The 115,000-nt window shown below is 46.6% G+C and overlaps 2 protein-coding genes across 4 annotated transcripts; both read right to left on the bottom strand.

Moving 5' to 3' along the window:
• Positions 1–1,248: 1,248 nt before the first annotated feature.
• Positions 1,249–13,008, bottom strand: LOC118288755 (forkhead box protein K2). 2 transcript variants are annotated; one of them, XM_035615222.2, is made up of 9 exons: positions 12,507–13,008; positions 7,685–7,879; positions 6,144–6,297; positions 5,527–5,673; positions 5,237–5,430; positions 4,953–5,158; positions 3,645–3,950; positions 3,341–3,541; positions 1,249–2,871 (listed from the first exon to the last, which is right to left on the bottom strand). In XM_035615222.2, exons 1-9 carry the CDS (start codon positions 12,788–12,790, stop codon positions 2,669–2,671), a joined length of 1,890 nt encoding a protein of 629 aa, XP_035471115.1. In that variant the 5' UTR covers positions 12,791–13,008; the 3' UTR covers positions 1,249–2,668. The 2 variants fall into 2 exon arrangements, with proteins under 2 accessions (XP_035471115.1, XP_035471116.1); XM_035615223.2 differs by having other exon boundaries at positions 3,645–3,890; positions 12,507–13,006.
• A 25,163-nt stretch (positions 13,009–38,171) lies between these two features.
• LOC118289118 (protein shisa-6-like) lies at positions 38,172–88,013 on the bottom strand. Of its 2 annotated transcripts, none has more exons than XM_035615842.2 (9): positions 87,832–88,013; positions 86,372–87,349; positions 81,738–81,895; positions 76,757–76,852; positions 76,106–76,174; positions 49,289–49,351; positions 48,415–48,435; positions 47,199–47,327; positions 38,172–42,058 (listed from the first exon to the last, which is right to left on the bottom strand). In XM_035615842.2, exons 2-9 carry the CDS (start codon positions 86,947–86,949, stop codon positions 41,382–41,384), a joined length of 1,791 nt encoding a protein of 596 aa, XP_035471735.2. In that variant the 5' UTR covers positions 86,950–87,349; positions 87,832–88,013; the 3' UTR covers positions 38,172–41,381. The 2 variants fall into 2 exon arrangements, with proteins under 2 accessions (XP_035471735.2, XP_047184206.1); XM_047328250.1 differs by having other exon boundaries at positions 47,169–47,327.
• Between the last annotated feature and the right edge of the window lie 26,987 nt (positions 88,014–115,000).

The following is a 115,000-nucleotide window of genomic DNA, read 5'->3' on the forward strand; positions in this document are numbered from 1 at the left end:
GTGTCTGAAAATAGCCGCACCACAAGAGGAAAAGCCCACGTGGAGACGCTGGATTATACACGGCCGCTGATCTGTGCTTTCTTACGAAATGTCTTTGGAAATAACAAACGCACCCACGTCCACGTCACCCAGCGCATTGCCCACGATGTGACGCTTCCCTGTGGAGCAGGATATTCCGAGAGGATTAAAGAGTCCTGGAATAGTTTGTTTCCGTCTGGGAACACAAGCTGATCATGACCTCGTGACCTGAGACACAAGCTAATTAAAGTTGCCGGGCCTCAGTTTCAGATCTCTGTTTTCTCTCGAACAACTTCAACTATTTTTTTCTCTGGGCCTTCCAGAGTCTCAACTCTCAGCACAGTTCTGTGGCAGCGAGCTCCTGGTTTCTATGGAGAGAGTCCACCTACACAACCGAGCAGCAGCGGAGGCGACGACACACACACGTGTTCGTGACGCTCTCCGTCTCCTTCCTCTGGAGTCTGCCAGCAGGTGTGTGTGTGTGTGTGTGTGGGGTCTGGAGCGAGAAGACGGAGACTCGACATCAACCCACCGAACTCGTCCGTCGCAGCGTCTTGACATCTTGTGAGAATATCACCAGCGCCATATGGTGGAGGAGAAACATTCTTCTCCTTCTTTGAAATAAATAAATAAATAATTTCACGCAAAAAAACAGAAGCAAAACAGGCGAGTTGCCGACGGAAAATTTAAGGAGACAAAAAATTTTGCTTTGGAAGTTTCCTAAATCTTGAAGTGACCCCGGAAGTATTCAATGCTTCATTTTTATATGTATATATATATATATATATATATATATATATATATGTATATAAACTCTTGGTTTTTGCAAACGTCTCTGAAGATTTAATGAACATGTTCTTTCAAATACTCCCGTGCATTGTTGAATGGTTTAATTATATTAGATGAGAGTAAAAAGCTTAAATTAAAAAAAAGGTGCATTGTTTTCTCCAGACACAAAAGTAAAAAAATTACAGAATAAAAGACGACATTTGTATGAAAATGGATTAAAGTTGAATTAATGTGTTACAGCGTTGTTGTGTTGTTAAAGAGCAGCCATCTTGTGTTAAAGGACAAAGTTAATCTGCTACTTTTATTAACCAGCTGACAGCAGAACATCGGCCCTCTACTGCCCCTCAGAGGAGAACAAGTGGAACTGCAGCCGGCGTCAATAGTTCAATTAAAAAAAAATAATAATAATAAAAAACACGACTGAAGCACAAGACGCAGAAATGGGCTTTAAATTAATTTATTTAAAAAAAAATTCTCCACTGAAGCAGAACAAACATAATTTTTTTTCTTTTGACTAATGTTTGAAACGTGTACAATCAGAAGAACCGACTCGCCAGGTCGCCGGAGCAGAGTGAAGTAATCAAGCAAAAGAAAACGAGGGGTTGGTGGGCGGATGGATTGATGGAGAGGAAGAGGAGGAGGAGGAAGAGGAGGAAAACAAAACAAAGAGAATTAGAAAAACACAAACAGTTCATCAAGTGCAGGTTTGGTTTGGTTTTTTTTTTCTCTTTTCTTTTTCCTCTGTTCAACTTTAACAGTTTCACAGCTTCTCTGTCGGACACATACAAAGGTTCGACATCTGGAACGACACATGGAGATTTCATATGTTCATATGCTTATATCGGTTACCTGTGCAAGTATTAAAAAATATGTAGGTACACGGATACGGATATGTCAGAACGGAGGAGGAGGAGGGAGAAATATTTACGAAAACAATAACAACCGTTTCACTGAACGGAAAAAAAAACAAGGGGGAGGACAAGTCCACGTAAAAATAATAATAATAATAATAATAAAAAAAACAACAACAGAAGAAGAAGAAGAAGAAGTGAGATTCTAACTTAGTTTACGGAAATGTCCCCAACCTCGAAGTCTCGTACTCTTCCTTTTTTTTAATTAAATTATTACTTATATCTAGGCAGGTGAAAATACATTTAAAAAAAATTCCTATATGCTCCACTGTTTTTTTTCTTCTTCTTTTTTTCCCCGGAAACAACTGAATACTGCATCGTCTACGTCCAGCTGCGACAGAGGAGGTCAGTATTGTGTAAGCGGCTTTAGCTGCCAAGAGTTCTCAGGAAAAACATTGGCTCCGAGTTTGATCCCTTTCTGAACGACCGTTAGTTTCATCTGTTAATAATCGTTAAACCGTAAAAAGCTTGTGGCTCGCTCGGTCGGTCGGACCGGAGGGGAGGGGGAGGGTGTGTCTCGTCTGCTGGCTGCCGGAGGCTCCGATCTGCTCCGAGGTAGATGATGCGACAGAAAGATGGCGTCCGGCCCCGACGCTCGGTTGTTGTTAAGGCTTCCTGTGGTCTCGGGTGTTTCAGTCACTCATCTGTTTCGGCGGCGGTGGATCACCTTGGAGTTCATCTTCGTCCCGTTTCTTTTTTATTATTTTGTTCTCAACCCACGTGCCTATGTTCCTCGAGGGTGGACTTAGATTTTTTGTGTGTTTTTCTTTTCGATGCTCCAGAACATAACTGAAAAATTAAAAAAGAAAAATCCTCTCCGTCTTTGTTTGGCACCTCTGGAGTCAGCGGTCGAAGAGGGAGGAACAAAACCAACGACGGGGGACGAGAGAGGAAGGGGGAGGAGACAGTGGCGGTGGAGGAGGGGGGTGGGGTCGTGTGGTTGCCGCAGACTAGTTGAGGTGGCCGCTGTGGTCGTTAGCTGCCGACGGCAACGAGTCGGAGTCCGCCACGACGGCCTCGCCCTCCGATCTGACGCGTTTGGCGTCCGGCTGCTCGCCGGCCAGCTGGTCCCCGTTCTGACGCTTGGTGGGGAGGGAGGCGGAGGCGGAGGCGTGGTCCGCCAGCAGGTGGAGGGGGCTCGCCACGGCGGGAGCTGAACGGGGAGGAAGACGAAACAGGAAATGGTTTGGTTAACCAACACGTGTGGTTCAGGATCATGAAGACAGTTTTTTTTTCCTCTGGAGGCAGAAGAACATAAATCGAAGAAATACAAATACAAAATAACTAACTGTCACCAGGATTATTTGAATAACGTTTGATAGGAACTACTTTATCTTTCCGCCGGTCAGTCACATGTGAACTGCGTCTCTGTAAATACAATTGTGACAGGTACAGAGTGTGTTGCCATGGCGACAATTATCACTGACTGTTGGAAAATGTTTCACTAAGAGTGATTGAGACGGATCGTTTATTATTCTAAAATCTTTGGATTTACTTCTTTCTTATTTCCAGACTTATCTAGACCTGGAAATGACTAAAACCAAATTCCATACTCTTCCAGACTGCGTAGGAACAAGCCTTGTATAATGTTGTCAAGACATGTTTCTACATAAGTGTCTCACCTGCGCTGGCCGGGCCCTGCAGGGCCGTGGTGAAGCTGTGGGTGCCGTTCTGTGTGATGGCCTTGACGGGCAGCTGGTGCTGACCAATGGGCGCCTGCGTCACTATAGTGACCGTCTGCAGAGGCGTGGCCGACTGCGTGCTCTGGATGATGCGACCGGAGCCGCCTATAGAGGCGATGGTGGGAACCGACTCCACTTTGACTGAGGAGGAAGAGAAGAAGGACGGAAAATCAGCGCCGGGCAGATAAAACTAATACAACCAAATATAGAGCGCTTACGAAAAAGACATGCCATTATAACTCACCTTTGACCCCCGCGTGGTCTCCGTTCTCCTTCGGCTCGCTCTTGATGATGGCGGCGGGCTGGGCGATGACGGAGGCGCTCAGGTGGTGGCCGGCGGGAATCTGCTGCAGGACGTGGACCGTCTGGATGGCGGGCTGGGAGGAGCTGGTGCTCACCGGCGAGGCCATGGTGTAGGTCACAGGCTTCATGGTCTGAGGTAACTGGCGCTGGACCGCGATGAGGACCGGCTGGTTGCTGACAGGCGTGCCTGCAACGGGACGGTTCAGTGTGAGACTTGGTCGGGACATCGGCAGCGATAAATAAAAGTCTTAAACATAGAAATAAAAATATAGAGAGAGAGAGGAATCGTTTCAGAAGGTTTTCAAAAGCTTTGTGTAACACAGTTTTGACAGGAGCTTCGTTTCCATTAACCTTCTTTTCATTTGCATTTTGAAACATGGCGTTCGAAAAAGTAGATTTGGTCAAACTTCCTCTAATTCTTAAAAAAAAAAGCGTGATGTGTAAAATGCGATGAATACAAATTCGGACGTAGTTGATCGTTCATGACGGCCATGTTGGACTATGACAAATAAGTTGCTCAGTTGAAAGCAACTCCTGCAAACATCTCTCTCCAAGTTGCGGAGCAGACAGCATGTCGTCGTGTGGGCGACTGTTTTTTTGTTCACAGTTTGCACCCTTTTTTTTTTTTTTACTTATTACAGCCGAGTTACGGTCGGGGCCTCCACAGCCTATAGCGCCACCTTCTGACCAAACTGCTCGAGTTGATGAATTTTCTTTTTTGCGAACTTTAAAATTACCTCAACAGTTAGATGGAAACATAGTTATTAATAAAGCAGTTCAACAGGTCACGTGATGGAGGGAACAACACACGAAATCTTGTTTGTTTCGGGACAGTTAATTTTTTATATATATTTAAAAAAAAATCTGTCAATGATTCCTAAGATGTCATTATTAAACCCCAAAGACAAAGAAATGTATTGATATTTTATTTATTTGTCATTTAAAAAAATGACAAATTCAACCAAATAAATAGAAGTTGAATTAACAAAAATAAACATTTATTTTACCTAAAATGTAAAAACGTATATGCACATTTAAAGGCTCATATCTGTTTGCCGATAATATCGTCTGGGCTCTAAACATAACAGCCGATAACGATATGTCGTTTAATGGAAACCGCGGTCAAACATTTTCTCCTCTGAGCGAGTCAACACAGACGACAACATAGGACATAAGAAACGGGACGTACACCGGAGTCAAACATTCACAGAAAACAAACAATCAGACGTCCATGTTAAAACTCATCTACCTGGTGTGTTTTGTGCAAAGCGTGCTTCCTGGATGACGGCCAGTTTGGGCTGGATTGTGGCAGAGGGCAGCGGGGCGGGCGCCGGGGTGGCCTGTTCCAGCTCCAGGGGAACCGGGGAGCCCTCTCGTGATAGGCTGTCGGGGGTCTGGACGCCGCTGGAGTGAGCGGAGAGCACCCCCGAATGATTGGGAGACACCGGTGCACTCCTGAGGGACAAAAGGATGTTTAAAATTAAATCTAGCTTTGACGGCTGACGTATCAGTAGTTGGAGGATGGAGCCCCACCTGGAGGAGAGGGGTCCGTGTGGGGTCCTGAAGCAGGGGACGCCCCGGGGCCTTCGTTTCCTGAAGGCCTGCTCGATGAGCTTGCCCTCCGAGGACGGGTCTATCCTCCAGAACGAGCCTTTGCCCGGTTCCTCCTGCGACCGCGCCACTTTGATGAAGTAGCGGTTCAGGGACAGATTGTGACGGATTGAGTTCTGCAAACGAGAGAATAAGGGAGAAAAAACGGTGAGGCGATCTGTGAATGTTGATTTTTGAGTTTGCTGGGGGGGGGGGGGGGGGGGTGAACTCACCTGCCAGCCCTTGTCTGCGGTCCTGTAGTACGGGTAGTTCTTGGTGATGTGATTGTAGATTCCGTTGAGGGTGAGCTGCTTGTCCTGCGCCAGTGTGATGGCCTGGACGATCAGCTGTGCATAGGAGTACGGAGGTTTGGAGTCGTCCTGCGGGAGCAGAGGCAGAAATTGCACATTTCAAAAAAAGTCATCTAATACAAATTAAATGTGTTTTTTTATTCCTTTAATCAAACATAATTCAAGATTTCCAGGATTTCTTTTCAGCCTCTATTTTTAAAAGTTTATAAGCAGCGTTACTGCCACCTGCTGGACGGGAGTGGGACCGCTTGTTGTATCAAATCCTCCCGTGTGAAACGCAGCTGAACAAGTCTGAAGGAACATTTAAGTTCCTTTTCAAGGAACTGATGAGTGTGATCAAACCTCAGACTGAGCTACTGTGTCTGTAATATTGTTATAATCTATGAACTACAATCTTCAGAGACATAGTGAAGAGCAGCGACGACGGGGGAGCTCAACTGACATCAGGCTCTACGGTGAAATAAGCGATGACGTGTTAAGCGCAACCGGGGGGAAGCTGTCGTGGGATTCTCTGGGACTTCTGGGGGATTTAATCTCACCTTGGGACTGTCCCCTCCAGAGGCGTCTTTGTCGTTCTCGGGCTGCGAGTTGTCGTTCATGAGCTGCAGCTCTGCGGAGCTGACCATGCGACCGCCCATCCTGTAGCCGGAGGAGCCGGCGCCCCGCGGGCTGGAGGGGCAGGAGTTAGCAGCGCTGCGGGGAAACAACAAGAACATCGACGCCAACGACTGTAAATATCATTCATACTGAATAAAAGACCATCAATGAGCCTGGAAGATCCTACAAAGGAGCAGGGTCACTGTCTGTGCTGCTGCAGATAATCTAAACTTATAGTTTATTAGCCACATTCCCAGATTTAAAATATCAGTTTGGGTTCTGAGGAGACTTGTTGTCAAAACAAACAAAAAAAACGGAGAGAGAGGAAGCAGCTCGGGATTCTTATGAGGTGCGACACCTGCCGCCCCCTCTTTATCCCCTCCCACTGTTTGTTTGTATACAGGACGAGACATTCGATCATTTCACATTACAGAAGTGGAGACTCGTGTGAAAGAGGAGACCTGGTTGGTTTGTAGCCATCTGGTCGAGAGGGTCTTAAGAGCCTGGGGATGGCGGCGGTGGCAGCGGCGCCTCCCCTCTCTTGAGCCCTGCAGTCAGTGACCTAAGCCTAAGCTGATCAGCGTACAGGGGGCCAGGACAAGGTCATCAGCTGACTTAAGGTCACCTCGAAGAGAACTGGAGAACTCTGGGCTTATGGCAGCAACAGACGGACAAGCTGAATTCAGACTCTGAACTGAAAGAGCCATTCGGGGGGCAAGTCTTAGGTTTTCCAGATTTTGACATTTTAGTTTATTGACAACTACGATAGAGTGAAGCCTACGTCCAACCTGATCAAACACAGCTTGATTCTTCATAAATTCATGGGAAAGTGTAATAATTATTTGCTGTAGTTGATCATAGATGGTATATAAAGATGGAAGACACGTCTCTACTTCCTCCCAGTGTTAAAAAATGAAGCGAAAAATATTTCGGTTACGGGCGCCGCCGCCATCATCTGGAGCGAGAGTCTGCGCAGCGGTGATCGTGATCTGGGGGGGAATTTGGGGGTCGTTTGTTTGTGTCCCATTCGATAAAAAAACAGGAGGCGGGGTTTATGACCTACACTGCCGCCAGCCACCAGGGGGCGAATCAAGTGATGGGTAGCTGTCATGTCGTCCATCTTTATTAACGCTCTATGTGAGATAAGAATGAGGTCATCACGTCTCCCCTGGAATTCTGAAGATGGTGGACACAGCAACGACGTAACGTCTCAAGAATCTTTTTGATTTTACACTTCTAAAGCGTTTAAAATGCTGTGTTTATGTTCAATCCCATTAGGGGTTTGTTGTCGTTGCAGGCTAAAGTGACGACCAAACTTATTTATATGAACTCTGCCGCATAAGGTGCCAATAATGCAAAATATTACTAGAGCGTGACCACGACCCATCTAGGTGGCTCACGTCCAGACACGATGTAGGTGAAATGATCGCAGTGGCGGTTGAATATTGTGCTGCGGGGTCAGTGAATGCATCGTGTCCGGTACCTGATGGTGCCGGTGGGCGACGGCAGCGGGCTCATCAGGTGAGCGATGTTATCTGGAATGTTGATAGTCAGCGGGGAGATGTGCGGCTGCGCCGGCTTCACCGGGGACTCGGGGGCCTCGCGCTTCACCTTCTTCCCGCTGGACAGGGCAGTGAACGTGATCTTGATGTTTGTGCTGGGGAACCTGAACGTGCACCTGCAGAAAACAGAGAAGACAAGACACAAAATCAGAAAAAAGAACCCTCCGTGACCTGCAGCTCGCAGAGCTCATCTCCAGGAGCGGCATTTTAAAAAAGGGGAAAATTTAAGTCTGTGTATACTTGAAAGCTCTGCTGGGGTAGAACAACAGTCTGATTCTCTGCCCGTGACAATGTGTGAGTTCATTGAAGTTATACATCGATGTGACGACTTGATGAAGCATTTAAACACAGCAGAGAACTGGAATATGTGCCTGTTGTTTTTACAAAGGGACCGGTTGCCTCAGAGGAGGACAGGCCCTAAATTAAGACCGTTAAATATAAGAGGCGTTGTTAATAAAATCTCTACCTCTGTCGTTATTATTAAGTGTAGGTTGCCCACATTCCGGTGCCTAGGCGGCCTAGAACCTACCCGAACCAGATCACAACACTCCCGGGCAGTTTATCGGAATAGTTGCGCTGCTTAACAGGCAACGTAAACACCAGCGCACGTGGTGGCAACTCTCTCTCTACAGTGAAATTGGCCGGCTTTGGCTCAGGAAGTCTGCCGCGATCCCAGCTTCCCAACCGACACTGCACGCCGTTGTGTGCTTGGGCAAGACATGACGACATATGTGATAAGTTATATTACTAAGTGACTGCACTGATATTTACAACGCAGGAACAATTGTTTCAATGTTGTAGATGCAAAAAATTGCTCCGATAAAGTTGCGGTGACGACGTCAGTTGGCCGACTTCACTCACTGTCTTGAACCAACAGGAAAATCTGTTCAATTTGATGCAACAGGTATAAATAAGTAAGTGCAAATAATATTTTCCCTGACGTTTGTAAGACAGCTGGAGAAATGTCTCCTTTCACTTTGGGATCCAGAGGAATTTTAAAAAGAGTACAACCGACTCTTAAAATGGACTCAGGAATGTGAGAACGTTGCCAAAAGAAACTGAGCAGGGTGGATCTCTTGCAATAAGAACAAGATACTTCGCATTAGGAGGGATGAAGAGGAAACTGCTTAAATCTTTATATCCGATACCGGTGAACAGAAGGAAGTCGTTAGGAATCTGACTGTGGGGCTCACATTGTTTTTTCATTTCCCCACAGAGTGGCCAGGCTCTGCAGATTCCTCTGCCAGCCTCTCACAGCTCCTGGCACCTGCTGAGAGAACTGTAGACCCCCGAACGCTTAACATCTCAAATTATCTCTCATGAGGAGACTGTGAAACGGGGTTGATCGGGAGACGCGTTCATTATGCATGTGCCCTGCGCGCAGCCTTTCACGAAGGATAGAGGGATCATCAGAGGGATCCTTTAAAGTTCTATACACACACGAGCCTTAAATAACAACAGAGACCGCGTGTGACTGACAGAGTGGGGACGGTGATGTCTAAATATACCCATGAATTATAAAAATATCAAAAACAACACTGCTCCTTTTGAGTTTCTTCGCTGCGTTTCAGAAACTCTGACAGACGGCCTGTTAAACGCTTTCGGAAAACTTTGGGGGAATATCAAGCTTCAGAAATTAGAGCTGCAACAGCAAATCGATTAGTAATCGACTACTAACTAAATACAACTACTTTGTTCTTTCCACTGTTTCTACTTAGTTTTTATCAAAAACTAATTGGGAAAAAGTCAAAATTCTCTGGTTTCTTTGCTCCTCTGTGACAGTAAACTGAATATCTTTGATGTTTGGACAAAACAAAATGTCATATTTAAATTTTGGGAAACACGATCGACATTTCTCATCATCTAGGAACCAAACAACGGATCTGATTAATCGAGAAAATAATCGTCAAGTTAATCGATAATGAAAATGATCGAAGTTGCAGCCTTAACTGAATGGTTGTACTTGTCTGCCTGAGACTCAGTGCTTTAGAAAGGTGTGTTGATAATGGCCGACACCCCCCTCCCCTCCCCCTCCCTCATAGAAACCCCTTCATTAACCCAATTTTCTCTGTTGTACAAATAACGAGGCCGCTGAACGCCACAACACAAAAACACGCTGTTGCTAAGCTGTGAGCGCGAGTGGCAACAAACCGGTCCTGTCCCAACTGAAAACTTTCACCCCATCCTCTCACCCGCCCCCGCTGCAAAAACAACAAAAAGGAATGTATACAAAAGAAGAAGGGAAGAGCAGCAGGTTTGGAGAGAATTTATGGGTGTGGGAGACGACGAGGGGAAAAGGGGAGGGAGAGATGTTGCTCCGTCTGTTTACATCAGCGCAGAGGAATCCCTGGAATATAACCGATCTGTCCCCCGAGCCGCGGCCCTGCGAGTTCTCTCATGCCGTCAAGGACGCACACACACAGGCACACGTCTTTATTTCGACACTGAAGGTCTTTGAAGTGTACAACAGTACAGATGTGAGTGCTCATGCTCATAGGTTGCAGCACGTTAAATAAAAAAAGACGGCCGCGGATTAAAAAAGGCTCTTTATTGACCTGATCGATAACATAGAACCTGAAACTACTCTGCCGCTCGCTGCCCTACATAAGGAAATGCATTTGGTAGTTACACTACCGCATGTTTACGACGTGGCTGGGAATTTGATTTTTAACCATCCGGGTAAAAACAACGTGGAGCTGCAGAATTCTTTTATTTTGGTGCACGAAAAAGTGAAGAAATTGCATCAAGTCAAAACAAGCCCTTGTTGTTGCGCAGCACCAAAAGAAAAAGTGGTTTCACATGTAAAGATTGCACAATAGTTGAGAGTGCAAGGCTGGAAGTTCGTCCACGTTACAAAAGCCACTTCAGTGAATAAATCGGGAAAACACTTCTTTTTGTGCCAAAATCCCAAATAAACGAAAACAAGCTGGTTTGGCTTCTTTTTTCGACAGGGTTCGAAATCAAACCTCCAATTTTTTTGTAGGTTTAACTCAAGGTTCGTTCTTTACTGTCGTAGTTTAAATCACACGTCCACATATTATATTTGTTATTTTAGTTTTTGTTCTTTACGAAACTTCATCTACAGAATTGCCAACCGATACTAGTTTCCATTCTGGTCTCTGGTGAACAAATGAAACCAAAAGTATTTTTTCCATTGTTGATAATGATGACTCAGATGCAGAAGCAATAACTCATTTAGTTTATATGACGTCAGAAACCCATGATGTGATGCCTTCAAATAGCTTTTTAAATTATTGTTAAAATAAAAAAGTTGTTGTTATTTATAGAAATACATAAATTCAGGAAGAGCATCAAAACCTTGCATTTCACAAGCTGGGGTGGGGCTGGATACATTTTATTTCAATAACTTTATTTTGACGATTGCTTTAATTGTTTGATCTGTAAAATGCCCACAGTGGAATAAAAAATATCTTAGGTGTTTCTCGTTATTCCGAGAAGGTTCCATGTAATAACGTGATCTCACTCAAACGTAATAATTTTCTCGTTCAAACGAGACCTGTAACGCGTTGTTTACGTCTCATCTGGGAGAATTGGAGGCTGAGGACGGAGAGACACGTGGAGCGATGGTGCACGTTCTTAAGAAGACGAAATCTACCTAAAACGTACCTTTAACGAGAAGGTTATCGCGTTTTTAACGAGAACAATGTCCCTGTTTTAATGCGAAACTTTCTAGTTATAACTAGAAAAAATATGTTGTAATAACGAGAAACACCTGAGATATTTTTAAATTCCACTGTGGCAGTTGAGCGCTTCCGTAGAAAACAGCAACGACAGAAGTCCGTCCTTGTCTCGTGTTGATGACATCACCATTCCACTAATACTAGAAGAACCCAACCTATTATCACTTAATCATGTATTTGTTTTCATATATAAAACATGACCCTTACATCCATATCCCAGCAGCACATACTGACTGTACAACAGTACTTTACAAATCCCCCCCACACATTACACTGTAGTACAGTAAAGTACAGTGCAGTTTAATATAATATCTCTGTAACCCATTGTAAACAACCCTCCAAGTTGAAACAGTGGCTTGCTGCAGCAAACCCCAGACTCCCTCACAAAAACGCAGAATTTGACTTCGGCTGAAGTTTGTCTGCTTGTTGTTGTTGGTCAAAGGTCCCGCAGGCTGTGTTGTTGTTGTGAGCCGGCGGGGCGGGCGGGGACAGGGCCAGGGTTTGTTTACGTTCAGTGGTCGAGCGAGAGGAGCGCTCCATTCACAAACTACACAGACAATGCTACGAGGCTAACCGCTAGCTTAGCTCTCGTGTTTACACATGCCTGGGGGGGGGGGTGTTTACATTAACGTGACACGGGGACATTTTCTGACTCCAGAGTTCCATATGATTCAATTGAAAAAAATGATAAAACACATAGCATCCCCCTCGTAAGTTGTAGGAGCTAGCTTAGTTGTTTATGCTAACTAGCCCCCAAAACACAGACACTGTGGAATGTGGCTAATGCTAAGTTCTAGCCACAGGAGGAGGAGGATGAGGAGGGGGGGTGAAGGCAGGCGGCTAATTAACACTGTTGCTAACAGGAATGTCAACAAAGAAAATGGCTTTGCGAACAGGATGCGGGTTTTTTTTTGTGTGTGGCTAACATGCTAAAACACGTGGTCCCCTCGACCCCGTTAGCCGAGCGCCACAAACTAACCCGGTGTTGTTAACTTTAGCTGCTAGCGTCGCATCCACATGTGGTGGTGGTGGTGGGACTTACATTCGCGGTAGCTGCAGAGGAGGGGCGCCCCGCCGGAGGAACACTCCGTCCACGAACACCCCGTTTTTGCCGAGACACCTCAGGTAGAAGTCGCCGCCGTCGTCGCCGGCGGTGAACACCTCCAGGTGCCGGCGCGAGATGAAGCTCGAGTGGCCCATGCTCACGTCCACGGAGCCCTGCGACGAGTTGCGGCCGACGGTCACCGAGCGCTTCTTCATCATGTATTCGAATTCACGGCCCTCGAGCCGGGCGACCGGCCCAGACGATGCGCTCACCACGGCCATGTTCGGGGCTCTCAACGCTGGAATTGCGGGACGGGGGGTGGGGGTAAATGAGACACCGACTAGCGGCCCTTTAGAGGTGTGTGGCTGGGAGAGAATCTACAAGAGAGGCATCGAATTCAAAACAGGATTTTTTTTTTTAGAGGGGGGGAACATGCGAGGCAGGCGACAGCGGCTCCGACCCACCGCCGAGAGAAAGGGCAGCAGGGCGAGCCAACCGAACGGAGCTGGGGGGGGGCGGGTGGACGCGTATGTACCAGCGCTCCTCCGCCAATCAGGGCAGAGGAAGCGGACGCCGCGACCAATCACACGTCGGAATGCAGTCGAGGACACGTTTCAAGGTTGGTTGGTGTGTAGCGATACTCGCATATGCCGCCCGGCGACGCGGAAGAAGCGGTGAGGAGCGCGGAGCGGATCGAGGAAGGACGCTCGTGCGCACACGTGCGAAATAGGTCCCAATAATCACTTCTGTCTCACAGCCGAAGATCAGCGATAATCTGCCGCTAATCGTGACTTTGAATTTTTTTATAAAGATCTAATGCGTGTGTTGAAGCAGCTCGCGGGGGGATGTGTAGCCCGCGCCGCGTCCGCGCAGATCACCACCGGGACCGGGGCACGTTGCTCCTCCGCTCCACTACACGATCCATGTCCGGTTTTACACGTCGCTCCACCGTTTTGCAGCATCTTGTTGGGTTTATAATGTTTGAGATTATTATCATCGTCACTGAGCTTGAACCGACACACACACACACACACACACACCCGTGTTTACGCGGGGGAGTCGCGCTGAGCCGTGCGTGACCCCGCCATCTGCAGGACACTTGTTTGTAAACACCACTGCCTGCTGGGAAGTCGGCGCGCGTGCGCGACCAAAATATTATTATTATTTTCATCATTTTCTTAATTTAAAACTATCATCAAACAATGACTGAGGCGAATATATGAAATCCCATTCATTCATAAGGCTCCGCGAGAAGTAATCATCAAAATACGCCTACCAATAATAAATAACATATAGAAATTAAAAGAGATAATTTATCGTTATTGACAAAGGACGAACGTAGTGGAGACGTAAAATATAATCTAAAAGAGAAAAGTTGTGTTTCTGTGTCTGTTCCTCTTTTTGGAAACAACGATAATAATAAAATTATACAGGGGAAAAAATAATATTTATCAAGAAGACATGTCTTTGGTGCCTATGCACATGTGAGGGTTTGCTGCTGTTCCCTAAATAACAATAATCAATATTAATTGATTGTTGTTTTATTGGGTATACCATAGGTTACTATGATCGTGGATTTAGAATATAAAACATTAAAAAAACGTAAAAGATTTCTTGCAGGATTAAAGATGCCCGCTCCTTTTTTTAGGGAAACAACAACAACAATAATATTTGAAAAAATTATATAAAGATATATATTTTTTATATTTTAAATGTTCAAATGTAAACATACTAATTTAATGTTTCCTCAATGGGTATTTCCATGCTCAATCAAATAAATGAAATTGATGGAATCTGGTATATACATATAAGATACATATTAAATATGAAAATCATATAAAGAGATAAAAAGATCAGATTTAGTTAAAATAATACAATATTAAAATACTAAATATTGTTCACTTTTTTTACTGGATAATCTATGTGTATAATCTTCAAAAATGTCATTGTAGCATCATGGCACTCGTAACTAAAACGCATTAGAAATGTAGTCAAATTCAAGTGATGGCTTTTTAAACTAAGATAGATGATGGATGTATTTCCACCGAATAGACAAGAATATGAATTTTAACAAAGGTGCATTGAGGCCACGGAGACAAAAGGAGAAATATGATACGCTGCATGAAACAGGATGTTATGTTTATTTTTTCCCCTCTTCCTGTTGAAGTAAAGAGATTAAACTCCACTCAACTTCATCGACCACTGGAGGGAGACACGCTCCGTAACAACCCTCCCAAGATGACATCATGAACTCGCCGCCGGCCATTTTTTAAGCTTTTTAGGCCGAACACGTGTTCACCAGCGGGCGGCAGCATCACCACTTCATAGCCTGCCACAACACAAGACTCTTATTCCCACGGCAGCATTTATACACTTCTTCATAACATGGGCCCAATCGTTTATCTGATAAAACATTTAAACACATTACATTGTGTTCATGTGACAAATCTCAGCTGATTGAATAAACCCTGATTTGAAACATCAAAAGCCTTTGAAATGAAGATATGTTAAAAAGATTAATTTATCCATCTGTGTGTCTCATCGTTCTCTCTCTGTGTGTGTTCCACTTTGTTTTTCGTGCTGCTGGTGACAGTCCGGTCCATTACGTCTCCAGGAAGTGCGGCGGCCGCCTGTGGCACAGTTGATGGGAAACAGCTCTTAGTCAGAGCTCTTCCAAACCACAACACGACTGGGATTTACAACCACAATATCTGCACAGCATTACCCACATGAGTGTAAGTGTGTGTGTGTGTGTGTGTGCGCTTCACAGTGCTGCATCACTCTGTTGGAGAAAGTCAGGACGGAGCGACCCTTTGAGCCTCATGTTGTCAAAGTACAACTTCTCATAATCTGCATCTCACGCTGCAAAAAAAAAAAATTTCTAGGAAATTTGTCTTATTTTTCGTAGAATAAAAAAGTGAATGTTGTGCTTTAGCCAAGTAATCGCACAAAAACTTTTCAGCGGGAAAATGTTCCTACCGTTTTTCTTCCGCAAAGTATTCCGGAGCGTTTAGTTCAACAACCGTATTCAACACGACGTAGGAACATGGAGACTCACACGGAGGTCGGGTCCACCTCATGGAACTATATTTAACTCATTATACATATATGAACACATAGTTATGGACAATATATTACACTACTGTGAAAAGGTTCTTCTTAATATTACACCCTGTATCTTTAAAGACTATTAGTATTTGTTACAGGGGTACTTCTGTGCAGCGCTCGCAGGAGGGACTCTGTGATTAACATCATAATGACATTTACCATCAAGTCAACTGGGGGATTTGAGTGTTACAGCGAGGGCGGTGTCTCGTGTGAGGCTCTGAGCAGCAGGGTTTCCTTCTCTTCTCCGGGAGTAAGAGAGAGACCCATTACACCTCTCCTCCATTTCCTCCCTCTCCTCTCCTCTGGGGCAGGAACCGAATGGACACATTAATAACACTCCCCGCGTCTGAGTGCCGATTACGGGCTGGGAGGAGTCGGGGCGAGTATTGGTTTCACCCTCTTCGCTGGTGAAATCCGTGAAGTGTGCGTGAGGTTGTTTTTTAAAAAAAAAAAAGAAAGAAAGAAAGAAAAGGAAAAACTGCTTATTGGCCCGAACCCCTTCGGAGGATCCACTGTCCCGTGAAGGAAGCATGTTCCCTTGTCTCTGCTCTCTGCGGGGCTCTGCCGTGCCTTTTGTCCCGGCGGTGACTCCTGTTGTCGAGCTCCGTCGCTCTGGGTGGAGCAGGATCTCACTGAATTAACCCTCGGAGCAGAAAACCTCACGCTGCCTGTTTGGCTGCTTTTCCCAAAGCCAACAAAGGACACGGCGACGGCAACTGGTTTTTCAAAAGCGTAGTTGTAGTTGCTCATTTCACAATCGCATCTGTCCTACATGAACACGCAGACACACGTTGACACCTCGATATGTACACAGGTGATAACAAGGACACAAATAAGGCCGATGGTGACGTCGTGGTGCAGGTAGTTTCCTGTCTTAGTTCCCTCGTCCGGGCCGAAAGTGCCGAGACGCGCATGCTCCACTCCAACGGTGCTGTTCATACACCAGCGTGGCAAGTTGTTGGTTTTTAATTTTACCCTGAAGCCAAAGGACGGAATAGAGTTTTTCTTTTATAACCTGCGAGGATTATTCAAATGTGTTCCAGCGGGTCGTGTTTTTGGGATTTGAGTTCATCACATGAAAACCTCCACGGCTCCCAGAGAATCAGCGACGCTCACTCTCTTCAGCTGCCCCCCCCCCCCACCTCGTCCCTCGCCGTCCGGCCTCTCGGCCTCTGCCGCGACTCACAGTATGTCGGGCTTGTGCAGGTCGAGCTCCTCCTCGGACACGGTGAGGTTCCCCAGGTACCAGAATATCCAGAAGACCAGGCTGAGGAAGATGAGCAGCGGCCCGGAGAGCACGAAGAAGTCCCAGAAGGTCAGGGGCGCAAAGATCCCCACGAAGAAGAGCGCCAGGCCGACGACGTCCAGGATCACGGCCAGCGTCAGGAAGACGATGGTGAACCTGCCCTGTTCCATCGCCGGTGTGCGGGGGGGCTCGTCGCCGTCGTCTCGAGGGATCCTGGCGGGAGTGCGAGAGCCGGAGAGCGTGTGTGTGCCCTGTCCTCTGGTTCCTTCTCTTCCTCCTCCAGCAACACACCTTCTGCATTTCTGTCATAGCTTTAAAGCCTTTGCGGCAAGTCGGGCGTCCAACCACAACGACGGGTTGCGCCACTCATTAACAACAGCCTTCATTCCTCTGCAGGCCCGACTCGTTCTGCACCTTTCCCACGTCGTTCAATGTCACAACGTCACACGGGGCCCAGTCGGCCGTCACCTGCCTGACAGATTTCATGCTCATATATTTCATGATCGGCCGCCAGCTGCGCTCGTGTTGACACACTGATAAGCCTGTCATTTATCTGCCCCCCCCCCCCCCCCCCCCCCCCCCCCCCCCCCCCCCCAACCCCCCGCCTGGATGTCTTTGTTCAGCCGACCAAACCTAAGTGATGTCACAGTGTGTTCCACCTTCTCTTTTTATCAGATGATTCAAAGCTTCCCGCTGAGTTCAGAGATTCACCCGGGTTTATTTGCCCTTAGTATTTAACTTGGGCGCAGCGTCGCCGCGCGGCTTTCGCCAAACATTGAAGAAGCCGCGCTTCGTTGCATCTCTTTACATCAGTGCCGCGCGTGTGTGTGAGGCGACTCGTCACAAAAGAGGAAACGCACGCAATGGAAACTTCCCCCCCCCCTCGTTTGACCAGCCGAGCCGCCGCCGAAAATTTGTCTCTGCGGCGTTTTTTTTTTTGTAACGCCGGCGGCATCGAGTAACGCTGCTCTGGTGTTGTTGTGTTTTACGAGAGGCCCCGGCGTTATAAACCGAAACCGCCGACGATTTGCATAAGGTGGCGGGTGAGTAGCATCAACACTCCCTCACTCGCCCTCAAAATGTCTGTCAAAATCTACACGACTGGGATAATAAGCCTAAAGGAGGAAAAGACAAACGTGTGCGCCGCTCTACAGGCTCCCAGGTCCCGTGTGACTCGGCGTCTGTGGAGGATTGTCAGGGGTTTGTTTAACCAACACCGCCTGCCGGAGACGAAACCAGTCCGACCAGTGTGCGTCTGTTTGCACGGCTCCACTCTGCTCTCGTCTCTGGCTGCAGCTGCCGCGCGTACAAGCTCGACGGAAGAAGAAGGAAATGAGTCAAATTGACTCAACGCTTGACAGACGTGACGAAGCAAAAAAAAAAACGAAAAGAGAAACGTGAATAATGACGAGTTGAACTAACTGGACGACGGCCGTCTCCTGTGGCTCGGGGCAAACAGGAGAGTCTTCTGTTGTTCGTGCTACACTGACTTCGGCGGCGTCGGCATTTACAAACTTGATTATGAAGATAAACTAAATAATAATAAAGGCTCTAAAAATTGGACTTTAACTTTGGAACCCCCCCCCGCCCCCTCGGGGCCTTCGAGATTAACGCAGGTGAAGCCTCTCGTCGTCGTTCCAGTTTAATAATGTGCTCGAGTGGTGAATAAATACATTACAATAAATACAAATATCCACAAACTAACAGCTGCTTGAGGAACCTTTGAGGCCTCTGTAAGGGTCTGGGGGCCTGGGGGGCCCCGCTGGGCTTTAGAGCCCAGCGTTTCTAAAAAAAACAAAGAAAAGAAAATGTGGTTACGGCCCTGCTGAAACGAGAAAGTCAGAAGTTTGTAATATTCTTTGCAGCATGTTGCTGCTCATCAAAGGCAGAAGCGGGATGATCATTCGTGACAGTTTTTAAATTGAGGTACTCATTCATGATGTAGTTCAGATCTCCTCTTCCTGTACTGCGCTCTTCTCTTCCTCCTCCGCGGTGGTGTTGGAGTCCAGGGAGTCGTCGTAGCCCTCGTTGTGGTGGGCATGGTTCTTGCCCCACGTCACCCTGCTGGCTTTGCGCGGCGATGGAGTGGAGCCCACCCGGCTGCGCTCCTCGTCCTCCAGCGCGGCCGCGCGCGGCTTCTGGCTCATCCTCCGGGAGATCTTCCTCGCCAGCCGCTCCACGACGCCGTCCCGCGGCTGCGCGCCGTCCCGGTCCCAGCCGGGCGCCCGGATGTTGCCCACGTACCACATGAGCCAGCAGCCGAGGCTCACGAAGATCAGCAGCGAGCCCGAGTAGATCAAGAAGTCGCCGTAGAAGCGGCCGTCGACGCGCAGGTTGGCGAAGATGCCGACGAAGAGCAGGACGAGGCCGAGCGCGTCGAAGGCCACGGCGATCAGCAGCGGCGTCACGCAGCTGCCCGCGCACGTCACCAGGTCCATCGCGGGCACATCGGCTCCTTCTGTCTCCTTCGACGCGCGGATAACGGGAGGATGCTTCATTCTGTGCGCACCTGAGGCAGCGGGAGCGCACCTGTTGACCCCGCCCACCCCGGGGGAGGAGGATCAACAAGGCGCGTCCTGCGCACTGTGCACACACACACGCACGCACGCGCGCGCGCACACACACACACACACGCGCAGGCGCACGCACATACACGCACACACACGCGCGCGCGCGCTCACACACGCACACGCACACACACACACGCATGCACACACGCATGCACACACGTGACGCAATAACGTGCCCTGGTTCCCATAATGCAAATGGATGCAGATTTTAATTTGGCAGTCAGACCGATTTCCACCTCGTGACTCGGCCTCTCTCCTCTCCTCTGTGTTTACAGACCAACAACGGTAGAGACAGAAAACTACACATACAAAACACTGTAATTCATAATATATAATATGTAAAATAATATCGGAGCCCAACCAGACAATCAAACGACGTGTTTTTTCCAGTTTATTGTCGTTCTCCTGAGGTCAAATCAACATTTCTAATAACATTTAGATATTGAGATATTGTAGAATATGAATTTTTCTCATTTGAGAAACCAGGACGGATTTTTTTCTAATTTTTTCTTTCTCATTTGATAATCTTTCAGCTTTAGTGCTAATGGATACTTTCATGCTGATTATGATTTCATCGATAAAAGTTTGGGCCCCGAAAAAATTCCCAGCATTACGTATTCAGATGTCCTGTTCTTTTTTTCTGAACCCAACAAATGTTCAGTTTGATATTTTAGTAAAGAAGAAGCCAATATTGATATTTGAGAAGCTGGAACCAGGTTCTTTTTCCTTCAAGGAATTGAATGAGATTAGTTGATATTGATAATTAGAACAGATTGCAGATTAATTCTCTGTCAAGTTCTTTACAAGAAGTCGCTTCTATCCATAAACCCCGCCCATTATCAGATAATCTGTGGCGATTGGACCAGCAGGTTCGTTGCCAGATGGACATCACTTTCGCCCAATGGAGGCTAATTAAAAATATTAACATTAACCACTTGGGGGCGACAGAAAGGAGCAGAACGCCGCCGACGCAACGACGCCATGTTATCAATAACAATAACAATAACAGAAGTTGCGTTTTCTGGTGACCTCCCTCAAATCCTGAGGAAAACATCAGATGCTTCCTCGCGTCTTCACCAACTAATAAAAACAACAACGCCGCTGAGGGGAAAAAAAGAAAACTTCTACAAAGTGAGCTGAAAGAGGCTGAAGTGCTCCGGCGGAGTCGGGGGGATGGTTCATGACGGTACACGAGCCGCAGCCCTCTCATGCACGACGCGTTCTTAATATTGTGAATATTGATTTACAGCAGCTTTTAAATATTAGATATTAGCTGCCCGGCCATAAAAAACACCAGTAAATATTTCATGTCCACCACACGAGACGCCGGCTCTGAAGGGGTTACTTGAACGTTTCACCGCCACATGATATTTAAAGCCCATGAAAATGTACGTTCAGGTCGCAGCAGTCAAATCCGTCCTGGTTTCCATGCCGAGTATCTGAGGACAGACTCATTCAAATACAAAGTCGTCTTCCCGTCCCCCCCGTGATTCCGTCCCAATGAGGATTTTTTTTAAGTGGATGCATGTACACGGTAAATGGACAATTATGAGCTCTCACAATCTCTTTAATTATTCATGAATTGGCACATAGTGCGCCCCGCAGCACGAGGAAATCCCCCTTGTCCACTTTTCCCCCTCATAAATATTAACGAGGACAGTTTTGCTCTCATGGCTGAATTGTGTGTGAGCGTGTGAAGAATTGCATTGGATACAGCATTCGTTTGTGCTCGCGCACAACAGCCATGGTTATTAATGCAAATGTCGTCATGCACACTTGAGACAGAGATACGGACTTGGTTTCGCCACAATCCTGGTCAATCAGAAGAAGTAATATGAATGTGACCACCACACAGTTGTTGTGATCATTATCCACAGATGCCCCCATGCTGGAAAAAAAGAAGGAAATTCAGTTTCTCGTTCAGAATTGCTCCCAAAGATGAAGTTCTCTGACGGGATACCATCGTCACAGATTGAAGATGGGGGGCCTGTGGTAGCTGAGGGGCCTCTTCATGCTCGACTGCTTCCTGTTCTCCTTGGTGATGGGGATCAGGACCACGCCCACCACGAACACCATCAGCCCGATGGACAGCAGGGCCGGTCCCAGGAAGTTGGTGACCCTCCAGCAGTGGCCGGCGAAGTAGAGGCCGCTGATGATGATGCCGCACGCCAGGAAGCTGCCCCCCGTGGTCATGATGTGGATGGGGAACCAGAAGACCTCGCACTTGCCGCGCGGCGCCTCGGCGGTCCCCAGGGAGTCGCTGCGCGAAAGGCTGAACACGGTGCTCTCCGTGCGGCTCGGCGGCGTCAGCCGGTCCCTGGACTGGGAGAGGGTGCACTCCTCCAGCGGGATGTTCTCCGGGCCGCCTGCCATGGCCTCGTCCCGCACGACTCTGCCGGGGGAAAAACGCGGAGCGAGGATCAATTGTGAGAATCTACGAGAAAGTACAACTGGGGGAAAATTTTATTTAATTAAACATGATGTGTGTGTATATGTGTGTGTATATGTATGTGTATATATATATATATATATATATATATAAAAAAGGTATCAAAAGGTCTTTAGATCACAAAAAGAGTTATTGTCTGAATAACATTGTCATGGCGTCATTTGAGCTCCAACATTCAACACTTCCACTCATTCTGTCGGTGGGACCCAGTTCACACCAGGCGAAACCCATTCAAACCCATTAAAACCCATTCAGACAAGTAGACAAACACCTACCGTTCAAATCTGGGCAACTGGATCAACTTCCTTTGTCGAGTTTAAATCTGTCAAGTTTTAATCTATCAGAAAAAAATCCAGAAATGCGAAGCTGCGGCACCGTCCGACCAGAGGAACCATCAGATCCCCACTGAACAACCCCTCCCTCTGCTCTCCCCACCTCCTCAGGAGGATCATCCCCTCTTACCATCGTCCACCGCCGCAGGCGGTCGCTCCTGATGGTTGCGTCCAGGGAGCGATGATGCTGATGATGCTGCTGCTGCTGCTGCTGCTGCTCGCCCTCCGGTTCCCCAGAGGATATCCACAGGCCACCCAACCACTCGGAGGCTGATGAAACGATGCTGAAAGAACTTTTGACGCGACAGACAAAATAATAGTCTCAAACTCCCCCCCCCCCCCCATGGGTTCCCAGAGAGGAAAATATCTGCCTCAATCGCTTCTGGTTTCATCTTTCCACACAAAGAGCAGGGCAGGGCAGCGGCTGTAGGAAACGGGCGCCCTGTTGGAGCCCGATTGATGCGGCGAGCAATCAGCCACACAGAGACTTTCCGATACGGCCCCGATATGTCGGGCAGGGCATTGATCCCAAAGTAGCCCCCCGGAGCAATTATCCGCAACTTGCATAGTTTTGTGCCCCTGAACATGGGAATCGATGGAACCTTGTAGAGCATCATTAACTCCTCGGGGGAGCAGAAGGGAGTCACATAGAATATTTTTTTGGGGGGTCAAATTTAGGATTTATTTGTCGTCTTTTGTTATATTCAGCTTTTTATGCACAGGAGGAGGGGGGAAGGGGGGGGGGGGGGGCACAAGAATGGATGTTCCTGCAACACGACACTGCTGCTTCCACATAAACATCCCTGATGCTACATCTGCGTCTCTTGCTCTTTGGGAAAAAGACACGAGCGTGGGAGGGAGGGGGCCATCGATCGGAACACGAGCTCACTCTTTAACACGATTACAAGACTCGGCCAGAAGAAAAAGTGCCGAGCCACGGAGAGGAAACGTCGTCTCCTCCTCCTCCTCGGGCCCCGATGGCGTCTCCTACTCGAGGAAACAAACTGCGACGCTCTCCGGGGCCTGATGTCATGCGATCACTGCTGTCATGTGTTTTTAAAAAACGCACCTGAAGGACAAAACACCGACGGGATGAGTCACGTCGACGCTTGCGATGAGCCACACGGTCCAGCAGAGGGCAGTAGAGGCCTGCAGACTGAATTCACTTCATCTGCAGCTTTAACTTCTATAGTGAAATGTTTCATACCAGGATTAAAAACTAAAAAATCAATCAATTCTGGCTTTTTAAAGTCTTTTACTTTGCAGCCACGTGTGAGAAATTACTTATGTTTAATGTGTTACAGTATTCTGAGATTATATGACGCGCCCTGATTGTCTTTAACGGCCCGTTTAGGTGGGTTATTGATCATAATCATCCGAGGGTGTTTTACATCTGCTGAGTTAAACCTGTTGCGGCTGCAGGCCTCCGTGTAATAAATCGGTAGAAATACTTTCTTTATTCTATATTTTCTTTATATTTTGAGCATTTTAGCAACTTGAAACCGGAGGAGGCGTGGGCTGTTGTCTACTATCATTACTATAATAATAGTAATTATTATTATTATTATCATTATAGGCGCAGTGGGTGTTGTTGAGCGTGGGGGGCAGTCGGTGGTTTTTGCAATCACAGAACCCGACTCTGCAGCAGAAACACCTGCAGAGAGCGACATGGGTGAGAGGAGGAGGAGGAAGAACATGACTACGGGAGAGAGGAGGAGACGCCTAGTTAGTGGCATTGGATTAGGACGTGCATGATGATATATGAATGCGTACAGATGGACGGCCGCCGGCAATCTATAGTGAACCTGAGTCAGGCCCGACCATGAGCTGTTATCGATAATGAATACTTGAAGCTCAATCTTAAATGTAGAGAGCGTTTCTGCCTCCTGGTAGCCGGAGGCTCCGCCTCCCATCATATGCCTTTGAAGACTCTTCAAATCGCAATGTTCTAGTGGGGGTGACTTGGTAATATATGTGAGCCCCTTCAGACGTGATGGTACCTGCTGGGCGTGAAGGGCTTTGTTTAAGGACGGAGAAGGGATTTTGAATTTCCTGTCTAGATTTCACAGGGAGCCAGTGCAGAGGAGCTGATATATCACTAGATAGTTTCTAACGGTTTAGTACAGTTACGGTTTAACAGCAGGAAGTTGCTGGTCGTCCAGTTCTTCACATCCTTGAGGGCGTGTTTGAAGTTCAGCCTGATCTATTTCATCTGCCAAGTATAATTGGGTATCATCTGCATAGCAACGGATATTTAGTAGGGCGTTTACGAAATTATATTTCCTGGAGGAAGCATATAAACGGTGAAAAGAAAGAGATCAGAGCACGGAACCCTGTGGGACTCCGTTAATCAACGTTTGCATTCGCGCAGGATTTAATCTTTAACACGTACAAACTGAAATCAATCTGATAAATAAACCGGAAACTAATAACATCAACAGATCACGGCGGTTTGTAATTTGAAAACTAATACTGATATTTTCAACTTTTTTTCCCCCTCCTTGCTGATATTTCATACTGATGCGACTCGTCTGACGCGACCACACTCACTCTTGCACGTATCATATCGCACGCGCGGATTATGCGATTTGTCGGCGTCCAAAAGTCAAAACCGCTGAGTCTGTTGGTGAAGCGACGACACAGGTGTCGGTCTAATCCTGTTTGGTAAAACAAACAGAGCGTCGCCGGGGATTATAGAGCTAATAAGCCTCACCTCGAGCGAGCACACCGAGTCTGTCGGTTTGGCCGAGGTCTTAACAACCGGCCTCAAATGAACTGTGGACTTTGAGCAACAGCGCGCGCCTCCTCCGGTTAAAGCCGCCAGAACTAAGATGCTCTAACAACTCCAACCCTTGCTGGTGGGTTTTTTTTCTTTTTCTTTCTGAGGCTGTGGATTTAACGGAAATACATTCTTTTTTCCCTGGGGGCCAAATGACGAATCGCACATGAGCTTCGTTAACTCCTGAGCAAATATCAATACGACATTTTTTTCCAGCGCCGGGAAACTCATCTGCAGATATTCAGTCGTCCGCGGACGAGTCACGTGTCCTCGGTAATCCGCCGCTGATTTATTAACAGGCTTCTCTCTCGCTCCAAACAGATGACCTTGGAAAGCAAATTAATCTGCTTTGCATATTTACAGCGTTTTTGTTTTTAGTAATCCCGGGGGGGGGGAATGCAAACAACTGTAGCATCCAGGTTCTTTCACCCGTGGAAATGCACAGAGATCCGGGATGTTCACAATTCTCTGTATTAGCCGTCGAACTTCCACCTTCAAGGAGAAGGACCAGCCACGAGATACTTTGGTCACTTTGCTCTTAAATTAGCAGGATTGGTTGAATTTCACTTTTTAGATGAACCCACATTCCCTCAACCTTCCAATTTCCACTTTCTTTCAGACAGATTTGAAGATCAACTCAGTTCCAATTGCGTGTACGGTGAACACAGACAGTGGGACGATCACCGCGGTAACTGATGCTGAAGTTGAAGATAAGAGACTAAAACCTGCCGCCGGCCCAACAACTGACCAATCGGATGGAGAACCAGAGTCCTCATTCTAATCTACAGGATCCTGACGGGGACAAAAGAGATTCGAATGATGAGAGAAATCATAAATCACAGCTGAGACCACGTGTCCACTTTTAAAACGGTTTCAAATAAACAGAGGGAGAGTTTATTACCACACTAAATAAATACATGGACTCATTAATATTGGAGATTCATTTGAATTCAATAAAGATGATTTGATTCCGGACAGAAGTGTTTCACTTTCTTCTCGGGAACAACGCGAGGAGACTGTGGGACCATCGACAGGAAACGCAAAACTAAACACTATATGTTTTATTAAAAGATTTATCAATATTTCTCATGATCATGAATTAACAGTTCAACAGAAAGTCACTTTTACAAGTCGCTTAAACCGAACTGACCTGCACGTTATCGGCGTTTATTGTCGTATCACGTTCAAAACTCCAGTCACGTTTCTGACAATGTCGCTTTGCAATTCATTCACGACGCCGCCTCTTCCACACGAACGCCAGGGTGAATGTGTTTTTAATCTCTTTCTCCGAATGAACCAAATATAATTTCTGTTTCAGGTCGCCGGCCTTTTCCATGCACTATCTTTTTAGTTTCTTCTTCCAGGGAGGAAAGTGAAGTCGGCCCCTGACCATCATGCATATGTATCAACATGTACATAACGTCCTCTATCCGTCCAGTTGATGCGGCACGCCGGGATAAAAATAGAGCCCATAATACATGCGTTCAGCCGCCGGCAGCGGGAAGAAGTCTGATGATGATGACGACGATGATGATGATGATGATGCCCCTGATGGTCCTTGGGCCTCGGTGACGCTGTTGCTCCCCTGCTGTGACATGTCAGAGACGAGGGGGGAGGGGGGACAGAGGGCCCGTGGGAAAGGAGGAGATGGTGGAGTGTTTGCCAACGGATCAATAGCTCGGCCACATTCTCATCTCTGACAGATTTGTTTTCCCCCCCAAGTCTTGATAATTGGGCCGAGAACAAAGTGTGTCACACTGCTGCCGAAGGATGGGAAGGTGGTGAGAGACGGACACAGGAGACACCTTCACTTCAAATGGAAGGATGGGTGTAATTTCTTCCTCTCTTCTTTTAGGTAACATACACAACGTGGGTGTGGTCGAATTGTCAAATCTGCATACAGGAAGCTTCATAAATCATAAACGTATTTCATGAGCACCATGATAAGAGCTGTTCAGATTGGCTAAATGTCCAGGCCTATCTCCGTCAGCGTAGGGAACACTGGAGCTTCCTTTGTGAGAGTAAGGAGACACAGACGCCCCACAATTCACTGCGGCCGCGATAAATAACGTGACGCGCCATGAACGAACGTAACGACTAAATCCAAAGAAGTAGAAGAGTGTGACTATGATCAACATGTCAGTAACTGTTACATTATGAATCATAACACGTGATGTCACACGGTGGTAAAACACTGAAACGTGCTGACGGAGCCGCTGAGGTTTTTTTGTAGTTCGTCTTCAGAAATGTGTCGATTCACCACGACAGACGCATCGACAACATCCGCCGTCGAATGACGACGTAGTTCAGTGACAGTGGCGAGCTCAAGGACGAGTAGACATGGGGAGGACGATGTGAATCCGCCCTCTGCCTCCTTTATTTGCTTTTTCTCTTCATTTACTTTGGCCTCTTAAAAGTGAAAAAAAAACAAACCAGTGTGATACGTGTCGACTCTCTTCCGGGCCTGTCACTGCCGGCCTGCACGAATCCGTGGCTTGGGATGAGGGGTCAACCAGGACCGAGGCGACGCCGTCTGAGATGACGGAGCCCTGTCTCCGCACATTACTGCGAGTCACGGCGGGCGGGAGAACACACCGAGAGGGCGATTTTCACACTCCAAATGAAGAATTCCATTATTACATGAAATCTTCTCAAATGTTATCCAAACACGGGTTTGCGGTGAGTCATGCGCTCGTCCCGTTTTGAATTCGAAAACAGGCCGTGTGAAGAGAGAGAGGAGACCTTTGGACAAAAATCACCGCAGAGGAAAAAGACAGATTTGGTTTAAAATACTCGACGGGAACCAACTGGCAGGTTTTACAAAGTGCAAAGTGCTGCCGTGGTGGGGGAGTCAATTTAATAAAAGGAGAATAGCAAAGAGCAAAATACAACTAACCCAGGTAAAATCCATCGATAACACACGAGGAGCAAAAGTACAAAAGAAAAAAGCAGAAAACATCAACACGGAGCAGAAACTGATGTGAATCACAGAGACCCCAGACCCAAGGTGGGCGGGGCAAAACACAGGTGAACACCGGTGAAACACATGATACACGAATAGAGGCTATTTCTACATTTCAGTTCTGGCTCTGAATGGTTTCATACAACAAAGTGAAGATCAGCAACAGCTACAACTTGGAGACTGAACGAGACGAAGAAAAGACCAGCGGCAGTCAAACGACGTCAAGGGGGAAGAGAAAAAAAAAGGACGATGGACACCGATGTTAAAGGTCAGCGATTGATTAAGAGCGACACAGAAACAAAGAGGAATTCAATGACTGCCACTTTAAAGATTGAACGAGCGTGTGCTGTGAATTTAAAATTTCCAGCAAGGGCACACAGGGTGATTGTTGGCAGGTGCTGGTGACTATCCCTCATCACGAGCTCTTTTTTTTTTGAAAAGGCAAACTCCGAAAATTGGAGTTTGCCTTTTCACAAATGACGAACGAGGCAGAAGATAGTCCGAGTCACACGCGTTCACACCAACACGTCAAATTTCAGAACATCCTGTTGTGTCTGGACAGAACCGTAGACTGGTTGTGTACAAAATGAAGCCAGTACGAAAGTGCCTGACGACTGTGTTCTCTGTACTGACCAGCAGAGGGCGACTCCACTGGTTGTTTCTATAGAAGTCAATGTGAAAACGACTCGACTTCTTCTCACCCGATTTATAACGTCAGTAAACATTTTCCATGGTTTAAATCTCTAGTTTCAAAGTCTTCTCCATCCAATCGGTGCATGGTGACAGGTAGTAGGTGGGTGCGCAGTCAGACCACACCCCAACTCTATGTCTGGTTGTAAAAATAACCAACAAGGCGCTGGTCAAAATGCGAAACTCGAGGCCTTCAGAACGGATGGACTTGGATAGAACACGGAGGAGGCAGGACATTATGATAATTCCGCTTCTGGCAGGAGAAGTGTCCTGAAAATGCCCGGAGCAACATTTGCATCCCGCCGTACAGCCTCTCTGGACGAGTGGAGCTCAGTGCAAAGTCCGAAAGCAGAAATTTGGGTTCTTGACACGAGATTTAGTTTCTAAATGCACCGGCGAAACACGAGAGAGAAGAAAGAAGAAGAAAGAAGAGCTCTGATGTTTTACCAGCGCTCCGATGCCTGCGATCAAAAGCTCCAGTTGTAGCATCTTCAGTTCCTCTCCGATCCTCTTAAGAAGCAATAAAACTCTCAATGTCAGCCCCTGGAACGGAGTGGAGAGCTATAGGTCCAGGTTACAAACCCGCATGAAGCAATAATACGGCGAGTTATGACTCCACTTCACAGAGAGAGACTCTGACATCTAATTTCATATATCAAGAGGGCCCCGGCTTCTTGAACCATGGGAAATAAGAGCAATCTAGCCGGGGTCAAAGGAATAAAGACAGCTATCCCCCGTCACATGTGATTGAGATTTCACTATCGGCGCTCCATAATGCGGAGGTTTCCAGGGTGACCGTGCAGTGAGGCTGTGAAGCCGCACAGTGTTTGGTACAGACGTAATATCACAGCTGTAGGCGACGGAGTTTCTTTTCAAATGCTAATTTGCCCCTCGGAGCAGAAGGGACCGGTCGATGATATCGAACCACGTGTCCATCAGCAGAAAGAAGAAGATCCCGCGGTCGTATGGTGAAGTATTTTACATCCGGACCTCCACATTTCGTATGCAATGCCGAGCAGACGCTAACATTCAGTGACACTGATGGACAAGGCTCTGCCAGATGTTGGGACCTAATCAAGATAAATGGGAAAAACCTTTGGTGCCCAGCTGGCCCGTCGATATGTTGGTCCCAGAGAGTCACGTGGACAAACTCCCTGTGGAGCTCTGAGGGACCTCGCAGACTTAACATCACTGGAACAGACTCAGACTCCTTCGACTCCACTCCCGGTTCCACGATTTCAGCCCAAAGTGCTCTAGAAATTGTTGCAGGACGTCGTGCTCGTCGCTCTTTCGCCGTCACTTAAGCCTCAGTTATACTCCAACGATGGCGCTATGCTACAAGAGCAGCGACAAATCACACGTTACACGACTTAATATATATGTGGCATGGACACTTCGTAGACCCGTTAGTACTCACTTGTACAACACATGGGGTGGATTGGGAAAGTGGCCTTTTCCGTACCACTTTTTCTTGATGGAAAATCGTCATGAGGTCAAGGAAAAGGTGTGAAGGAGGATTCATCGGACTTAGGAAAAGGTTGACAGCGGTGCTCACACTAAACCAAATAATATTATGCGACGGCGGGTGTTGTTGACGTGCGTCTGCCGTGGTGAAACTACACATTTCGTCCAGTGTACCCTATGCTTAAGGAGACAGGAAAGGAAGTATAGAAGCCTGTTTCCTAAGCATTTAAAGAATCCGAACACCTCTTATCACGGCCACGGTGAAGTGAAGCCAATGATGAAGTGCCTGAAGCCTGTATTCTCTGTAACGACCAGCAGAGGGCGACTCCACTGGTCGTTCCTATAGAAGTCTATGAAGTCTAAAGTGTATCAGGCTTTGGAAGCAGAGCTGGACCAGCCAGAGCTCGTAGCTGAGGAAGAGGTCATCAAGTCCCGTGCTTTCATTACCACTGTGAGCGTTTCATCAATGAGCTCCTCCCTCAGACGTTTGGATGATGGAATTTTATCGCTGACAATTAATCTTCGACGATCGGAAGTGTCACTTCCTCTCTGCTGTTTGAGCGTTTAAAGATTTCATTCAGGTATGAAGATTTCATTCAGCACTTCCTCGGACAAACAAGCGGCGGAACACTTACTCCCTCGGATGTCGATAAAATCAGCCCCTTCATTTTCATCCCTCTGTCGAGACAGCCATTGATTTCTTTTTCTTACCTTTTCTTTTTTTTCTAAAACTTCATTTCAGAAGAGGAACAGGAATATAATTACAGCAGCTCCTCTGCGTCTGAAGGATTCAGAACGGTTGTACCCGATCGTATATATTTGTCCGCGTGTTTTTCTACTTGACTTTATTCTCACACCCATTAAAAAAATGTCCCGTTTGCTGAAACACTTTTGAACCTTTCATGACGGTTTTTCTTTTCTTTCTCTCACAAAGCTGTTTTTGTTTGTCCTAAACTGTCCCGTTTAATTAAGCCGCAGCGTCTCCGCACTCGCACAGAGAGGTTTGACCTTAACGGGGAGATATTCTATGCCATTTGAGATGTTTTTATTTTATTTTCTTTTTCCTCTTGAGCACATTGACTCGCTGTGCCCGTTGAAAGGCCAGATAAAGTGAGTTCTGACGATTTTCTCTCAGTTTCTTTTTGGTCTTTTGTTAAGGTCAACGGTCTTTTATCAGACTCGGAGAGGAGATGGTCCAGAGAGACAAACATGTATTGTTATATTACCGGACCCTCCTATAAATTCAAATCAATATGCTGTATTCTGCCGGATGCCGATAAGACCACACATCCACATTTCATACGGTTGCGGCCCGCAGTCCACACACATTTTTGAGCGCCATCTTAAAAAGTAGTAACCTCCTGCACCAACACTATATTTTCTTTTGCTCAGGCAATTATTAGTTGATTCCTTTCATTTCTTGGACACATTATACATGCATGCTTTTCTGTTTCAAACATTTAATTTACAGGGCACATGGGTTTTGTTTTTACATACACATACTTTAATTATTTAGCTGGACAGTGCCAAGGTATCTTTTCGTAGTGCACACATTAAGTCACTTTTGTACCGTCTGTTTCTCTCAAAACTTTTCTCTCTTTCTTTGAGCTCACCATGTGTCTTGAGGTTCCACACTCCTGGAATGGTTCCATGCTGTCTGCTGCGGGCAAAAGGGCGACACCTGGAGCAAGAGCTCTTTTATAGGGGAGGGGGTCAAATTGGACCCTACCACTCATCGCCAAGTCATGGGGGGGGCGTCATTCTTTGTTGAATATGTTTGCTGTTACTTGATTTACATGATATGATGTATTTTTGATTTGATTAATGTTTGAATAAGTTAACATCCTTTTTTGAGTAAGGATTTTGTTTTGATCTGTTGTTTGCAGAAGTTGTGAAGTTTCCCCTGTGTGTCAAAACCTGGTCTGATCAGCCAGTTTATGTCCCCTTGGGTTTTTCTTTGGGAGGTAAGTTGTGCGTTTCATTGGTTGTGTTAGTAGGGTTCGTTAAGTTCTATTTACTTGACCTCTTTTTGTAAAATGTTTAAATTGCTTCTTTTTGGGTAAATGAAACCCACTCTTTTTTAAACTCACATGTGACTCCTCATGTCTAACTGCTTGGTCCATCACATACTCAAACAAAAAAATTAAAGGGGATATATATTCTGTTATAGTTTTTTTTGTGTATGTAAAAGATTTGCAAAGTTAAAGGGAATAACTAAAATGGAAATATACAAGGGAGGTAAATCAAAGCATAATGTCCACAAATAAAACCCAAACAATCTTTCAAAAAGTTCATGATCCTGATTTGAAATCAGATTGCGTTGGATCGCCGGGGGCCTCACGTTTGGCCCCATGTGCAGCGTCACTGCTGCTCATTGATGAATCTGCGACGCGAACTCTCCACACCAGCCGAGCCGCTGCAGAGCTGTTTACCGCAGAGAGATTGATGGACCGTGGTGAGTAGTTTCTTCTCCTTTTCTTGTGTGTGTTTACCCTGTGTCCCTCCAGTAAATTCCTCTGAGAGACTTCAGCCTTTTAGTTGCCCAGATTGAACAACAACTCCTGTCTCACGTTGTCACGCAAATGTCCGTGAAGCAGAGAGGTGACAGTCTCACATTCAGGTCTGCAACAACTAGGAAATAGTGTCGTGAAGTATCCGTGACACACTTTTACAGACAGGCGAACACACACACACACACACACACACACACACACACACGTCCGTGTAAACAAGTGCTGCTCTCCGTCGGGGGGCTCACTCAGTCAGAGAGTTCCTCAGCAGGATCCAGTCGGCTCAGCAGCATCTCTGTCGACTGCTCGCGAACATCCTGGTTTCATCACGTTCAAACAGTCGGGCGCCTCACACCTCACGGAGGAAACAGAGCGCTCGCACATTCAGGTTCCCCGTGTCGCAGCGCACGTACCACTCACTCGACGCAGACATGTTCCCGTCACGTGTTCTTACAGTCTGTTGGATCCACAAAGTGAGAAGTGTAGATCGGTGTTGTTAGCGGTTCTTTTCATGTTTTTATTCGAACATCGAAAAATCCACATTTAATTTTTTTATTTTTAAGCGATGGTTTCACGACGTCCTTCAGACTATATTTCTGTTTTTCTGTTTTCCATTTTACAACTTATTATTATTGTATCACAAAGAAGTCACACGCAGCCGGTCCGGGTGAATGACAGGGAAGGACAACGGGAACAGCTGAATTAGCTTTGACTTTTTAAATATTATTTATTTATTTTATTTGACCATTTTCAGCTCAAGTGCTTTGAGTAGTCAAAACAGGACTTTGACAAATTCTTCCACCAAGGAGCTGATGTTTCATCCCCGTTTATTTGTTGGATTACGCAAAAACTACAGAACAGATTTTCACAGAACCTCAGTGGATGGATCGGACATGGGCCAAGAAAGAATCCATTACACGTTGGCGCAGATCCGAACATAGGGGGCGGATCCAGGAATCATTATTCACTTTTTCCAGCATTGCAAGAGAGGGCGTTCACTGATATTTTCACCAATGCCCCAGGGAATGATTTATGGTTCTTGATGTGGGGAGGAAAAAATAATCAAAAAATATTAAGGGGGCAGATATCCATGAGTGCCATTCCAGTTAAATTTTTTCCCCCATTATGGTCATAAAAAAATTATCTTTTAATGACTTTTCTTTTCATCTGTATTTAATGTTGCAAGATGGATGTATACAAATTAAATATCGATGTTAATTCGATGAGAAACAAAGAATTAAAAAGGATTATCCCATTCAACAACCGTTTTGAAGCCTCGAGTTTTGTATTTTGACCAGAGCCATGTTGTTGTTGTTTTTGGCGGGGAGTGGTCTGACTGAGAGCTCGTCCACTGCGCGCCCACCTACACCTATACAATGCACTGATTGGATGGTACCAGCTGTCAATCACGCTGTAATCAAGGACGGCTCTTCCGGTAGTCTATGAATGTTTGTGAATTTGACAGAAAAAGTGTGTGTGTTTTGTGTGTGTTGTGTGTGTGAGTGTGTGTGTTGTGTGTGTGTGTGGAGACTAACAAACCCCTTGTTATCCCGGTAGCAGATGGTGACTGAATTGTGTGTATATTTTGTGATTAATGAAGGTGCTTGTCAATAAGACAATGCAGGCGGGATATTAATTCGTCAGTCTGGCAGCCGGCTCTGACTATAATTGAAAAATGTTCCCTCTGAATGTGGAGCACACGACAGAAATAGGACTTTTTCTAGAGCGGGGAATGTAGCCGGGAGTTATGTTCAATGTCATGAAGTAACATTGTATATATCATATTTGACATTGACTTGTAGTGGAATTGTAGATGTTAAACATCTTCATTTTCTGATCAGCATTCTGTAGCATAGTATCCCAGTATTGTTTTTTTTACAATCTTTGTGCAGTGCTTGCTGCTCGTTGGCAGATCGTAGCATGCTAACGTGCTAAGCTAAGATGGTTAAAAATTGGATATAATAAACCTGTTGGTCGTCGGCATATAGACTGTCACTGAGCATGTTAGCATGGTGATGTTAGCCTTCGTTTAAAAGCCCAAATGTCAGTCTCTTCACTTGTGCGCCTGTCATTTATGGTGTGCATGAGAACATGCTGCGAATGATCGTTGGTTTTGACACAGTTTCCAACTATTTACCTTTTTTTTAATCCCGAATCCAAAGTCAAGGCAGCATTAAGGTCTGATTAATTCAGAATAAATTCCGGCTTCCTTTGTCCTAATTCCTTTGCCTCTGACAAAGAAAACTTTGCACAACCTCTATTGTGGCTATAAATTGCCAAAAAATTCTGTTCATTGTCTTTCATTTCTCTCCAGAAATCTCGTAGAAGCTCATAAAAGCTCAAGGAACTCATAAAACCCAAATGGAAAAAGGAGAAAGGAAGAAAGATAGGAGACATTCAGATTGTCTGTGTCTCAGTCGATTTTTGTGGAGTTTCCTCTTTAGGCTGTAGTTACACCCTATTTCCTCTTTTAAAAAAAACAAACCCAAAACAATCTCACACCACAACGATCCATTCCACTGCAGAAACACTCGGGGTCCATCTCGGAGGCAGCTCTGCTATTGACTGCTCTCTTCTAAGCAGTGGTGAAGCAGTATGTCAGGGAGGGGATCGATACCAGCTACCTACCGGAACTACGTGTGTGTGTGTGTGTGTGTGTGTGTGTGTGTGTGTGTGTGTGTGTTTGGTGCAGTGAGAAATGCCTCGGCCTATTAGCTGCATTCATCATCCCAGTCCCACGGTGGTGTGGTCACTGGTGAACACCGAGGTGTTTACACACTCAGTCTCCTTAAGCACCAGCCTCTATTAACTCCCTGCATTTACATGATGCCCACATTTTTTTTTCCTTCCCTCCCTCGAGGTGAGCAGCCGCAGCTGTGAACCATAAATAACACAAATTGTCCAATTTCTGCTCAGGTTGGATGTTGTTGGTATAATTGCAGTTCAGACATGGCCCCCTGTTTCTACTCGGGTGGTCAGTCAGCGGTGGAGGGAAACGAAGAACATTCATTATTTTGTGTATTTCTTCTTTATGGTAAACACATTTTACAGTCCAGTCCACCTTTTCTTTTTACTGATTTTAATGTTAACGTGTGATTTAATTGGTTTGGAAAATATAATTTCTCTTGTTGTTATTACTACCAAGCAGGCAATAATTAATCGTTAAAAATTTATACAAATGTAAAAAGTTGAGTATTTAATTGAGTTTTAAAATATATACTAATAGCCAAAGAATACTGAATGGATTGTTTGAGAAAAGTGAATAATACCATGTGTATTGAAGGAAGATCAGAAAAGATGCTGGGTTTCTAGTTTGAAAAAACATCATGAAATGTGTGAATAAAAGAATGAATTTAGGAGGGACACTGATAGAAAATATGAGAACAGTTAATATAAGTTAGAGAAGTACAAAATTAATGTCTGAGAATATTAAATAAAAGTTTGAGAAAACAGACCCGTGGCGGCTACATCTCGAAGGTTCTGATTCTAACATCTTGGTACCAGATCAGATGTGGTGCTGCCGGCCGTGAATGAACAGATATTGATAGATGATAAATATAGGTATGTCTATTCAAAATTGGAAAAATAATGACTATATTTTTTCAATTGGCATATTGCAGTATCAACTGTTGTTGTTTTTTGGACACATTAGAACATGTAAACCTCAAGCAATAACCAAAATTAAAATTATGAATCTGATTATGAGCATTTGTCTCCTTTAAGACCTCCAAAACTTTACAATAGGCTTCTTCATTTATGTCTTTTGGAGCTTTTCCAACCAACACCATGCGTTATTCTTTTTTTTCTTCTTTTTTTTTTAATGTATGGGACCCCAACCTGCGTTTGACTGGGAAGGTAAAGCTTTGCATTTTTGGTCACTGACACCATAAACAAAACGTACTGAGACTCCTATTACTATTATGACACACGCATTAATATCTACTGTTCGCATCACGTCCCGGGCCAAAATCGGAGAAAACCCTCTTGATATTCATAAAGGGAGCGAGAGGGCGATGCATTTCTCTCACAATACCTTAAACAAAACCTTGTGCTTACAATGGCGCGCACACAAATGAGAAGATGGCAAATGGCAGGGGTGGTTTCCCACTTCCTTCAACGCGCGGCCATTTGCATTTAGATGGAAAAAAGGGGATACGGTTATTTGGACAACTGTGGCCCAAATGGAGGAGCAACGGTCAAATGTTTGGGCCATTAAAACCGTTTAATTCCGTTCTCCACGTGTCCTTATCAGGTTGATTTAATACAGTGTGCTGCTTGAATGATGCTGATTATGAAATGGGGGATCAATTTACCATCCATAGAGGGGATGATGAGTGTGTTACAAGAGCTCTCATTTGCGCTCTAAACATTAGAGGGGTCCATCTGTGCCTCGATAGGGGAAAAAAAACAGTCTGTATTCAAAAGCCACAATTAAAAAAAATATACACGTTTGCCCATAAAACTTCTTTATTCAGTCACTGTGCTTCCCTGTTGTCTCGATCTGAGATCTGTTTTTTTTTTTTTTTTTAATAAGTTTGACCTTTCAAATAAAAAAGAGCCTTTGGGAAGTAGACTTAACTCTGCCTTATGTGATTCTTGAGATTAGTTTTTTGTGGAAGAGTGAAGGTTTTCAAAAGACCGCAGTTGACCTTATGTATCACTGCAGATCAGATCTGATCAGAGGCGATGACAACGACGTGAGGGATGAGTTCTGTTCTGATTGACTGAAGAAGGAGAGGAGGACGGGAGGAGAGGGTTGAAATAAACACAGTCTGACCAACCGTGGCGGCAGAACTACTGAAATTGCTGAAAGCTTCACTAGTTGATGTTTGTGTATGAAGCCGGGCCCGTTTTGCCCCGATGTCTGAATCTCGAGCAAGCAGAGATTAATGTCTTCTGACTGGCTGTCGGACTGTTCCAATAAACTTCTGACATGTCAGATATTTTTGGTCGTCCGACTTCTCGATTCGTCAAACTCAGCACCCTCTGTCACATTCCTGCAGCTCCTCTTTCACTGCCTCCCTCTGAAAACACTTGGTAGTAGCTCCTGTCTCTTTAAGGCCCCTCCCTCCCTCCTGATGAAGCCCAGTCTGCTCTGATTGGTCAGCTGGATCCTCGACTCTGTTGTGATTGGTCGACCACTGCAAGCACATGCAGGAAGTTTCGGTTTCCCCTCCGGCTATACCTGGACAGAAATCCCTCATGTTTTAAGTTGTTGCTTGAAAACTTTAATATTTGAAATCTTTTTAATTAGTTGAATCCTTCTTTTGCTTGTTTACGAACATGTATGACTACAGCATAACTTACCCAGGCTAGTCGTAACTTAGCAAGGTAGTCGATTCTACTTTTCGACTTTTCAATGAAATGTACAATGTGAGAAATGCTGCGTAATAGTTTGAATTGTTGTTTAAAGCTCCAAGTTTCGTAATAAAAACCCAAACACTTACTTGAACCCAGGAAACTGCCTCGCTAGCCTAATTAGTGTCAGCACCTACTGTAACACACAATGTCTCTCCGTTTGCTATCAAGAACAACTTGTGATACCACCTCAATTGACGTATACAATACGTACACATACACACAATGTGCTTTAATGGTTTGAAAACAAACAGAAAAATGCACGAGAACAGTCATATCTTGTGGTTTTCAAGCCTTTAAATTAGTCTCAGGTAAAGTGTGCAAGTACTTCCGCGTTTAGCCGTGTCATGAAAAAAAAAGAAACAATGAAGGACAAAGGCTTTATGGCAGCAAATGGAACTGCACAACATTTTTTAAGAAGTGGCTATAGAGTTATACTGCATGAACAGGAAGTATTGCACATAGAGAAAAAAGGCTCTTGGGATGACATCATTATTATTTGTTAAGTGAAGAGGAGGAGCAGAAGTTTGTGATCAGCTGAGCGAAGTGGACGGTTACAAATAGTTGTCTGAAGGACTCGACGAAAACATTGACATCCTTCCCTCAGCCAAACCTATCGAATGCACTTTATTACGTTTACGAGAGCTCTTTTCAAGAAAAGGAAAATAATTTCATAAAGTATGTACAATGAAAATAATGTTGTGGGGAAAAGAATACATCATTTCATACAAATTGAAGTTGAACGTCCCAACACCGTTGACAAATTATAACAGCAAAGAAAAACATGCAACATTACATGAGCGAGTATTTCAACAAAATCATAGAAATGTGTAATGAGACTTTGCTTTCCCGCCTTTGAAATGAAACAGTTTCAATCACAAGTAACATTGTATTCAAGTTTGTATATACAGTAGCCTTCCACTTGATTATCCAAAGACACAGCAATGTTCCTGACATTCTCCTTGTACAATAACCGAACTGATGAGTGTCTTTGTCGACAGATGACCACAATATCGTGATTTCTGTTATTTTCTGATTTTCATACTGACCCTTCACAGGTCCAAAACTGTGGACACAATGGAAATGACTGAGACTCATGGACTGAGTCTTGATTCAGGAGCTTACCTGGGACTCAAACATCGTGTCTTGGGACGCAATTTCCTTGACATTTCTTGGGACTAAACTGTTTTGGCATGGGACTTACCTCGCCTTAAGTCCTTAAGACTTCCTCGGGACTCAGTCAAGACAAATCAGACCAGAGTAAAGTCTCAAGTCAAGATAACTAGGAGTTAGACCTTGACTTAAATTATCTTGACTTGGGACTTGAACTGGCACTTGATTATCTTGACTGGGAACTTTAATGTATTGATTTGGAACTTGACTTGAGACACAGTAAGGGAATTCCTGGACTTTGGACTTTTCTTGGGACTACTCTTGGGACTAAACAATCTTGACGTGGGATTACTTGATAATGAATTATCTTGATTTAAGATTTGGTGAAGAGTCTACTTGGGACCAAATTGTCTTGATTTGGGACTTGAGATGGGACTTCATAACCGAAACCTGAGACCTACGATGATTTACCTATTGACTTGCAGTTACTTGTTATTTTTCACTTAGTTGACACCGTCTATTGGACTTTGACACACACACACACACACACACACACACACACACACACACAAAACTTGTGGCAATACAACAAGACTTTACACAACCTGATGACAATGAATATGATTTAGAACCTTCCAATCGGGTTGAGGTCTGGTCCTTGATTTAAGAGGAACCAAGACAAACTGTGAATTCTTTTCTCTCCAGATCATCTGACTCAGCAGATGAAAACAAAAGCACTGTGTACATACTATACATACTGTTTACATACTGAAGCACTGTAAACATACCTAATATGTATACATATGCAGTTTATACTGTATACATATACGTAAACCTTAAAGCTAATCCGGGTAATTCAAATATTTCCAATAAAAATACCATGAACCTTTTGATTGTTCTACATTTTACTGTTAAAGTTTGACACTTCAATTGAGTTGAGTCTTTTTGAGGTATACTGGATGTACAGTCTCATCAATCACTGTACACGTTCATACAGCCGGTTCTGCTGGTAAATCATAATCAGGAATATTGCACAAAAAGCTAAGACAAGAAGACAAGACCAAAGCATGATTGTTGCAATTAAGAGCACGTGGGATTCCATACGATAAGGCATTGCTTCAATGAAAACATCTGGACAAACAGTTCACAGTTTTATTTTAATGCTCGATTGACTTGTGGTTATGACGTCCTTCTTCAGTATTGATTGTTTCAGTCATCACATCGACACAAAACTACATCTGGACCTAGTCGCCCCCCTTTAGTTACCGACACAAGAGTTCCTGATATGTAGAAATGGAAGCAGCTGGCCAATAACAAAAGGAGCCGGGTCGGTGGGGGAGGGGTCATCTTACGGATGACAAAGCAAGGAAATATGTTAACGGAAAATTTAAGCAAAATTCAAACAACCACCGGGCTCAATTTTTCACCGGCGGATTTACATCTGCCGACCGAAGCGTCAGCTCGTCTCATACACACTCGTTCTATGCTACAAGTTAAAAAATTAAATCAAATAAAAAAAATCCCCTAATACATATTGGATCCACATACTTCGATGTGTGTGTGGAAATAATAGTACTCATTTGGGATCGTTGACTTAATCTAAAATTAAAACTATTAATTGTGAATCCATGAAAGATTTCAGGTGGGAGAAGAAAGTTTAAAACAATAACGCCAAAGGGCAAAGGGCCAGCGGTTTTTCTTTTAATGCTGCGAGTATCGCCTATTTACATCATCTATTGTATGCAACAGAAATAACCTCTGTTCTCACTACGAAGCTGATATGCTCTGGCCGTTTACAAAAAAAAAATTAGAGTAAAATAACCAAACAATAGGGAGTTCAATAATTGTGCTTTTTAACCCACAAATCCACTTCATCGCTGAAATGGGACCATTTTCAGAGGCACCACACTCAAAGTGCTAACATCTGTCAATGAGAATCTCTAAAGCTATAACAAGGACCGAAAATACAAGTAGTAAATATATGTATATATTTATAAAGTTGATACGATTCCCTTCCAGTACGAGGTCCGATTTAAAAAATATCTCCTTCACGCCGTCAGTTATTGTCCGACAAGAAGGATCCGTCTCTGGCAACGCTCAAAGCCCTTATGATGCTCTAAGAGAGAAATGTCTTTGCCAGGGTTTTGATTCTAGTTCCCCTCCCAAAAAACATGGATGACACAGGAAGCTTGTGCTAAAAAAGCCGGATGAGTATTTTTAAATGCGAGGAGGCTGTTCGGACGAGAAGACCTTCTCCGCGGGCTGTGTCTCGGGGAATCCCGCTCTGACGGTTAAACAGTTACCTCGTTCTTACTGGCAGTGCGGTATGTGTGGTGGTGGCCGGGAATGTACTGTAGGTGGTCCACCGTGTGTGTCCGTCGCGAGGCAAAGGCCTGCCTCTTGGACGTGGACACCTGGTGGTTGACCGTCAGCGTGTTGTACGAGTCATTAGAGGCACTGGGTTGCGAGTGCATCTTGGCCATCTTGTGGCGGTCCATGACCGGCGTGGTGGGCAGCAGCATGTCGGCGTGAGACATGGCCCGCGCCATCGCCTTCTCCCGGAACTTGTCGCGCCTCATCGCGGGGGACAGCAGCAAGGGGTCCTGGGAGTGGAGGCGCTCCGCCGACAGCAGCTGCTCCTCGGAGAGGTGGCGGCTGCTCCCGTACGCGGCCGCCGCCATGACGCCGTACGACGACAAGCCGTAGTCTCCGCGGCGCGGCGTCCTGGGAGGGGACAGGACGTGGTCCTGGGACATGGCCCTCTGGACCCGGCGGGGCCGCTGCCGCTGCTGCTGCTGCTGCTGCTGGTGCTGCTGATGCTGCTGATGCTGCTGATGCTGCTGGTGCTGCTGGTGCTGCTGGTGCTGCAGGGGATCCGCGTTCAGCTTCACCATGTGTGTCGGCCCCCGGCCGCCGAAGTCGGGGTGATGATGCTTCCTCGTGTAGTACTCGTCTACGTCCTTATCGCCTGAAGAGTTCAGGAAACAAATGGTATCAAAACTACTGGTCTCGCTCTAAATTAATAAATACGTCATTGGATGCTTGTACAATATTACAGCATGAAAAGAGTTGTTTTGTTATTAAGTGCTGTAGTTATTAGTTATAAAAAAAATACTAATCTCATTAGTGATTCCTGTGTTTCCTACAAAACCATTCGATACAGCTCAATAACAAACAACAACACTGTTGCGACGGGTTCCCCGGGGCCATTTCAACATCTTAACCACATGCAAGTTGCAATTTTCACCATGAGATCATTTCTTTTCTCATTAATTTTGACACATTCCACAAGACGAAAAAGCTAACAGAGATCTTGCAGAATCCATGCACGAGCATGCGAGAGCCCTGGGGCACTTTTAATATTGCAAAAATTCATCTGCGATATTCAAGCGCCAATCCTTATTGTGAAACAAGACGCTGCCAAGAAACGTCTGTTTGACTCTTCATGAGACCACGATTAACAAAAATGAACATCATGCTGTTATTAACGAAGACTTGAAACTAGAGATTGAACCATAAACTCCTCAGGAAAAAATGTTTACTGACGTTATAAATCAAGTGAGAAGTCGTTTTTCTCATAGACTTCTAAAGAAACAACCAGTGGAGTCGCCCTCTACTGGTCAGAACAGAGAATACAGGCTTCAGACACTTCTGGTGACTACGTACATTTTGGTTATTTATTCTCTTGTGATATTGATAATCTACGGACAAAAGATTCGTACCAACTGCCGGCTTATTATTATCATTTTGACATTTTATTAAGAGCCACGATAAAAATTTAAGTTCTCATAAAATGTATACATTGGTTGAACGTAACCGTTGGTGAATCCTTTTTTGTCCTGCGCTCAGAGACGCTCGATCGAGACGTGTCGCAGTCCTCGACAGGTCATGTGCCGGGCGACCGGTCGTTCGATTCCTCTGCCAGACGGCAGCTCGTTCTCCGGACTGTGTGTGTGTGTGGACACGCTCCGAATGGCGAAGACTTTACGGCAGGAATCACCTCTGTTCTGTCGACCATGTTTGTTTGGGGGTTTGTTTTTGGCAGTTCTGATCCATAAGGGGACGCTAACGCTCGAAGCCCTCTGATCAACTGCTGCGACCGAGGGGTCGTTACCTCTGCAGTCGTTAATTATTGAAGAAAACGCACAGAGGTCGAATACGTTTTTAGGACCGTGCGACACACTTCAGCGAAATCGTGGCGTTACAGTGACAGTGGGAATCGTTTCGTCTGGACGCTCAGGGAGCGATGTGACGCCTGGATACAGAAGGTCACCTCACCGTCCCTCCACCAGGGGGTTCATGTCCACTGCCTGGTGCATTCCTAATGAAGGAGGCCCGACTTCCACCCTGGAGGTGGGGGGGGGGCGCAGTGTGCTCCACCATCATGTCCCCCCGGAGGATCGGCTTAGATGTGACATTACGGCAGAAAATGTCAACCAAACTCAACCAGGGGTGACGAGTAGGCAGACAATTGACGAGCGGTGGCCCGCGGCTGCTTCCGATAGGTCGAACTCAGAGTATCCAGTCACTGAGAGAGATCTCCCAATGTTCCTCCAGTGCTGCTCTGACCAGGACAAATCACCGGCTGACGTGAGGAGAGTGGAGAGTGTTCACGGCGACTCCGTCGAGACCTTGTAAGCATAAACTTTTTTGGGAGCTTTCGAAGCTTCCCTTCAAAGTAAAAGCTGACGGAGCTGCTTCTAAAAGGGGCAGGAAGTGATTTGGAGGAAGGTCGTTTATCTCTTTCTTGTTGTTGCCCGCGATATCCGGTATGGGAGTCCGACGCTAAAAGCCAAAACCACGGAGTCTCTTAATGTGTCTACGAATGATGTTAACAAACTGCACTCGCAGTGTTGTGTGGTGCGGTCCGCACCATTTATTTAGTTTTTTCGATTTACAGTACCAGGGCTGGCCGAAAAACCAAGATTTTTTTTCCAGCCGTACATAAAAGGGAAAGCTAACCGACAGTGAAGAAATATTCGCTGATTTTTACAAGACGTGTTTTGCTTTGGAGTCGCTTACTGCCCCTTTAAATGTGAAACCTGTGCGAGGTGTGTTGAGATTCACTGACAACATCTTCCCAGGGCTTGAAACGGAGCAAAGTAGAAGGGTTTATATTAACATCTGCATCAAAAAGTGAAATTCTGAAGCAAAGTGTAAAAAATGTAGTCGCAAGTTGGCGAACGGCGACGCTTCTTTGCCAAAACACGGAATCAGAGGAGATGAGACGAACTTCTCGCCGTCAACCAGGTGAATGAAAACGATTGGAGATTTCACCAAAAAAACCAAATGGAAACATACAACAGAACTCCACGTTCTTCCAGAACTGCCTCTTGATTTAAGTCCCGACTCTAATGCGAGCGCACACACGTTGCGCTCTTCACACACACACCGATCATTTAAGAGGCCGACGACGACGACGCATGTTGCTCGACTCGCGTCTCTGCAGCACTTTACAATTAACATGACGGCTACGAGAGGCTAAAGGGTCGCGAGGCGAGGAGCGGAGCTGCGAGCGCAGGGAAATATCTAATGAAGTCGCCGGCTCCCCCACTCTGCGAGATTACATCCAACGTAGCCGTTGTACTTATGCGTCAGCCATTGATCGCGGGACGACCTGTAATCCTGTGATGCACCAACACTCGCGAAGCTGCCGGAACATCAATTAGAAAGAGATGTCTGCCGCCGAGGTTCAGGAGCAGGGAAATTCAAGCAGCAATATCGTCATGTTGTGTTTTCGTTCTTGTCTTTCTTCTCCTTCTCTTTGCGAGGACGATTAGCTGATTAGGTCGGAAGACGACAGAGCGGAGGAAGATGAAGCGTCCTCCATCTCTGCCACGTTGACATCACTGGAGGACGGGTGGGATGGACGAGGAGTCGCACACACACACACACACACACACACACACACACACACACACGATCATTTAACACATGAACTCTACTAATTTCATTTAGTCACCCTTATCTCTCCAGATGGTTCAATTAAAAGTAATTCTACTACTTTTCAGGCTCGTTTCCAAAGGCCTCACTTGTGCTCAAACCCGCTACGTGAAAAAATCCCCCCAAAAAATCTTTCTCTTCGCAAAGAGTGGACCGCCTTTTTCTCCCCGAGCGGCTTCGCTTTGCTCATTTGACGAATTCTTCAGGAGCTTCTGTCTCGAATGTGAAGGAAAAAAGCCTCGTGTGTGTGTGTGTGTGTGTGTGTGTGTGTGTGTGTGTGTGTGTGTGTGTGTGTGTGTGTGTGTGTGTGTGTGTGTGTGTGTGTGTGTGTGTGTGTGTGTGTGTGTGTGTGTGTGTGTGTGTCCAAGGCTCCGGCGAGATAAGAGCACATCGAGCGTATAGAGGACAGAATGTTGAATGCGTCGAGAGGACCGATGGCACATTTGAATGGCGTCTTCTCCCCCCGTGCGCGAGCTCCCGTTCAGATTCAAGGATTGTGGACGTGCGCTCGGTACAAACACAGTCAGTTTTTTTCTGTTTTCTTTAGCACTTTAAACCCGGAGAAGCTTCTCGCGGCCAAAGGGAAGGTTCAACGAAGGAGAACAGATTTACAGTCAAGAAATCTGTTGAATGTGATAACGACATGATACACGAGCAAACACGACGCGCGCTCGAGCCCGTCGACGCAGTGTGGAGGCAGCAGCACGCGGTCAGTGTCTGTGTGGTCGAGTGTATCAGAAGGAAAAAATCTGAAGAGGAAAAACTGTGAGAGGAAATATGAACCGATTGAACCGTTCACTGACTGACGGAAATTTTCAGCTGTGAGAGGACCTCATGTAACTACATTTAATTCATTATACATATATGAACACATAGTTATGGACAATATATTCAATTTCTGCCAATTAAGTTCTTCTGAATATTACACCCTGTAGCTTTAAAATCACCCAAACTCAATTCAGATGATGGATTAGTGTCGTATATATGCATTTGCATCGTCTTGTATGTTTTTTTCTGTTTGTTACGCTGCAACAAGCAAACAAAGTTATACCTATAAACTGTATATAAAAAAATTGGACGTATAGTCACCGGGTCTGGAAAGTGTCTGCAGGCTGTATTCTCCTTACTGGCCAGCAGAGGGCGACTCCACCGGTTGCTTCTATAGAAGTTCTATGTGAAAACGACTCTCACTTCTCACTTGATTGATAAACGTCAGCAAAACATTTTCCTCAAGGGGTTTTATGGTTGAGGTCATGATTGACAGCTGAGACTGAGACTCGTGGCTGGTCGACAAGGCCACGCCACTTCTCTGGCTCCGACGTCCGGCGCTTTTTCGTTCTGGTCAATTTGACTATGGTGTGTGAACATGAAGCCACATGGACAAATCAATTCCCAAGATGAACTCCGTTTGGAAAAACGCTGCCTTCTCGTCATGCCTTTAAAATGACATGCGAAAATCATGTTTCATTAGAGAATCTCTAACTTTCTTACTCGACTAAGCGATCGCGCTCCCGCTCCTTTCTCTCTCTTACGACCCTCTGATCCTGTCCAACATCGCTGTATGAAAAATACTATATTTGAAATATTGCAAATGAACTGTGTGTCCGAGGCTTCACGGTTAAATTAATGAATACAAAAACACGGATACACAAAACGTGCATTTCATCTCAAGATCACTCGGCAGACGCTCGCTGGTCACGAGGTCGAGAAGCGGCCGCATCGACGACGTCATCGTCGAAAATGTCACAGAGCAGATAATGAACTGTGGCAGGGATGAGACATCACAGCGTCGTCCTGCCGGCGTACAGGAGGGCATTCAGGCGAGACATAAAGAAGGCTCTTAATGTGTCATTAAGAGACATTAGCAGCATGACATGGGCCGCAGATGGAGCCAAATTACAAGCCAATTAGATGTCAGCGGACGGGTCGATGGATTCGGGTCGATGGGATCGAGTGCGGAGGCTCCAGTCGCACGTCGCCGTGCATCTCAAGAAGTTTTATCTCCCCCTAAAAAAGGTGAAAAGTGACTTTTCATCTGGAGCTAATTGTCATGCTGCGTGTCTCCGTAATGGACATTCAGACGGCAAAAAGTCATTCCACGGCGATGGGAGGATGGAGAGCGACGGACCACCTACTTAATCTGTGCAGAGAGGAGGAGTATTTACTTAAGTCAGGCTGCAGGGCGAGTTCGTAGGAGGGCGGCAGGTGGCTGAGGTTCTGGAAGGACCTGGAGAGCGACAGGTCGTAGGCCTCTGTGGCTGAGGTCAGGATGTTGTTCATCCTCTGGGGTCTTTCTACAGGGGGTGGGGGGGCACAGAGGAGGTAGGGTGCAGCGCACGGTCAGTACGCGGTCGGTACATGGTTGGTACATGGTTGGTACATGGTTGGTACACGGTTTGTACACGGTCGGTTCACGGTCGGTACAAGGTCAGTACAAGGTCAGTACAAGGTCAGTACACGGTTTGTACACGGTTGGTTCACGGTCGGTACAAGGTCAGTACAAGGTCAGTACAAGGTCGGTACAAGGTCGGTACATGGTTGGTACATGGTCGGTACATGGTTGGTACATGGTTGGTACAAGGTCAGTACAAGGTCGGTACAAGGTCGGTACATGGTTGGTACAAGGTCGGTACATGGTTGGTACATGGTTGGTACATGGTCGGTACACGGTCATGAATAATTCTGTCCCACACAAATTATGGCAATTACATGAACTACTTATACGTAGCATTTTAGAAACTATTGCCTATTTTTTTCCTGATAACGCAACAGACCATCCCTGACAAAGGTCCAGACTGATGTCATTGCTCTCTGGATATTGTAAGCAATCAATTTCAGATTTCTAAGGCGGCAGCAAGAAAACTGCGTGTAAGCGTCCAGCAGCTCCTTTTTTTTGGGGGGGGGGGGGGGCGATGTCGGTGTTATATGTGTGTGGCACCGTTAAGGCTCCCTGCGGAGCTCCGGTGGCTTCAGTATGTGGGACGCCCCGGTCGTGGGTCAGGAGGCACAGCGGGTGGGGGATGGAGGGACGGGGACCGTGGATGTTAAAAATAGGACTGGGCGACTACTGCAGCAAAGAGGACAGGGACACACGACAGACCAGGGAACATGAGGAGCAGAGGGCGCCCGAGGAAGTGTGTGTGTGAAGGAAGATAGAAATGATGTGCAAAGAAAAGATTTAGAGATCAGACGGCGTGAAGTTTTGTGACTGCAAAAAATAAATAAATACACAAGCGCTTTGCAAGAAAAGAAAGACCTCCAGTGTGCAGATAAAGATCTTTTCAATCTCTCCATGAAATATGTGTGTGGTGAGAAAAGGAAGATGAAGAATACGTAAAAGATGAAATACACATTAACACCATGTGCATGTGTATCACTTACCGTGTCTCATTTGTCTGTGGGCTAACGGGTCCAAGTGGGAAGAGAAAGGGGAAATCAATCACAATCAGCGTGCACAGAAGCCACACCAGAGGAGCGAGGACGCCGCCGAGGGCCTTTCGCAGCCAAAGTCGCCCAAACTCTTGATGTCGTCAAGAGTTTCTCATCCGCTGCCGAAAGTGCTTTTGAAAACCATCTCCTGCGTCGTGGCGCTGAAGAGGCCGGCGAGCGCGGGCAGGACGTGGGGCCGCGGCTGTTCCATTAGCGCCGGGACGCCGACACTTTGCACAATGACTCAGCGAGAGTCTCTCAGCTGCAAAACGTCAGAGGAGGTTTGACAAATATCCTCAAACCTCGACTGCGTCCGTGTTTCATTTCATCGGCGTTCAGGCTGCGGGACCGCTCGGTGACTCAAAGTCACATTCGGAGAAATGGCTGGGATGCAATAATAACTGTAATTGGGTTTTTCAATAACTTCCAGCAAAGCGGCACACAGATGATCCTTTGATTATCGTGCACTTCTGGCCTTTTTTTTCATTCCCCTTTATCGTCTTCTCAGATTTTAATTTCCCCCTCGGGAAAGATATACCTTTGTCCTTGAAATTGGAAATGGTCCGCCACAAGATCCGCTTCTTTCATTCGGAGATACATAACAATGCACAACGCTTTTTCCAAAGTCAGGTCTGTGTATGTATATATATATATCTATATATATATATATAGATATATATATATCTATATATATCTATATATCGCCCTCGTCGAACTTTATTTAATTTTTTTGGCCTTCGAAAGACAAAGAGATTTGCAAATACAGTTGTATATTTTCATAATAGGTTTACGTGTGACATGTGATGTCACTTCCTGTTTTTCTTACCCAGCTTGGGCGTGAGCGCCGTCAGGTCCAGGTGACTGTGCTGATAGTCGTGGTGGTGGTTTCCTGTCAGAAGAAGAAGAGGAAGAACAGAAACAGGTTCAACTGGCAGGAAGAAAACGAGAAATCACAGCCAGAGAAAAACAACCAACTTCCTTGACTTCGCTCAAACACGCTGACGGAAGAGACTTGTCCCGCTTGACCGTCATTCGAATGACCTTCTTCTTCCCACTTTCACATTCGTCTCTTCTCGCGTCCGCCCAGAAACGTGACACGTACAAATGACCGCCTGAGTCGGGACTCTGGGCACAAGGTCGGTGGAAACAGTCGCTCTGTGATCGGTCGGGACGTCGGGAGATTCCCGTCGCCGACTGGCTCTCGTGACTTCGCGTCTCGAGATCAAATGTTTAAAATTCGAGGCCATTTAATGGAACATCGCACCGTTCGTGTTGCTCAGCGCGAGTTCCTTAAATGAAAAACTAATGAAATTTTTAAATGAGCACTTGAAGCACTTTTTGCCTGTTTGATAAATGTTGACGAACTCTCTTGATTCTTGCACTTTTTGTGTAATATCTTCATAGCTGAATGAATATTCATATTATGTTCTATCGAAAGTGGCTTTGGACAGAAGCATCTTCTGAATGAATGTGAAGTAATGAGTCCATTTTAAATTGACTTGATTTGAGCCCAAGAGACATTCGCTTTGCGTTTGGTCAGATCGGCCTTTGTTTCATATGAATGAACTTGTCCAGAGACAAAAGCTCGGACGCTGCACGCATGAAGAAAAAGCGTCTTTGTGAGTTGAGCAACAACTAAACGATCAGGAGTCTCTTTCCCTTCCGTCGCCAGGCGTGAGAGAGGTTTGATCCGTTCAGTGGCGTAAACCGCCGTCCTGGTGCCTGCGGTCGTTTCTCCAAGACGTAAAGACGGAACGTCCGCAGTTTGTGATCGATCGCAGCCGTCTGCACGAGGGGGGGAGACGGGGAACCGCGGCGATCCATCTTGGCGCCGTAAGTGACTCGTTTGACGCCGCGCCTCGACGTCCTTATGTGTCGTCTGAGCGGCTGGAGAACAAACCGGATTCCGTCAGCGAGAGAGAGGGGAAACATTGCCTTTATTCAATTAGATGTGGGGGGTAGTACACACTGCGGCGGGGATATATGATGGCCGCAGCTTATTTGCATTTAAATATGTTCATCTATCATCGCGTGCGAGCGCGATACACACGAAGCGCTCGCAGCGTAAAACAACGTACGTGAGCTCTTTAACTGGCGGAGGGAGGTTCCTCTCTCTGATAAAGATCCGTGTCTGTGACATTTCGGACGTTTCGCTGAATTACTCTGCGATGAAGTTCGAATTAAATCGGTGCTTCGGCAGCAGATCAATCACCTTTTCATAATCGGTGTTTTTGTGCATTTCGCACATTTAAATTGTGGCACAAGTTTATCTTCCTTTGAGCTAATCTCCGCTTGGGCGCTTATATACACGAGTGTGTGTGTGTGTGTGTGTGAGTGTGTGATCCGATTTTATGATACGTTTCAATGTTATTGCTATTGTGCAGCGTCTCTGGCACCGAACCGAGAACACATAATAAAAGAAAATGTAATTTGTTTGAGAGGAGATGTGTGCATTTCTGGTCGCTCGCACACATCTGTGATGATGAGGCCCGGCACGGCTCCGCCTCCGGGGAGCAGTGAGCGTTCAGCGACCGCACGCACGCACGCACGCACGCACGCACGCACGCACGCACGCAATACAAATACAGTTATATCTGAGGCCCGGGTTGTTGACTCAAGCGGGGAAACCCCGAAACGCCACAGCGAGATTTTCCTGGAGCTGAAACTGCAGCAATCTGAGCAAGTCGAGGAGTGAAAGCGATCTGACGCAGCTCCGTCTCCTCTCGCGCGGCGAGAAGGGGTCGAGCGGAAACATCGGACGGACGCGAGTTCATCGTGCAAAAGCTGAAAAACAATCTCCCACCGACACAAACCAGAAGAGCGGGAGCAGAAAACTGCAATGTAGCCGAGACGTGTGCGAACTTTGACCGACGGTTTGTGTGTTTTTGAATGTTTGAATGTGCTTCCTGCTCTTTGAGATACACGGCATGAAGGAAATGAAACATGATAAATACGCAGATGTGGGATGAATGAGCACACCTGAACACTTGTGATGTTTCCACATTCATGTAGGGATTAACGCCGTTCTTTTCGACTTATGGTTGCGGCCGTGTTGTCGGGGCAACGGCACGATAAAAGATCTCAACGTGATCGGTCGGACAGTAGATTCAGATTTTTTTTCCTTTCCTATGACAGCATCAGATACTTTAAATCTGGCGGAGAAGAGAGAAGGAAGAGAGGAAATCACGCTGACGTGATAAATATTAGAGATTTGAAAAAATAAATATATATATATATATATATTATTCGTTTTGATAGGTCACAGAAAAAAACATGTCGTTTTTATGTTTACTTGAGACGACAACGACAACGAGGTAAAATACACGAGATGTCACGTGGAAGCACTTTGAAGGTTATTGCGACATCTCGTAAACACTTTTTCGGGGTCATCTCTGGTTCTTATCACACTGGTGTATGTTCAGATGTTCTAAGTTAATGATTGACAGCTGAGACTGACTCGTGATTGGTCAGGGGCGGGTGCATGCGGCCAATCACAACAGAGTGGAGCCAGCTGGCCAATCAGAGCAGACCTGGGCTTCATTGGGGAGGGAGGGGCCTATAAAACCAAGTGTTTCAGTTCAGAGGTTGTGGAAGAGGAGCTGCACATCAGAGCATGTGAACCTTTTCAAGTCATAACCCAGATTTAAAATGATGATTCTGAATATGAAGCACAGTATGTCTCCTTTAAGTGTCTTCACATTTTAACAACTCAGGGCGTGAAACGAGAGATTGAACCATAAACTCCTCAGGAAAACGTTTTACTGACGTTATGAATCATGTGAGGAGTAGAGTCACGTTCACGCTGCTGGTCAGCACAGAGAATACAGGCTACACACACTTCCTGCGTCTGTACATGACGAGACAATAACAATCATTTGTTGCGTTCTTGGATGTGGGAGAGAACTGTACAGTTTAGGGCTGCAACTAATGGTTATTTTCATTATCAATTAATCTGTTGATTAATCGATTAGTTGTTTGGTTCATAAAATTGTGAAAAGTCGTGTTTTCTCAAACTCCAAGATGATGTTTTGTTTTGTCCACACACCAAAGATATTCAGTTCACTGTCACAGAGGAGCAAAGAAAACAGAAAATAATCACATATAAGAACCTCAAATCAGAGAATTATGATTTTTTTCCCCAATAAAACTACTAGAACCAATCAATTATTATTTTGAAGTCGATTACTAATCGATTAACTGTTGCAGCTCTACTGTACAGTAAAATAGCTTGTCCCCACTCTTCTACATCGCAGCAGTTATAATAAACCCATAATAAAAAAATCCACAAATGTCACCTCGTGGAAATATAGAAAGCCTGACGTCCAGAGCAGTCAGACGCCTCATTATTTAAAAACTGTGGCCGTGGGAACATGTTTTAATACGACAATATGAAGTTTTAATATGAGAGAAGATACAGAAAAAAAGCACAACATCGGGTGGAATTCATATTTGATTAATGATCTCAGTTTTTTCTTGACACCAGCTCTGCATTCTCACCCCAGAGCCTCTTAGTGTCTGAGTACAGTGGGAATTAAGAAGAATAAAAAAATAAAAACGGCACTTTCCCAGTAGCATTTTCCACTTTGTGCTCTCAAACTCAACTATGGCTTCTCTCTCTGCACATGAATGAATCTTAATTCTGTTTACAAGCCTGAAATCATCACATCCTGTAAATCCCTTTTTTTGTTGCAGCTGTGAAACAGACTCTCTCGGTGCTGGGGGGGGGGGGGGGGGGGGGGAGAAAGGAAGACAGATTCTTACATTAGCACAGTTTCAGGTGTGTAACGACACAGAGAACACAGAGTCTCTCTCGGCCTCGTCCCCCCGGTCGGCGTCGCCACGAGCTCGGCTTCCTGGGAGTCTTTGTGTAATACTAACAAGGATAAGCACAGATTTATCTGATGTCTTCTCCGATATGTCAGAAGTAACATCACACAAAGCTGCCGTTATCCTTGCCGTGGAATAAAACGGGACTCGGTGAATCAAGAGGCCGCGAGACAGGGAGGGATCAGAGCCGAGGGGCCGGTGGGTCTTCAGAGGAAACAGGAACAGAACATGCACCGTGACAAGAATCTGTACCACAGTGATTTACAGCAGCCCTGGATGGATGGTGTGTCTTTTTTATGTTTTTCGCCCTTTTATTTGTTGCTTGTGGAGATATTCAATCATCCCAAAATCCAGGAATCATAAAGCATTTTGTGAAGGGAACCTGCACACTTGGTCCTCGTCTAGTTTGTAAGGTCGGTTGACCTTTGTCCTAAATGCACTGAGACAGAGGCGGAGCGTCTCTATGGAGACGGCATATTCTGTCTTCTGTTTGATGACGACATTATTGCGAGAGAGAAAAACACGCCCACAGAGACACCATGCACTGACCACTGGTGGTCTTTTCTGGCGGCATCTGGTGGTAAAGTTGCAAACCTTCTACCAACTGAGCGACCGACAGGGGACACTTTATGGCGCCGCACCGCTGATTCCATTTCCTGTTTCCGGCAGCGTCTCAAAATTCAACGTGAACTCGACGTATTCTGGAGCGTTTAGTTCAACAACCGTATTCAACACGACGTAGAAACATGGAGACTCACACGGAGGTCGGTCCACCTCATGGAACTATATCTAACTCATATATGAACACAGAGTTATGAAAAACATATTCAATCTCTGTGAATAACTTCTTCTAAATACTACACACTACTAATACTACTTTATTTGTCACAAAAGAAATGTAGGTATCCGGTTGCTTTATCAGGACAGTCGCCACAAACACGCTCTGCTTGTTATGAGCTATTATTCAATTTTTATTGCTCAATAATGACTCCTAACAAGCAGGTGAGGACTAAATAATGACAAGCGATAATAATTGATGGAGCGTGAACACATCCCAACATCAGCGACTGGAAAGAAATGCGAACATCACAATCCTGCCCAGCAACGGTGACATGATGAACGTGATGTTTTAAGGATAGTGGCGCAACTAAATATGAAAATTGCAAATACCAATTACAATATTCGAATACTCTAATAAAATGTAGTTTGGCTCCAAGAAGGCAGCAGACGCTGCAGTGAATTATCCAGTGAGTTATTTTCCATAATTAGGCTCCGTGTTTTCCTGTAATTACGTCGGTATAGTTTGGCACAAAGCGACTGTTTGGTGAAGGCAGACTGATGGAACGATGAAGAGGCAGACGCATTGTGGAGACGGCACCAACTGGAAAATTACAACTCGAAAGATTTTAATGACTCGGCAATTATGAGCCGAGGCTCGGCGGCTTTACTGTAGCCGGCACGGAGCGCGAATCGGAAACGTTCCCGTCTTATACTTCAATTTTTTTTTGGGGGGGGGGGGGCTGTTTCGGTCGAGACTCCGCTAACGTGGAGTTCACGCTTTGATCAAGTGCAGACTCGTGTTTAAACTTCGCAGCGAACTAGAACGTTCAACCCCCGGAACAGACGGAGTGAGGAGGATTCCTCGTTTAGCTCCCGTCGTGCAATTCAAAGATGGAGGACAGAGGAGGAGGACGTGTGCTCAATTCTTTACGCGTCTCTATTTCTATTCCTTGCTTTCAGTCCCGTCTACATTTGGGACAGAACCGCGTGCGTGTCTGTGTCAGTGCGGCTCAGACGAACCTCCCTCCCTCCTCAGGAGAACTGAGGCGACCGGACTCGGCGTGACGCATGGCGAGTTCCCACGAGGCGCCACCGTGAAGCCGCGGATCCCTGTTCCCCCCGTATTGATCAGGGATTGTGTGTCACCGCCTGTTGTTTTCCTCGCTCTCCCTCAGGCGGTGACCTTGCGACTTCTTGACAGAAGTAAGAAATATCAGACCAACTCCCGAAGCTCTCTCCGTAGCGCGCGCCGGCCAAACGGAGGAGCGATAAATGATCGTCGAGGGAACGAGGAGTGAAAACGAAGACGCGCTTTTGAAATGCACTCGGTGTAAAAATGTCCGCGTTGGTAGTGGAGAGTGAGGAGAGGACGAGGTCGTGTCCTCAGACCGGAGGGAGTTTCAGGCTCGTGCACTTTTGAATTTTTGAATGCAGAAGCAGGTTTATCCTAAAACAAGGGACAAACTGAAACAATCTGAGCCTAGAAGAATATGTGGAAATGTCCAAAAGAGAAAGTCCTTCTTGCAATGTTAAAGCGGTGGTAAAGTTGCAAACTGCAACCAACTGAGGCGACCGACAGGGGACACTTTACGGCTGATTCCATCTCCAGTTTCCGGCAGCGTCTAAAAAATTCAACGTGAAGAATTCTGGAGCGATAAGTTCAACGACCGTATTCAACACGACGTAGAAACATGGAGACTCACACGGAGGTCGGGTCCACCTCATGTGACTATATTTAACTTATACATGAACACAGAGTTATTGACAATATGTTAAATTTCTCTAAATAACTTCTTCTAAATATTACACACTGTAATATCCTGTCTCCACGGCAACATTTCCGGGTTGTTCTTTCTTGGATCATTCTTCCACAAAGTTTGATTTAAAGTTTGATTTAATAAATGAAAAACACTAATGCAGCTTCAACCGTTCTCTCTCCTTTAGTCATTGTCCTGTCGACGGTGGTGGAGAAATCTTTGAAACCGAACAAATAACTTTTAGGAAAAGAACTCAAATTACAAACGAATGGACTCGATGAGACATGAAGAGAAATCAAAGTTGTTTTTAGTAATGGTGAAGTATTAAAGGCTTCAAACTGGGTGAGAGATTGTCCTTTTTCGCTGCAGATGTGTAATCTCTTGTTCCTTTTCCAAAAAATGTATTAAATAAAAAACAGTCCGACCGGAGCTCGGTGTTCCTGGAGGAGAAAACAAAAGAATCTCATCACCGCCTCACCGTCCACCGACTCCTCTGAGAATCTTTCTTTCTCATCAGGAAGCGTTTCAGCATCAGTGGGCGTCAGTGGATCAGTTCTTTGGCATCGGTGCGTTTGTCTCCTTCACACTTCGGCCACTTTCACAGAATCAGAGCAGCCCGAACGCCGCCTCCCCTCCCTCCCCCTCCCCCAGAGTAAAGTGTGATGATGATTAGAAAAAAGATAATTACGCGTATTTACATATAAATGTGATTGATACTCGTCCCGCAGAGTTGGAGCTTCTTTAAGCCGCCGCTGATTCTCGCCGTGATCCGTCCACAATATTTGTATCCTCCATCTGAAGTTGCCTAATTAAATGATCATTGGCGACGAGTAAACAATCGGCGGAGGATGATGCTGATTAATGCCGGCTGAACGCTGAGGCGGTGTGACGTTTGGCTAATGTTGTTTATTAAGAGACGTGTGATTAATATACGGCTTCATAAAGAGTCGGAGAAAGATCTGTTGTTGTTGTAACCCCAGTAACAAAGCGGCTGCGTTTTCCCGTCAGACGGGCCGCCGGGCCTAATTGACGAGGGTCGCTGTCGTCCACGGCGTCGACCGCCTCGTTAGAGTCTCAAAGGAACACTCGAGAGAGCTCATTAACATTTCAGCGCAGTGGGACTTTTGGAAATGTCACGATGAACCCAAATGGGTTTATAACCTAGGACCTATTTGCTTTGTTAATAGATGCCACAAATCCCATTTTCATCACAAGAATTTCTCGATTGTGTATCCACTCATAGTCAGCCTCGTGTTCCTTCTCCCTGCAGGAAGGTGTTCAGAACATTTTCTCGCCCAGCGCTGCCTCGTGTCCAGCGTGCCCTCAGGTCAGGCTCAACACGTCGACAGGTTCACAGACGCACATGCTTATTAAAACCTCCAGAGCCTTCCGGCTTCTTCTGAACTCGTAAACCGGCCTCCAGCCTGAAGAAATGGGCTGCAGGTGCAAAGTGTTTGCCCAAAGGTTTCTGGTTGGAGGATCAAAATGGGTCCTGCAGTTCCTTCTGTAATTATCCTTTGAACTGAAACTCATACTCAAGAAACTGTTGTCGAGTATCCTCCTGGTGATGCGACCGGCTGGCATCACCCGTGTGTTAACGAGCTGCTGTTTTGAAGCCTCCAGTTTGGCGTTTTGACCGGCGCCATTTTGTCTTTTTTAACCAGAAGTAACCACATTTGGAGGAGGAGCAGGGGGGCGGGGCCTGACTGAAAGCTCGTCCACAACACGTCCACCTACAGGTCCACCATTGGACAGTACAAGTTGCCGGTCACGCTGTAACCACGCCCCTCAATTCACACCGTGCTTTATTTATGTCTCTTTTACTCCAAATGGAACAAAATGGATTTGGACTATTTATATTGGAAAAGACTTGAAACCAGAGATTGAACCATAAATGTTTTACTGACGTTTATAAATCAAGTCATTTTCTCATAGACTTCTAGAGAAACGACCAGCGGAGTCGCCCTCTGCTGGTCAATCGAGAGAACGCAGGTTTCAGGTATTAGCTTCACTTGTAGGACACGGAGTCTACGTCCGTTTCTATACACAGTCTACACGGATGAAACGCAATCACAACGCCTGAAGATATTAACGCCCCCAAAGTTTCCTCCAGCGCGACTTTTCACAGCGGGATCCAAAATGGCCCCTTTCCTGCAGTCCAGTCCTGTTACAGTTGTTCATTCGTTTTTATCTTGTACAACTTCATCTTTGTCAGTCAACGTCTTCGCCACAGTTCGTTATATATGAAAACCTCTCTCACCGTTGTGCACCAGCAGCGCTGCGTGTGTCGGAAAATGGCCGCACAGTCGCGGCGACAACAAACGACGGCGCAGTCCTTTATAGGAACCCAGTTAATTGACTTGTTTCTCATGGAAGGCCTCTTTCTACTCGCTCCCAGTTGTCGCCCCCCCGTGGTCCTGACTGCAGGAGTGACTGCTAATTATCCAACAGCAGGGGGGGCGCGCTGCAGGAAAGGTAACGCACTCGCTGGATAACTTGGAAAATGTTCTTGTAGAAAAATGCTTTGGTTTTCTTCTTCCTCCCGCGGATGATCTGTGATGAGAAGTGAGGTGAAATGTGATCATCGCGCCGAGAGCAGTGATTTTATTTCAATGGGTACGAGATGAAAGGGAATGAATGTGCGTGTGAAAACAGAAGAAAGAAGAGATTCCCGGGCCTTTTGAAGAAAGGGTCTGGTTCTGTGCAACAGGGAGGAGAGGTCGGCGGGCGGACGAGGGGGAGTCTGTCGCACGCACAGGTGAAGAAATCCAACGGCGCCAGTCAAAGAGAATGCGAAACGCAGGCGGAGGGCGGATGTGAAAGCCTCCGAGGGGATGCGAGACATTCTCTGACCCGGGAAACGTCTAAAGAGGGAGAGGATGTGAGACGGACCTCGCCTGGAAGATCAGGACCTCGGAGCATCTGACTCGGAGAGGTTTCATCTAACGAATGAAGCTTCCTGGCGGAAGATCTGTTACAGCACAATGAGACATTTGAAGTATTGTATCATCACTTGTTCCCGTCCTGTTTCTTGCGGTGTAGCGGTTTCTTTTGACAGTTGTTGGGCACTGAGGTCATTTTTGCTTCAACGCTCAAACAGAGATGTACATATAGGATCTTCCACAGTATCGTTTAGTCGCCTGAACCCATCGTACTGATCGTGGAGATGGATCACGAAGTGTTCATCTTATGCACCGATGTGTCTCTTGACCACTCGACCACCAGGAAAGCCAGACAAGCTCCTTCCTCCGGTACCGACACCAAGATACTTTCAGAAGAAGAAGAAGGGAAGAGAAAGAAGGCTGAACTTGAGAAGGAGACGAGGGCAAACGAACCCGCGTGGGAAGTCTTAAAATAACACCTTCAACTAGGGCAGCGCACGCGGCTCGGGGGTTGTGGCGCCGCTGGGCGGCAGAACCTGTCCGAGTTACATAAACCGACGGGAGGACGCGGCGGGATTAATAAGATAAAGGTGCGGCGAGTTATCAGGACCGCGGCGTCGCCTGCCGCACGCCGACCCACATGACTGAGCAAGAGGGAACCGGACAGAGCCGAGGATTAAAACTCTGAGAGCTTCTTCCACCTTGAACACTTTTTTTTTTAGAACCGCCAGCGAAGCAACTTCCACAACTGGGAAGTGTCTTTTGAAAAAGAAACACAAACTAACGGAACGACGGCGGCGCTGGTTAAAGATTCATGGGCTCCGTGCGTTTCACCGATGAGGTCTGCAGCGACGGGATAACGGAGGGGGGGGGGGGGGGGGGGGGGGGGGCTCGCATATTGTTAAAGGGTAAATTGGCGGCCTTTTGAATTCTGGCAGTCTGTCGCTCATGATGAATCCCAGTAATGAACTGGAGACACAATGTAGAGCTGAAACGCATCTGTCACCATTACAGTCAATATTGGGTGACTGGCACCAGATGAATGTGGCCCCGCCCCCCCCCGGGGGGGACAAAGAGCGACGGCCCGGTCCGATCAGATGAGAGTCGCGATCGTCTCCCAACCGTCTGCATCGGCCGCGCTCTTATCGCTTTCACCTCGATCCTCCTCGTCGCACAGGAAACATTCATTAGTTTGAGAAGAATAAAAGGGGCGAGGATTAAGGCGACACTCCGACATAAAGATGCTTTTGTGTTCAAAATTGAGTTCAGAACTAAACGGGCGCGGGACGCTGAGCGGAGGCAGGACTGACCCAGATATTAAAAAGAGACGAATCACCTCCTCCTCCTCCTCCTCCTCTATTTGCGCTGCTCGTCTCTGGTGACCGAGCTCCGGCGTGGAATCAATTCCACTAATTTAGAGACTTTAAATGGAATCGCTCTTGTGACTTGTTGCCAAAAACCGCAGCCTTGGATCAGACAATTGGAAGAGCAGAACGATAGTTTTTCATGTCTTATTAGCTCCCATATTCCACACTCGGAGTTTCCATTCAGAGTTAATCGTCTTTAAATTTAAAAGGGGGGGAAACATCCAATTATAATACAATCTCACGTGTGAGTGGAGAAACAATCCCTGGGTAAATGAGCAGAGGGGCGTGGCCCGACGGGAAGACGAATCCTGACCCAATGGGCTACTGTCACAACTACTCGCTCCGCCTCCTGTTCCCGCTAAATATCTGCATGAAGGAAGTCAAGCGTGTTGTTTTCCTTCTTTTGTTGCAGCTTTCTGTGTGAACAGCAGGAGACGAGAGCCGCAGATGGAAATATTCCACGTGTATCGTGGAAACCATTCCCCAGATATTTAGTCTGGTATCTTTGGGAACACCGTCTACTGACGTCACGAGGTCAAGGGGAGGTGTAGAGGAGGATTCATAGGACTTAGGAAAAGACGTCAGCGCTGCTCAGAGAATCCGACTCCACTTTCACTGAACTACGTCGTCACGCGACGGCGGATGTTGTCGACGCGTCTGTCGTGGTGAAACGACACATTTCCGAAGATGAACTACAAAAACCTCAGCGGCTCCGTCGGCGCGTTTCAGTGTTTCACCACCGCGTGACATCACGTGTTATGATTCATATGTGACAGTAACTGACATGATGACGTCTCTTCTGGGTCACATTCATACTCTTCTTCTTCTTCTTCTTCTTCTTCTTCTACTTCGGATTGAATCGTCTACGTCCGTGCACGGCGCGTCATGTTAAATACCGCTGCCGCAATGAATTGTGGGCCGTCTTTATCTCCTTTCGTTCCGCATTGGAAGCTCAGCATTGCTGAGGAAACACTTCAAGATTTAGGAAAACTTCCTAAAGCCAATTTGACAATTCCACCGCGCCCAACAACCTTTCAGCGCTGTACATTTCGGACCTTCTCTTCGCCTCGTGGTGCGTTCACACCGGACGCGACGCGGATTCTGAGCGCGACAGGATCACATACACACACATTTCAGCACGCAGAAACAGTTCTTTTTCCTTCAAAGTCCTGAATATGCAAAGCGAAGTGTTTGACTGATCGTAGTAAACTCCATCAGGAGCGTCTGTTAACCTTCTCTAATCCCTCCTCAAACACAACTCGCTCGCTCGGCGCCGTGTTGTGTTTTGTCGGGCCGCTCGTGCACGGACGTGTTTGCCGAAGGGGGTTTTCCTCCGCGCTCGCAGCGCGTTCCTCTGGAATCTAATGAACTAATCACACAGAGAGAAGAAAACAGTGACTTTGACATTCGCGATCCCGCCGACCGCTCGGCTAATTGCATTTCCCTCCGTGAGGGAAACGTCTCTCTGCGAAGGACGACTGTGAATCTGTTGGAGTGACGTGCGCAGGTGTTGAATGAAGCCCCCCCTTTTCTCTTTTCTTTGTTAATTAACTTGCGAAGTCTACAACCTTCTGAATTAACAACGGGCCACGACGCGACAAGATATCGCCACGTTACTTGGTCGAACGGCAGATTTTCGTATTTTTTTCTCCGTTGCCTCTGACGCAGGCCGATATTTAAATGTGGCAGGAAACGTGAAAGAAGAGAGACGCCCGTCGTTGACGCAATAAAGGCTTCAGTGAAAACCAATACATTCTGCAAAAAAATAGTTGTTTGACATTCACAACGAACCCGATTGGAGTTAAACTTTGCAGCGTTGACATCAGTACAAAATCGTAGAAAATGTTGACACCACCATCTTTAGAGTTCCAGGAGAGACGAGACGACAGGCGGGAGCGAGCGACGTGTCGTCGTCCTCAGACAAACCTCTTCTCTACTGAACCCTGGAATTCCTGCTCCGTGTTTCCGTCCTGCCGATTTGTAACCGTGCCAACGGTACAGTTCTCGCTCCTCGTCTCCGGGAGACGGATGTCTCTCGCCTCCTGACCCTTACTGACCTCGCTTCCCCCCCGCTCGCCCCTTTTCCGGGAGACGTTTGACCCTCGAGAGTCGGAGGACAGCCGACAGTGTCATTTGTCCCGAGGGAGCCGGAGCGATTTGGGTTCGTGTATAAATAAACTTGTGTCCCGGCGAGAGGTGAGATTATAGACCAGATTAATCTCAAACGCCTGCGTCGGTGCGAGCTACCGGCACACACACACGGCAGCGCTCGGGGAAAACCGACGACAAGTTGTTGGACTCAACGACAACAAGAACTCAAGTGATCAGCTGATGCAATAAACGAAAGATTCAGAGATGTCAAGGAGGTAAATGTGTAAAACAGCTGCTTTTACATCTGGATTAAATGAAAATTGGAGACAATTATAAACATAAATGAAAAATCTGTAGACCTATTCCACGGTGTGTGTGTGTGTGTGTGTGTGTGTGTGTGTGTGTGTGTGTTGCATTTCATTTACATTTCAGCGTCATCATCTTTGTAATGTACTTTGCTCTTAGTTTACACCAGCGTCTTTTAAACCCTAATCTGGGAAAAGTGTCTCTCGAACGATTCTGAATCTGAGAAAAGGATCGAAGGAGAGTCTGAGTGAGTCTCGTCTGTTGTCGGCGGCACGGAATTACAGATAGTGTGAATTTGTTGATCTGCATAATGTCCCCAGGGCATCTAGGATACATTCCACCATCAATGATCCTTTTTTATTTAATAACTCACTGAGAATATTCTTCATAAAATACGAAATGAGTCACACGTATGTCTGAATTATTATACCGAAGAACAAGAAGAAAAGAAAAAAGACACGTCTAGAAGCTGCGTTCAAGGAAAAGAGCCCCGGTTGTAAACAGAACACGTCCAAGGCCAGTTGTCTTTTAGAGAAAAGTCCTTTTCTCTTTCTCCTTTATGGTCGCTCGCCTTGTCAAAAGGCAGCATATGACTTTCTTTCATATATATATATATATATATATATATATATATATATATATATAGAGGGAGGACATATCTGTGAAAAAGTGACCTTCTTTAATACGAGCTGCAGTCGACCAGGAGCCAACGGTGCAGATGCCACATACGGTTGAACGTGTGTTTGTGCCTCGAATGGCTTCAGTTTCGTGTCCGGTTCCTCACTCGCAGCCTCGTCTCAACCATTTGTATCGTCTCCTCTTCCTCTTCCTCCTCCTCCTCCTCTTCCTCCTCCTCCTCTTCCTCCTCTACCTCTTCCGCCTCCTCCTCCTCCTCCTCTTCCTTTTCCTCCTCCTCTTCCTCCTCCTCCTCCTCCTCCTCCTCTTCCTTTTCCTCCTCCTCTTCCTCCTCCTCCTCTTCCTTTTCCTCCTCCTCCTCTTCCTCCTCCTCCTAATCCTCCTCCTCCTTTTCCTCCACCTCTTCCTCCTCTTCCTCCTCCTCCTCTCCTCATCCTCTCTTCCTCCTCCCCCTCCTCTTCCTCCTCATCCTCCTCATCCTCTCCTCTTCTTCCTCATCCTCCTCCTCTTCCTTCTCCTCCTCTTCCTCCTCCTCCTCTTCCTCCTCATCCTCTCGCCTTCTTCCTCATCCTCCTCCTCTTCCTCCTCCTCTCCTCATCCTCTCCTCCTCCTCCTCTTCCTTCTCCTCCTCTTCCTCCTCCTCCTCTTCCTCCTCATCCTCTCGTCTTCTTCCTCATCCTCCTCCTCTTCCTCCTCCTCCTCTTCCTCTTCCTCCTCCTCTTCCTCCTCCTCCTCCTCCTCCTCCTCTTCCTCCTCATCCTCTCGTCTTCTTCCTCCTCCTCCTCTTCCTCCTCCTCTTCCTCCTCCTCCCCCTCCTCTTCCTCATCGTCCTCCTCTTCCTTCTCCTCCTCTTCCTCCTCCTCCCCCTCCTTCCTCCCCCCCTCCTGAGGATGAATTACAAAATGATACAAGTGTGTTTTGCATCCAATCTCCCTGACACAATGCAGACGCCTCGGGTAATGAGGTCATTATTATTCATATCACAGATATCAAAAGGGGGGAAAAAAAGAGCTTAAAAGCTTACACGTTTTAATTGATTAAGGCCGAGCAGGCAGCGGCGCCGCTCGCCGACAAAGACGACCGTTTCCTTGAAGGTCGTGACATTTGAACGACGTAGTCAAAAGAATTCTAATTAAATATCAGCGCACTTTGACTTCTATAAATAAACGGGCGTCACGCTGAGGTGCTTTTCTTTTCTGGAAAAGCAAACAGCTGCGTGGTTTTGTTGTTTTTCTTTTTTCTGTCGCAGCTGGATAAATTGACAGGATCAGTTCTCAGAACCTTTTCGTAGAATACTCAAGACTCTTTCTGGACAGCTGGTGTTCGATCAGTGCAAAAGAGATATTTGGATTTTTCCAGGAGACTTTTGGCTTTAAAAGATACATTGTCTTGTTCCTTATGCCACAAACATTATGGTTCTTATTATGGTTCTGAACTACTTGTTTATGATTACGTAAAGCTACAGTGTGTAATATTTAGAAGAACTAATTCACATAAATTGAATATATTGTCACAACTCTGTGTTCATATATGAGTTAAATATAGCTCCATGAGGTGGACCGACCTCCGTGTGAGTCTCCATGTTTCTACGTCTTGTTTAATTCGGTTGTTGAACTAAACGTCCAGAATAGGAAATGGAATCAGCGGTGCTCCACCATAAAGTGTCCCCGGTCGGTCGCTCCATTGGTTGCGGTGTTTCCAGCTTTACCACCAAATGCGCCAGAAAATTACAAACACAAGACTTTATATTTTAGTGTCAAGTGTTGAACTGGTTTTAAACCACAATGCAATAACAAGTCTAAGACTCGCAGATGGAGACTAGTGATTTGACTTGGACCTGCCCTCAGTTACTCTGGAGTTGACCAGGACTCGGCTGGACGATGACTTTCAATTGACGTTCAAGGACTTGAGACATTTTCCTTTTCCGGAGCCGAGACGTCTCTCAGAGACTCGAACGCCGTGAACACACACGTCAACTGCCCAAACCAGAAATACTGTGGCTGCACCAAGTGGGAAGACATTTTTCACATTTTGACCATGATGGGGTTTTTTTGCCACCGGACGTACGATTGGTGGTTGGTCTGACTTGAAGCTTGATTGACAGCTGGTCCGTCCAATGGGTGCATGGTTGCAGGTGTAGCCGGGCCCAGCAGTGGACGAGCGCTCAGTCAGACCACACCCCCTAATTCTACGTCTGGTTTTTGAAGAAAGCCAACATGGCGCCGGTCAAAATGCGAAAACGGCAGATCACACGCCAACGGGTGACGTCACGTCATGGTTTGACATTTGGCTTTGACAGAATGTTGATGTGCAAGTATGTCTCTGATGCACAGACGATGACAGGCAGAGTATTTCTGCTGCACCGACGAGGAGGGAGCCTTCATCACATCAGAGGTAAAAACAGACTCGTATGTAATTCTTCGTCTGACCCGGATCGCTCTGACCAAACGGGCTCTCTCTCTCTCTCTCTCTCTCTCTCTCTCTCTCTCTCTCTCTCTCTCTCTCTCTCTCTCTCTCTCTCTCTCTCTCTCGTCACGTGCAGAACGCAGTGTTCCCTCCACCTGAGCCTTTGGAAAGCGCCTGCTGCACTCCGCGGTGCGATGTGACCTGGATGTGAGCGGGAGGGAGGACACACTCGTCTAATGTGGGCCAGCGCAGATTGCTCTGAGCACCGGAGAACTTCGGGGACACAAAGTGCTCAACGCGGGACGCCGGCGAGAGACAGAGACCCGCTCCCTTCGGCCGCGAGGGCCTCTGGTCGGAGGCCAAACAGAAATGTAACAGCGTTCGTTTTGCTGCGCGCTGATTGAATCTCATCAGGCGTCGTATAGGGCGACAAACAGTTTGAAACACGACGACAGACGTTCTCCTGATAAATCTCTCGACGTGTGAAGAATTAGAAGCGAGAGCTTGAGAGAGGCCGACTGCTTTCACACCTCGGCTCGCTCGGCCGGCTGCGTGACGCTCGTGATCGACACATTTGCGTGTTTTTTTGGGAAAAGTCACACGAGTGTTCCATCGGAGCCGCTGAAGTCCAGACGGACGCGTATATTCTGTTTTTGCTTTCGGGTTTGAAGACGCTCGGGAACTTTGTTTTTGAAGATGAGCATTTTAAACACCACTGTGGAGGTGGACTGGTCATGAAAGTGAAGCGCAGCTGAAACGTCGGACAGCGTCGTGAGATTAAAGCGAGAAGCCGAAAGCTGAGATTAATGTTCACAACAGACACATTGGCTCATAACTTTACCGTCGACCTTTCTTTCTCCGGAGGAGTTCGACAAACCTCGAGGTTTGTGCACAACCTGTCCGACGTCTGCCGTTTCACCTCAAGGAACCTGTGAATGACTTTGTATGGAGCCGTTTTATTATTAAAGATATTTGAGAGATATACAAGTATCAAACTTTAAATAAACTGGTTAATCCTTGAAAAAAAAAAAAACCCACTCTGGATTTATAATCTCCGTGGGTGGAGAACCGTGATCTGCAGACTCTCCGTCGTCGGGTTGATCTGATGGATTAGTGAAGAAATCTGGTTCCTTGGCAGAATTAAAAAAACCTCGACACAACAACAGCGTCTCTCACTCACACACACACACGCACGCACACACGCGCTCTGCTGCCGTGTCACACGAGTGACGAGTGAAACTCCGGCCGACGTCCGGAGACATCTTGTCGAGGAAACTGACCAAGGGAATCGAGCGGCCGCCGCCCGCGGGCTCGGCCGCTCCCCCCTCGTCACGGGGGTTGGATGTAGGCGCGGATGCACACTCGCCACCTCGGGCCGGATGCTGGTCTCTTAGCCCCTCGGATCACGAGTTCAATTAATTTCACAGTTGGCGGCGCCCACAGTCATTTCACCGGGGCCTGTTGTCTGGGACTGGAGAGAAATGGGGAAGAATAAGATGCTCCCCCCCTCCTCCTCCTCCTCCTCCTCCTCCATATCCCTTCCACCCGTGCAGGCGCCACTCGCCCGGAGCCACATCTGATCTGATATGGCCGCGGCGCCGCGGCATATTAAAGCTCACATCACGGCGATAAGCGGCCGATGAGACAGCCGCATGCATCATTACTGCTCCGTGAAAACAGAAATCTCTTCTCCATCTCATTCGACTGAAGAAAAAAAAAAAGTCTGGAGTTTATCGGTTGGAGAGATTTCGGCTCTATCGACGGTCCGCAGATCAATTACAGACGTGGAAAGAAGCTTTGAATGCAAATAGAGTTTTCAGACGTGACCTGGAATCGTGTTTATATTGTGACCTTCTTGCCCTAAAGCTACAGTGTGTCCGTAACTCTGTGTTCCTATATGCATAATGAGTTAAATATAGTTCCATGAGGTGGACCGACCTCCGTGTGAGTCTCATGTTTCTACGTCGTGTTGAATACGCTTGTTGAACTAAACGCTCCAGAATACGTCGCGTTCACGTGGAATTTTCAGACGCGGACGGAAACGGGAGATGGACTCAGCGGTGCGCCGCCATAAAGTGTCCCCTGTCGGTCGCTCGGTTGGTTGCAGTTTGCAGCTTTACCACCAGATGACGCCAGAAACAACCAAATAAAAAGAACTTGAATTAAGAAAACTCATTTATTTTAACATGTAAAACATGAATGCACATTTAAAGGCTAATATCGTCGATATTATTGGTCGGGCTCTATTCAAAACAAATAGCCACTACATCTTTATAACGTCAACGTGGGTCCCTCTCTTCTTTTGCTTTTCCCCGCCACATATTAATATCTGCCACTGTCGGGGGGAAAAGATGAATACCAATAATTCACCTATCACGCTATATTTGCCAACCGCCATTAAAAACAAAGAAGAAGAACGCCACGGAAATATGAATCTACAGTACAACCAATCAACCATTGGCTGTTTCCCATCCGACCCGTTTCCAGACTCAAATCCATGGACCTGCGTCACCGGGCGAGATCCTGCGATCCTTCTCCGCTGTGAGGCTCGTACAATAAGACTGACCGCGTCCCCCCGGAAACCACATTACATCCACCGATGAATGAAAAAGCCCCCCCCTCCCCAATAAAAGGGTAAATATATTCCTGCGGGCGCCCAGTGAGCGCCGAGCGGAGGCTGATGGATGTTTTTACATTAGGTGAGAAGAAGAAAAAGGCCCCGCTCCGGAATCTCCTCTTCTTCACGTCCTTATTCTCGCTTTGCGACGCTCATGTCATGCAGTGTGTGTGTGTGTGTGTGTGTGTGTGTGTGTGTGTGTGTGTGTGTGTGTGTGTGTGTGTGTGTGTGTGTGTGTGTGTGCGTGCGGCCAACACACGAGGGACGGTTGCTAATCGCAGGCCGAACTCCGTCGCCCACTCTGAGCTCTTGACACCTCCGTCTTTACTCCACAGATTTGCTCGGTAGCAACGACCGCGAGCCCCGATCTCGCCGTCACCGCGCGGTGCGGTACTGACGGGTTTTTTTTTTCTCTTAAGGCTCCTTCACGTCTATTGCTTTTTTCAAAAGAGAGTTTGATGAGATTCATGAATGAGGCCTGAAGGGTCACAGAGAGGCCGGTGGGCAGAGCTTCGGCTTCGCCCCTTCACACGTTCAGAGGAAGCGTTTAAAGGAGACGACCCCTCGGCAAAGAGTTGTAATTCCTGCTGCAATTTCACATACAATCACCAGCCGTTTGTGTGGCGGGAGCGAGAGCTCGCCGCCGCTTGTAATTTGACACTCGAGCGAGCGGCACCAGCGCCGAGTGGAGACGAGTGGGAGGTTCGACGTGGGGCAGAAAAAAAGGAACTCACCCAACTCGGCACTGATGTGTGCGTACGGCAGCTTTCTGAATCTGTGATGAGCTCATTGTGCCGTTACCGAGTCCTTTTATATGACGTGTGTGTGTGTGAGTATATTCTGATTTTAGATTAGATCATTGTGCTTGCTGCTGTCGAGTGAAAAAGCCATTTAATTTCTAAAATGTCTGCTTTTCACTCGTGTTTTCTTCTGGAAGCTGTTTGTTTTTTTGGGACTTTTAAAAGAATTTGAACTCTTTCCGATTTATTTGAAAAATGAAAACTTACCCTGACTTTAAAATGCAGTTACAGGGGCAGCAATAATCTTAAATAATATTAAAATAAAAAGGACGCACAAGGGAATCCAATGAAGAAGTGCCTGAAACCTGTTATCTCTGGAATGACCAGCAGAGGGCGACTCCACTGGTTTCGCAAACGTTGTGCTGCTGCTAAATGGCGTTTGAGGCGGCGGCACGGCGCCTGCGGCCCGCGGAGGGAAGTGGGGCCTGCGGTGGCGAAGCGATGCTCGTTGGATTCAGCACACCGTCCGTAATCTTTACAGATAAATGTTATTAAATTGCAACGGCAATAGATTTATTTATTGAAAATGTGAAAACGTCTCAACGCTGCAGAGAAGGAACGTTAAAGTAGAAGAAATAAATAAGAAAATATAACGTAATACAAGTGAAGTGATCCGTCCATGGAGCGAGATCATTTTACTTGACCAGGAATACTTTCATAATATTCATGAATATACAAATTAATTCAAAGATACAAAAGAGTAAATAACTTTCAAAACAAGGTGATTAATCGTCCCCTACCTTCCCCACGTGACGCACACATTCCAAGACGATGGCGGTGCCTCGTTATCGGCCAATGAGAAGCGAGAAGTGTTCTCACACATATACACACATATATATATATATATATATATATAAACGTCTACACGACCAGTTGGAGGGACGATGTTTAGAGATATATTCTGAAAAGAACATATACAGACCGATGTGCGATTGTCGTGATAATGAAAATGGGGGGAAAGGGACATTTATGAATGTTTCCAATTTGAGATAAAGAATACTTGGAAAAAGGTGAGTCGGGCTCTAATGTGCGATAGGTCGACCTTCCACTTTCCATTCAGCTGCTCAGATGTGATTTCAGTGTGCAAACACGCGCTACATAATGCATGAGGGGTGTGTGTGTGTGTGTGTGTGTGTGTGTGTGTGTGTGTGTGTGTGCGTGTGTGTGTGTGTGTGTGTGTGTGTGTGTGTGTGTGCGCGTGTCAGGACTCTTGGCCGTCTTCTCGCAGTGTGAGTTTCATCCAACCGACCGAATCAGCTTCATTAGCCTCCCATTTAATGGCCAGGCGAGATGAATCAGCTCATATTGTGCACTTGACGGTCGCCGCCAGAGGACGACGGCCTCCCCGCCGCTCGGACTCACGCTCGTTGAAGAAAGAGGCAGGAAACGACCACTTTGTGGGCGAACGCTGCGCCGACTCCAAATGAGCCGATCAAGAGACCAATCGCGGCCTCGATGATGCCCATTTGAAAAAAACAACAACTGCCCGGCGACGGCGTGAAGGTTTTTGCAGGTTTACACGGATCGAAAGAGGCGTCACACACGCGTGTGGTCGGAGGATGTAGAAGCTCCTGGTTCCAGACTCAACTGCTCAAAACCCCCCAACCAACGAGATCAATCTTTTAAACTGGTTCAGGACGTGAGGAACTACTTCCCTTTCTTTTCGTGCTCCGACCTGTTTTGTGTGTTTCGGTCAACGTCTTTAATATCTGAACTACGAAGGCAAACAAATTAGAGCAGGTAGTTGATCACTAGATTAATCCACAACTATTTTGATACTCGATCAATCGGTTCAAGTAGTTTTGATGAAAGTGAAAATTCGCAGATTTCAGCTTCTTAAATGTGAATATGTTATAGTAATTATTAATGATAAGTATGAATAATGAATAAGTATATTCATAATAGTGAACTGAATATATTTGGTGTCGTGGACAAAACAAAACATCTTGAGGTTTTGTGGAAACACGATCGACATTTTTCACCATTTTATGAACCAAACAATTTGTCGATTAATCGAGAAAACAATCGCCACATTAATCGATAATGGAAATAATCGTTGGTTGCAGCTCTGCAGCGAAGCGAATAACCTCTTCGTCGTCTCCGTATCAGGAACCGCGCCTCCCGTCCGCCCTTGGTTTCGCAGATGCTTTTCTTTTTCCACCCAAAGTGACAAGACGCCCGAGTGGATTTCAGGTTCGCAGCGTGACTCAGCGTGGTTTCCATCTCCCCTCACAATCGATATTAAAAAAAAAGCGCCCTGGTCAGGTTTTGGTGAACATGAGTGTGCAGTGAGTGGCGCTGATGATGTCACGGCGCAGGACTCGTCGATCGATTGATCCTCGAGTTCAAGGTTTTAAGTTACACGTCTGCAGGAGTTCGGGGCCGCCGACGTCGCCTCTTGAGAGACAGAGAGGATGAGGAACGCGGACCTGGTGATGGAGGCGAAGTGGTACCCACTCGGAACACTTTGACTCTCCTCCTCCTCCTCCTCACACTCCACCACAGACACACTGTAGGTCTGGAGGGATTTACAGCGCAGGGAGGAGGGGGCACTGCAGGAGTGCGTCCCAATAAGACAAGGTCACCTTAAGAGGGTTCGGGATGAGGGGGGGGGGGGGGGGGGGGAGCAATTCCCCTCAGGACAGAAAACAGGGAGCAATTCATGGAAACGTAATTAAGCAGGATGCACATCAGTGGACGACGCCACCGGCGGAGAAGAGGCGAAGGAGAGAAGTGAGAAACCCCCCGAGGAGAAGGTTTGTTCCCGAGATGTCTGGGGAACGGAGAGCGTTTGACCTCGGACAGTGTTGAGGGGGGGGGGGGGGGGGGGGGGGATTCGTCTTTATTCCTCTGGATCTTATAGGGAATGAAAACAAAAAAAAGTTTGACAAGCCCTGCTCCAGTTTCTTAAAAAATGATGCTTTTCCCATTTCATACCGTTGAAAGCTCGTCGGGGTGTGTGTGTGTGTGTGTGTGTGTGTGTGTGTGTGTGTGTGTGTGTGTGTGTGTGTGTGTGTGTGTGTGTGTGTGTGTGTGTGTGCGTGTGTGTGTGCGTGTGTGCGTGTATATGCTTATTACTTATAAAGTAAAGTAAATGTTTATGAGCTGAGGTCGACTTGAGGTCTGAGAGCCGAAGATAGGAGCAGGAAGTCAGACAGTATTGTTGTTGTTGTTGTTGCTGCTACTACTGTTGGTTTTGGTATCATAATAGGAATAGTATATTAAATATATACACAGTATATATATATATACATATATATATATATACTGTGTATATATATATAATAACACCAGCCTGATCCTCTTGAAGACCAAAAACTCAGGCTTCCGTCGAAACGCACCACTCTGGTCCAGAGCGAGTTCAATGGCCGCTTCGCCACGCAGGCGATCCATCAGGGGGAACAGAGACGGACCGACGGGGGTCTGGTGTCACTGCTACCGCACATAGATCCATCTCTCGCAGCCCTGGCGGCCTGGCAGAGTCGCTCTGCTGGTGGTTGTGAGTCTCTGCGGGTTCACACAAAGCTGGTGCCGCATCTCGGATGCATGAATATTAACGACAACGCTGCGCGGAGCTTTGTTCAGCAGCTTGTTAGGCCCCCGACGCACGTCTCCCGCGTATCCGCGGCGTTTGCACGGTTCCTCTCGCCGCGGCGCGCTCGGTTGAGTTGGGGGTCGTCTCAGAGAGCGTCGGATCGGAGAGGAGGTGCTCGTGAACGTGAATGTGTCGGTCTGCAGAAAACCTTCCATGTACGATTGTAGAAAAATAAGCAAACACAAGTCATGAACTGGACGGATGGATGATAACATACCGTCGAATAGATGATCAAACACTAACACGCAGAATTTACAGATCTGTCGAAAAAGAAATGAAAAGGGAAGAAGAAAGAGAATGAGGAAGGGCAGGGAGGAGACAAGGGAGGATGGGAAGGAAAAATAAAAGAAGGGCGATGCAAGGAACGAGGGAAAAGGAGGAAGTGGGAAAGAAGGAAGAAAAAGAAACTTGATGGGAAATGAGGAAAGAAAGGAACCGGAGAAAGACGTGAGGAGAAGGAAGCGAGGAGGAGAGAAAATAAAAGGATGGACGACGTAGGAAAGACGGAAGAGACAGAACAGTAACTGGAAGTGAGGAAAGAAAAGAATCAGAGAAAGAGCAGGAGGAAATGAAAAAGACGGAAGGAAATAGTTAAGGATTTAAGATGTAGGAAAGACGGAGGTAAGGGAAACAGGAAATGAGGAAAGAAAGGAGCCGGAGAAAGACGTGAGGAAAGGAGGCGAGGAGGGGAGAAAACAAAAGGATGGACGATTTAGAAAAAGAAGGAAGAAACAGAAATATTAGAGGAAGTGAGGACAGTCAGGAATCAAAGTAAGACATGAGGAAATGGAAGTGAGACGGAAGGAAGTAGAAAAGGATGTATGACGAACAGAAGAGTAGAGGGAAGGAAGGAAGGAAAGGAAGGAATCAGAGAAAGTACCTCCACTGTACTTTACTTCATTACAGTTGCGTGAATGATGCACGTCGCTATCTCTTCACGTGCAACCGGGACGATGAGTCGGATCAGACGACCTGAGCAGATTTGATCCGCCGATCTACAGGAACAAGAAGAGCGAGGGCGGGACGCAGTCAGCCGCGACACGCCGCACATCTGTCAGTCTGCTTCCTCCAGACAGGCGACTCGTGCCTTCGCGCGTGCGTGCGTGCGTGTGTGCGTGCGTGTGTTTGTGTGTGTGTGTGTGTGCGTGCGTGCGTGCGTTTGTGTGTGTGTGTGCATGTGTGTGTGTGGAGCGCCTGCTGTCAGCCAGCTGTTAAACTAAGACATGTACGATGGAGTCTGACAGGACCGCCGCTTTGAAGTGACAGCCGGCGCCATCAGGCCGCTAAAGCCCCGTCAGCCAATAGGTGCAGTACGAGGAGCGACGGGTACAGTCTGGAGGAGGAGTCGCCGCCGCCGCCGACGACAACGTCTTCAAATATTAGTCTTGGTTCGGAAGGGTTCGTCATGGAACGATTTCCCGAACCTGAAGTTGGGTGTTTTGGTTTCCGAGGCGTCACGTTTAACGTGTTCATATCGTCGTGATGTTGCCGGCAGGTGTATCGAGGTGAGTTAGATGAATCAGTCCATTCAAGTGCAAACCATCTGAAGTAACTGTCGACTTCAACGCAGAAGAGCAAATGTGTGTTTCCACCTACAGACAGTACGACGTACAGAGCTGCAAAGCAAGTGGGGAGAGAAGGCATTTCCACTGCAAACTTCCATCCACGACACTTTGTCGCCAAAAGCGCCTGGAACTTCTTTTCTTTTCTTCTGAGGAACAAAAACCTTCGGCAAAGTTTTCGAGAGTCGGCCCATCGGCCCGCTGATGATGTTGCGTCGTACGATACACACCGATGCTCTGGTACACTTTGAGATTGCTTTTAGCAATGAAAAATAAATGAAATGTATTATTATTATTATTATTCTCCTCACGGGTCAATGAAGAGAATTGAATTCAAACTGTGCCGCTGTCGATCCTGAGGATTACTTCTTTGCAAATAGGATTATATTTGAGTCAACGCTGGAAAAGAGACGAGCACTGGAAACAAAGCGTCGTCAAACACGCCAAACGCCATGTGACTTTGCGTTTGGCCGCCGGATCGTTTTACATTTACTTGCGCGAGTAACAAGTCGACAGTATCCGTCCGTTCTCTCTGCTGGACCTGGACGCCTGTTGGAGAGGATCCCAACGCTAAACCGCTTCCGCCACCATATTTGGCGAGCGAGTGGAGCGAATGATGCTCGTGCCCGCGTCTTTGCGTCGACTCTGCATGTGACGTCACCATGTGTAAGGAAACAGATTCTACAAGCTAATGCGGAGAACGAGTGCTCGGGCATCTTCAGCGCTGCCAGAGAGATGTGACACACACAAACAGTATCACTACGATTACAAATGACATCGTCAGAGAGTAACTCATGATAACTGAGCTTTGAAGCTTTCGATACAGGTAACAATCATCGGGTCAATAAATGCACCTCATGCCGTAACACGGCTGTTTGTCACGGGAGTTTGCATCTCCAGGTTTCCTTTACTGACACGTCGTCATCATCTCCTCCTCCTCCTCCTCCCAGATGGTTCACTGCTTAGACATTCTGAAAGCGCCACCTCATCAACAACAGATACCTTTACGAGCGAACTGATGGCAGACCGGGCAGGAGCTCGCGACAGGCTGCCATCGTTCGCTTTAGCGAGCTGGAAAACCTCCCAGAACCTGACGCGCATAAATTTAAGTTCTCAAAAAAACGGGACCCAGGGGGGAAGTTCGAAACCGGTCGGGGTTGTTGTGTGAGCTATTCTCTCCTCCGGCGCCAAGTAGATGGCAAGTTTTTTATTATAGTTGTGCAAGTGCCTGCAGAGAAATGAATAGTCAATCAGATTATTGCATTACGTCCGCTTCAGTTGCTACAATGAACCGGTTAAAGATTAATTCACGACATATTGATCGCTGGAGAACTCAGCCGGAGCAGCGCCCGTCACAGGAAGTCAAACATCATCAAGGAAGGAAGCTGTCAACCGTCAAGCTCACACTGTGACTGACGTCTGCCGACTGCGGAGCGAAAACCCCCGTGACCGAGTAAACACGCACAATTATACCAGATCATCATCCTCAATCAGAGCAGACGCTCCCAGTTTTGGGTGCAAAAAGACTTGTTCCTGTAACTTACCTGGCAAAACTCTAAACACAAAAGTGCTCATCAGCTTCCTGACGACAGCCGCTGTTGTATATCTGACGCCACAGACGTCTTCTAAATAATAAAAAAAAGACCTGGACCGCGGGCCCGCTGCATTCAATCAAACATGCTGTCGAGCAAACACCGGCGGAAATATGTTGGCTCCCAAAACCTCCTATTGTGAGAAATAAATAAAATATTATGACTCTGGCACTCGGCGCCCCCGGTGCCTGCGCCTGTGACCATGGGCCAAGGGCACTCGACTGGTCCGTGTGTGTGTGTGTGTGTGTGTGTGTGTGTGTGTGTGTGTGTGTGTGTGTGTGTGTGTGTGTGTGTGTGTGTGTGTGTGTGTGTGTGTGTGTGTGTGTGTGTGTGTGTAGTTGCGAGCTACTTTTCTTATCAGGTGCGAGCAGCTTCCTCCGCGGCAGGAAAGTGGAACATGTGGGTGAATAGTGTAGCGGTCGTACCGTAGGAGAGGGGGATGTCCAGATCGCCCTGCCAGGACATCTGCCCCGATTCGTCTATGGAGTGCTGCGCTGTAAAAAAAAAAAAAAAAAAAGAACACACACACACACACACACACACACACACACACACACACACACACACACACACACACACACACACACACACACACACACACACACACACACACACACACACACACACACACACACACACACACACACACACACACACACACACACACACGAGCCTCTTGTTTACAGCTCTCACTCACTCCGACACTGAGATCCCCCAAAGCAAAAGGCAAAAGAAAGGAAATGGACTACTTGTGCACCGGCTGTGTTCACACCGGCTGCGCATCAAGTGCATAAGTGTCACTTTTGTCATTGGACGTGTGGATTTAACCATAGCTAATAAATGTGTGTGTGTGTTGTGTGTGTGTGTGTGTGTGTGTGTGTGTGTGTGTGAAGATGTCACTTCATGCCATCATGTATCGTCATGTCCAACTTCCACTTTTGGGCAGAAAGAGGATGACAGCATGACACAGTAGCTCTGTGGTTGAACACATCATCATCATCATCATCATCACTGTGAATTAGTTTTTTCTCATGGCAGTGTGAAGGAGAGGAAGAGGTGACGAGGACGGGCTTTACCTTTCAAGTGGCCGCGTCCCAGTGTCACAAACCCAGAGGAGATGAAGTTGTGCATGTCTTGGCCTCCACCGCGCAGGTTCTCCTTCCCGTAGTGGCCTGGTAAGACAAAAATAAATAAATAATAATCATTTCTGCAAAAATATTTGAGGGCTAGAATTTCTTAATGATGCAACAAACTCATTCACAGCACAGGAGAATGATCAGGCCCCATAGACAAGTATGTACAAAATGGACGTATAGTCCAGGTTAGTGCCTGAAGCATGTATTCTCTCGCATGACCAGCAGGGGGCGACTCCCCCGGTTGTTTCTATAGAAGTCTATGAAGTCTTTCCTTTTTTCCCCACTAGATTTACTATTTTGCATAGCAACAGTGGCTAAGGCTTAACATAGCATATAATCCAGGAGGATTGGCTACAGTACAATTAGCTAAGAGAATCCTGGGGTCAGACATGAATTAACAAAGAGGATATTGTTTAAAGAAAGAATTTAAAATGGCAACACCGCTGGAGGAAAACCACCTCACATCTCTATGATAGCGTCGGCCATCTTGGATTCTCTTGCTCAATAATCCCTCAAAGGTTTCTACACTGTGAAGACAGTTTGTTAGTGGTCAACGGCAACAAATTTCCTTGTTAAAAGTGCACAAATGCAGATTTATACTGCAAGATTCCACCATTTTTGAAAGCTGTGGTGTGTGACGGCGCCTCGATACTCAAAAGTATCTGTGTCCCCGATTCCCCAGTCGTCTCTCTGCCATTTTGTAAAAGAAAAAGAGGAGCAGCCGCAGACGACACGAATACTAAACAGAGCTCAAATGGCACGACTGACGACAGCGACTCTCAGGTGGGATCATCAGCTCGTCAATATGTGTTGCTGGAGGATGCCAGCGACGCCGTCTGCAGCTCTCATTGAATATTCCTTCTGTTTGTTCACAGTAGGTGAAGAAATTAAAATTAATTAGACAATGAAGAGGAAGGTGCTCTTGGCTCATCAAGGGGGGAAAGATAGTCAATGTCACATTCGATTTTAAACCCGCGTGCAAGAGTTGTGTGTAAGAACACAATGCAGTACACCTCACTTTTGGATTTCCTCGGTGTTACGGGATCACTGCGTAATTCAATTTGTACGACATCGCTGTTAAATCTCCTCCCAACTGCTCCTGTAATTGAGAGTACAGCGTGAACACAAGGAGCAAGACAAGGTGTCTGCCGGCATCCTGACAACATCCAATTGTCCTGCCAATCACAGGCAACGTCCTCAAAGGAAAAAGGAAGAAGTGAGAAAAGAAGAGGAAAAATCATCTCTCAGTCATCCTCTTCTTTTTCCCTCTTAGTCCAACTATCAAACAGTTAAATGCCTCTTTCTCCGAGGAACCACTTCACAGTCAATGGCGTCACTCAGACCTTTGGGCCTCGGGAAGCCGAGATCGAACAGCATTTTCAAATTACCTGGGACCGTTAGGGCCTGGTCGTCATCACACCGAAGTTTGGCACTAAAGCTTCGGGCTACAAATTTCTTTTTGTTAATCAAACCCAGAGGATGAATAGAAACCGACTACTGACGCACTCCGACCAACGCCGTTAATCTGGGACCGACGAATGAATCAGTAAATATCCACACCGAGTGTTGTCTCTATGCAGATGATACACTAGAGTATCACATAGAGCCATGTCTGCCCGGGTGTAAATGTTGATGATTCATAACCTCCACGGGCTCCAAGGACGACACTTTGGAGCTGAAATCAGGAAGCCGGAGATGCTGGCTATGATATGAATTGCTCCCATTTGCCAGTTCAAACCTAGAGCCTCTTATCTCCAGAAATGTTCATCAAAATTATCTACACCTGTAATGAAAAGAGGAAAAAAAATCTGACCTTCCTATTAAAGAACCACCACACTTTTCCTCTTATGCTCAAGAACGAAGGGCAACGTGTTTTATTTCGGAGATAAAAACTCACATATCCTGATAAGAGGGACATTTTTGAAAGTGGTGTTTGAATTGGCCTTTGGTGGAAAAGTAAACAGTCATCGTCAAATCAGTGACTCGAGTCAAACAGGGTCGATCCTGCGGGGAAACGTCACCTCGGGCTTTGAAATAATGTGACAACACAATCTTAACGGGATGCTTTCAACCGCACGTTATGGTTTTCTTCTTCAGAAAGAACGGTTTTATGAAACCATCCACGATCTCTATTCAAATACATTCTACCAACTTTTGATCTGTGGGTGTTTTTATAAAGTAGGAGGCTCACAATGAAGTCTTATAAGTAGTTTGACATTTTGAGGGAGAAAAAACCAAAAACATTCTCCTCCTCGCTAGATAAGACGACATCACTGTCGTGTCTGTACGGTAAATATGAACAGCAATAATTTAGCTTAGCATAAACACTGGGGAAAAAGGGCGGGAGGGGCGGGGGCTTATTTATGGTCTCGCAGAACTAGTTCTGACGTTCTGTCAGAGCAGGTTGGAAATCAAATGTGTTCAACGTGGCCCCACTGGAAGGTGCAGTGAAAACCTGGTCGTGATGAGAGAACAGGCGAGGGACATTTATTCTGTTGCACATTAAAAGTGCCACAAAGCTTCATCTGTTGAGAGCTAGACAGAGAAGTAGCACCAGGGGTGGATTGAGCTTGTCCTTTCCAATCTACTATCCATTGACCTCAGTGGAAAACGTCATGAGGTCAGGGAAAGGTGTAAAGGAGGATGAATCCGACTCGCGAGTCCTGAGCCGGACCCCATCCATCAACCACGTCCTGATTTTGCCAAGTGGGTTCATGGTGTAAATAATAAATGTCAAGGAAAAATGGTGGAGACAAATTACAACAGCTGCTTCAAGTCGGATAAATAGAAACAGTCATACCATCGTCACCATGTCGCAGGCAGACTGCGACATTCAGACTCGTGTTCCCCGTGACGTGGTCTCGAAACATCTTCACAGTCAACTACAGAAAGTCAAAATGAAGCCAGTTGCTGCGAGTGTCCTGCAGAGATAATCCCTCTCTCTCTCTCTCTCTCTCTCTGTGTGCCTGAAAAATGTCCAAGACGTTTGTCACCCGTTTTTCCCGGCGACGGAGAGGAACGTTGGAGAACAATACGAGAGAAGAGAATCGAGCTCTGGGAAATTGAAGTGATAATGTTCGGTCTGCAGGACAGTTGTGGAGGGGAACGATCAGCACTTCATCTCAGTGCAATATCTGCTCAGGAGCAGCGAGTGGGATGAGTTCCCATCACACACTGCTGATGTTCAAGTCCTGCAGACAACCTTTGCTGCACATCACGTTTTTTTTGAGATGATATTTCCCGTTTTTTTTCTTGAAGTGCAAAAAAAGTGTGTTTCTTTGTGATATCTTAATATTCTTTTTTTTTTAAATCAAGTATATAAAGGCGAGTGATTGAAACTGAAATTAATTACATAAAAGAAAAACCATCAACGGGTTTTTAGCTTCCGACGGCGCTCATTGTGCCAAACAACATATCTCTTCAAATCACATGCACATCGTGCGGTACAAAGAGTTACTACTTGTAAATGTGTGAGAAGTACTGAGAAATGAACAGAAACTTAATATTCCTAAGTGTGTCATGAAATCTGAGTCACGTCTCGTCCTGCACTGCCTCCGTCCCCCGCTCGGTCGCCCTCCACCCTCCTCTCTCTTCGACGACGGCTCCACTCAAATTCCATCCGCTCCTTCCTCGCACCGTGACGCGCTGCTGAGCGCACGGCGGACAATAGCGGGCTGATGTGCCACAGACTTGCACAATTAAGACATCTTTTCCTGTGGGTGTTTCACATTGTGAGCTAAGCGGCGCCGTGTGGCTTTGTGCGGCGCACAAAAGGGACTAAACCTTACGCCGCGTTCGCACCCACAACACAAAAGGCACTGTTGGCTATATAACTGCACAACACCACCATGTCTTTGGGGGGAAAGAAAGAAATGAGTGCACAGCAATCTGCACCGGGCGACAGCTTTATGCTGTATATGTTACATGGGGAATCTGTGCAGGTGCAGGAAACAAAAAGTGTATTAAAATTTAAAAGAACTACTTACAGACAACAGGGATGATAACCAACTATTTTTTTTGGAGCAATATGAAGCAGAACACGAAATCACAGCGACTATATCCACAAGGGAGGCGGGGCTAATTGAGAACAGGTGAACCACATTAGGAGCAGGTGCAGACAATCAAGGGAGGGGGCGGAGACACGAGCGACGTGACGAGACCAGCAGCAACACAGAAGGTGCCAAGGAAGTGGAGAGACACGAGGGAAGGTGACTTCACAATAAAACAGAAAATACCGAGCACAAAAAAGTAACGAACGTGAGGCGCAACAGGAGACGGGGGAGACAAAAGGGTAACTTAACCAAAACAGAGACACATTTTCTTTTCTCTGGTGGAACAGGAACGTAGAGAAAACGTCGTGGTTCCATCTCGACCTCACTTCCACCAGTAAAAATACAATTTATTCTGCTGCAGAAAAGTTTTTCAAAAAAGCGTCTCCATCCTGCAGTTCTAGGTCTACACGTCCTCTGACACCTCCCCTCCACGATGGGTGTTGGTGCCCCCCCCCCCCCCCACGGGGTGACACGAGAGTGATCATAACACTGTTGAATCTGGGACACCGTACTGGGGCACTTAGCGAGCGAGCTGATCCCCGGAGCAGGAATCTGGAGACCGACGGGATAAAAGTAGGAGGAGCGGCAGAATTATCTCCCGACCAAAAGGCTTCGCGACTCGCACAGAACATGATCATTTGCATCTCAATTCTTTTCAGCCGGCTGCTGAGTCGGCTTATGGGGAAAACGAGCATGAAGGGGGGGGGGGGGGGGGGGGCTCATCCAGGGACTTGTATTTCATTTAAAAACTAAACACACACTATCACCATGGTAATAGCACAAAGCTGCATGGTTTTTTATAAATGGACACATACAGTAGGGTAAGTTATGTGGCTATCTCAGAGTCTGATGACTGATTGGTCACCTACCGTGGTTGGATGCCTTGGTGTGAACAGGCGTGTAATGATTCTTCGACGTCCTGACCGGCGTCTCGTCTTTGGGCGACCCGTCGATCTCTGCGATGTTCTCATGGTCATACTGAGATATTGGAACCGGTCCTTGTTGCCTCAGGATGTCTGCCAGGGCTCTAAAATAAAAAGGAAATCACACACATTCAAAATAATAATATTAATAATTGTTTACACTGAAAGGTTTTTCCAACATCCCTTTTTATTTAATTTGTTTGGCTCCTTGTCAAACCCATAAACCCTTTGCTAAACCCCTTCCTCCTAATTTATTTAGCTGCAGCTCGATTTTTATCATAGAGGTTTGGAGAACAAAGCTCATAATTACACCGACAGTTGCGAAGAGTTAAGAGAGTTAGACGTTCCAGAGGTGGAGACCTGTTATATTATTTGTGCTCGAAGCCCATTTTATAAAGAGTTAACTTCGCGTCTCTTCTCTTGTAGAAACAATACAAAAGCAATATTTTATTTTTCATTTCCGACTGTTGGAGACACAGTGTCAGTGTCTGTACGATGGAGCGCTGGATTGCTCTCTGCATTTCCTTAAAGGAAATGAAAAGGGCAGTTTAAGTGTGTCAATGTCAACCTACAGAAACCACACAGTCCACTTTCTGGTAACTCTGTGACTTTGGGAGCTATATGCCGTATTATTAATAGCATTTCCCTTCCAGGATGAGCACACTTTAGCTGTTTCTTTTTCCAAGACAGAGGCGACCTGATTTTGCGTTGTCCTAGTTGACTGCTGCCTCGTACGTATGCAGCAGGAGCTTTGGTTTTGCAGGAACAGGCCCGACATTTGTAAGATGTTTGAGTAAAAAATGAAAACATATGAAGCCAAAGAAAAACTCGCTTTTGATTGTTGTGAAGTTGCATGGAAATTGCAGATTTCTTTGTCTTTGTCACAAAAGCTATGACGGTTTATGATCCTGTTAGAACATTTTTTCAGAAACGAAAAAAAATCTTTTAAGAAAATATATCACACAACATCAATGTTTAAAAAAATGTAAATGACCTTTATAGTATCGCGAGCAAGTGACCAAGATGTGGCCGTTTTTTTCAGATGCAAAATAACCTTATACTGATTTAAGTAATTGAATCTGCATAGTACACATTTAAAAAAGTGCAAAATGTACTATAAAAAAATAAACAAACTAGAATCATGTTAAAATTATACATTGAATACAAAATGGTAAAACGTGACACGGTTCTGTGAAAACCTGATTGTAACAACACACATGTCAATTGAAAAACAACAGTGGGCCACAAATCGAGCCCTGGGGAACACCACAATTAAAATGTATACGTTCATTTGGACGCACCAATTTCTTAGGACCAGACTTCTTATACAAACTAAAAAAAAGCATGTTTATTACATTGAACTTCCTAATTCTGATGCTATTTTACGCTCATGTTTGCCGTTTAACTCAATGTCCACGTCTCACGGTCTGAGACACCACAGCATTATTCCCACCACCACCACCACCACCACCACCACCACCACCTATGGCCGCCATCGCTTGCATCTCGGTTTGCTCGGCAGCGGGTGATCGATGCGGCCTCTTCAAATCATTGGCTTTAGCTCTCACTTGGCATTTCTTGTGTTTCCGTGAAGGTCACAGACCAAACAGCAAAGGTCTGCCAACAGCTCAGTATTCTGCTCACAGTGCTCCCTCCCTCCCTCACAGGGAGGTATAGCGAGTCAAAATCACTTAAGAGAGGCGCCACGAATTAACACAGAAGCTCCCACTTTTAAGGAGCAGACCTTGGCCAAGATATAAAGCTAATCCTATGTTCCACTCCTTCTTTTTTTTGGTCAAAGCTGTCAGTGTGAATGCCTGGCTGCCAGCCTCCGAGGTCTATTCCAGCAAGACATCATTAGGACTGCTCCGTGTGCCAAATGGTGAAGGGAGAATAAACAAATGAAGAAAAATAACACCAGCGAGCACCCGGGGAAGCCAACCCTCCTCGTTTAATCGTCCTCTCTCTCTCTCGCTAAACTCCGCAGCTCACGCCCAAGGAAATGGCATTAAGCAGAGCGGCTTGAAAGTGCTTGCCCCTTGGCTCGGATAGAAGTAAGAAGACGTACACTCGAACCGTCGCCTCATTTCTCAGGGAAAAGATGGAAAATGAAAATGCGGCACGGTGAGATTTGCTGTTATTTTTGTGTCTGTGGTTTCAAATAGAAACGCCGTGCGAGTCACCATGAGTCCAACTGTCCAGACGACACCTGCAGTGATTACCGGAGGTCAAGTCTAATACGTGATTAGATCTCATCACAAACGTGTTGCTCGTGTTTCTGATGAGTAAATCTCACTCAACCTTTTTTTTCAAAGCAGCACGCTCTGAAGTTTCACGACCGAGGCGAAGCCCAGCTCAATTATCTTCACGAGGCGAGACGTCCTCCTCTGCTCTGTCCAACGTGAACTGTGGATAATAGCAGGTGACTCGTGTGACGCTTGGATAAGAGCGACGACTGATTTTTTTCTAGCGGGTGGAAAACGGATGAGAACCCGAACAACAACTCAACGGCCATGTAGATCTTTTTAACGCTCTCTATAGATAGTGTTCAAGTCGCTAAATATATCAAATGTCTTGCGGAAGGAAATCATGTAAACATAATGGAAAAATTGTAAATGCTACAGATAAAGGTGGAGGTCGAGATTCAAACCAATGAAGGAAAATTCTACCTGAAAACAGACCACGCCCCCAAAACAATTTAACTTTTTTTGGGGGAACATTTTGGGAATATTTCCTTACGGTCTGCGAGCTATCGGTTCTGCCAATTGAGCAACCGATAGGGGGACACTTTATGGTGTCGCACCGCCGATTCCATTTCCGGTTTCCGGCAGTGTCTCACATGAGACTCACGCCGAGGTCGGGTCCACCGCGTGTCTCTATATTTAACTCATTCACAGTTGATTATACATATATGAACACATAGTTATGGACAATGTATTCAATTTCTAAATATTACACACTGCAGCTTTAAAATAATATTGATCGTTTGCCGCTTTAACTTTGTATCAGAAGTGTTACATGAAATGTAAAAATATACAAATTTCTTGTTTTCGTAAAGTGCGACCATATTGATATTTTTATTTTGGGAAAAAAACGACAAACAACGAAAATCAATTTGATATCGATCAAGTTATCGATTGATTTATCCTAGTACTAATTTACAAGAAATCATCCATGTTTCTTTCTCTGGGCCAAACTGGTGCAAAATGAGCACAAACTGATTTCACAAGCTTTGAGCGATGGATGAAAGTGGGCGAGGCTCAGCCGGGGACCACAGGTACATTGCGTACGTCTTTGCACCAATCAGAGTTGAGCAACGTTCAGTTTGACTGCCATGTATATTGAATATTCTCAAGAGAAAAAGCTTCATATTTGAAACCAGTTTTTTTTTAAACATAATTAGTTGGTGTGATGATGATGGTGGGACATTTGTTACCTGAGGGCTTCTTCTGACACGGCAGCACGTTGGTGCAGCTGGTGACGGACTTTTATGAGGCTTTAATGCTCAGTGAACAATATTCTGTAACCACTACAGGCGCCTCGAGGATTCAAAATGAACCACGTCAATATGGTCGTCGTGGTCGTCGCTCCCCATCAGGAGGAACTCGAAATGGCTTTCAGTGGCATTTGTCTCAAACCCCCTGCAACCACCGACCACCAACCACCGACCACCAACCACCGACCTCCACCCGGAGGCTGGACGGACAGCAAATGCCACCACCCCTCCCTCCCTCCCTCCCTCCAACATCCAAGGATTGACACAGAACCATGGAAATGTATACGGGCTTGACATTCTTTTTTCACAGAGGAGCTCTAGGGAGGAGGAGTGGATTCCACTCACATATATCCAGGTTGTTGTGTGTACTACGTCAAATCAGCCCAGTTGTCGGATGTATATTCATTTCGCCATAAAGCTTTTGGCCTCAAGTTTTGGGCCCAGACCGTCGATATTTGCACTTTCAACGATAGATGGATGAACTTGAGCTTGAACCGCAGCTTCAGGGGCACGTGACTGGATCCTGCCTCCGTCCCCAAAGACCCACAGAGTTACGACCGAGATCATTTTTAAAAATACATTTATGTAAATGAATAGAAATGGGATCACGCCTCCTGCACCACCCATCTTCTAGACTCACCCTTTATTGTCATCAGAGCTGCAACAGTTCATCGCATAATTAATGGCCAACTATTTTTGACAATCTATTGAATGGTTCAAGTAGATTTTATGAAAAGAAATGTGAATATTTTCTGGTTTCTATGAGAGTAAATTAAATATCTTCGGTGTGCGGACAAAACCAAAACATCATCTGGGTGGTTTTGGGAAACAAGATGGAACATGTTTCACCTTTTTAGGACATTTTATGGACCAAACAAATGAATCGAGAAAATAATCTTCGATAATGATAATAATCATAATAATAGTCGCCACAAACCTGTAAAGTTTCAAACCTGCACAACTTCATCGCTCAGCCTCACACAACAAGATTATTATTATTATCATCACGATATTTCATCCACACTTCTCGATTAACCGCGAGCACCGCGGGGGGGGGAGGGGGGGTCGGTCAGACGGTTCTCACCTGTGCACGTTCATCTCCTGCGGAGGCTTCGTGGCTTTGTCGTAGGCAACTTTGGCGGAAATCCCGATGGCGATGACGAGCGCCACGACGCCGCAGGTGATGTACACGGTGGCGTTGGTCTGGTCCAGCTCCGGGTCGTACGTGTCGCCCGTGGGCGCCGGCGACGGCGGCTGCGTCTTGATCCAGTCCGGCGTGTTGTAGTTGGTGCAGCTCTTCTGCTCCAGCCGCTTCCCCCGGTCCGCGCAGCAGAAGCGCAGGAAGCAGCTGCCGCAGCAGAAGCGGTGGTCGGTGTTGTTGCACGCGAACTCCTTGTCGTACTGGCCGCTCACGTCGTAGTAGCCCAGGCAGGTGTCGTGCGGCACCGAGGGCGCCTGCAGCTGGGTGATCCGGCCCGGGACGGCCGCGGCCACCGGGACCGCTGTGGTGCTGCCGTTGACCTCCTTCAACTTCGGGTTCCTCCGCTGCGGGGCTTTGCTCTTCTTGCTGCTGCTGCTGCTGGCGGCGGCGGCGGCGGCGCACAGGACATTCAGCGGGTCGAGGTAAATCAAAAGAAGCAGAAGATGCTGTATCCCCATCATTTGAGGGACGCGCTGGTGCCTTTGTCCTCTTCGGGGCCTCCGCGCTCTTCCGTGTCCGTCTCGTCCACTTCTTACCGAGCGGAGCTTCTGGCGGGCTGCTCCATGGCGGTGGCTCCGTTGCGCGTCGCGCTCTCGCTCACGGACTCTGGCTGGCAGCGGTGGCGCTCAGCGGACGCACGGGAGAGCATCTCCAAGCCCCGTCGTGGTCGTCCAGCACAGTCAGGGCTCCGTGTCTTCGCTGTGGCAGGATGCACGGCGTCTTTGTGCAGCGGGGAGACGCGACGGAGACGCGACGGAGACGCGATGGAGACGCGATGTCCTCCGGGTTCCGTTCTCTCTCTGTTACCATGAGCGAGTTGACTGCGAGGATGTGAGGATGTGATCTGGGCTCGTGGTGACGCTGCGTACGGAAGAAGATGAAGAAAAGGAGGAGGAGGAGGAGGAGGAGGAGGAGGAGGAGAGGTTTGAGCACAGAGGAGAAATTGGACTTTAGGTTATGGCCAAATATCCGTGAGCAACTTTTATCAAAAAGGCAGAAATAACAGAAAGAAGAAATGTGGATCGATGACTGGAACTGGAGACTTTCAGCACCACGGACAGCGCCCGAGTCTCCGTTAGGTTCGATGGAGGATTTCTGCTTCGATCTTATTCCACTTCAAAATTAATATCATATACACACACACACATACATATATATATATATATATATATATATAACTAAAAAAATATACAGATACTATATGATTTCCTCATCTACACGTAAACTTTCTAGTAGAAACGAGGCTTTGGCTCTTTTTTCTTCTAGTGAGAGATGAAGAACAAAAAAAATGAGGAATTTGATGATGAAAAGAAGAAAAAGAGGAGAAGATGAAGGAGACTTACCGGGTTCACGGTGGTCGGTAACCGGGGGGGTTGTCTCAGCCACTGCCACGGAATCAAAGAGCCTCAGCAACACAGGAGGCGAGACCTCTCACTCTCTCTCTCTATCTCCACCTCCCTCCCTCTCTCTCCCACGTCACTGATTCAGGTTCCTCGGTTAATGATCAATCAGCATCTCTCTCCTCCTCCTCTTCTTCTTCTTCCTCCTCCTCTTCTTCTTTTTCTTCGTCTTTGGTCATTTGCCTCCGGGGCTTCTTCACACGATAAGTCGCGGAGGTGGAAAAACACAGAAACACAAAAACACTGTATTAGAAGTTGTGTGTGTGTGTGTGTGTGTGTGTGTGTGTGTGTGTGTGAGAGAGAGAAGCTGGTGTCCGTTCACGCTTGAGCGCGCACCCGAGCTGCATCCACTCACAAGTCACCAATCACGCCCTGGTGTTGCAGTGTGTGTGTGTGTGTGTGAGTGTGTGTGTGTGTGTGTGTGTGTGTGAGTGTTTGTGTGTGTGTGTGTGTGTGTGTGTGTGTGTGTGTGTGTGAGTGTGTGTGTGTGTGTGTGTGTGTGTGTGTGTGAGTGAGTGTGTGTGTGTGTGTGTGTGTGTGAGTGTTTGTGTGTGTGTGTGTGTGTGTGTGTGTGTGTGTGTGTGTGAGTGTTTGTGTGTGTGTGTGTGTGTGTGTGTGTGTGTGTGTGTGAGTGAGTGTGTGTGTGTGTGTGTGTGTGTGTGAGTGTTTGTGTGTGTGTGTGTGTGTGTGTGTGTGTGTGTGTGTGTGTGTGTGTGTGTGTGTGTGTGTGTACTCGGAGGGAGGAGGATTTGGTTTCTTGAAAATGTCTGTGTGGCACCAGGGGACGTTTTGTATTATTATCTTACTCTCAAAGTGAAACCAGTTGGTGCTGGATGAAAAGACACAACTGAGTAATTCTACTGATGATTTTATTTTTTATATTCAACTGTCCTCAATTTATTTGAAGAATCCACTTGACCTTTTAAAAATGGTGTCTTCATTTTCAACCTCAATCTGATTACTGTCAATTTGACTTTGAAATTATGAAATTCATTGAATTTTCCTGAAATTCAGACTTTATCTTTTTTTTAATTACCTAAGTATTGTATTACTTTTAGAATAATTGTAGTATTTCCAATTTCTTTTCACATTTCTCCCTTTCTAAAAATTCTGACTTAACCCTCAAACATACATTTTGGTAAATTCTTAGCTTTTATTTAGAAATTCATAACTAAAATGCATAATTTTTCTCTCATAACATCACATGATTCTGACCTTGAGCTCAGATTCTTTTATGAAATTTGACTGAAGTGTTTGAATTTTTAGATTTTGAAGAAGAAAAATAAAATATCAATTCTTATTCCACTTACCTCTCAGGGATGATGAATTTATTTTGAACTGTACGACTTTAAATCCTGTGATTTTTCTGAAATGTTATTTTAATACGATGAATTTATCATCAGAATTTGTTGAACATTTCAAATTTTTGATTTCATAATCCACTTTTCTCTCAGATTTATGACTTTCTGCTGAGAATTGATCTGAAATTTGTAGTCATTTGAAGTCAAATAATTCTCATTTTAAACTTTCTCTTGGTTTTATTCCAAAAATCTTCATTTGCTAAAAGCTTCGACTTTTTCCTGACGTATGATTTTATTTTTTTCTGATCTCAGAAACCTTTTTATCCGTGAATTTATTTAACTTTATTCCCAGATTCCACTTGAGGTATGATCTTACTTTTACATTTCCTGATTTTTTTGAAGTCTAAATTCTGTGATTTCACAAACAGGAAGAGGGGTTTTTTTTGATGAGAAACATTAAATATGACTTCTTCTTTCAACATGGCACTTTTTTAACCTGTATATTGTATCTACAGATCACTACGTTTACTGAAGCGACATCGCGTCCCTACAAAGGCATCGCAAGGAGAAACATCTCGAGTGGCGCTGGCAGCCATAAGAGTATTAATGAAGAATAATTTATTCTCCACTTCATTGGTGATTCAATTACATTCATAAATGTGTTTTAATGTGGTGAAATCTGGCTGCACCAGATGGTGAAAATCCACCGTTTTGAGAAGCTGCAGACAGGTGATGTGACGAGAGAGAAATTGACTTTCAAATACTTTGCCGTCCACATTCACTCAAGTCATCATCCGGCGTGTCAAAGGTCATCCAGCTGGCGTGCGGACGAAAAACCCACCGCCAACATTTAGTTTGTTGTAGCCAAACTCAGGAGAAGGACAGAGTTGTGTTATTATCTCCACAGCGGAGATGTTTGTGAGCAGCTACCTGATCCTGTCTTTATCAAAGCATCCTGAAGTACCACGCCGGACTCTCCTCCACGTACAACTCTACACACGTGACTCACATCTTTCTTTGTCAGCTGATCAATTTTGAGGGAACTTCTCTGACTTTTTCTGATCTCAAACTTGACGTATGATTTTTTTATTTTCAAATATTCTGGACTTTTTGAAAAAAAAATATATTAATAAATAAAAATGTCAGAATTCGTTGATTTCACAAACAGGCACTGGTTTTATGAGAGAAACATAAAATATGTCTTCTTTTTCAAAAAAATAAATAAAACCTGCATATTGTAAATATTCATCAGTAAATCTCCCGTCGCTACAAAAGCCTTACAAGGGAAAAGAATCTGGTGTGGCAGTAACACGTGTTCCAATTCTTACGTCGTAATATGCTGCTTGAACAAAACAATGTTGGTCGTTTTATTTTGGCGGAGGACAGCTTCTTAATTCAAATCATAGAAAGTAAAAATGATCTTTCTGTTTCCTTGAATCACTCCAAGTTCATACGAAACCTCTGAAAAGAGGTTGTGGTCGCGTTCAAAAGACTCTAGATTGTGTGACAGATTGTATAAATGGCGAGTGCTGGTCGAATGCAAAGTACAACTGGACCAGTTGTCCGAAGCGTATGTCACATCTGAGACAGAAGAAGAAATTGAGGAAGAAGTGGACTTTAATTGCTCACCCATACTCTTTACCAGTCATGTGATCGGCCCCTGCCGGCCCTTTGAGAAAGGAGAAACCCTCTAGCGCGCCACTGACAGCGCTGTACGGATAATATGACACGGAGACAAGAAAAAGTGCACCGAGCTTTTGATGAATGTCTTTCCACGCTGAACGCTCCGGAAGGCGGCATTTGCAAATTGGCCCTCCGTTCCATTGTCAGTCAAAGTGGCACATCAGATGGCGTGTTGAGCACAAAGGGAAGAGGGATTGTCCATTAGTGTTGAACAGCTCCGAGTGCGCCAGCCTCAGCAAAATGCTCTGACAGGTAACGGCAGGGTCGACATTGGCTGAAGAATGATGAGACCATAATTCCACAGAAGAATGAAATAATGGACGAGGAGCCGAGCCCACGCCGACGGCTCAACACACTCACACTGGGGGAAGAAGCACAGCTCTTCGTCGCCCTGTAACCGTCGTGCTAATTAGTTTTCAGACTCGGCAAAAACCGAGAAAACTTTGACGTTGAACACCAAAGACTCTGGACTTCACTTGGACTTGAGCCATTCGACCGGAATATGCTCGATACCTTTACACCGAGCCCAAAGATTTTAGAAAAGGTATGTTGCTCAGAAGGTGTGTCGCAAATTAAAACCGGTTGCTGAATCAAGTAGCCATCATTCATTCCCAGCAAGTAGCCATCATTCATTCCCAGCAAGTAGCCATCATTAATTCCCAGCAAGTTGACGCCACGATGGCGTCCCAGATGAAGCACAAGAGGCCTCGGAGGGCACTGACCTTCGCCGAGGCTTTTTCCCAGTAGTGAAGAATCCTTCTACAAAAATCCTGGATCCAGATCTATTGTCCCATAATGTTTTGCGTAATTGTGCTATCCAAACAAAGAAACCAAACCATTCACATGGCCTCCTCGGCGACGGTCACTAACGTTAAATTACTGAGCTGATAATTTCATTTGTGTCCAAAAACTACAAGGTTTTAAACATAAATTGTTTTAAAAGTGTTAAGACAAACAGACGGAGACACGAGGACGTCCAACTTGGTCCAATATTTTAAAGTTGTAAACAGAACGGAAGGTCGAGGATAATGTTAATGGAGTTGGGAAGCTAACGCCTAACTAACATTAGCTGTACAGCTAACGCCTAGCTAACATTAGCTGTACAGCTAACGTCTAGCTAACATTAGCTTAGTAACTTACAGTAACCTGCTTGCGAGGTAAATCAACGAAACTGGGAACTCACAATCACATGGAATATGCAGTTCGTGTAAAGTTCTAAAATTCTAAAAGTAATATAATACTAAGGTAATTTGAATAAAATAAAGTCAGAATTTCAGGAAAATTCAAGGAATTTCATAATTTCAAAGATAATCTTTAAGAAAAGAGTTACAGTGATCTGATCGAAGTTGGAGATAAAGACACATGGTAACGTTTGTGTAAATCTAACGAATCCTTACTCCGTAGCTAACGCCGCACATTTAAGTGATAGGAGATAACGACGTGATTGGTTGTACAGTACATTTGTATTTATCGAAACGCAAAGTTTAGAATGGGAGGACTCGACTCAGGACTCGAGTGGACACCTACTGCGACACAATGACTCGGTCCCACCTCCGCTCTCTCGCGGTCGTTCTATATTCCGTGTTTCAACCGGGGAATTTTTCTTATGTGGGTCTTGATTTGTCTTAGCTCAGAGCACCGACCAAAATGTCTGCCCCAGTTCTGCTTGCAGAGGGGAATTGCTCTCCTCTGACACCGGCCCTGTTCAAGGGTCCGCTCCGTCGCCTTTGTTAATGAGCCAGGAAGTTTTCGACGCGTTTCAAAAAGCCGCAGCACTCCATGCAAAGTGAAACTTCTCGGGCATCTCGGTGCGACCGTGCGCCGTTAAAGAGGCTGCGCGGCTCGTGTCCCGGCGACCTTGAAGGCGTCCGACCCTCCGTACTGCGCCTCTCGACTTGAAAGTGGCACCGTATTCACTTTGCATCGAGCACGTGGGTCCGCAGGGACATCCACCATTTAGGTAGCAACGGACGCGCACTCGGTTGCCTGACAAAATTAAAAGGTGTGAGGGAAACGAAAAGCTCGGGCGCGCTAGCGATTTTCAAAGTCGTACGATGGAAGTGCCGTTCACACTACGCGACTGATCGACACTCCATGATCCTCCATCGGGAGAAATCCTCAATGTTCGTCGTTGGTCTCCAAAGTACGCTTTGACAACGGGTCATTGGACAACGGGTCATTGGACAACGGGTCATTGGACAACGGGTCACTGGCTGTAGTGCGTCGACGCCACTGACGTAGAAGTCACGTCACAGCTCACGCGACAGGATCCGTGCTCGCCGACAGGTCCAGATATTCAGCCTGCTGAAGTCACGCCGATCGCGACGTCGGTGGTTCACACATGGCGATCGAGTGCTGATTTGCGAGCCCCGACATAACGCAGATTTTTCCAACGATTTGGGATAATTGGACATAAAATCTTGAAGTATAACTCGGTATAATAGTTTTATTAAATAAAAATACCCATTTTTATTTACTTGCGTGGGTAAAAGTAGCCTTTTGGCTGGTCGTGATCATTTGGGCTGTTTCAACTTTGACTATCCTCCGTTATATCCGCCCTCCATCTGCCTGCCTTTTTAATATGTCACCCAGGGTAACATTTCCAGATTCAAATCATTATCGACGGGGGATCTGCCAGAGGAAACGGAAAGAAAGTTTCGGGAGCTCCCGACTCCGTCTTCCCTAAGTGGAGCTGTGCGGCCAGAGAGACGTGTCGGTGCGTCGATTTCCTGTAATCTGTTCCCGTTTGACACGCCTCACTGCCCGGCGATGCACATGCGTGGAGGATAAACCACCGCTACGCCGTCTAATTTGGACCGGAGAGACCGGACGAGTCGCACCTTAAAGATTACTTGATGAATACCTGAAGAATGCAAAGTAGGGTCAAGGGAAATTAGACTTTGAGCACTTTGCTTGTTTGTTTGCTGGAATGTGCGAGTTTACCACGAGAGCAGGCTATGTGGAGGAAATAGCTGATATTTTTTTCTCGGAGGAGCTCGTTGATTGCAGAGACTAAAACAGAGTCGAGGAGCAGACTGTGTGTGTGTGTGTGTGTGTGTGTGTGTGTGTGTGTGTACGTATCACACCATCACAGGTGTTTTTGTGAAGAACACACGCACATTTATGAGAAGACATCTGGCCGCCAGAGTGAACGTGAAGTTTTACAGAGAACAGTCCGGTCCTAAGAGGGACGTTGTGTCGCGCCGATATGTTTCTATGAAATCAATTCTTCAAAGGTTTTTACTCGCCCGTCCTCATCGCGTGATTCTGGGAGAAAAACGGAGAGAGTGTAATGAAAGAAGAGACGCCGGCGGCCTCGCAGCGGCGAGAGCCGATGATTTCCGTCCTCCCTAGCGCAACACTAACGATCCGCGGGCAGCCTGGATGAGCGGGTGTGAACCGTGCAACGCGGTGCATCTCTCTCCGTTGAGCAGAGATTGTGGCGCTGAACTCGTTACACCTCCGCTTCCAGAGCCCGACTTCGGATTGGGCACCGCGGCGACCACTCGAGGATTCGCTCGTGTTTTTGTTAACAGCGCCTCGCCTAATAAGAGATCACCGTCATCCGTTGTGAGCAGATGTTGGCACAGTAAAGAGAAGATGGGCGACGCGCCCCGGCTACCGGAGGTCACAATATGTGGCCAATCATTGCTTCGTGTGTTCCCGCTAAGTGTGCCATAATTGTTACGGTCCGTGGCTGGACGAGCTCACGGGCGCTAATCGTGAGTGACAACTCTGACTGCGCGATGGCCAGTTTGCCGGATGCGGTGCCATTATTTCTGTGCAGGGGGCCTGACGGTGTCCGGGGAGGATTGCCGCCGCTCGCACTCCCTGGTGTTGTTGTTAATGTTGTTGGCGACGTTGTCCCCTGTGTGTCGGTGCCTGGACGGCGCAGGTAAGACACACTGGTAAACACGGCCGGCAGCCTGAGCAGAGACTACCGCCTGTGACAAAGTCCATTCTCTCCGATGGCAGCCAATCAATAACCCCCTCAGCGGCGTCCCGCAGCATGAGGCCGCGCCGGTGTCGAGCTGGGGGAAGCAAAACGTGCAAAACAAGCCGCCTCTCTCTTTCAGAACTGCTCTCCAGGGTGGAGGGAGGGAGGGGGCTGCGTAAAAACACCAACAAACTAAATCTCGTTTCTCCCTTTTGCAGGGCTCGCCCCCGCCCCAAGAGAAGAGTTGTTAAATCGTAGCTGCATACTAACAGGCTCCTCTGAATCAATTACCATTTGGATATAAATGTCACAGCTTTGGAACCTGTCACCGGGCAGAGACTGAGAGGACGCGGGGGTTTATTAAGGATGGCATAGATGCTGAGGGGGTTTCATAAACACACACACGTTCTCGCTGGCAAAGGAAGAGGTAAATGACACTTTTCCAAATTAAACTACCATCTTACATCCTGGATATGCAGCTGCAGAGGCAGAACACAGGACATCCACTGGCCACATTGTCGCGCTTTAACTGTGTGGAAGAGTTGAAGATGCATTTGATGGAAGGTCGCTCCGCCGATCTCCCCGGAGCCTCTAAACGTGCGAGTTGTGTAAGTTTAATTACGCAGGGTTAAGTCCGGCTACAAAAGCATTGGCGCTCCCTCGAGAACGGCCTTTGCTCTGGCGACGTCAGCTCTGCATGTAACCGAGACGAGAGAAGATGTCCTCTGTTGCAGGCGCTCACTGCTCGTGTCTCGCAGAAAGCAATAAGGTCGAGTGATTGAAATGTCAATACAACATTTACTTTTAATAACCTGGAGGCAATAAGGACTTGACGTGTATTATGAGAAGAGGAATCTCTTAAGCCTTTTCTCTCCCTAACAGGGTCAGCGGACCGTGTTTGACTAGAAGCACTGACGCTCGGTTCGGAGAGAGACTGGAGCCGCTGCATTGACTTTGTCCGGACATATTGTGTAACTGGGTTTTTGTGATGTCTGATCGTAACGTGCCTAGATACAGGCATGTGTAGAATTACATTTTTTAAAGATGTTGTGGGTCTCACAGCAAGAATTTGCAAATCCAGGTTGGGGCAAACCGACCCAGAGGCACATGGAACCACAACTCAGTTCGGCAAAGCAAGTGTCTCCGTTGAAGCCTCCAACATGTACATGCGAGTCCCCTGTAAGCGCTGCGGGGCCCCTAGTGGTCTGGAGTGGCCCAGGGGCCCTCGTACTGTAGGTGCCTAGATGCCAAGAAGCCCTAACACTGTGAGCGTTGAGGGGTCCAGCCGCCCTAGTGGTAAGCTTGTTTGAGCACCATGGGTTCTGGGGGCCCTCAAATTGTAAGCTCCTGGCCCCCGGGCGCTGGCCCCTACTGGCCTCGGATGTGATGCCAGCCTCGGTGGACGAGCTTGACCTTTTGAGTGTGGTACGTCTCCGGAACTGGAAGAAACGGGCCGTTTGTTCCCTGCGTTTTGTAAACCCAGTATTTGCGCACGTCCTGCGGAGCCGCGTTGGTCTTTCTGCTTTTCCCAGTTATTGTTTTCAAACTGAATTTTGACCTATTGTTGTGTCTCCGGGGGAAAATATATATGAAGCACAAATATTAAATTGTGCATATTGCAGAAGGTGCAGGAAAACGGTTTTGGGTCCAGCAGCATAAGAACACAAAAGACAAGAGATGATTAAACCGCGGAGGAAAATGTGAAACTCCCGAAGCGGAAACGTTCCTGCCTCCGCCTTTTGCTTTTGTTCAAACTTGGGAGCGTGTGTCAGTCCGTGAATGGCTGCAGCGGGAAGACGCATGGAGCCGACGCAGGCGTCAGATGATGACAGATATGGTCCCATCTCACTGGGCACGGTGGATAAGATAGAAGACGGGATCCTCCACATGCAGCCAGGAGGGAACTCGGCTTCACTTTGCCCACTTAACAGTCCAACGCCACCTGCCAGTCGGCCGTTATCGCCTCCATCACTCCACTTAATCAGAAGTGCTGGCTTAGGACTCCCTCTAATCAGACCAATTAGACTTTAAGGCCTCGTCTTTCTGGTGGATGTGAGTTCGGCGAACTCCTTGGCTCTCCGCCTGCCTGCCTGGCGCTGGCCCATCCCTGCTTTCAGAGAACAACCTTGACAATATTCTTAATTTTAATATTCTGCATGACCTTTATTTTACAAGGCAGGTCAACTAAGAACAAAATGTTACTCCTGATGATGAATTCCCTCGCCGTGGTCTTGAGGGAAGCCCTAACCTTCCTGCGGATGTTCATAACAGCAAGACAATTAAATCACCAACAGAAAAGGGCATTTTTTGGTTTTGTTTTACAGTCACTGACATGAGATCACCATCACTAACTTTGTGCGCTTTCACACTTACCTTGTTTGGTCCAGACCTTCGGACTTTTCAGCTCGGTTCGAATCAATGGACCAAATTTGGTCCGACCAAAAGAGGGGATCTCGGTCCGGATCAAACTGAACCTTGGTTCGGACTTTTCGGACCAATTACAGGAAGTTGAGGCATCTACCTGTCGTAGAAGAAGAGAAAGAAGCGGGAAAAGTAGTGTAGAAATGAGCCGTGGTGGCACCAGCGGGGAGGAGGAGACGAAAAGATTTCAGAATTTGGTCCAACAAAGCGATAAAGTAAACTTAAAAAGACTGACCACGACGCATGATGACTTCAAAAGCCTCCATGGTAACTCTGACCGGCCTGAGAGACCTGCCTGACTGAACTAAACATACACTCTCTATCGTGACGAGATTTAGTCATCTCAAACAAGGCAGGCGTGGTTTATATATTTAAAAAGAAAAAGTACAGCACACACTGTCAAATTTCATGGAGCTGTGCTTTTGGCCTCAGCCGTTTTTGTAACGTGAAGAGAAACGTTGTGGAGTGTTAAGTGCGAAGCGTCTCGCGCCGCGGTCGCTTCGTTTCAACCGCGTTACTCTCCGAGGGAGCGCGAGAACCGAGTCGTCCTGGCGACCTTGTAACAGATTTTGACATTTGGTATTTTCAGGAAACATGTTTAATCTCGGGATAATCACGGTTAATCCGACAGCACTATCCATCATAGCCAGGTGTAATTACCTGCACATAGATCTAGATTGTCACATGAAATGGGGACGTGGAGGGGAGCTCCGCGTGCCAATGGAAAACATTCAATCAAAATGCCACGGGCGACGGCGGCGACGGGCGAGAGCAGTGATTGAACAACAACCCTGAGCGGGACGTACCTGCAGCGGCGGCGGCGTTCCCCCCGGTGGGCCGCCTGAGCGTGACAGTCCCATAAACAGGCCTATCAGCACTGGGAATGTTTCTTTTCCCACTTTATTTGACCAGCTCGGTTCAGCACAGCGAGACCTCAACAGCCCGTTAAAGCCTCTGACATGGGCGGCGGCGGAAGAGTCAAAGAACACGTCCTTACCTGGGCCACTTTTCCTCGATGGAAACATCATGAGGTCGAAGACAGACGCGGAGGAGAATGGAACATTCATTTCTTTAGTGCAATGGATGGCATTTAGAGAATTGCTTCTTTAAGAGATTTTTTTTTAAAAACACCTCGTTATCTCCAGCAAGAATCTCTACTATTATCTTCTGATCTTGTTTTTTTTATTCTGCGCTTTTCTTACTTATTATTCTAGGTGTCGAAAAACAAAACATGAGGTTTTTTAAGATTAATGAGAATGACGAGAAGAAGAACTATTCGAGGAGCTACCCTAGAATCTAATCTTTTCTTTCATCACAGAGTAAGGTAGCGTCAAAACACAGACTGTAAAAAAAAAGAAAAGATGGATGACTTAAAAGTTGCCAAAACATCTGGATCGCCACCTGGTGGCTGCATGCAGTATAGGCCATAGAAACCCCGCCGCCTTATGTTAGCGGATGGGAAAAGCAACAAAAATATCAAAGTACATGTTCTTTTTTCTGATGGGTTTGATTTTAATTAGTTATTTGATGCTATAAAAAAACACACTCTGGGACGTCATGATTGACAGCTGAGACCGACTCGTAATTGGTCGAGTGCGTGTGCGGGCGGGACCTCGGTGCCGCGGCTCCACTCTGCGATCACTGCTGCGCAGACTCTGACTGCAAACGACGTCATCGGGACAAGATGGCGGCGCCCGCATCCGAGATATTTTGGCTTGAACTCAAAATCTTTGTTGAACAGAGATGGAACATTAAAAGACTCTTCTTCAACGAACAAGACAGGTACAACATTACACTAATAATGTGAAAGCACTGACGACTAAAAACCCCCACCCGGATACGACCTGGGTAGTAAAAAAAATAAAATAAATTAATGTGCCAAAAATACAAAGAGGATATATAATAAAACAGGCGAGAGAGGGAGAGTGGTACAGACTGAAGGTTATTGTGAAGGATGAACAGATAGGGCGCTGAATAAAAGGAGTTAATAAAAAGCCATTTCACAGCTATTTCAGAGACCAATACTGCAGACTATGAATTAGTGGAGGAAAAAACCATCTGTATGGCCACAGAGAGATAGAGCGGCGAGGAAAATATCCAGGAGAGCAAAAAGGACCAACTGCTTTGAAAGCGTTTGTTAATTGATTTAGATCTTCAGATACAGAAGGATTTAGGATCCACGCTGTCACGACAATGAGTGAAGGGTATTGTGCCAATTTCGTGACGCGCCACTCGTGGATTTCTCATCGGCCAGCACAAGTGCTGCAGGATTCACGTCCACTTGCGTCTTTACTAGGGGTGTGACGAGAACTCGTGCCACGAGACACTGACGGAACCGCCACCGCTCTCTACGAAAAGCAACCGCGCCTGTGACGAAAGACGTTGAAAGGCCGGACGACGCTGACGAATGCCTTTGCACCACCACAGTCAAGCTGTTGAGCCACGGCAATAACCAGAGACATTGGCGTTTTCGTTGCAGCTGATATGAGGCCCTTCACCGTGGTTAAAAATGAAAGTAGAACTCGAGTGACAATATCTTTCATTACAAGATGATTAGTTAAAGCCCCTGTGTGTAATTTTCTGGTGGTAAAGTGGCAGAACGCAAGCAACCGAGCACCCGACTGGGGACACTTTATGGTGGCGCACCGCTGATTCCATTTCTGGTTTCCGGCAGCGTCTGAAAATTCAGCTTCTGAATAATTTGCGTTCCCATGTGACGTGAACGAAAGCAGCATGAGCGCTGAAATTTATCAGAACGTCTGACGGCCGGTCGGGGGCAGTAAATCGCTACATCCCCCCCCCCGGACAATGCACGGCAAAAGACGAAGCTGAAAATCAGTGTATCACTCCCACATCTGCGCCTCTGCATGAGTCCCCAATGAGTGGAGCAATGTGCCGCCACAGATCAGACTGGTGGCAACTGGCATGTGACCTAAGATGACCCAACTCGAATCCTCGCTGCAGCGCTGGGAGATTTAAGTCACTTCAAAGTTCCTGTTGTCTGCCTGACGTGAGCGCCGGGGCCCTGTGGTGAAGACGGCGGGGCCAAGATGCACAGGAGCAGCACTGAGTCGTGTGGGGTTTATTTCATTTCTTTTGGAGTGTGAGCCGTGAGCCCATCGGGTTTTGGTTCACGTTCTGGATCCCCCCCCCCCCCGCTGAGCTGGTTCTGAACTGGGTCACAGCTGCGCTGCACACAGTGGCACCGTGGCATATTTCTCTGTGAGCGAAGAGCAATCTGAAGGCCGGGGGGGGGGGGGGGGGGGGGGGGACAAGCGCGCTTATTTAACTGCCCCCCCCCCAAGTAAGATTAGAAGCCAGAGCAATAAATCATTAATCCATAAAGGGTCCGTCCGTCTTTTTTAATGCACGGCCGATGTGTGGCCGCGCCTCCGGCCCCTCGGTCCGGGCCCCTCCGGAGATACAGAGTCACGAGGGAACTAGAGAAGGGGAATGAAAAACAGAAGGAGTCTTTGACACAACCTCAGCTGGGCGTCGGCAGAACCCTGCGCCGTCTCGAGGAGGCAACAATCAAAAGTTCTGCTCCCGTCGGCGATGTCATCTTCACCTGAAAGAAGAGAGAGACACGTGATGCAAACCACAACATTCGAAAGAGAGAAACTTCACCGTTAAATAATTTATACAAATGCAAAGCCGTCAGATTTAATTCCCTTCCAGCCTCTTCCCTGGTGACTCGGAGGTCTGGCGTTAAATGACTTTGTCCTGCCCTCAATTACCACGGGGGGAACAAAGATCACAGTGACGCAGCGGCCCAGGTTATAAATTTGTATAATCTATAACTCCGTCGGCACCGGCTTGTCATTAAGACGCGCTCTCGTGCACTCATTGTATTAATGGCTAAATCGAGAAGCGTGGCCACATACCTGGAAAAGCCTTTTTAGAGCGAGCGCCATGAGCAGCATTAATGCGACGGAGTCTTGAGGAGGGTCTGGTCCAACGGGGGCTTAAAGCCAAACGGAAGATTTGAACGGAGGGGGAATGGGATGGGGGGGAGGGGGGCTTCCAGAACAGTTGCATCCTTATTACGTTTCCTCCTTTTCAACCTGGTCTCTCCCGTCTCCTCCGTTATTTCTGCAAGGCCTGCGATTTGATTCACCTAATGTGTCTTTTCACATTTTCCGTGGAAATTAACGGGAGTGTGGATATCACCGGCCGACGGGCTTCTCGCTAAACAAATAAACAAACGCATGCAATTTCACACGGGCCTAAAAGTCCCGGAGGCAACGGGAGAAGAGAGGGCTCCAATTCGAAGGAGGGAAGGTTCTGGCGTCTAATGTTGCCGATGGAACACGAGCAGCAAAGGGACATTCACAGGCTCTTCCTGGTACGAGCTTGTACGGCACATTGAACACGACCAAAGGCCCGTTCAGGCTCAACACTAGATACAGTCGGAGCCTTGTGAGTTCACCTCCGTCTGTATTTGTGCACGTCTTCGGACGGAGCACCCGTAACGCCGCAAAATCGTAGGAAGACCTGAAAAATGGCGGGAAAATGGCGAAACCTCTCCGAGGAAAAGGTGAAAAGGAGTTGGTCAAAACGTTTAAAGTGTCGGATACAACGCTCGTCAGAGAAGGAACCCCTTGAGATCCATCATCTCATTGACAAGGGGAGGGGGTGTCTCTTTCATAAGAGGAACATTTGTTGTTGTCGGAAAAGACTTTTGACTCTGAGTCGCCCTCTAGTGGATGTGTTGTTGTACAGCCCGGACGCGTGGAAGTACGTGGGAAGTGACGATTGCATCGTTTTTAAATGGACGCGTCTGTTTTCGTACGTAAAAATGAGGGAAACTTGGTTGAGAGTCTGCACCCATGTTAGCCGCTACGATGTTGTACTTAAAGGCACAGTGGGGGTTGAGCTAAACGCTAAAACTAGCATGCTAACATGCTCATATATAAGAGATATAGCTATATATATATATATATATATATAAAAAAAATAGATAGATGTAAAAAAAATCTAAAGTAATTGTTACGAAATCCCTCAAAGTGCTTTGTGCGAGTATTTCCTGTTTGTGCTACTTTGTACATCTACTCCTCCACATTTAAGAGGCAGATATTGTCCCGTTCACTCTCATACATGTATTTTCTTTTGTCAACAGTGTACGTGCAGACACGCCGGAGGAGCTCGGCGCCGTGTGATCAGTCACAAGGACTCAAACAAAAAAACTACTATAACGAGGCGGCTGCTATTTTTACTGGCTCCTCCGCTGTCAGTTCTTACATTCGGTCCTTTTGAATGGAGGTCAGGTCGCCTCTGCTCAGAGTTAGGCTCTTTTAACCGTTAAAGCTACAGTGTGCAATATTTAGAAGAGCTTATTCACAGAAGTTGAATATATTCTCGGTAACTATGTGTTCATATATGTATAATCACATTATTATAATCGCATTGCTCATGTTGTTTTGTCAACTTTGAATAAGTTAAATATTCAAGTTGTTTAACTAAACGGGCCAGAATACGTCGCGCTCGCGTTGAATTTTCAGATGCTGCCGGAAAAAACGGAAATGAAATCAGCGGTGCGCCGTCATAAAGTGTCCCCCGTCGGTCGCTCAGTTGGTTGCGGTTTGTAACTTTACCACCAAATGCCGCCAGAAAATTACAAAAATTACACACTGGGACTTTAACTGCTGAAATTAAAAAGCCGTAATTATTTCACAACAAAACAAACCCGGAGAACTCGCATGTGTGGTCTAGACGGATTATTGGATGTCTTGATTATGAGAAAATCTCAGGAATTGCAGGTGAACTATTTGCTAATTGTATCTCTGGCCGGGGTTTGTTTACTTACAAGGTGGGCAAAGCTATGCATATTAAATCATTAAAAGAAAAAAGTTTCTCATTAATGAACGGTCTTGAATCGTCTCGCGTCTCAGCTGTTGCCTGCAATCACCTGCTAATTGTAGCCGCAACTTCGCGGCTATTAGCCCCGTCCGCGGCCGGGGCTCGCCATTAGCTGATTACTGCACACCCACTATCTTATTAATGTAAATCCCTGGAAGAGAAAAAAGAAAATCATGGCTGAGGCACAATATTTACTTTGCAGGCTATATCCACACGGTGCGCGGCCGCGGTCGGCTGCGGCGCTTCACAGACATTTTTAATGAGTCTTAACCAACCGCCAAAGACGGCGATTTATTATTCCATGCCGCTGCCTTGCTCATATAAATAAATATATTGGGGAAATAAATTAAAAAAGGGTTGAAAAAAGTTTCCGAAGCAGGAGGAGGCGCCTGCTGAGGTGTGGACGCTGCATTTTAATTCACTGTTTGGGAGCGGAGGTAATCCATCTACGTTTGTATCTCAACAAATATAATTTAGACCCCCCCGTACATATCTTGTCTCCAGCAGGTGATATGGAACACTCTTTTCCTTTGTTGACTCTTTTGTTATGAATTAATCAGTGAGCTTGTCCCATTCCTCATTACGTGGCCTCTGCAGTTTGGCTTCGACTGCAGCTATGTGAGCAAAACAATATATAATATTATAATTGATAACAGGGCAGCTCTATTGATTTATACAGGGAAAATGTCTTGTTATCATATTTGAACAGACGGCGTAGAGGAATATTTCTACATGACAGTTCTTGTTTATCATTTGTATTTCTACCCTGTCTGGTTTTTTCTTTGTGGTTTTTTTAAAGGCTTCATCTTTTGCAGCCAATTAAAATGCAGTCAGCGTGCAGGAGCCTTTCGCCGCCGTATGCGCGTCTTCGGCCACCGGCGGCTGAACTTCTTCTTCTTCTCCCCATTAAAGAGCAGAGGAGACGTCCGCTGGCCCCTCGGCCGCAGCCTCATCCGCGTCCCGCCGCCCTCACGCAGCCTGGACACCTGCCAATGTGTCCTCATTTGAGAAAATCGCCCAGGCTGATGAATGGCTGCACTGTGCCGTCGCCCCGACCAACAGAGCGCCGGCCCGCCTGCAGGCTCCGACGGAGAGGTGCTCGATCTGGCGCGACAAAAAAATGACATCTCGTACCGCGGGGAAGAAGAGGAGGTGAGCGGAGAGACGAGTCCTCGCCAAATCCATCTCTACGGCGTCCTCGCCGTCGCACTCTCCAACAATGTTACCTATGTTGTCTGCAGTTTCTCTCCCAGAGAGAACGACAGAGGGAAAAAAGCTCAAGGGCGACGTCGGTTCTGTGTCTTGAACCTTGAATCGATACCAGATCAATACAGGGAGCTTTACCCTATGCCTGTGTTCTCTGCAGAGGCGTCTGGGCCTCATCTGCCTGAAGCAATCACACCGTCAAGAGTTACAGTAGATTGACGTGTGTTTAATTACCTTTGCATATTTAATTAATTTGACCTTTTTTTCTAAATACTACATGCTCAGCGACATGTTTTATGACTAATTCCATACCCAAACATGAACTCTGGCGCGCGCGTCTCTCTCGCAGATGAATTATTTTTAGATTGCTTTAACCTTTACTTCCTCGGGGCCACATGGGAGATATTTGGGGTATTTGTTTTCCCGTGGAGGGGGGTACGGCGACCTGATGAGCTAAATTTAGCGACGTGATCATTTTGGACTCTCCCCTTGTCCGCTGCATGAGGTTGATTAATGTGGCCGCTCGTCACCCTGAGCTGGCAGAACCAGGACAGGAGCCAGAGTTTCCGCCCTGCTTCTTCCCTCGCTTCGGCTTTTTTCCCAGTTGCCATGACAATGGTAAGAGAGATGTGAACGACGGACGTTTTTAGGTTTTACCTGTCAAAACTCTTTCTGGGTTTCCCTCAAGTGGAAACGCACCGCGACGTCACCGGTTGGTTTGTGAGCTGCGGTTGGGAAGCCAAAGATATTTAGTTTACTGTCACAGTGGAGCAAAGAAACCAGAGAATATTCACATGTAAGAAGCTGAAATCAGAGGAATTTTTAGTTTTTTTTTCATAAAACTACTTGATCTACTTAAGTGATTATCAAAATAGTTGGTGATTCATTTAGTAGTAGATTACTAATCAATTAATCAATTAACTGTGGCAGCTCTACTCATAACAACCATAGCCATGATCACACACCTCACAGTGTATTACAACAACGTGAACTGGAACATAACCATATTTAGGATTAACAAATTCTTTCCTTAGCTTAGCTGCATAGCGATCCATGCTAGCCTCAAACCGCGAGCAGCATCAAGTATTGTATATATTGCAGTATTTAGAATTTAATTATTGCACATATTACTTATCTTGTGTTTTTGTACTATTGCACCGTGGGTCCGAGAGAAAACGAGAAAACCAATATTGCAGGAATTGACAATAACGTTGACTTGACAACTAAAACCCAAAGTAAATTGATAAATAACCCCCGGGGGCGCTGAATTACCCGGGTTACACCTGCAACCACCCGCGCTCCGGTGCTTTATCATCATATTTGCCTGTGAATGGACCATAATGTACAAAATGAACATCACGCTGTTATTGAAGAAGAAAAAGACTTGAAACTAGAGATTGACCCAAGAACTCCTCAGGAAAACGTTTGCCGACGTTATAAATCAAGTGAGAAGCAGAGTCACCGTTGCCTTTTTCTTATCTCTGTGAAGTATTGGTCTGTAGTTCTGCTCGCTGCAGTGTCACAACGTTGCCTGCGCAGTGTATTATGTGAGGCGGATAAACAAGGCTGCGCGTCGACGACGAGCGCAGTGCTAACAGACCGCAGGTAAACACGGGCCTGTCTGTGTGAACACCTGCTCATGTACAGATTAATGTGGGCACGGGGTCCGGCGGAAAAACATCGTTATCATTCAGTCTTATTATGTCGGCTCTGTAATAGAAGGTCAGGCCAGATGTTCTGTGGACAGGAAGCGGCTTATCGACAGAGTAGCGTTCTCGTTATTATGCAGGAATGTGTTGTATGCACACACAGATACACGACCGCACACACACACACACACACACACACACACACGGCTCTCTGACGACCGGCTTTGCGTCAAGCTGCGGTTAAATTTGCTCATTTGTTATCGTCCCGGAAAAAAACCCCATTAAAACTCAATCTCTGGCGTTATCGCAACATTTCCGAAAAATAAATCTGCGATAAATCATCAAATTCAAATTAGCAAATACTTCACATTATTCCTCCTCGTTCAGAACAAACAGCTGCTCAGGTCACTGAGGATGATTCCATTTGTCCAAACCAAGTGGGGGAAAAATGATTTTAACACATTTGTCGATTAGCAAATAAGCAGGCGCGTAAGGACAATGTCAGGCAAACTTAAAGCTACAGGGTGTCATATTTTAAAAGAACTCTATCACAGAAAATGAATATATCATCCATAACTATGTGTTCGTATATGCATATTCACCTCTGAATGAGGTAAATATAGTAACATGAGGTGGACCCGACCTCCGTGTGAGTCTCCATGTTTCTCCATGTTTCGCGTTCACGTTGAATTTTCAGACGCTGCCGGAAACAGCAAATGGAATCGGCGGTGCTCCATCATAAAGTGTCCCCTGTCGGTCGCTCGGTTAGCTGCGGTTCGCAACTTTACCACCAGATGGCGCCAGAACTGACGAGCACACCCCGACATCTAGAGCGCTCGGAGGTTCCTACGAGTCTGTCCGGTACAGGATCCATGTGGAGAACATGTGGAAGTAAACACACCTGTGTAAGGCAGACAGACACTCCGACCTTTTTTTTTTTTTATCAACAAAACTCCCCCGTCAGCGTCACTCCCGACGTTTGATTTCGGCCGGTTGGGAAATTTTTCGCGGCAGACCTCATCCATCTTTCTCCCGCTGGGCGTCAGGCTGTCGGACACAGTGGAGCTTTATCTGTTTTGCGCGTCTTCTCAGCTTCACCCTCCGAGAGCTTTGAAGGGCAGCTTCTCTTCAAACTGATGGCAGAGAGACGAGGGCCCCCCCCCCCCCCCTTCTTACCCCGGCTTCATTCATAGTATTCATGTGCAGGGGCTGCTGCTGCTGTCTGGAGATGCCAGGATGAGGAAGCGGCCTGTAAAGTGTGACTAGAAAACCATATTTACAGTGGAGGGGTCTTTGTCTTGGTGACCCTGAGCACCAGGCATCGCCGCGCCTTGATTTATTCAACAGACGTCTGTGTTCAACTCTCCACGGGAGATTTTATTTTTACGACAGCTCGTGTTTGAAATAACTGGAGCGATTCGTCGTGTTTCGGCCTTTTGTCTGATATTTGTGCTGTGACATTTCGTTAGCAGCCTTCATTTTCCCATCATCAAACGCACCGATGTTGACGGAACACAAAGCGAGACCCGCTCGACCCCTCCACCCGCCCCTCCGTGAAACAAAGAAAAATCCACACAGTAAAGTGAGACAAATCAACTGCAGCCATTAAGATACGCGGCGGCTTAATTATGAATGAGCCATGTGTGGGCGTATAATAATAATGAGCATGGCTAATACAATGGCTCTTTGCACAATATGAGCCTGGGTGTATAAATGAGTTCCAGTTTTAAAAAAAAAAAAGGAAAAAGGGAAACACACCACATTACACTTTAATTATGAAGAAAAATAATTGCCTCGTATTGCTGCAGGTCACAGGTTTTGGTCTTTCATCGGTTTGAGTTGTGGAAACGTGGAGCCGAAGCCGGTGGATTTTTTTTTTCCGTCTGTCGTCTGAGAGTGAAGTGCGAAGAAATAAGAAATAAAATGACTCGGGGGGGAAAAATTCCTCCGTATGAAAATCCTTGACAGTTTCCAGGAGGCTCCATGTTCTTCGGACAGGATTTGTCGTTATCCGTCCGCCGCGCCCGAGTGAGTCTTCCGTCCCCGTCGAGGCAATGGACAATAACGAAAGAGAGACGTGTGGCGCGCGACGAGCTGTCAGCCGCGCTCGTCGAGAGGGCGGCGCTCGGCCTGAGCCTCCCGCAGACGGAGAGAGGCCCCGTGACGGATAAAGATCGGTCGCCGGAACATTTGTGCTTATTTGCGTCATTCGCGCGAATACTCGCCCGTTCGTCCTCCCGCTCTCTCCCACGAGCCTCCTCTGAACAAACGCACACACGCACACACGCACGTTAACATGAACTAAAGGTCAGACAGGGAAGCCGATGGCGAAGCTACACAAAGAGCGCCCCGGTCGGGCTGCACACACACACACAGTGGCGATCCTCCACTGCACTCCACGGCAGTGAGGGAGGGACGATCTCAACGCTGATTGGCTATCGCCTCAAGCCAATATTTTGGCGGCATCGACTGGCGCCACAGCAGTCCACTTGAGCGCGTCGCGCGTCGCACTACTCGCGTCTGGCCGCGTCTTTGTATGTCGTCTACACGCGGGAGTTATTGGCACTGGGAGGAGCAGTTGGTGGCGTAACGCCGGGGAGACAAGTGCACCGAACCTGCTGCTGCCTCCGAGCGTCCGTGTCTTTGGAATAAAAACTCCTCAGATCTTCTTTCTGGCCGGGAAGAGACTCGTCTCACGTAGACCTGAGAGTCAAGACAAGGATGATTTCACTGGTTCTGTTGTTTTCCTCTTTGCAAAATGCGTATTGCTCATTAAACACTAACCGACGGCGCTTCCGTGCATTTTGATTCTTCTTAAATATGATTATGTGTGGCTGACGGCTGAGGTCAGGCCAGAATGCCAATGACATTGCTTCAATCGATGCAGCAACACAACACAATTAGATCTTCTCTGGATTATTCCCCCTTTCACAATTCACCAGAAATTGAGTAATTCATGACCAGAGGACTGCCACGACACCTGAACACGCTGGTAAGTTAACGGACGAGAGAAAATATATTTGTCACAGCAACAAAATGTGGTTTCAATTTTTTTTTCCTACCTTAAAATAACGTCTTTGAAATATATGAAATGAAATGTGTTATTTGATCAAGCGAGTGTATCGACGGGGCCAACTCCACGATCACTACCGCACAGACTCTGGACGCCAACGGACGTCACCAGGCCGTCGCCCGTGGCCGAGATGTTTTCGTACAATGGCAGGAAGGAGGAACGTCTGAGGCCGACAGCACGAGGAGAATCAGGCCGTTCGTCGGCGAACTGTCGCGTCGCCTAGGAATTCGAAAGATGGCCGACAACGGCGAAAACGTCTCAGGCATTTTCTTTAAATTCCAAACTTTTAACATCAACCGGGTCAAGGTGAACAACAAACGAAGTATATATTGTTTTTTTTAAATACAAATAATCACAACATCTTTGTAACGTCAATGTACGTAAACTGTACGGAAAAAAACAACACGGATTAGAAATACGACTCTACTGTGCAACCGATCACGTTGCGATCTCTCCGCAACTATTGCTCCAATTTTGGTCTATATTGTTGTGAAGACGCAGCGCGGCGCCGGGGTCATCGCGTAGCACGAGAACTCGCTCGCGGGCAACATTCCATTATCAACAAACCGGCTGGATTGAGAACGTACTCGCCAGAGCTCGCTCGCTTGACGAGCTCAGACTAGCGCCCGTCCACCGATGGATGAAATATGAACATCAATCTTTTTCTGGGCTCCTGTCTGCTGAATAAATTACTTTTTTAAATGTTCGCCGCCATGTCTGCAGACACACGTGTGCGTCTCGGAGGAACGTCTCCTGCGCCGGGGGGAAACACTCTCCGTGGACAGGGAAGTGAGTTACAATGGCAACGCGGGGATGTGCCGGGGCCGTCGGGATTGATGAGAGGTTTGTCCTATTGAGTCCTGCGACGCGTGACGGCAGCGGAGAGGCCGGTTGATTGTCTAATGATTTGTCTCATTGCAAATCAATGAAATAAGATACAGCGCCTTGAAAACGTCCTGTTCACTGCGATGCTGTTCGCGCTCGGCAGGGTTTCCTTCCGAGTCGTTCTTGCCGCGTGGCGAAGGACGTTTCTCGAGTTCCACAGGTGACGGATGAGGTTGTAGTACTTTTCTTCTACATTTTTTTTTTGGCCTCTTGCCCCAAGAGAACATAAATAATACACTTCTGCACAATGAGGAAAAACCAGAACAACAACATGAGCATCCATCCATCATCTACCGCTTTACCCATTAAAGGGGGTGGAGCCAATCCCAGCTGACATTGGGCGAGAGGCGGGGTTCACCCTGGACAGGTCCCAGCCTATCACAGGGCCACATACAGAGACGGACAACCAGTCACTCTCACATTCACACCTACGGTCAATTCAGAGTCTCAATGAATCTGACCCCATTCTCATGTCTCTGGACTGTGGGAGGAAGCTGGAGAACCTGGAGAGAACCCACGCACACACGGGGAGAACATGCAAACTGCACACAGAAAGGTCCTGGTCGGTTTGAACCGGGACTCCAACCCAGAACCTTCTTGCTGTGAGGTTCTGACCACTACGCCACCGTGCAGCCCAACATGGTGATTTCTATCATCCTCACTACGAATCCACTGTTTTCAATTTGGGTCTCAGAGCGAGTTCAAAGGAGAAAAAGAAGAAGACGTAGCATCATGTGGACACAGCGTCTGGGACGACATCACGTGACTGTCTGAGCCGGGATCATGTGTGAATATAGACCAGGCTGGACTGGATGGATTTCCTTTCTTTTTTTATGGAATAAGTTACTAAAACCAACTTAAAATGCAAATTCATGCTCTGTCCACAGAGAAGACATAGCGGGAGAGAGAGAGAGAGAGAGAGAGGAGTTGGAGGCGGTGGCGTGGCCTTGGAACAGCGAGGTGGCGAGTGAGAGCGTCGAGGCCTTGAGCTCGAGCGGAGCGGGGCGTGCATATGTCTTTTAATCGCGACGAGCCACAGGGGCGGGGTTATTGTATTTACCCCCCAGACGAGCAAACCTCTTCTTGACATTCACTCCCGCCGTTGGAATGTTTGCCGTCGTTTATCGCTGCACATCCCTGCTGCTGTTACCGGTCGGCGGTTCATTAACATAAAGCAATTACGATCTGGAGGCCACGCGATGACGCCTGGGCAGTGCGGCTTCTCCTTCGTTTACCCCATGAGGTGTGAAGAGCCTCTTCCTCGTCCGCCTCAGCTTCCAAACAGACGACACCGGCGCACATTAATCCAGCGCCCGGCGAGCGTCGCTCAGCCTCGTGGTTGTACGGCGCTCGGGCAGACCGCTGACCCCCGAGCGTCTCATTGGGTTTCGGTCTCATGAGTGAAACGTCTTCCGTCTACCAGACAAATTAGACCCGTCTCCATGTTCACAACAGGTTTCGATCAGTCTCTTCCTGACGACAACAACATGCGTGTGCCATGACGTTCTCAGCTTTGGCACAGTCTGTGTATGAATTCATTTTTTTTATATGTTTTAAGAGTATTAGGGCCACATTGAGAGAGAAAGAATTGGAGACGTTGAGAATAAAGTCGTAATATTACGAGAATAAAGCGTTAAATAAACGTTAAATAGTGATAACATGACGTGTTAATGTACCTGGTCAGTGTGGCTGATAATATTAAATAAATATTAAATTAAATTAAAATTTTCCTAGTAAAATCACAACTTTATCTCGTAGAATTATGACTTTTTTGTCATAATATTACATCTTTTTTTCACTTGAATGGACAATTCTTTTTCATCATAAGTTTACGACTTTATTCTGATAATATTACGACTTTATTCTCGAAGACTCACTTTTATTTTTTTCCGCCTCAATGTGGCCCTAAAAACTCCGTCTTAGAATTTTGAGAATTATATCCACTTTTTTTTTAAAAAACGGATAAACTACTGACTGAGCAGATCAGACAGTTAGACACAGGTGAGTCAGTGATGGAACAACAGGTGAGCACGCGCAGCAGGTAGAGCGGGGACCTCTGGTGGACGGAGGGAGAATGACGAGTCCAAGGAGACGGACCGAGGGGAAGTGAGGGACGAGACTGCGACACACAAATCTTAAAAGCATGTTTTCACGGCAAAATAATGAACTTTATTTGGCTCATTTTAGATCCAAAATAACCGCAACCGTATCATAAATACATTCCATTATACCTCCGAAATCCCTTTCATGTGTCCCGATGTGTCGGTGGGAATTATCTCAAAATAACAGGAACAACACGGCGGCATCGCGGCTTTTGGCTCCGTAATTCCGTCTCTGCCCCCGTCGGCTCTCAGCGTGATCAATAATTCCTTCAGCCCCAGATTCCACGCTGATAAGGCTCTTTGATGTGGACCGAAGTGGGGGGGGGGGGGGGGTGACCAAAAAGAGGCTTCATTATTTCAGACGGCTGTCGGTGGGTCACGTTCAATTAGCTCTAATACGTTTGTCACAGAGAAACAGAGAAACAGTGGATGGAAGACGGGGGCAGATAGTCGGGGGGGGGGGGGTTGGAAAGAAATAAAAGCCCTTGTAATTTTCGGGATCCTCTCTCGGTGATACGAAAAATCAGAGCCGGACGCTCAGCGGGCGCCCGGGGAACATCACGGTGCGAGCGTGTTGTGGGGGGAAAAACCCCAGAGATGCAATCATCGGCCGAAGGACGTCGGGACCCGAAGCATCGCCGACGCCGACAGGCAATTTCCGATGTGCCCAAACACGTTGTCTGTGGCTCCTGTTCTGCTCTGTGAATCATAATCACGGCGGAGGAGGCCAGGAGAAAATGAAAAATCCCAAAAAGAAAAGAGTTTAGAGAAACATCTTGTGAAACACCGACGCGTCATATTTCTCCGACTGGAAGGGAAACGAGCCTCGTTCTTCAATCGTTCCCCGAGAATTAATTTCACTGGATTGAATCATTTTCATAATAAATAGTTGACCGACTGCGTCCGTGCTAATTAACTCTGAGATGAACGAGTGTTCCAAAGAAAAAAGCTCATTCAGTTGGATGAATGTATCATTCATGTGTTATTTGTTAAATGGGGCAAATGTGAGTTCAACTGGGTTGTGAGTTTATTACAAAATAAACAACTAAAACCTGGAGCAGTTTAACTATTGAAGTTACATCGTACCCAGGATATGATTCGATATCCGTCCTGATAACCTGAACTACGCAGCTGGCTGTCAACTGTCTCTCGTCAACTCTGCGTTATTCATATTTGCGGCTACGAGCAATTAGCTCGGCGGGATTCAAACAACTTCTTCTACTCGTGTACTTTGTGGAATATAAAGAACCGGCGGCAAATCGGTGCACTTCATCGCCCCGACTGTGGAAGTCAACGATGTGATAGATCAGATAAGAGGCGTTTAGGAAGCGCACTCCACAACAACTGTGGGTTTTTTTTATTCTTTCTTTTTTTAAACTACACTTAAGTGGAGGTGGTTGAACTGGAGCTACGTGTCTCTGCTTCAGGCCTCGTGTGGAATAACCAGCCAGGATTAATGGTTCCATAGAGACGGAATTAACATTCAAGATACGTTTCAAAAAAACCTATTGTTTTTGAATCGGGACATTTGATGCCGCCGCAGAGAAACGTGAGTTAAATAATCTTGTGCAACGTGACATGTGAATTCCGAGTGAAGTGGTGAACTGTAAATACGACAACAGACCAATGAGTGTATATAAAGATGGATTAACGCCGACGGCCGTATGCATGTGATGCACATTTCCTCTCCAGTAGAGGAAGCGTTTCTCCTGAAACCACATTAGAAAGTAAAAGTGGGAAACATCAGGAAAGTGAAATGAAGAACTAGACGCTGACATCTCCCAGAACTCGGGGGATCTGTAAGTTCCGTCTCCTCGCCGATCGCTCTCCATCCGGCCCATTGGTATTCGCCGGCCGCGCAGTCGGCACCTTTCATTTCATGTAAGTTGTGCAGTGCAGGCCCCCGATTCAAATGACTTTCAATCTCTTTTGTTCTGGGCAGCGGTCCAGGCCCGGGGGGGGGGGGGGGGGGGTTGATGCATGGAGGTGGTTTATTAATGTGATATGCTGCACGACCGCCGTTCATATTCCTGAACCCCGGCCGCCAAGAAGCACGAGATCCCCCGAGGTACCGGCCTCTGTCGGACCGGGGGGGTCCCGCCGCCAAATCACCCGCTGAGCTACGGAGCTCTGGGTTCTCGCCGTATTTTCTCGCAGACGGTCGCTAATTAAGACGAAGCGTGTTTTGTCAAAGAGATGAAGGAAACAGGAAGCGTGTGAGGAGGGGAACTTTTTCCCCCTTTGCTGCCGAACAGGAAGTCGACCGACCGATCGATCGACTCTTCGTCGGAAAAACTGTTGAAGTCCGATTGACAACGAATCACATTCCAGGATCAAAATCTTTCTGGGAGTTTTCTCCGAGGTACAGAATAAAAACGGCACAATCTTGGTGTGTAAGAGAATAATCAAAATAATTTCAAATTTGCCTGTAAAGACTTTACACAATCTCTACAAGACACGACACAACCCGGTGACCTTTGACCCCTTTTGTTCCAGATAGGATTTTGCTATATATGTTTTTGCGATGTTGTTTGAACTTTATCGTCCATGTTGCACGGGATGCCGTACTGTACGTCTGTTCAGCTTCTTCCTGTCGCAGGGGATAAAACTCTGCAGCATTCCTCAACGAGAAGAGCAAGACGTCGGGGGTCAAGAGAGTAAATAAACATAATCTTTGAAGAGGGAATATGTTTCTCCGCCTCGTCTCCAACTTGAAGTTATTTTCGGGCCCTGCATGTTTATCCACCGAGCCCCGAGATGGAGGCCTAAAGTGCTGAGGTACGCAGACAGAGGCCGGCGCTGTTTGTTCAGTTGATTCCGAGTTGTTCCGTGACATCGCACGAACAACTTCTGGTCCTGGAAACGCTCCACCGTCGAGTCAGGCCTCGCTGCTCCGCGCTTGTTTCGACACACGAGGAGGCGCTTAACAGGCGGCGGCCATCAGTCGGCCTGTAGATGTTCAATTAGCAGTGAGCTTCACACAGGTGGTGTCGAGC

The sequence above is a fragment of the Scophthalmus maximus genome, chromosome 17 (assembly GCF_022379125.1).
Source record: "Scophthalmus maximus strain ysfricsl-2021 chromosome 17, ASM2237912v1, whole genome shotgun sequence".
Classification (NCBI taxonomy): domain Eukaryota; kingdom Metazoa; phylum Chordata; class Actinopteri; order Pleuronectiformes; family Scophthalmidae; genus Scophthalmus; species Scophthalmus maximus.

Excerpts from the sequence above, each read along its gene's own strand:
- LOC118288755 (XM_035615222.2), bottom strand. The coding sequence starts at position 12,790 with ATGGCCGTGGTGAGCGCATCGTCTGGGCCGGTCGCCCGGCTCGAGGGC. Across the intron at positions 5,431-5,526 it reads CCGCAGACAAGGGCTGGCAG|AACTCAATCCGTCACAATCT; the intron begins GTGAGTTCACCC and ends TCTCGTTTGCAG. Across the intron at positions 3,542-3,644 it reads AGACCACGCGGGGGTCAAAG|TCAAAGTGGAGTCGGTTCCC; the intron begins GTGAGTTATAAT and ends CTTCCTCCTCAG.
- LOC118289118 (XM_047328250.1), bottom strand. The coding sequence starts at position 86,949 with ATGATGGGGATACAGCATCTTCTGCTTCTTTTGATTTACCTCGACCCG. Across the intron at positions 76,853-81,737 it reads CACCAAGGCATCCAACCACG|GCCACTACGGGAAGGAGAAC; the intron begins GTAGGTGACCAA and ends TTGTCTTACCAG. Across the intron at positions 42,059-47,168 it reads CTCCTCTCTGCACAGATTAA|GCGATAAGGACGTAGACGAG; the intron begins GTAGGTGGTCCG and ends TGAACTCTTCAG.